Here is a 144179-nt window from a genome sequence, read left to right as displayed (position 1 = left end):
CTGAAATAAAACTTAAATTTGGCACCACCAAAGCTCACGAGACGTTTTTAGTGGTCAAGGATTGCCCTTACGGGCTACTCGGTGGTGTTCCTTTTTGTCGAGCAGCCCGGCTTCTCATTGATTTCTCCAAAAAAGAGCTGCAACTAAACGGTGAAATTTTCCGGCTAAATATAGACTCAAGTGCCCCCGAACATAATGATGTACTTACAGTGCGGTGCCACGAGCAAATTCGCATTGAACCTCTCACAGAAGTCGCTATTGAAGTAAAGGTCGCAAGGGACAGAAGTCCCCTCGTCGAACCGAACAGCACGGTCAGAAACGGACTTCAGGTTGCACGCACAATAACGAGCATCGTGCATGGGAGAGGCCTCATTCGCATAGCTGATCCTACCATGTCGCCAGTAAACCTGCTCAGCGGAAGAAAGCTTGGATGGGCTTCATCTATTCATGACGCACAGCTGGCAATCACGGCCCCCGAGAACGATCGAGTGCCTCAAGAGTAAGACATAGAGACTGGGGATCACCTACAGCCATCTGAACGGGATGAGCTGCTGTCGCTCATTGAGAAGTACCACCATCTATTTACGAGCAGCGACAACCCCATCCGGCAGACTCATGTCGCTGAACATGTGATCGACACAGGCCCTTCTCGACCAATTCATCAGCACCCATATCGTCATTCCCCTTTTGAAAGGCAACAGATTGAGCAACAAATAGAAGGAATGCTGCGCGATGGGATAGTTAGAGAGTCTCACAGTACTTGGTCATCACCTGTCGTCCTCGTGATGAAACCAAACGGGACTTGGCGTTTCTGCGTCGGTTTCCGCAGAGTCAATGAGATCACTAAAAAAGATGTGCACCCACTGCCACGAATTGACATCCTCGACGTGCTACAGGAGTCAAAATACTTCACCACACTTGATCTAACATCAGGCTACTGGCAAGTGGGCATCAAGGAGGAAGATAAGCAAAAGACCGCATTTGCCCGTGGACCCGGCCTGTACGATTTCTATGTTGTCCTTTTCGGCCTGTGCAACGTCCCTGCCACATTCCAGATAATGATTAACAAAGTCCTCAGTGGTCTTTTCTGGAGAGTTTGTTTGGCCTACTTGGACGACATCGTTATTTTCTCGAAGACTATGGCAACTCATTTGCAAGATTTTGAAAGGGTGTTTTCGGCTTTGGACGCAGCAAACTTACGACTGAAGTCCGAGAAATGCAGCTTCGCTGGCCAGGAGATCAAATATCTTGGACACATTCTCACCGGTGAAAGCATCCGGCCGGACCCAGGCAAAGTGGCAGCGATTGAGAAATTCTCCAAGCCACGAAACAAGAAAGTGTACAGAGCTTTCTCGGAATTTGTAACTACTATTGGCGATTCATCAAATATTTTTCTCGTATTTCTCGACCTCTTACCAACTTGACCAAAAAGGATGTTCCTTTCGTCTCGGATGCGGCATGCGAAGTGGCCATGCAATCCCTCAAAGAGAAGCTGATCACAGCCCCAATTCTGCGTCAATTTGAGCCGGGAAAGCCGATAGAGGTGCACACTGATGCCGGTGATTACGGCATTGGCGCCGTGCTTGTACAGAAAATTGGAACTCAAGAGAGATTCGTCGCCTATGCCAGCTGCCACCTTAACAAGGCTGAGATGAACTACAGTACAACTGAGAAAGAATGTCTCGCCGTTGTGTACGCCAGCGGACAGAAATGCCACCATTTTCTATGTTTTGTCTTTGTGACCTAGTGCATTTTGTAAATTGAAGTTACGTTAGCTAAATAAACCCCCAATGAGCGCTCCCCGAAATCATCCTATTGACTTCTCATCGATTGCCTCCGCGGAGTTTCACCCACACTTATTCGTCTCCCTGGTCTTCCGATGCGCCCAACTTTGAACAACCGCGACGTTTCGCTACAGTAGCATAGACTGCGTAGAGAACGGATACTTACTTCTGTCCATGTGATCACGACGGCGTGAAAATGGGGGCCCTTAAGCTTCGCCTTTAAGAGTTGAACGCGATAGCGAATTCCGGCCCCTAGTGCACACTTCAACCGCTAAGTGCATAATTATTAGTATGTTTTGTTACACTCACACACACGCACACAAACACGCGCGTGCGCAAGCGCGACGTATCTACAGAAATGGTACGGGTTTTCAATCTATACACAGGTTTTTATGTAAAATATGAGTCGCATGGCCTCCAAGATACACGCAGCGTGCTAATGATCTTGGAGGCCATAAAGAGTCTCACAATGCTTCACAGACACAGGAGATTATCTAGCGTTTGCTGTGTGCATGATCAACACCTCTGGAAAGGCATGATGTATTTTCCACTAGATAGACATAGTTGTCCATTTTCAGAGCTGTGAAATAGTTCTTGTGTGTTTTTAGTAGTGATGACTTTTTTCGACGTAGTTTGATGGCCTCCCGAATGCGCATACAAATCACCGAATGGGCTCGTTATCGTCATGACACCTGTCGAACAAAATACGTTAAGGAGACTCCTTCCGCTACATGGCATTTATGTAGTGCTTTTTTCCCACAATTGCGGCAAGTGTCATCGTGACTTTGTGGAAGAACACCTTCTTACAACGCGAATGGCTCGGGTTCGATCAGCAATGCTGTTCGAATATTTTATTCTATATTTTATGTGCTTCTTTCTTGATTTTTCGCTCGCGAACGATTTCTGGCTCACAACCAATGGTGCTGACGCCAACGGCGGAATCTCGGCGACACGAGTTATCTAAAGCTGTCGCGTTAAAAGTGCACAGCAGCAAGTATTTTGAAATCACCAGCTGTTATTCATTGTATAGCCAGCCGTACACCTAAGTGAGGCCTAGCGGTCGAACCCGATTGTGGCGGTGTCTCGGTTGTTCCCTGAAGCTCCTGAATGTGCGCTGTTCAAGTGTTCATTCCCGACAGCTCAGGCTTTCTGTACGATTTAGTGCATTTTAGGAATTCACACACAGTAGTGGTAATGAAAATACAGTGCATGCGACTGAGCACCATCTGATAATTAGGTTTCACTATCGTTGCAAAAGCATGAAATATAGAGCGGGTTTACGAAAAAAATGCTTGTGTGTTGAAGTGCCTCTATCTGGTGACCTCATTTTTCTACCTACGCCGCGAATGTTCATTGCTTATTATTCATAAAAGAAAGGTCCCTCCTGAGCTAAATTTGAGGACAAAATATGGTGTCACCATATACCCGGCGACTCAAGTGCGATTGTACAGCGTGAGTGGCAAGACGTGGTCCTTGTGAGTGTTGTAATATTACGTTATCGTTGTGTGCATGTCTGTGTAGAGTGAATATTATTCTGTGCTTAGAGGGTAATTTATGAAAGTTATGCTTGCGAATAGTACGGCTGGCGACAAAATTTCCTTTTTCTTTAGAGATGTTAAAATTTGCTTAGATATTGTCATAAAAATGTTCTCCAATGAATCTGAAGAAAAAGTCACCTAAATGCATTTAAAAACCCCGTTTTTTCAGAGAAAATGAATGTTTTACTCTCTCCGGAATGTTTTTATAAAAACCCCATTGGTTTTGGGCTAGACGAGAAGGCGCTTACTTCCATGCGGGCATTTTATGGTTTAAAATATGTATATACAACGTGACCGCAGCGTTGTTTTGCAGCGCGAACGGCGAGTGGTGGTCAGTTTTTGAGTTCCAATACCTTGAAATGGTTCCGTGCGTGTTTGTGTATATGCAAGTGATGTATGCGACGATGTCCAGTTCATTGAGCACTCCCTGGTACAAAGTACGACAGAAAAAATTGTTAAATAATTTCATCTTTTTTATGGATAAACAATTTACTCCTATAATTTCCTAAACAAGTTTTCCGATGAGTGCAAACAAATACTTCACTCAGTCAATCTAATAACTCTGAACGCAAAGGCAGCAAAATTTTGACTCCACTTACATGAAGTTTTGACACATACATCGAAAAGTCTGCTAAAACACACGTTATTTACTCTCATCTTGCCTGCTTTTAGATCACAGTGTACGCAAAGCTATGTGTAAGCATTCGTAGCCTCGGCGGATGCTCTGTACGCTATCCTCTAGGAGAATACCCTTGAATGACGGAAATAGCGAGCAACTGCAACGAACGCTATATCTTTGTGAGCGTTGTTCTAAAATTTCTATTATCATGTTCTATTACTGCGGTAGAACCCGTATTCACAAAAATATCTCACAGGAAAAGCGTTCGTAATAAAACACATAGGCGAATTCCGATTAAGAAAGTATTGCTAAATGAAGCCCATCAATGGCAAAAAATTAAGAAACAGAGGCAGAGTAAGTGTGGCCTGAAGGTCCCAAAATATGTTATGAAATCTCCACACTTTGATAATGTGAAACGCTTGTTAATGAAGAAAGTACCAATTGTGAGTAATTTATTCCCTGAGTAAACCTTTCTGGGCAGAAACGTGATTGTGCTATTAAGCATGGTGGTAATATAGCAGTAGTAGAATTTTTAAAAACGAAGGAGGTATGTTTTAAAAGCCATGTTGTGCGCCTAGATTTGTGCGCACAGCACAATCACCATAGAGTTTACGCAATATCTTACGTGTACTTGTTCACCAATCAATGCAGCTGCTTTCTGTACCTTATGCAGGGAATAGTCGAACATGTCTAATGCTATTTGATCGCAGGCAGGGGAAGAGAGGCGTTCACCTAAAGATACATCAATCGTTTACATATGTACTTGAATCCTGTGTTTATGAAAAAAAGTACTTGAACTAAGCTACTCGAAGATTCCATGTTAGATGTTCCTGCCGCCCAACGTGATGCTCGACATCTGAGTCATTTACAACAAATATTCAAATTGAATTTAGATCATGGTAGTGTCGACAAAACCTTAACTACATATGTCCGAGCTCTGACCGGTATAAAAAAACCCAATAATAGTCGCTGACCGCCAACTTTTCAGCAAATATTGAAGAACGGCAAAAACTTGCTGAACAACGGGTCTATGCCATATCACGGAATACTGAATACTAATTATTCTCTGTTGGTGTCGCTGCAGCTTGTGTCGAAACATGAACTCCGCACGGGCAACCGCCGATGCTACAGCAGTCACAGCGGCTTATGGTAAAATCGTCGGCGACATTGCACCCTGTTCTTAATAATTACTTCGAATCGCATTGTTATAAACCTCCATACTATTACGAGTGCCACCTTAGGGAGGGAGGCGAGAGGAGGTTCTCGTCAATGATCTTGCTGGTCAAGGAGCGTGCACATATATAAATCGAACATATGGCCACCGCGGGCAATACACAACGTATGACCTCGAGTTCAGGAGGGCTCGGCAGGCGCGCGTAGTGAGTGGGCGAGTGTTGCTTCGGCTCCTCCAATTTTTGACAACAGCCCCAGACTGTTGATTGAAATGTGGGGTTTAACGTCCCAAAACCACCATATGATTATGAGAGACGCCGCAATGGAGGGCTCCGAAAATTTCGACCACCTGGGGTTCTTCAACGTGCATCCAAATCTGAGCACACGGGCCTACAGCATTTTTGCCTCCATAGAAAATGCAACCGCTGCAGTCGGGATTCGATCCCGCAACCCGCGGGTCAGCAGCCGAGTACCTTAGCCACTAGACCGCCACGGTCAACCGGCCGCAGACAGTTCAGCCTACTGAGGCAACTATTGACTACTATAAATTTAGGGCTCTGAAGACACCAAATATTTCGAGCTGGGCCATTTCTTCACCATTTTAGAGTGATTTTCTGCCTAAACGACGTGGAACCACCCTTTGGGCCTACTGGCAGCGTCTAGGCCTTAGATCACGACGCGACTTTCTCTTAAAATGGCTGTTTCTACTCTCTCCTCGAGAGACTACAGGCCCGAAGGCATCGCCTGGGCATTCATCTCGGTACCTGAAAGCCAAAATACAGCCGAAACTAATTTATTGGAATGAAGCCCTCAGCGAGGCGATCGCCCGTCACCACCCCTATGCTAGCTCGGCACCCAGCGCAGCCGCCGAAAAACAGCGAGCTGACGCCAAGTGATTTGCGGACCCATAAACAACGAGAAGACGGTCACGGCAAATTTGAAGTCCCGCCTTCTGACGAAGCTTGCATGGCCCTGACGAATTTTCTATTGTGCTGAAACCTCGATAAACGAATAGTTACGCGAAACCTTTTCGGAGAACCGCTATGGCGCTGCTCTCATGGCCTACCTCGGGCACGAAGTCGCCGAAACTGTCGCAATCCCGCCGTTCCTTGAGTGAAACCTGATTGTAGTCCACACTCCAAATCCGGGAGCACCGGAACAGCTGCTCGGAGAGATCAACATCGGCACTGACAATGGAACGATCCCACTGTAAGGCTATCTCCGTCGAAACGAGGTAGAGCAAATGTGCTACGGAGGTATCACCGGTTATAGCACAAATACAGTGGTAACGATCCAACAACAAGTCAAATGAAGAGAAGGAAACATCGTAAAAATAAAAAAAATTGCAGCTCAAACAAAGCCCGCACCACTTTCATCAGAAAAGAGAAGGCCCGCTTCGTTCATTACAAAAACATGCTACTACCAGTACGAAAATACTGCCGGACGATCCTTGTCTTCAATACATGCGGAATTGTGGGATACAAAGTGGACACTTGTTCCGGCATCAAACCAAACACGCGTGGCGTTTCCTCTCAGGAAGCGCCATTGGTGGTGGGTGTACGGGTTTCTCAGGTGTGTCACCTGCGGTGCTTGATGTGCGACGGAGATCACGTCACAATTTCACGAGAGTGTGCAGCGAAATTCCACACGCAAATAGGCAGAATCACCAACGGCAAATAAAAGAAAAGCGCAAACATAAAAGGCCACGATTGACATCATGGCCTACCCAAAAAATTACCCCACAATAGAGCCAAAATTCTAAATTGGTCACCGTCATCCAACAAAATAGAGAAACACCTGACAATACCGCAGAAACCACTAAAATCACAGAAGAGACTGCTGAACGTAAAGCCTCAACACAGCCAACCGGCAGCGTGGCCAGGGCATGGGCTACCGTCTCTAAGCACGGAGAACAGGCGAGCGGTACTGGTGGGCGGCCTCCTCCTTTTTGCCTTCCATATACCTCCTTCCCTCCCCTGAACACAGTTGCAAACATTGAAATTCAAATTGAGATATTACTCAAAAAAATTTCCACTCTAGAATGCAGACAGTCCGTTTCCCCTGCTCCTACAGACGTGAAAATCGAGATTAAACAACTGGAGTCCAACTCGGAGTCGAGCCTGGGCGCTTAGTTCGAGACCCACTTGACAACTTCTTTGGAGTCAATGCAATCTCGCTTTACACTTTAAAAAATCCAATCTCTGTCATTATGAGACCATTATTCGTGGAAATTACAGAATTCATACCCAAAATTATTGTCCATCACGCCACCAAAGAAACGAAAAACCCCGCAGGAGCGGCCCATGAAGGATATGTAGGGCCGGCTTCCCGAAAAAACGCGCAGCGCCAAGAAAGGCGTGAACGAACACGATAGCTGTTCACTATCTAGAATGAAAGATCCATTCCTTCAAAGTGCACGCTCTTCGGCTATCGCGTGGCCACAGTCAATACAATTCAGTGTTTTTAACCATGGCGTGGAATACAAGTACAACTCAAAACAAATGAAATATTCCCCCTCAAATTATCCAATGCAACTGCCGAGGTCTGCAATGCAGAGCCAAACGAGCAAACCTTCGGATTTTCTTGTCCGCCTTCAAAACCATAACCGTGGTGGTCGCTCATCAGGAGCCAGGAAACGCCATTATAGCCTACAAATTATACCGTAATTCAGCAGGACCCCCTTTTCTGCACATGCGTACACAAAAAACTACCCGGCTAATGAGGTCGACCTAACGTTATAAACCGGCTACACTTAAGTGATCGTCATTTTTATTCCTCCTTAAAAACAAGACACACCTCTACAAGTAATGAACATCTACGCATCCCCTAAACTAAGAAATGAAAACTTTGCAGCGCTCTTCAAAAGAGCCCTCATAACTACACGCAGGGACCCCGTAGTATTCTTGGGTAACTTCACTGCTCACAGCACTCTCTGGTGATTCAAACGGTAGGAGCAATGCGGGCGCATGCTAGCGGGACCTACGTTCACACTATACGTCCCGCTCTCCATACTGACCATGTATTCTACACATGAATGGGAAACTCAGTAACGCGGACACGTACCCGAACTTCATTTTCACTAAAAACATCAAATATGGAGAATAAATTAACACCGCAAAAATTCCTAATATTGAACACCGCAACCTTAACATCACAATCAGAACCAAACCACAAAAGAAAACTAATGTAAAAGACCATCAACCACATTATACAAAGTTCCGGAAAGAATACAAACTTGAACCCCATTGAAGAATAAAGATATCCGACCTGCGCTGAAAAACTTGTTGATCATCTCAACTAAAACTGAAATCCAGTTATCCGAGGCAACTTCAGAGGTGGGCATCCACCTACTCCGTCTCTGCATGGCACGTTACGGCCAAGTGCGCCGGTGGCAACGACAAGAGCTCCACAAGAAAACTAAGAACACAACGCATCTAAATCACCCTACAAGCAGCAGAATGTTCCGCACAACTTGTAGACTACATTTGGGAGGACAGGTACAATACGGAAGCAGAAGAAATCTCCAGTAAAAGCACCTGGCACTTCTTCCGACCATTATTACGCACTACACAAACCAAAACGAAAACTGAAAAACACCTTATAAAGCATGCATGCTTTTGAAGGAGATGCCTCTACATTGGCAGATGAAGTGCGGGATCAATATTTCTGCACACTTCAGGACCCACAAGGCTTTGCATACTCATATGCAGGGTCTGTCAATACAGAACTACATCGATCCTTCTAACTTTACGTGTTGAAAGTAGCCTTAGGAAAAATAAGTTGTGGGACAGCACCCGGAAAACACAAAGTAATGGTGAAGCTGCTAGCCAACCTTCCTGATGCAGCCTACAAAACACTCTTAGAATATTTACTTTGACTTAGCGCGGAGAAACAACACTACCATTGAATGGAAAATGAAGGACACTACGCTGCATAGCGTCAGAAATAACGGGATGGGAATTTCTGGTATTACAGCCGGTAACTTCGTCGATGATGCTTGGCTGCGGCTGAAGGAATGCCGCGTCGGCGCTGAAAATATTAAAAAGCAAGAACTTGAGTGACGCAATAGGAACGCAGAGAAGTGTCACCACGTCTTAGCAATAGGCCATGGCCCCTTGCACAGCAATCCAGCAATCACAGCCTGTGTCATGGGTTGTATTGGCGAGCACAGATTGACAATGAAACTGATTTTTTTGGGCGCATCCATTCTTCAACTGCAGCACTCTATAGCTTATCAGTGGAACAAATGTGCGATCGTTTTTGGTACAGCCTGGCCTTCATTCTTCTCCGTACGGCCTCAATAATTTTGAGGTGTGCCCCACTAGGGGCACACCTGTGGCACCGCACCCCTCGCCTGTTTAGGAGCTCTTCAACAATTTTTGCAGTGTGAACAGGTGATAGGTCTTGCTCGAACAGAAAGTCCCCGTCTGGTAACGGCCCGTAAAACGTGTAGGGTATCATGAAGTCATCGAGGATGCCGCAATGGATTGCCGATGTCAGCGGTGCCAAATCTGTGTTTGGACGTGGAGCGTCCCTGATGCGGCATTCTTTACCTTAAGCTAGTATGATGCAATTCAAAATCAGACCCCTCCCCCCCCCCCCCCTCCGTCATCAAGTACTTTGACGAGTAGTTCAACTTTCCGCAGGCGCTCACTGTTGGGCACTCGAGATGTTTTCGATCGCGAAAAAACATGTCAGTGTTCCACAATACCCACCCGCACAGCCACTTTCGCGTAATACGGTAAGAGGCGGGTTAGTCTAGAATTCCCAATCGAAGAAAAAAGGCAGATCCGACGTACCTGGGATTCAACGTTATGCGAAGCATGCGGAGGAAAGGTTACCATGTTGCAATTTTTTTATTGAGTGATACGTCATGAAATGACGCTTAATATATGTACAAAGGTTGCACGCACAGACATATGTTGAAGGGTTTCAGATGTTTATATAACCAGTTGTTTGCGATTGCGCTACGATGCCAAATGGAACATGCGTATTAGCAACACCAGAAGCTGATATGAAGCGCTCACGCTCGCGAGGTTGCTGGCCCTGGACACTGCTACATAAATCAACTTCAGCGCGTGGCAACCGACCACGCAATTGACGTTAACCCGACGTGAAGGCGCTATCGAACAATACCTATGTGATGTTTATAAAATTGGCTAGGCAGCACTGCAACCACAATTGACGTTTCAAGATGATTAGCGTCTATTTGAAAAGTAGTTCCAAGACCTGGCCTAGTTGTGTGGTAGAATGCTTGGCTGCCATGCAGAATGCTTAGGTTCGATACCTGCTAGGACCCTGAAATTCATTATTTGCATTCATCAGGGGGTCAACGCTGCCTATTCCAGGATTTTCTTAACACTGACATTTACTCTATGCCTTTATTGGATCGACGCAACCGATATCAGGTATTGCTTAACGCTCACGTGCTAAAATTGCTCATGTGTGTTCTCATCGTTCCTTGGTAGATACTAAGTGAAGTGTCAATCACCTGTGGCACATACCCGCATACCAGTGACACCTACCGCCCGTGGGTATGTGCCACTGTCTGGTGGAAAGTGTATGACGACGCACGCGACGAGATTGCGACATTAGGGAGCTTTAGAATACCGTTTGCAAGCGCTGCGGGCGTTGCGGACGCAGCGGACGCCATATGAGTTTCAGAATAGCGTTTGCCCTGCTGCGATCCGCAACGCACGATCACAGCGACACCGTAGCCTCGAAGCCAGCGCTTGCGGGCCACAGGCGAGCCGCCATGACCGCATGCGATTTCGGATTTTTTGCGTGCGGTCCGCGAACGTGAACGCCGACTCGCCTTACGACGCATGCGCAGTGGCAGTGACCGCACAGCAAGGGCTCGCGGTGCGCTATTCTAATACTCCCTATTATTGATGTCTTAACGAGCGCGTCATATTCGTCAAACCATCTTACATTCCCATGCTATTTATGGTTCACGACAAGATAAGGGGGTGACCACGAGAGCACAGAAACGTAAGCGGCTGGATTGATTGATTGATATGTGGGGTTTAACGTCCCGAAACCACTATACAATTATGAGAGACGCCGTAGTGGAGGGCTCCGGAAATTTAGACCACCTGGGGTTCTTTAACGTGCACCCAAATCTGAGCACACGGGCCTACAACATTTCCGCCTCCATCGGAAATGCAGCCGCCGCAGCCGGGATTTGAACCCGCGCCCTGCGGGTCCGCAGCCGAGTACCTTAGCCACTAGACCACCACGGCGGGGCCTCGCCTGGATATATAGATAGATAGATAGATAGATATATAGATAGATAGATAGATAGATAGATAGATAGATACGCTCAAAGTTGCTGAAGTTCGCTAAGAAATGCCTCGCATTTAAAAAAGAAGCATACAGGAAAACCAAAGCTAGATAATATGCTTTTTGTGAAGCTCGTCTTGTCGAGCACAAAATTTGCGTAGTTATTCTTGCGCTGTTCAGTTGTTATGGCATCTTCGGCTGGTGGCACCAGTGGCATTTTTTGTGCACTCGTTTCCTCTCCTACGTTCGTCTGGGCACCACGCGTGCGGTGCCATATGTTCGGCTGGGCCAATCACGACACGAGTGCACGCAACGGCGGCACCGTGGAGGTCAACGGTGGAGCGTGGTACAATCTCATCAGCCCGCGCGCGCTGGCAGATGAGGAGGTGACTTTCCATCATTGCAGGCGTAATTTAAAGCTGGCGCTGCCGCAGAACACGGCTGGACGTCACGGGAAACATGCGTGAGCTTACATCTTCTTACTACACTCGCACAAGACTAGTTTCTGCGAGGATTCCATTGGACACCGAAGGCGATGGAAAATTACCGTAACCCTCGTCATGTTGGTACAGAATCGATGCAGCACAACTACCTGGAGTATAGATGGGCACCCACTGGACACGCAGCGTCTTGCAAGTGTTTCTCATTATTTGAATTTCTTCTGTTTGCTCTCCTATTACCTGTACAAACAGGACGCTGGAAATCGTCGTCTGCTAAATGATGTCTCTCGCATACAGCGCAGCTGTAGCGGATTGGTATTTTGTGGTTTGCACGTACGGCTGGCCCCTAGCCAGGTGTGAAACTCGGGTGGTGTTTGACGTAACTTCCTTTGCACCATCACGGTACCAGTGCACCTCAGCCGAAGATGCCACTGCACATGCCGAGTCGGCCTCCCTCGATTGGCTAGGCCGCGCCGCCTGCTTCCGGTTTGTTTTCCGCAACGTCATTCTTACTTGGAAGTTTGGCAGCTCTGGCTAGTAATGTGGCATGACGGTAGTTATAGCACAACAACAGAACGACGATTAAGAGACCTTCATGTCCTTCATGTCTCTTTTTCGTCAATCTGTTCTCGTGCTATAACTATTGCATGTCATTCTTATGCCAAGCGGCTTTCTTAACTCTCGACACTAATGAAAAAGACGTCTGACGCCCGAGAAAGGTCGGTACGCATTCCTGCATCTTTCTTCAAACACCTCAACGTGTTCATGTGCATGTGCAGCAAAGTAAGGTTTATTTAGAAGTCCTGTCACTCTATATGTTGTCCACCTATTTTCTTTTTGCGCTGAGAATGTGCTGGCGTTCGGTGCACTGACGTGGTCATGTGGGTCATGACGTCACGACTCACCTTTTTTTGCTTAACTGAAGGCACTCCGTTGAATCTACCATGTACAGCGATTGGACACCGCGAGAACAGCTCCCTTGGTCTTCAGGACACGGGGCCGTAATTATTTTCGAAGCTGATATCACCACAGGTTCAAACGAGGGCAATCGTGAAAGCAGATGGGGGCAATGTAGATTCGCAGGAAAATCCAAAATCTCTCCCGATAAATCAAAAGTATGCCATAATCGGCGCTACTGTACCAATTTGCAGTGTGCTCGGCAACGCGCTCATGTGGCCGAGCCTGATTACAAATTTTATTAAAAAATATGTCGTCATGCGTATTCGAGCAATTTTTTAATAGGACTTACCTCATAATATGAGTGAAGTCTTCCCGAGATGCAAAATATGTTCTTGCAGCCATCACAATACGTGTAAATACGGAGATGAGATTCATTACGGTAGAAGTCACTATGAAAGCTACAGCCTTGCTTATTAGTTCGAACCGATTTAACGGGTGACAGTACCGCATTGTGACGTCCGAACACTCCACCTCGTGCTCTTCGTACGAACCGTTGGAACTCCATTCCAATACAACTGGCCCCATGTTCCCCATGTCCATGACTTTCACGATGACTGCTTTTCCAGTAATCAAAAATACTCCTGTCATGACGTCCGCTGTTATTTTATTTTTTTCTCAGATTTTCTCTGGCTGCCGGAAATTCTCGGTGCTCACTTGTTTTTTTTTAGTACCGCAGCATACGCAATAGCACAGTACAGCCACTAACCAGATGAAGTCGTATAAAAACACCAGCACACTGGCACCATTCCCAGATTAGTTCACTCACTGCACGGTATTCATTCTCTGAACGGCCAGCTGGTGAGTCCAATTTTTTCAGGCTGGTACATTGCATAAGAATGCACGCATTTCTGTGTTTACTTAAGAAAGAACAGATTAATGTGGTCACGCCTCCACGTTTCCAAGAAACATGAGTGGTTCTGACCACAATGGGCGGTGTTCTGGTCTCTTAGCGCTACCACCAGAACTTGTCTTATCCTCTCATCTTAGCATACATTAGTTGCAGTTGGTTCTCAAGGTGCAGGGTGCCACTTGAAGTAATCATGCTTAAATAAAGCGCTAATTTGAAATACGACATTGAAAGGTGGAGCTTACACTGATGGCGTAATACCCAGTTGTTCCAGCTTACTGAAAACAGGCTGCATTGGTCAATTTTCGAAGGCTAACTTCACTAGGTCACTATCTACAAAGCGCAAAGAGCTTTGATTCACGGATAGTATGCAACTATTCGAAAAGAAGGATTTATTCAGATAGCCGATTAAGTTATATTATTTTGCCTCTTAATTCGGTCTACGCTCTGGTCGTTCAACGGTGTTCACTCTTATCGTGATTATTTAGTTAAAAAGGGTCAATTATAAATGTATGAATGCTGAAGCAGTGTTTGTGGATCCAGATATAAAGCGTATGTTAAATTATGGACCATGCGATTTTCTCGAAGCAGCAGTCTGTACGTGCGCTTAAATCTATCATCATCATCATCATCATCAACATCATCATAATCACCATCATGCTGACTACGTCCACTGCAGGACAAAGGCCTCGCCCATGATCCGCCAGTGAACTCGGTCCTGCGTTTGCTGCTGCCAGTTTATACCCGCAATCTTCCTAATCTCATCAGCCCACCTACTTTCCGTCTCCCCATAATTCACTTGCCTTCTCTGAGATCGCAGTATGTTTTCTTGAATGACCAGCCTTTATCCTGCCTATGCGCTACATGCGTGGCCTCTGTCCATTTGTTCTTGATTTCAAGTACGATATGCTTAACCCTGGTTTTTTCTCTGATCCACTCTGCTCTTCTCTTGTCCGTTAAGGTTACATTTATTATGTTCTTTTCCATCACTCGCTGCATCGTCCGCAAATTATTCTAATACAAGCTTCAATCTATGCAATTAGCAAAAGGTTTTGATCATCAATCATTATCATCTGATCAATCAAAAGGCGCACCTTTCTGATAGCGCTATAGTGATACTCGATGCTCGCTACGCTATGTCGCAGAAAGCACCCCCAGCCACAGTGTATAGCGTTCAAAAAGAACATAAAATAAATATTTTGAGACACAGCTCTTAACACTTGGTATTTTTGTTGATTTCAACAAAGTCTTGAACTGCTTCAATAAAGATGTCCTTTTTGCAAAATTAGAGCACTATGGTGCACGTGGACACGCCCTTAACCTATTAAAGTAATACCTGGGCTTACGGTCTCAATATGTAGTGATTAACTATTACGCCTCGCAGATTCTAAATATTTCGAATGGCGAATATTTCCTTATGGTAGCATTTTTGGGCCACTGATAATTAATGCATATATAAATGATGTTACTAACATCAGCACTCATGCGAAATACATACATACATTCCGTAATGACATACGACACTTAGAACAAATTGCGAACGACGTGCTCTCATCACTTGCTATATGGTCATCAGTTAAATTTTTGAAAATAAACAGAAAACGAAAGGAGTACATTTCCTACTTAAATAAAAATAAGTGTTTGTACCGCCCTACTTATACCTTGGCGATACTGCGATGGAGTACCTGTGCACCTTTAAATTTTTAGGAATTACATTCAGCAATACAATTTCATGGAATGCACATGTTGATCATCTTTCCTGCACACTCTCTATATTCATCGGAATCACTTGTGGTGAGTTAGACTGTGCTAAAGTTCTTGAACACATCTTTTGATGACTGCCTAAATACTATGTCTCTTTCTGCCATTTGCAAGAACAGTATTCTGTAATATGTGCCACCGTATTATAAAATGTTTTCATGTCTCCATAGATTGCATCAATCCATGTTATTGTTTTAGATTGAAATTACTACTATCAACTATGACACATAGGTATTTTTGCAATTTTTCACGATTACTTACAAGAACTTTCTGTAGAGTGGTCGTTTCTGCTTACTGCCCTACTGCTGACATATAAGGATGGCCAGGCTCGTCCAGCGGCTTAAAATTCGCTGATTTTTTCTCGCCATCCCTTGTTTGGAAGTACAAACTGAAATAAAAATTTTGATTAGAGCTTTACATAATTTTTGAAAAATATTCTCTTAATATTGTGTTTCTATATATAAACATTGACCCACCGTGGTGTGGCTTAGGCACTTGGCTGCTGAACCGCAGGTCAAGTGGATCAAATCCCAGCAGCAGCGGCTGCATTTTTGGTGGAGCCGAAAATGCTGTAGGCTTGTGTGCTGAGATTTGAGTGCTCGTTGAAAACCACCTGGTGGTGTGAATTTCCGGAGCCCTCACCTACGGCGCCTCTCATAACCATAAGGGGGTTAAGGGACGTTAAACCCCACCTAATAGTAATATAAGTAAACGTAGTGTAATTAATTACCGCTCAACGTCTTCTGTCACCTGCAGTGCATCTGCGCAATGGGCATAAGTTGTGCTTTAAACCTTTGAATCGGGCAAGTGACGGACACCTGGCCACGGAGAAAGAGAAAATTCCGACATGCCTACGACCATGTTACTACTACAAGTCTCGAGGAAACGCCTTCCACAAGTGTGGTCAATATTGAAATTACACAATATTTAAACTTTAGGTTGTTGCTTCTGCCGAATAATAAGTGATATCTCACCTAACAAAAATATCCTTTTCTTTCAAGCTTTACAAGTTTATACGCTTGCACATGTATAGGGAAAAGCCAGAGTGATCAGTAACACTACATTTGAAAAAAAACATCAACACCAAGTCATTGCGTTACTAATGTAATACACCGCATTATTCTTAATTTTGGAATAAATCTTTGTCAACCTCGCAGAGGCACGACTTACGTATAGCGAGAGAAAAAAATAAAAAATATCGGAAATGTAGAGAATTTAACTATGCTAAGTTCAGTTATCAACCCTACACAAGTTTACCGAAGATGACTACACACCAGAATACCACAGCACAATTGCGAATCAAAGAATGGCGTATCTGTTGATTTTCTTGCTTTTCATATTCATAGATGCAGCTTCTAAGGGGGATCATGCGATGATGTTACTATGAGCAGAATTAAGTGCGAAATCATGCTCAGTTCTGGAAATAATAAAGCTATGATCATTTTAATGTCACTTGCGTGAATATTTACTTTCACTAATAACGCAGTGCTACAAAATTGTTGGCACGCTTCACCTCCAAACTTTTGTATATGTCCTGGCTTGAAAGCACTTAACTTCGCTTCATTCCATTCCGTTTGTGTTAACCATCCTCTGTGCACCTCTTTCATTACAGTTTCAGTGGCACAGGTACATCTATGAAAAGGCACCCATACCATCGATAAGTCGTAGCGCGCTTATATTGACCAATGTACTTACTGCGCGTCCGCAATTTCTGGCTGTGCTACAGCAATGTACAATTTTGATGGACATCACTGGACAAACATAGCCGCCAGTGTTTATATAACATCACGTGAACGTCAGTCATACCTGAATATGTCGTCACATTCATTCCTGAGGTTCTCCTGGCACGCGACATCACTGTGCCACACTCCGTCGTAACTATGGCCTCTAACCGAACATGTCTGCCCATTATCAATTTTGGTGTCATGCAGCAAGTACTACCAAACAGAATTTCAGTCGCCACGCTTCGTCCCTAATAGACGCCCACGTCACCGCTTTTGCGGCAGACGCATGTTCCGATCGTCCATGTCGCCCGCAGGATGCCACATCCCTCGATTCGGCCTTGCGCCCCATGATCAACTCGAAAATCAGACCTGAGCAATCCGATGCCCTATTCCGCCTTCTGGCTTCCTACCGCGACATATTTGACACCGACGGCAGTCCACTCGGTGAGGCTTCTGTCGTGAAGCACCGCATTAATACTGCTGATTCTCCTCCCATTCACGGCCGACCATACCAGGTGTGTGCCACAGAGCGTAAAGTAATTCAAGAAGAAGTTAACAAGATGCTAGCCAAAGGAATTATTGAACCCTCCTCGAGCTCTTGGGCATCTCCCGTTGTGCTCGTTAAAAAGAAAGATGACACGTGGCGATTCTGCGTTGATTACCGCCATCTTAATCGAACCACAAAAAAGACGTTTATCCTTTGTCCCGAATTGATGTCGCCCTCGATTGTCTTCATGGCGCGCGATACTTTTCTTCAATTGACCTACGTTCTGGCTATTGACAGATTGCGGTGGACGAGAAAGACTAAGAAAAGACTGCGTTTGTAACTCCCGACGGCCTATACTAATCCAAGGTGATGCCGTTTGGGCTATGCAACGCCCCAGCCACGTTTGAGCGAATGATGGACTCGCTATTGCAAGCGTTGAAGTGGTCAACATGCCTGTGCTACCTGGATGATGTCCTTGTATATTCACCTACATTTGAGACGCACCTCCAGCGTTTGTCAGCGGTTCTCAACATCTTCCGCACTGCTGGCCTTCAAATATACTCGTCGAAATGTCACTTCGGCTGCCAGCAGATTACGGTGTTGGGCCACCTTGTCGACGCATAAGGTGTGCAGCCTGACCCAGAGAAAATTAGTGCCATCACGAGCTTTCCTGTACCCCAGTCTGTCAAGAATGTCTGGAGATTTGTGGAACGTTGTTCCTATTTTAGAAGTTCGTGAAAGATTTTGCAACAATCGCTCGACCACTCACCGACCTTCTGAAGAAAGACGTGACTTTTACGTGGGGTTCCGCTCAAGCTGCCGCTTTTTCTCAACTCATCACCCTCCTCATGACTCTACCTATATTGGCGCACTTTGACCCGTCCGATCCGACAGAAGTCAGAAACGATGTGAGTGGTCACGGGATTGGAGCTGTCCTAGCACAACGCCAGCGGGGACACAACCAAGTCATCGCATACGCTAGCCGCCTTCTCACAGCTGCCGAGCGCCACTATTCAATAACAGAGCGTGAATGTCTTGCTCTTGTTTGGACCATCCCGAAGTTCCGCCCATATTTATATGGCACGAGCTTCTCTGTAATAACGGACCACTATGCGCTATGTTGGCTTTCGTCACTGAAGGATCGTACTGGCCGGCTCGGGCGCTGGGCTCTGCGACTGCAAGAGTATACCAACACGGTAACGTACAAGTCCGGACGCCTACATTATGACGCAGACTGCCTGTCCCGCTACACGGTTGCTGAGTCGAGCTTTATGCCTGACACTGACACCAAGCCTTGCGTCTTTTTCCTTTCGGAAATGACATGCATCGGTGACGAACAGCGCCATGATGCGTCCTTGCGTGCTATCATTGAGCGCCTCGAATCACGATCTTCCGATCGGTCCTATCGTTCAATCGTGCTCCACGATGGTGTATTTTACCGCCAAAGTTTTGAGCCGGATGGACCGGCCCTGCTGCTTGTCGTTCCGAAACACCTTCACTCGGAAGTTCTACATGAATTTCATGACCTTCTGACTGCTGGTCACCTTGGTGTGTCACGCACTTACGATCGAATACGCCGACGCTTCTTTTGGCCAGGCCTTGCACGCTCAGTCTAAAGATACGTTGCGGCTTGGGAGAAATGCCAGCGCCGCAGAAAACTATGGACGCTTCCCTCCGGATGCCTTCAAACACTTGACATTCCTTCAGAACAGTTCTTCTGTGTTGGCTTGGACCTACTTGGCTGTTTTCCTTGTCTTCCTCGGTTAACAAGTGGATAGCCATGGCCACCGACTACGCCACGCGTTATGCCATCGCACGAGCTCTTCCAACAAGTTGCGCCACAGATGTCGCCGATTTCCTCCTCAAGGACGTGATTTTGCAACACGGAGCCCCACGGCAGCTGCTTATGAACCATGGCCGCACCTTTTTGTGGAAGGTCATAGCCGACATCTTGCAGTCCTGTCAAACGAGACACAAGCTGACTACGTCATACCACCCGCAAACCAATGAACTCACGGAGCGTCTAAATTGAACTCTTACAGACATGCTCGATAAGTATGTTTCTACCAACCATACTGACTGGGATCTCGGGTTGCCATACGTCACATTTGCCCACAATTCTTCTCGCCATGACTATGCCGCCTACTCCCCATTTTTTCCTTTATTTGGCCGAGAACCTACATTACCTTTAGATACAGTCATTCCGTCTACCGCGACACCGACCAGCTGTCACAAAACTAGCGCTCAAAAAGGGCGCGCCGCCCTATTCCCGCGACGAAGCGCCGGAGAGATGCCTCGAGGTCAACAATAAAAAAAAGAAAACAAGCATCCAAAGACTCCCCGGGCGAGCGTCTCTCTCCCCTCGGAAGCGTAGGTTCGCCGACCAACTTCTCATATCGGCGGCCGAGCAAGCCCTAGAAAAATCACGATGGAAAGGGGCGTGGTGATTCAGGGTTGCCTCAGCTGTCGCGGACGGCCCTCGTACCGTCTCGCATTTTCCCTAGCCTTCGCTGCGTATCGCACCGACGAAATGATGAGAACTTTTTGGAATCTCGCGCGGAAGGTATTTAATCGAGCAGCAGAGATGGGGGATCAGGAGAAGAAGGAAGTTAGCGCCAGTGTGCGTGGGGTTATTCCGCCGCGTCTGTCGGTGAAGGTTTTGTCCTTAGTGACCAAGCAGGAGAAGAAGAAAGTATGCGCCAGAGTGCGTAGGGTGTTCCGCCTTGTGGGCAAAGCCTTTTGTCTTCCGTGACAAAGGAGAAGAAGAAGGGGATTTCCACCTGAGGGGCGAAGACTCGAGCTACAGGCAAGAGTGTGTGTCTACCGCTATCGAGCGAAGACGCGTGGCCACAGCTGTGTGTGTGAAGCTGACGTGTTACCGGGGAAGAAGTTTGGAGTCTGGAGAGCGGCCAATTGAAGACGCGAGGTTTCCTGGAAGAGAAACTTCGGGGACCTCGGAACGACAACAACGCTGGACTGAGTGAGTGATTCTCGGAAGAGTATCATTCAGACTTTTGTTCCAAGAACTTTGGACTGAATAAGTTTCCTAACTCTTTTGTCTTTAAGTGTCTTGGTTGTTCGATGCATGCGACTGCGTTGTAGTGCGTATTGTTGTCTGTGTCCAATGTTTCGAGTGTGGTTGATTGTACTGTGTAGTACATTGTTTGATTGGTGACATATTGTGTTCAACGCAAGAAAAAAAATCCGGAAAAAAAGCACTCCGGCGTGCGGAATGGAACGCGGGACCTCTGCATCGTGGAATCGATGTGTACCCCACTGAGCCACCTCAGAGGAAGGTGTCCGCCGTTCAAACAGCAAGCTATTTATATCTACCACTTACCATGGCTGTGTTTTCGGCATTACCAGAAAGTTGGCGCAATTAGCTTACGCCCCGACATCGCGCTGCGACGCCTGCTCTAATCTACTAGGCGTATTTTGCCCCATAGAGTTTCTCAATATACACTAGAAGTATCACTGGCGCTAGTGTCTACGGGAGCTGCAACGCACGGCGCTTCAGTGAGCATGGGAATGATGGGTAGTACACACATTTCGCTAATCTTCGTACTTCTGGCCTGCTTCTGGCTTTGTGTGTGTTCGTGTGGCTTGGAGCTGTATTCTGACGAAACAAAAAATCAGCAAATGTTCGCATTTGCTGAATCAGCAAATCAGCATTGGTTGTGCTTCACCACCTTATTTTTTAAAGTTTACCTTTTCAAACCAGGTGACGAAGTTCGAAAGGTTTCGTTCTGTTCTTTAAAACGAAACCGTAACTAGCAATAAACGAAGCCGCAAGTACGATTCGCCGCCCGCAAGTACGAAGACTAGGCAAGTGTGTGTACTACCCATTATTCCCATGGTCGCTGAACAATCGCAGCGCCAGAGTGCCCTCTAGTTAATTTTAGGAAACTCTATGCCCAACTTAGATAAGAAGAGCGATGCTCCCTCACGCGCCCCTATGCAGCGGTGGCGAGGAGGGGAGGATCGTACGCCTTGGCTCGCCTCTGGCTTTACGTGGAACGATTGTGCTGTAGTTACCGGGCGCACCAAGGTCACTGCAATCATTGCAGTGTTCGTTCACGAAAAGCGTGCGCTTTTTAAACTCCACGAAGTAAAAAAATGTGACGCTTATTCGCCTGCATTTGCACCTTGAGTACGTTTCATGCGTAATTTGTGCACGAAAAACGCGGGGCACGCTTCAATCTGCTTCCCATACTGCGCGTGACCTTTCAAATTGTTGGTATTGGGTTCATTACTTCGCCTTTGCTGGAAAGCTGTGACATTTTCAGGAAAGCTGTGCGATGCCGAGCTGCAGTGTATAATCGGCGCGAATCGCGTGCACCACCGGATGTACGTGGTGGGACTTTTCACGTATTTTCGCTTCACTCTTGACCAACAATGCATGGTGTTTGCATGCGGAGCGCTCAGTTGTACGCTCCGTTGATTGTCACTCACTGTGTCAACAGAGAATATACGCGAACTTCTGTTTTGAGTTTTGTAGGCGTCGTGTCGCGTTTCGGGAAGTTGTGTCGTTCATAAGGAAGGAAAAAATCTTTTCTAGTTATCGGACCAAATGTGTATGTATTGTACGGTGTGCGCTCGCTGCGTATTAGCTGTGTGTGCACTGGAATTACGCTCTTCAAGTGCACGATCACGTATACAATACAGTGATGCCTTCTTATTGACATGAAGTACGTCAAGCACTAGGCTGATGTTGCACGGAATAGCTACGAAGCAAGCTCTCAACATCATGCATTGCAACACTGACCTTATATACGAGCAAAGAGCTGCCAATCGGCCCGTAAATTGCGAAATCTGGCAAAAAAAAGGGTGTACGGCGAGGAGAACGCGTAATTCACTGCCGGGTGAGTTCAAACATGACGATGCAGGGGCTGAATGATTTTTATTACGACACGTACCGGTGGTCTGTGCTGTTGCACAATAACACTCCACGAAGTACTTCAGTACGCCGCGCCTTCCACGCACGAACAGTCTCGGAAAAGTGTGCTCGCAACATTTACCTGCATGAAAACCATGCAATACGCGTTAAGATTACGCCGGGGCTATAAGTCCGTGCAGAAACGAAACAGCGCTAAGAGCACACCGCGGAGCGTCTGCTGTTTTGCGTGGCCCATACCGGTTTGTTTACTTCATAAATTTGACGTCACTTCCGCCACACTTCTTCCGATGCATTGGGATAGGATAGGGCCTCTCCTCACTTTTTTCTTTTTCTATGGCGGGAATTTCCTTATGGATTAGGGCATTCTATTCCTCTGGCGTACCCAGCACAGCAGAATCACAGACATACAGACGGACCAACAGACAGATAGACCGATAAATGAATAGACTGACGCTTCACTTTAATCATAATAGTTCACTCTGTGGATAAGCTTTGATTATTTAAAGGCGAAAGCATTTATTATTCGGGCTATGTCAGGCGTCGATGACGTCCGCATGCAGCCAGGTGTTATCTCTCCGCTCTCACTTCCTCTCCACTAGCAACAGCTGCAGGCGCGCGCGCTTTTCCTCGACCCTGAGACTGGAGCAGATGGTGAGGGCGGAGTAGCGGAGAGTGGATGGATGAATGGATTGATATGGCTGTACCCTTTAGATCAGGCGGTGGCTAACGCCACCAAGCCGTAACACTTAGTGAACCAAAAACTAGATTTTTTTCCTTTAAATAGTGAGATTGAGGACTCGTACTTTGAAGTGAAGGGTTTAATTGTCACTCGTGCCTTGACTTTAGCCACCAATCAGATAACCTCTTTCTTGCTAGTTCTACCCACCTAAAGTCTGTTTTGCCCTCTCTTTCTCTAAACCTCAGTGCTTTGAAAAGCTCTGCGCCATCATCCCGAACTTTAAGGTGAAGCCCTTTACAGAACATTATCATGTGTTCGCCAGTTTCCTCTTCCTCTCCACACGCACTGCATACCGTGTCTACCCCTTCGTATTTGACCCGATATGTCTTGGTTCGTAATACTCCCGTCCTGGCCTCAAACAGTAGAGAACTACCCCGAGTATTATCATAAATTCTTTCCTTGGCAATTTCCTGCTTAAAGGTTTGAAAGACTTCTAGTTCGGACTTCTTAATCGTGCCAATTCTCCCCATATTGGTCTCAGCTTTCTTCACCTTCTATTTAACCAAATGTTTTTTTGTTTGGCCCCCTGCTGTATTCTAAGTATTTACCAGTCACTTTTCTGGTTAACTTCCTCCATTTTGTATCGACATTCTTCATGTACAGGTAGCTGAATACCTTCCTAGCCCAACGCTCCTCCCCCATTTCTTTCAATCGCTTTTCAAGTTTTATATTGCTGCTGGCGTTCCTGCCCTCAAATGATGTCCATTCTATATCACCTTGTACTCCCTGATTTGGTGTATTCCCGTGAGCTCCTAAGGCAAACCTACCTATTCGACGTAGCTTAATTTCTAGTCTTGCTTGAACTTCTGATCTCATGCACAAGACCGCATTGCCGAACGACAGATCTGAAACCATGACTAGTTTCAATTCCTCCCACAACATTACACCTATTGTGATTCCACAGTGCTCTGTTTTTCATCACCGCTGCATTCCTGTTACCATTAGTCGTCACGTATATTTATTTCGGGTTCCCTTAGGTACTCGGCCACATTGCTTATCCATACGCCCAGGTATTTATATTTATCTGTTATTTCTAGCGTGACCTCCTGTATTCTAAGCTCACTACCTTCATTATCATTAAAAATATTTAGTGCTGATTTTTTCTTACTGAATCTGAAATCTATCCTACCTCCCTCATTACCGCAGATGTCCATGAATCTCTGCAAATCTTCCTTGTTGTCGGCCCTTAGCACTATATCATCTGCGTACCTCAATGCTGGTAGCGTCTGTTCGATGAGTTTTCCTTGTTTGACGAAAGAGAGGTTGAAGCCTAGTCTACTTCCCTCTTATTTGGTCACTAATCTTTGTCGGTACATTATGCATAACAAGGGTGACAGAGGATATCCCTGCCTATGCCCCAGTTTTACCTCGGCAGGCTTCGATACCTGTTTTTCCCATTTTATAACTGCCTTGTTACCTTTATAGATATCCTTTGAAAGATTAGTGACTCCATCTTCCACAACTAGTGTGTCCAGTATTCCCCAGAAGTCCTCTTGAACTACAGTAACGTACTCTCCCTTGATATCCAAAAATCGTAGCCACACGGACCTTTGTTCCTTTTCTGCTATTTCGATGCACTGCATCAGTGAGAACAGAATGTCTTCCAACCTCTTGTGTTTCTGAAACCCATCCTGCAGTTCCCCCAGCACCCCCTCATCTTCTATCCATACCTGCAGTCCTTCCTTTATAATCTGCATCGCCAGCCTGTACACCACTGATGTCACGTTTATAGGATGGAAGTTGTTTATGTCAGCTTTGTCCCCCTTTCCTTTATAGATCATGCTCATCCTGGTAAGTTTCCATCCAATGGGGACTTAACCATCGATTATTATTTTGCTCACTGCCTTTCTCAAAGCCTGCTTAGATTTCGGACCTAATGTCTTTATCAGCATAATCGGAATGCCATCTGGGCCTGATGATGTACTACTAGGAACCCTCTTAACAGGCCTTTCCCGCTCTCGTTGGCAAAATGGAGCCATTATGCCACTTGATTCATTCTTGTCTATTGTGGTGCATAAAGCATTTCTTTGTTGAAATTTTTCTGTCACCGCCGTGCCGCGGTGGTCTAGTGGCTAAGGTACGTGGCTGCTGACCCGCAGGTCGCGGGTTCGAATCTCGGCTGTGGCGGGATCATTTCTGAAAGAGGTGGAAATGGTGTAGGCCCGTGTGCTCAGATTTGGATGTACGTTGAAGAACCCCAGGTGGTCAAAATTTCCGGAGCCCTTCACTACGGCGTCTCTCATAATCATAAGGTGGTTTTGGAACGTTAAACCCCTCATATCATAATCAATTTTTCTGTCACCCTCGTTCTTATATATTCAATACCTTCGTCCCCTTCTAGCCTAGCACCTTGAGCTGTAATTATAAACCTCTGTTGAATACTCCTCTCATTTCTTAGGGAGTTTAGATGGTTCTGAAAATTCGCAGCTGCCTTTCTATAATTTATGTACTTCTGCCAGCCACTGAGCTCCCTTTTTTTTAATCTTTTCATTGAACAGAAAGGATGCGTCCCTTCTGCAGCTTAGAAAGATTTCTCATTTTCTTTCAACATTTTTTGTCGCTTCACCCCACTGCTTAACATTTCTGTGTTCCGTAGAGGCTTCCTGACGTTTTTCTATGGCTCTCTTACCTTCGTCAGCCCACCAACTCTTGGGTTTGTGTGTTCTCTTCCGGGGTGACTTGTCACGTGCCCTAGCAAGCTCTAGCTAACAGTCTAATTATATTCGTGTACGTACACACTGTTTTATTATCCTCAGTGATTATTTTCTCAATTTGTTTAGTAGCTTTATCTATTTGCCTTTCTGCATAAAAATTTTCCTGTTGTTGCTCATCTAGTCTCCTTCCCACATTCGCTGCTCTTCCAAAACTTAGCTTGATACTTTTGTGATCGTTACCCAGACTTAAGGAGCCACCTTCATCTATGTGCATTCCTCTGAGCATATTATACATCCTATGTGACATCAGTGCGTAATCTATCGTCGACTGCAGCCATCCTACCTTCCATAGTATTTGCCCTTCACACTTCTCGGTACTGTTGCAAGTGATGAAATCATGCCTGTCACACAAATTCATGATCATTTTGCCTGGTGGGTCGGTATACCTATCTATATCTTCTATGTTCGCATTCATATCTCCTAGTATAATTATCTCGCACTCTCCTCCTAACTCCTGAATGTCCTTTGATATACACTCTACCTTGCGTTGTTTTCCTCTCTGGTCTTTGCTACCGTCCACAAGTACACCAAACCAAGGATTGTCATTCGCCCTGCCACATTCCCTTTTAGCCATTAATGTTCCTTGCAATCCTGCTTGACCCTTTGCCAGTCTGTGCTTTTATGAATAAATGCCCCAATACCACCCCCTTTCTGCTGCCTTCTGTTCTATTACAATATTCCCATGAGTAAGTAGTCCAGATTGTTATGAGGATGTTCCATGTTACTAAGATGTGTTTCTACAAAGCCGTATACTATCGGTCTCTCCTCCCTTAGCTGTTCTTCTTTCTCTTTCCCCTTGAGCCTGTTCCTGCCACCCTGCATGTTAATATATCCTATGTCTGAATTGGCTCGGCGCTGTTGGCTACATTTTTTTCTGCCTGGGACTCTACCTATCTTAGATACTGGTGACACTTTGGGATCGTATTTGTCCATACCACCTGTCAAAAAGTCTCCCTAGTTGTTTTCCTCGTTACTAGTTATCCTGCACCCCGAAGGGCCCACGTGCTCCCCCAAAAAGCTACTGTGCGTCCTGCAAGTCGCCAACCCACCTCATGACCTCGCCGCCCATCGAAGTGAATTCTGTCTCGTTGAAAGCCACCCTACCGATGCACCTATGTGTTAGTATCGACCATCTCAAAGCCTTTCTCTCGACTCATCCGCCATATCTCTCGGTTCGCTTTGATAACCGCTCTTTGATAACCGCTCTTTACTTCCGCTAGAAGCACGATAGTCTATGGAAATCGCAAATATTGAACAAAAAAGTGTGCCACCACTTTGCAGATTTGCAGACTTGAGCACTTTCACACCATTTAGTGCGTCAGCAAGAAATTTCGGCGATTCCAAAGACTGCACGAATCTCAGCATGTGGTATCCTGTTTTTCATCTTGTATAGGAAAAACACTCTGGCCTGGCAGGTTGTAATAGAAACGGAGTTCATACAGGTGCTTGCAGAATTCGACGAGTTAGACACAAGCCCAAATTAATAAATTGTTCCTGTGTTAACAGGTGTATTTTTTAATTTCATGTTATTTTTGTCAAGCTATAACAGTGTTTTCATACCTAGGGGTTTGCAACGTACAATAACGTTTACAACAATTGATCGGATTTAAAAGTTCGCCTCATTTGCACTCATTTGCATCATGCACTCATTTCAAGTCAGAAATATGGGTAGTATTGTGAGGATGCTTAAATTTTTATGTCCAAATGTGTGCGATGTGCACAACCAGTGGTATACTGGATATTTTCTAGTTCTTATAGCATCTAGTTTTTACGCTACGGTGAGTTCACGACCTTGTTATGCAATGCCAATGGTAATACGCGAGCACACAGTTCAAACTTCATATTACATTCTAAACACTATCAATCCGATGCACACCTTTAGACGTCGGCAATATTCTATCTTTCTTGGCGGAAAAGTAGTGTGAAAATTTGTGTTAGCAAAAAATGATGTGCGTGTAAGCTCTCTAGCATGTCAGAGTCGACGTGTGGAAGCACTTTAGCAGATTTTGTTCTCTGAAAAACACTTGGCTAGATGAAAGACTCTGGCGAAGTTATGACGACAACCTAAGTCAGCAAAACAAGTCACTTTTTTCTGAAGCGCTGAAGGTAAAGAAAATAAAGCAACGGCATTTTTTGTAGACAGGTGAATGTGTCATGAAAGCCAGAAGAAGAACAACCAGTGCAGTCCCACAAGATCAGATCACCAGATTATTTACACCTCATTGAGTAAAGCGAAGCTACAGCAACAAACTGAAAAAAAAACTGACAAGATCACGTTCGAGCTTTAAGAACCACGAGCATTTAGTAGCCAGTAACCTGGCTCATTCAGTTTGTCATTGCTACATTTAAACATAAAGAGCCTACAAAAACATTTTGATGAGTTTGTAACCTTTGTGCTACGCTGCACCACACATTTCATTTCATTGCTTTATCAGGAACCTGGTTGTCTGAAAACACGTGTTAGTCAAACCTGCTCCACATTTATCACCTAGAACTCTGTTGTAGACAGAGCTTATCAAGTATCACAGGTGTTGAAACTGCGCATGGGAGTGTAGCTGTTTACATAAAAAAGATGTAATGTGCAAAATTAGAACATACATAGCTTTTAAATCCACACGCTGCTACGTTTTTGTTATCGAAGTCATCGAAGTGTTATCGTACTTCTTACCTAATAAATCAGCCAAAACCGTTTTACCACATAAAAATAAACGCACATTTGTAGATGGGTTCTATAGATTCCCGCAAAAAAAATAAAAACGAGTTTTAGTTGAATTAGATGAGTGGCTTAATACCAAGAATAACAAGAACACTCGAATTATTTTATGAGGCTATATAAAGATTGACAATAATCGAAGTGAACTAAGTACACAGGTTTGCTACCCAGTCACGGGTTGCAACATCTAAATAAACGGACAACACGAATTGATTTATATGTGGGGTGTAACGTCTCAAAACTACCATTTGATTATGAGAGACACCGTAGTGGAGGGCTCCGAAAATTTCGACCACCTGGGGTTCTTTAACGTGCACCCAAATCTGAGCACACAGGCCTACAACATTTCCGCCTCCATGGCCAACACGAGTTACAAGGTCGAGACAGAGCATAACAGATTACATGATCACAGACATATTGAACATGAAGTTCTCTGGCGGAACATTGGCATCTGATATTACTGATCATTTGCCTGTCATCGCCATCATTCCATGTAGCAACCAGTCGTGCATTCCTCTAAATCGAATAACACACAATTACGACATCATTTTCAATGCACTAATGACAGAAAAATGGAACTCTGTGTATTCAGCAGATATTACTGACGATAAATTTGAGCAGTGCATGAAGATATTCAACAGATGTGAATGCTGGGCGGATGTGTTTGCATAGCTTGGAACAGGAACATAAAGCGTAAACCGTACCGAACAAGTGACCTTTTAAAATATAAACCTTGAGAAAACCATGTATAGAAAATAAAATTGAAAGCCATATATTGGGAGCTTAGAAAGTATGTACAAGACACAAGAAAACAATTTGAAACTTTATTCATAATTTTAAGTGAATTCAGTTTCATAATAAAATTACACAAGTGCACTGCGACTAAAAAACTACGTCGAAAGTGATAAACACTGCCCTAAACACGAGCAACACAAACGAGATATGTGGAATCCTCGTGAAGAACACAATTGTGAGTGATCCTTCTATTATTGCCAAAAGCTTCAACAATTACTTCACGAAACGAGCAGCAACCTAATTGTTAATAACTCGCATGCATCACAACTCAACACGAACACACGTAGCAACCCTTCCAGTTCTCTCTTTCTCGGGCCCACCGATTTACATGAAGTAAAAAAAACTATTCTCGCCTTATAAACACTTCTTCAATGAGCGTACACTTCGTGCTTTTATAATTGTTGAATGTTCGATTATTATTTGCAAACTGCTGTCACATACAATCAATAAAATTTTTAACTCAGGATCATTTTCGACGCAATTAAAGATTTCCAATGTTGTGCCAGTATTTAAAAAAAGATAAGATGAATATATCAAATAACAGACTAATATCTGTACTGTAATCGTTTTCTGAGGTTTTCGGAAAGGTAACAATAAACCGACGAGACTGGTTTTTACAACCCAAAAAAGTAGGCGAAAGAACAAAACGGGTGTTTTGACTTTCTTTTCTTCATCTCTTGCAGCAAAAGAGCAGCTATCATCGTTATTGAGCCTCGTCACGAGCTGACGCTTGGCCTCATGACAGCGTGCTCAATTTTTTTCCTTGAGTTCCATTAAAGCCTTTCATCTTGTAAGACGTGTTCTTTGCTAAATTTGAGCTGCACCGCAGTAGTAGAGCTCAGAGGTCCAACACAAAGTGCTGAAACCCAGGATGAAACCAAGGACATTGAGACCTTAGACGCTATCTTAGACGACGCCACTGCCTGCGGTACATACTAGATGTTCTGTTGTCTGAGGCAGAAAACTACTTGCGAGGAAATCAAGCCATCACGGGAGCAGCAGTAAGTGTATTCCTTGATCAAATAAGCTCATTCTATGGTCAGATGAAGAAAGTGAATGACGCAATTTTTGAAGAGACGCCAGACAACCTGTTGGACAGCAAGACGTTAGACGCTGCACAAGGTTGTTACTCTCACAGCGAATCTACCAGTAAAGCTGAATGAATGTCTGGCGCCTCCATCCCCACGCCTTACAAACGTCCAACCGTTATTATCTGGCAAAAGCAAGCGTCCCAAACTAGCACTCGTAAAATTTTATGGCAAGTGCCTACTATGGCCAAGATTTTGGACGCAGTTTACATCAGCAGTCCACAACAACAGCGAGTTAAGCACAGCTGACAAGTTCAACTACTTGAGAAGTTTTGTTACTGAAGCAGCCACGTCGGCCATCGGGATTACAAGCTACCGAAGAAAGCTATATAGATGCTATTGAAATTTTAAAGAAGCGTTTCGGAGATGAAGACACCATTGTGCAGGACCATTTTTAGGTTTGCTGGATCTAAAGCTGGTATCGTCGTCTGCAGACGTTCGTCAGCTGAGGCAACTGTACGACAAGTTACGGGTTCATATTCGAAGCCTGAAGGCGCTTGGCACGAATTGAAAAACTTATTGCTCCATGCTTTGGGAAATCCTACTAAAAGTTCTGCCGACGGATATGGTGCTGTGTACGGACGAGATGCACTAGGCATCATCATCGGCTGCATGCTCTTCGAATACCAAAACAATTCAAACCGTGTAATGGTTCCAAAAGATAACGATCTTGGAATGCTCCTGGAATTCTTCGACCTTCAACTCACTTATCGTGAAGCTGTTGCTAAACAAGACGTAACAAAAACTCTCCACGCCCCAGGTAATGAAGAACTAAATTCCAGTCATTCTCGTGACGTGTCCACTGCAGCTGCTCTACAAACCTGAACGAAAATTCCAAAACACTGCCTGTTCTGCTGGTCTGAAAAGCATTCTGCCGAAGTCTGTTATGCGAAGGATATCGACTTCTCAAACAAAAAAGAGATCCTCATCAAAGCAGGACGATGCTTTTTGTCCAAAAGCATGGCCGCATTGGAAAAGATTGCAGAAACCAATTAAAATTTGGCAAGTGCGCGAGAAGGCACGCAACATGAGTTTGCGCATCCGAGAGACAACAAAAACGCAAGATGATTTCGACATCGCTCAATCTAGTGTTCAAGCGGTCAAAGTCAATCGTAATGCTGAAGAGTCTGACAACCACCATGATGGGCGCCAAATCATCTGGTCACAAAGTCTTTTTTGATGGCGGAAGTCAGCGTAGCTTCATTATGATCAAAGCCTACGAAAGACTTGGCTGCGAACTAATCACACAGTAAAAGTGGACCGTCGGTGTGTTGGGGGGCGATAACTCACATAAAACCACAAAGAAAGTACGTCTATCGATTCCCCTGCAAACCAGAAGTTTCCTATTTCAATGGAGGCGTTGATGGTGGACACGATGTGTACTGAATGCATTCCGGTACTAGAAGAAAACGTTTTAGGAGAAATGAACAAGATGCACTTAGATACGTGTGCTCTCTCTTTACAAGGAGTAGAAAACAAACAGATTGCTGTTCTTATTGGATCAGACTATTATTGGGATCTAGAAACTGGTACCTTGAAGCCTCTGTACAAAAACTTGAAAGCTGTCAAGACGGAACTGAGATGGACTGTACAAGGACCATTGTCTATTGGAGCCGATGTTATACAGTGTGCCAGTATTGCAGTCCTACGATCCACGGTGACCGAGCAAGGTATCTCGAAACTTTTGACTCATTTCTGGTATCTTAAAAACATCGGTATCGAGAACAAATGTAAATGAACGACGGTCCCTAATCAGTGCTGGCAAAGTTTGAGAACAAGGTTGATAAGAAATACAATCGATATGAAGCGGCGCTACCATGGAAGGAAAGGGTTGATCTGGGTGAAAACTACGCAGTTGCTCTCAAACGTGTACAAAGTTTATGAATAAGCTAAACAAGAACAGTGAGCTCTTAAAACAATACGAAGAAACTGTTAGAATGTACCTCCCAGAAGGATCTGCTGAAAAAGTGCCTACAAGAGAAGGCCAACCACTTGGACCACGCTATTATATGGCACACCGAGCAGTCATACGTGAGAACCGATTTATTACGAAAGTATAGATCGTGTTAGACGCTTTGTCTCACGAATCTGGGATGAAGTCCTTAAACGACAATCTAGAAGCCGGTCCAGATCTAAATCCCGACGTAGTGACGCTACTGTTTCGTTTCCGACGCTTCAAGGTAGCGATGAATGCTAACGTTGAGAAGGCGCACCTACGAATTGGCCTGCGAAAACTCTACAGAGATGCGCTTCGCTTCCTTTGGTTTAATACTTCACCTCAAGTAGGCAGCCCACTGCCTGAAATAGATAGCAGAATGACTAGAGTGCCCTTTAGAGCTACTTCAAGTCCTTTCCTATTGACTGCTACCTTGAAGCACCACTTCAGGTCCAAAAAAAATTGCTATACTACGACGGCCGGCTATTACAAGACTCCAAATACATGGATGAACTTCTCATTGGCACTGACACCATTGAACAAAGCATTCAAAAGCATAAAGAGATAATTGAAATCTTCAAAGGTGATTTGATGAGCATTCGCAAATGGGCCAACAAAAACCCCGTTGTATCTGCCGTCTTCGACCAGAAATCACTTCTCCCGAAAAATTACTTTGCTCACATTAGGTACCTCTGAAAGTCCTGAGACATTATTGGAACAAACAGGCCGATACCTTTTCGTTTAGGCGGCAGGATATCCTACAGGTTATAGAGGAGCATCGAATTACCTAACGCTTTGTGCTGTGGGCTATTGCAAGGATCTATGACCCTTTGGGGTTTCTGTCACCCATTCTAGTAAGGGCGGAGATTTTCCTACAAGATATCTGGAGGGAAAACCTCGGCTGAAATGACACCATTCCAATGAAGCTATTAGGTATCTAGAAAAAGTGAGGCAAAGAGGTAGCCATGCTACATGAGCTCAATATTTCATGGTTCCTCGCAGCGGGCAGCGAAGACGCTTCTCAAAAGGCAGAACTGCACATCGTATCGGACGCAAGTGAGTCAGCATACAGTGCTGCAGCGTACCTTCGTACCGTCGACTCAATTTGTACCGTCCACACTCATACTAATAATTGCAAACGCCAGAGTTGCGTCGTTAAAAACGGTCACCTTGGCGAGGCTGGAATTGATGTCAGCTTTGCTTGCAGCCCGCTTATATGCCTACGTCATCAATAACTGTGACCTGGACATTGGTGAAGTAACATTTTGGTCCAATTATCAGATTAACCTATATTGGCTTGACAAGGAACCCGTTGCCTGGTAGGCATTTCCACGAGACACGACACAGGAGATCAGAAACTTGACAGAATATTCTCGATAGCAATTTTGTCTCGGGAAAGTAAACTTTGCAGATTTGGTCACTCGAAGTTTGACTCTATACAAACTTTCACAATTTTGGTGGTATGGGCCTGGATGGCTTGCCTCGTCTCATACATTCTGTCTGGAATTCAGAGAAAAACTTGACCTCGAAAACTCTAGGCAGTTGCGACAGGTACAGAAAACAATATCCATGCTTTAACATGAGAACATCGGTGCCAGAGCTGTTTGATGAAGAACAATTCAGCAGCCTCCGAAAGCTTGTAAGAGCAACGGCATGGGTTTTCCTTAATGCTAAAAAGTTCAAGAAAGAAAGTGATAGGTTCGATCAGCTGTCTGCTGAAGAAATTTAACAGGCGGAGTGCTACTTGATTCGTGTACAACAGCTCACTGTGGTAACCAAGGCAACTGCGTCACAAACTAAAATACAATTTCTTCCCAAAGACCAGTTGAACAATTAAGATTCTTCCTTGACCACAACTGGCTGCTTTGGTTACAAGGATAAGCTCTGATGACGGATGACTGATACTGTTCTCGCAATCCAATCCTCCTACTGAAAGACTCTCACTTGGTATGCCCCAGGATCGTTGTAATTAAACCCCTGCGTTTCTTGTAAGTGGAGTGAATTTCGCGGGTCCACTATACATCAAAGGGCATCACCATGACCACTCTTACATCGCTATTTTTTGTTGTGCTGTAACACGAGCTGTTCACTTGGAACATGTTGAATATTTGACGACGGCAAACTTCTTTTGCGCACTTCGGAGATTCGTATCACATCGAGCTCTCTGTCACACGATGTTTGATTGATTGATATGTGGCGTTTAACGTCCCAAAACCACTATATGATTATGAGAGACGCCGTAGTGGAGGGCTCCGGAAATTTAGACCACCTGGGGTTTTTTAACGTGCACCCAAATCTGAGCACACGGGCCTACAACATTTCCGCCTCCATCGGAAATGCAGCCGCCGGGATTCAAACCCGCACCCTGCGGGTCAGCGGCCGAGTACCTTAGCCACTAGACCACCGCGGCGGGGCTGTCACACGATGTACAGCGATAATAGAGAGTTATAATGTACCGGGCTTACCGTGATGCCGGGTGTACCATGATACCGGAATCGAAGTGCGCATGCGCAGATACGTTCGTTACGCGTACCACTTACCGCACACGCGGTATTTTTCAGATTTAAGGTAGCGTAGGTGCACGTAGTGTACGTAAACATGGCGGCACTCTCGGATGCCCGCTTCGAAGTGATTTTGGCATAGTTGTTGAAAGATTTAGCTTGTTCGCAGCAAACGACTGTATAAAATGGCTTCGCTTACTTTCAAGTAGCTTCGATGACCGAATATTACGGATAAGTTGGCGTAGTTTTTGAGATAGCTTCCCATTTTGAACGCGCCTAGGCCTAACTACAAGATCAAGTTAAACAAATCGGCAACGTAGATGCTTTCACGTTTTGTACGTGGTTCTTATTTATTTACTTTTATTATCACAAAAATAAACTTCTAACAATGCTTCGCGCGGTGGCATAGGCGAACATTCTCATTTTTTTCATTTTCACTGTTTAACTCATTATCCATCTAATAGGTTGCGCCACCATCCCACTTGGGGGCACGTAAACCACGTAAGCACTATTTCGCTAAACTATAAGACGCTGCCCACAATGAACGTTTGCTGCACGGTAGCGCCCATCCCTTAACCTACGCTTTCACGCTAGCGCTAAACTATAACTGTCCAATGCCCGAGCATTCGTCAAAATGTCCGAAGATCTATAGAAGCTTTGTCGAACAATTAGGCACCCCGATGTACTCGCATTTTTCTCTTCCTCGAATATTCAGTGAAAATTCATTTGCCCGTGTGTTCCTTGGTGGGGTGGGTTTTACGAGACACTCGTACGTTCTGTGAAGACCTGCTTGAAGAAGATGATTGGTCGAAGTCTGGTCAATTAGAAAGAGTTGGTTACTTTACTAACGAAAGTGGAAGCAGTAATAAATTCTCGGCCTTCAGCATATGTGTACAATGACGTAGATAGGCCATACCCCCAATCTCCAGCAGATATTCTTGCTGGTAGAAGACTGACAACGCTAGCACCTTACGACCTCAATATGAACACTTTGACGACGAACAATCAACTGAAGAAGCTTTGGAGCAAGAGAGAAGAGAATTTGCAAACTTTCTGGCCTCGTTGGTTAAAGGAGCCTCAATGAACTCGGGAACTCCACATTCAACGAAGCAAAGAAATTACATATTGAAGAAAGGCAATGTAGTTCTACCCGTAGAAAAACAGCGTCTAAGGCAAATGTGGTGCTTAGTTCCCATAGAAGAACTGCTCGGTGGACGGGACGGCATCATGAGGACTTGCTCTCTATGCTTGCCTGACGGCACTGTGGTAAAGCGTCCTGCACAGCTACTGTAGCCATTTCAAGTCGCCCAGCGTCATCTGTCAGTGCGGGAGACTGTTGTGACTTCCTTTTTTTTTCATTTCTCGCAGCAGAAAAGCAGCCATCATCATTATTGAGCCTCCTCACTAGCTGGCGCTTGGCCTTGTGGTAGCGCCGGCTCACCCCTTTCTTATCCTTTCTTCTTGAGTTCCATTGAAGTCTTTTATCTAGCAAGACGTGTTCTTTACTCAATGTGAGCTGCGCCGGAGTAGTAAGGCTTCGAGGTCCAGCAACAGGTACATAAAAGGAAAGTCGACTGAGACAGTGTTATTAACACCGTGGAAACAACGAAAATAAATTAAGAAATAAAATTATTACCTATGAGTATTTTTATTGACCTAACAAAAGCTTTCAATCTCGTAAATCAAGACATATTGCTGCAGAAACTTGACAAGTATGACATTCGTGGAGCACCATTAAGCCTGATCAGCTGGTATCTCACAAACCGGCCACAGTGCAGTTTTGAACCAAAAGACATTATCCCAAAAGACAACTAACAGAGGAATTCTCCAGGGTTCCGATTTAGGCCCCTTTTTTTCCTAGCATACATAAATTATATGCCCGACTATGACTCAGAAGACTGCATTTTATACGCGGATGATAGCAATATGTTTCCCATAGCTGAAACGGAGACTGAGCTTTACATAAAAGGTAACGATGTCCTGATAAAGCTACCTAACTGGCTCCATACTAATCACCCTCCGGCAAACACAACAAAAAGTAACTATATAGTATTAACTGCAAAAAAGTCGACTAATGAACACTACATTGTTGAATTTCAATAGCCTTCCCTTGCAACAAGTTACTCACATGAAGTTTCTCTGTCTATCTCGACAGTAAGTTACACTGACAAACACATACATGAAACAGCACTATCTATGAGAAGATACCAATATTGTATAAACTGCGTTACATTTTGTCCTTTGCACACCCTTCGCACACTCTATATCAGTTTCATACATTCACACATTACATATGCCGTTACAATATACGGACTCACATACCCCACCACTTAATTGCCACTTATCGCGGCACAGAACACAGCGATTCGAGGTATTTTCTTTCTAAAACGAACCGATTCAATTACATTCGCAAACTCGTTACCTAACATTCTTCCGGTGGAAAGATGCATCGATGACCTTGTTCGTGTATTGCTGTATAAAATCATGCATAAAATTTACTGTGCCCATCCGTAAAAATTAGTTATCTAAACACCCTATACCCGATACGATCAGTCACCTCCAGTACTTTAACCATTCAGAAGTCTCGCATCAATTATAGATCATTTACATTCACACATACCGCACCACATGTTTAGAACAAACTACCAGCAGACCTAACAAAACGCCAGTCGTTTACCTGTTGTGAAGTTCCCTTACATTGGTACATATTATTTTCACTTGTTTGAATTCTACCCCCATTTTATGCCCGTCATACTAGTTTCTCGCACACTCTAGCGTTTGTATTACTGAATACGACATAAGGGTCTCATTCACAACTCCTCTGCGAGTTGCGGGGCCCTGCCTTTATAACAAAACTGATATACATATCTCCTTGTGAATTATAAATGAATTGAATTGAATGTGCCATTAGTAGAAGTTCTATGCACGAACTTTGTTAGGTCTGGGCCTTCACGTCACGACCATAGCGTTTCGTGAGAAACCTATAATCATTCCAGGCAAGCCGTTTAACAACATGGCTTATTTCATAAAATCTACGTATACATTCATTATATATAGCTACTCAGCCATATTATTTGTGCACTTTCTGTCTCAATGAGCGCTACACCCTTATGATGGCAGTCTTGTAGTAACCTTCGTATACTATGCCCTACGACGAACAACTTGAACTGAATCTGCAAGACAATGACATGATAATAAGCGGTTAGAACGCAAATGACACAGAGCTTGATAATATCTGCTATATTATTCAACCTCGTTATTGTGCTGCTGCATGACTGCGTCCCCCAAATTTGGCACATTTGGTCTAATTCACGCTATTTATTCTATCTCCTCTATCATTTCACAGAGTTTCCACGTGCCCGTCTTCTGCCAAGATCACTCCTTTTGCCGTGGAAGGCCAGTAATACTAGTCACCTTTGTCACAAACCCTTTGGTCTCATAACCCACTCGCGCTGGGAAACTGAGAAGAAAGTATGACTTCGACCGTATCGACTTTCATTGAAGACAACGTGGTTAAAACGCGTGTGATCGGTGCCACCATTCCAGACGTCGACTTTGCAACCTTCTTCAGCGAAGTCTGGCAGAAACACGCAGATCAGAAGGCGCTGGTAAGCGAGTTACTTTCATAATTTAGGGCGTTTTCGTCATCATTACACACAATGGCCAAAAAACAATCTAAATTCTTTATGAATGCAGTAGATTTGCATATAACCACCTTGTCAATATTAACGCTTAATTATGCTCCGCATATATGATAAAATATACCAACTATATGAAGGAGTCGCAACTGCACGCGTTGCTTGTACAAATATTGAGCGCAGTGTTAGGTAGACAGCGATAGCGCGTGGCCAACCTCCCTGGAAAGTTTTACAGTGACGCTGAAGTAGCACATTTTCTAGTGATTAGGGTAAGATTTTGTGGTTCCTGTGAGTGCGCACCACCTCCTCTTGCTTGATCTTTCCCTTTAGGTTTGCCCTGTTGGGATATCAGCTTCGAATGCAATAAGTGTCGCTACGGCTTGACAAACACTTTTTGAAATTTTCTTCGCTAAACCTAAGTAAGTGGAAAAAGGGAGCTTATCATAAAGGATGATGAGGGTGAAAACAAGCAATATGAAATAATGCATGCTCATAGGAATGCCAAACTTTCTCCCTATAACTTGAAAATATGCCACGATTGGCCTTCCTACACAAACTTGCACTAAACTTGGCCATGTGCTCGCAAGGTGTAGCCCACGCATGCTGAGCGTAATAGCAGAGCAAAGAAAAAAATCCGCCCATCTCCACGAAGGGAATCATATACGAGTAGGTGAATCTTTGGACATCGTATTAGCCAGTACTGAGCGTCACCTCTTGTAATGTACATTGAGTGACGTTTATAAAGTGTATAACTATATGTAAATTTATTTCGCCGTCCTGTGGTTTTAGGCAATTCAAAGAGGATATAGGAAATCGCTGGAGGGGAGAATATGCCTAGCCTGTGAATTCAAGAACCGGCCATTTTGCCGGTTGAATGATACCGTTTTTATAGTTAATTAGTCGGGGCATATAATAGTCCTCGTGCGCATTTGTCTCACAGGTTTCTTCGAGAAGCCTCAACATCTAGGGACATTTTAGTATAGAATAACTCGTGAACGTTTCGCTCGATAGCTCCCTTTCGGCGGGAACATTAATCTCTTGCCATATATTATGGCTACGTCTACGTTGAAATTTATTGTAAATTTGTGTGTGTGTGTGTGTGTGTGTGTCACATACGTTTCGACTAAGGGAAACCAGCACAGAATTTTATGCAGACATGGAGCGCCACTTTGTCAAGCGTGGCCGGAAACATTCGGACGTAAAAACAAATACTAGCGTGAACCGTGTCTTCATGCGCAATGACCGGACGACGAAATAAACACTTCGAAATCGGCGTCATTCCCAAGTAACGCAGAATGTTATCCCATCGTTTAATGAAAACGGACAGATGTCAGTCAGCAACGCTGCCTAAAAGCGCTTTACGTCCTGTTTTTTGATCACATGATTACGTTGCTTGTAACATTCAGGACGATATGGGAACGTCCGGGATCACAATTTGAACATTAAGGCAATGCTTTCGCAACACACCAGCAACGTAATGTCAACATACCAGCAACGTGATGTCAGCATAACAGCAACATGATGTCAACATTGCTGTATGACGTGTTGACTTTCACGTGGCGTGCACGAAAATTTATACTAACGTGTGTGCATTATTAATAAAATGCTTGTTTACTTTTTACGAGAACCGCCCCGATGCTTTAGGCTAGAAAAAAAGCTCTGGTATGGTGTGAAAAAGTGCATTATTATTGTCTTTGCACAAAAACTGTTCCCTAACAGCTCTTTATCAAGGCATCGGTACATGCATAAACAAGTGGTGTTGGAACAGCCCAGCTATAAAAATGTCAAAACAGACTTTTGCATGTCGGTAAGACTAAAGAACATGCCAAAGGGCCTGAATGCCGTATGAAAAAAAAAGAAGACAATTATTCGCGAAGATTACTTACTTCTTATTCATTTTTTGTTGTCAGAGAGAAAGATATGAATGGGAGTGTTACAAAACACATTTTAAGCATTCAGTAATAAATGTAAACAAGGCACGTTGCAAGTTTCTTTCATTCTATGTCGACTGTTGGGTCATAAAAAACAAATACAGGTGTAAAATGAAAACACAACTTATTCATACAATCTTAGAAAAAGTTTGACGAAAAAAGCTTTTATCTATAGTATATACAATATCACAGGGAAAACGAAAAGGCAAGGAAGACACTGGCGAAACTGTTAAGTGCTAAATACATAGGATGACAAAAATGCGATAGACAGCCATTGCCTTGTCGGTAATTTTCCAACAGTGATGCCTGCATTGTCTGAAATAATGGTTGCCACTGCTGTTGACTGTCTATGCCATGATTTCATGAACAGAGACATTATAGCAGCGTTGAAAAACTGGCACAGCCCACTCAGATAAAGCTTGAAAATTTTGATGGAGTTTAAAAGGCTCAAAACAAACTTATTTTTAGCTAAACAGAAAAACCTGCCGGTATCTGTGTAGGAAAACATGTTGCACATCAAAAAAAGCTCATCAGTTTGAAAGCAACTGAACTTAATAATTACTGCCTGACATGCATACGGTAAAAAGCGGCTCTATAATTGTGGCCGATTGATTAGATAAAAAATACGCCTTTGAAAGTTAAAGTAGCCTATACCTGGTCAGAAAAAGCGAAACGCGATCAATAGAGCATCTGCTTAGTGTAATTCACGCAAAACAGTGACCTGCCAGCCACAACCAAGCGAGAAATATATATAACGAAACGAATACACAAGGCATGCAACTATTTTCTGTTCAGTTGATTACCAAGTTGTTGTCATTTTGTCCATTGGGCCATAAATGAATGAACAGCCTTGTCAACACCATTCTTGTTCATACAGTCCAGATTTTATTAGTTTGTATCTAGAGGAAAGCTCAAGTTATCTTTAGATTGCTATGCGCTGCTCTGCACAACTGTCTAGTGTTTTTCATTTAAGCATTTCTAGTATAGTGTTTGCCAATAATTTTTGCTTTTCAACTTCTTTGGATATGAAAAGTATGCAGCTTCCAACTTGATACACTGTAGCGAGTGGTTCTGCGCATCTTTGGAAAAGTGGCAAAGTACACTCGCTTGTTTGCGGAAGTCATTAGGAAGGAAGTTGATTTTTCGAAGGTATTCAGAACGAGTATTTTGACCGAGTACCGATTTCTGACAAAAATATAACGTCATAAATGTCAACTATGGATAAATATATAATCATACTTCTGGCCACAGGAACAGCAGCAGGCACAGGAAATGCAATATTTTAGAGTATAATGACAAATGGACACCAACATGCATCACCATCAGAGAAGCAACTAACTGCCATACCGCCAAAACAGTTCACATGCCTAGTAGAGTTCACATATGCAAACTTAGCAGCATATAGAAGTTGCCAGTTTTTACTCGCGAATTTGCCATTGTGGTTGAACTAGAGTGAACAAGCTCGCCAGGTCAGGGTACGCCGAAGATGGGTACACTGTCGACGATGTCGGCAAACAGCAATTGAAGGGTGATGGCTGTGACGACCGTGGAACAAGCCATGATGTGAGGCAATCAGTTGGATATCAGGGCCTGCATAATGAAGAGCAAGTGATTAGACCCATCTTAGTGCTTCTCAAGCAAATAAAATAATTATTTGGGAACACTTCTTTAGAAAATGCAGAGAATCGGCTGACAAAATCTGTCTGCAACATCTTATGAAAGATGTGCCAGGAATGACAGAAAGCTATGTAACAATCCAGCAATGAAAAAACACAGCAGTGAGGAAACATAAATAGTGTAGACATGAAATTTGTGGAGCTTTATTTTGAGCTGAATCATTGGCTCCTTACTCATTTATGATGGCAAAGTATCAACACTTTGAGCATATTCACGGTCTTATTTCAGTTCTTCAGCTCAAACATATTCAGTCTGCCTAGTTATTTTTAGGGTGGCAATGTTCACTGAGTTAATATAAATGTTGCACAAAAAATTGTAAGTAGTTTTAAATTGCCATATATTATGGTGCTTACCAAACAGATGGCATTCACAGCGTAGTATTCCTTTCTGTCACTCCTGATAAGCTGCATTGGTGGCAAAGTAAGATGAAATTCTGCTGCTCATTTTCTTCTTCTGGCACGTGCATATGTTCCTGAAACAAAATAAAAAAATTCATCCAAAACATCAAAATCAAATTATCAGCACGTTTTTTGGTGCACCATGGTATGAAGAAGAGTTATAACTAAGCAGCAGACTTAAGAACGTTCCAAAAGGCAGGCCAGTTCATGAATAAATTATAGACTCGTACTTAACACAGCGAAATATAGCAAAAACCATGTACACGTTTCGCAAAATATGCAGGGGGCATCTTCAGTATACCCTGGCACCAAATCAGCGGAGGTTACACAGTTTGCTGCTTGTCTCGTATGTCGCTTAGCATGCGGCCGCGGTCGTTGTCGCACGACAACTTGTCTTACTAATGAATCACGACTCGAGAAAAATTCTCTTGCCCCACTTTTGTTCCCGAGCTAGCGTTGTCTCATTACTGAAGTCGAAGGCATGTCCCATTGTCGAGCAGTGTTCGACGAGTTTTGTCTTATATTGCGTGGCATGGGTGGCTTTTGCAATGTATGCTTTTTCCTGCTTCAGCCCTGTTGGTCTCTTCCTGCCTATTTCACTCATCCTTGTGGTGACGGATACATAACTGATCAGTGCTTGCAGTCATATAGATGGAAAACGTGGTTGGTGAATTGTAACGAATTCATTATCCAAGCAGGTATAACAATGACACCCAGAAGCACATGCAAAAGGGAACAAGAAGTAGGCTGTGAGAAAACACAAAACCCAATGTTTATGTCTTTTCCGTAAGGTTTTCTCGGCTATCTTCGATAGCACTACGCCCACTGGGAATGAAGCAATTTTGAAGCCCCATTGTACCTTGGTAAACGTGCTCTGTAAGCTCAAAGACAGCACCCCTGCGAATGATCACAACAGGGTTATTTACAGGTTTCTGTGCGGTGCTTGCAACACCACTTTTATCAGAAAACTGGCAGAAAGTGGTCAATGAATTTTGAATGAACATAAAGGGGACATCACAAAAGCCGCCCATTCTCAGACAAGCTCGTCAAACCCTGCTTGAAAATGGGGCATGCCTTCGACTTCCATAATTGGACGACGCTGGCTCGAGAACAAAATAAAGGGAAGAGAAAGCTTTTCGAGTCGTAATTAGACTGTCGTGCCCCGTCATCGTGCAACAACAATCACGGCCTTCATACGGATGAGTAAACACATATGAGACAATCAGTGAACTTGGTCACCTCCACACATTTGGTGCCACTGCACACTGAGGATGCCACACTCATAGGAGGAGAAATGTTTGTGTAGTTTTTGTTTAAATTTTGTGCAAAGTCGGAGTATATATTATAATCACTAAGGAGCAGAGCTTTATTTCCAGGTTACTTTGATATATGTTCAAATATGTCCAGAGAAAAATATATTCAAACAAAAACAAATATTTATAGACTTGCTTTCTATCTTTGCGTACATAATTCCCTCCTGAGGCAAAATAAACATTGCTACTCAGCATTCATGCCATGTGTTGACTACTGATAATCTACCATCCCATAAAATGCTATTGTCAGTCTGCTATTTTTTGGAAATTGTTATCTATGGGTCTCTTCTATTTGGCTACACCACCTGTGTTAATTCAAGAAGTGCAACAGTTGACCACAAAATGTTTGGTTAGTAGTTAGCTCAACGAGTGCTGCTCACTCTATCAGATTGCTCCTTCTAAATTTAAAGCATCAAAACAAACTTGATCAAATTTCACGCATTTGCCCTAAGTAAAATTTCCGAATTTTTTCAAGAATAGCACCAGCTTGGATTTTTCGCTTCACACTTTATCGCATAAGATTAAAAAATTATATACTTCCTCATCATGGAGACACTGTATCAGTGGCTTCGCAGAGGCATTCCCTTGAATATCGTGTTAAGCTGCAAATTCACAACTAAACATGGCTAGCTCAGGTACGCCTAACCTTCATTATAATGGTATAACTTGTGTTAGCAACATTTTGCCTCGTGCAACGCAACAGCATACCTGCATTTCACGACATTTCGCTTACAATATACCATCTCACTCAAATTACTCTAATATGCATCACTTGATAATGCCTATGTCAGAGCTTAAAGCATACTGAACAAAAAGAGGAAAAAAAGAACGAAAGCATCAAAATTGCACTTCAGAACAGCTTCCGCTCCAATAAAGTATTTACTTCCAGCGTTTCTGAAGATGTACCGGTATTTTTGAAACATTGCTAGCAGGCCACAGCTGCACACCACTCTTTGTGAGGCTGCACCTTGATGAACATTATGTCTGACGTCCCTGCTGTATATGTAAGCTTCCTGTTCTGTACTTCCCTTTTTCCACCTTTGGTTTACATCGTACACTCTTCTTTCAACAGAAGTGCTAAGATGGCCCCCTTTTCGAGGCTTTACTCTCCAGTCGGTAGCATTACTCACTGCCTCTGCATGTCATATTCGCTCTAGAAACCCTACAGGGGGAATTTAGTGAGTTGAGAGACACGAGGGATAGCTGTCGAGGTTTGTACACTCGTTTTAGGAAATAGTAATTGTCACCTCTTGTACTTAATCATGTGGCCACTAGATGTGGCAGTTTGTAAATCAACACCAGAGCAGATGACACGTGCTCTGGCATTCCTTTTAACAGAGTTTTTTAACCCCTCTGAACATATACCGCGGGTGTTTTGTATGGTTCGCTTGATACTTATGTCACTACATACAGAAGCTACAACGAAAACTATATTTTACTACTCCCTGGCTATCATTGCACAAAGCACCTTTTTTATGCCTTGGAGTGAGCAAAAAAAATGATGATTTCATAGTCATATTTGGTGGAAAGAATTGGGCAGCCAAAACATCACTAGCCTCATGCATCGCTAAACAGATGTATCGGTTGCAACTTTCTTTTTCTTCCTCACATAGCTACTTGAAACCTTCAAGAATATAAATGGGTATCGGGGTGACATCGGTCATCATGTGGTGCAAGCGTGCTGAGCAGACAGAGGAAAAGATCGGGTCAAGCAGCGCAACATTCGTACTTAGAGGGCGGTCTCACACTTACATACACGAGTGCAGTGCTCAGATTTAGTGAAATATATGAAAGTCGATTCTTTCAGCTATAAGATGAGTTCCCCTCGCACCGCAAATAAATCATAAGACAGATGCAAATTGTACCCGTGGAACTTTGAACAACAAATCTAGTGATATCATATTCACTTAGATTTCTAATCCAAAAAGTAGGTATTTAATTTGATGTGCCTTAGGTAGTATTCAATTCACTGTGAAAAGTTAATATTATTCGTGCGCTCTTACAAAATGAACAGCACAATACACATGGTGGGAAAAATTTAGAAGACTTATCAAGCGCGAAAACCACCTGATGCTGTCTACACAAATACTTAATAAAATCATTGGTGGACATCACAGATAACCAAAATTTTTTGAAATAATGACGTCATCACGTGACATTGACGCTTGGTCTAAATTGGGCAGATCCCCGAGAAACTGACAAACCACATAAGGTGCAGAAAGCTATTGGCGTGAGAATACAGTCGACCAAGGAGGAGAAAGTGATGGCTGCTTAGGCGTTCAAATCCTCTAAGACAAACGCATGTGGGATCTTGGGAGTCTTATTGGGACAGACATTTCGCACCACACCTGCGCACCTACTGGGATTTGTCTTATCGGGAGGGAAATTTGGCACCACACCGGCGCACTTACTGGGCTTTCACGAATTCGACGGTAGACCTGCAAGAATCTGATCAGTTTGTGCACATGGTACTGCAGATATTTTCATCCCAGTTTTAAAACAGCAGCACAGTGGTGTGGTATACGAAGTGATCACACGGAACGATTGCTTCCTTAGTGCTACCTAAGGGAGTACTCATAGCACTAGCATGTGATATGTGCATGTGAACTCATGTGCAGTCTTTTTTTTTCAAGGTTCAAATTTTTTTGCTTCAAACTTGAAATTGCCTCCCCCCTCCCACCAGGTTTGTGGTTTTACGAACTTGAGTGTCTGGACAACACGCTAGCTGACTGGGACACTTGGCTTAGCGAGTGGAAGCTGCAAAACCAGTACGGGAATTGTATTTGTCATTTGAGAGGTGCAGGGGAATAGGCGGCTCACACTTTGGGGCTGCACCCAGTGAGCACTCGACGAAGTTCATTCGAGAAATACGCTCGAGTGCGTCTACGTTGTCTGCGAACGTCTCATTTGATAGGTGTCTACGGTGGCCGATGCTGAGAGTAAATGCATTATGTCCCGCTTTTGTCAGTGAAGGCCGGGTGCCTAGAAAGTAAGATATACCATGACCTACATGAGCGAACAAATTATTTTCCAAAGCTTAGCTTTGCTAGAGGTAAATGGTTACCGTCTTGTCTATTTCGTGCAGTTCAAGCTTTATTTCTGTTATCTCCCTGCTAGACCAGTCACTGCAGCAAATATTACGCTAGCAAACAAATTTTTTTATCAAAAAGCTGACATACTGAAAATATTGTTTCCAAACTTCAGAAGGCGTCATGAAAGTTGAAGTTTGTTTTCCTGCGCGTGGCTGGGAATGCTATAGAGATCACACAACCATCCACACTTTTTGCGGCAGTCAGGAAAATATGGCTCATTACCTCACAGTTTACATTATAGTTACTGTGCACATGCAAGTTCGTTTTCCACCAACTTGACCGCAAACTATCCACAAACTTGTCAATGGGCCCCTTTACAGTCAGAAAGCGCCTCCATAGAGGTCACCGAAATCAAAACTGGGGGTCCGTAGCCTCTGTAGTTATCCGCCACGCACTGGTAAAAAAACCTCGCGGGCTCAGTATTTTTAACAATTATTTGCAGACGATTCAAGCTACCTCTCTGTTAGCAACTGCCGCCACATAGTGCGACGTTTATCGAGGTCGCTTGACCTTGTGACCTCCCCTCCTATCCCAAGAAAAAAAAAACGTGAAGCACGTCATGTCACCACCCCTTCGCATGTGCCGGCTAGTCTCTCAAAATGCTCCAATGTTATACTACCCTTCAACCACTGCTACGTGGAACCCACACTGCCAAACATTCCTCACTACTCCGCGAAGGAGAGACCACCAGGTAATGTCGTACACGTCTACAAGAAGGCAAAGTCAAGTTGTCTGTGTACTTAAGAAACGCTTCTGCAGTCCCCTGGCTAGAAAGGCGAGCAGCCAAGCAGGTCCTGGCATCCTCGTCACAGTTGCCGAACCACTTGGTCAGGAATGTGGCCAGGTAATGTCCTACAAGTCTACAAGAAGGCAAGGTCAAGTTGTTTGTGTACTTCAGAAACGCTTCTGCAGTCCCCTGTCTAGAAAGGCGAGCAGCCAAGCAGGTCCTGGAATTCTCGGCACAGTTGCCAAACCACTTGGTCAGGAATGTGGCATGCTTTGTTCCCTTCTTTCTTTCTGTCGCTCTGTTTCTTTCTGTGTTTTTTTTCAGTAAAGTCTTGGGATTACATTGTGCATTGGGGATATAGCGACTAAATTTACCCCATTGGATAGACACTGAAGTCTGGAATCAGCAGCAATAACCCATACGTGTTTCGGTGACAGAGTCGTGTTTAGTGGCATCACTTTTGACAAACGTTAGAACTGACACGAGACAACTTCATGGTTCCTTTTACAGATGACGCCACAACCAAAAAATGTTTGCAATACTTATTATTTGCAGAAAATCTTTTGAGTTAGGTGCTTCTATGCAAAATTAGTGTGCAATGGTAATTACAAGACATGACATAGTGCTGCTAATGTGCGATGTTGGTGAATTAGCAATAAAAGAAAAAAGTAAATTTGCACAAACCTATCGAGCAGAAAAGTGAGCTAAATTCACTCGGTCTTACATTATTCTAATTACCTTTTGACAATTTTCTCTGCATTGAAAAGCTTGCTGCTTTAATATTGAAAATTTTAGATTTTCATCTTGTATAGTTTTTCCGCCTCTTCGGTAATTCCTGATCAAGTGGATCCATAAATTTGTGATTTCAAGCAGTTATTATTCATGAGCCATTCGGCAGAACGCAAAACAACTTCGCTTAAACAATAGGTACGTTGTAGCCTGGAAACCCAATCAATATTGTTGCTCTATTCAAAAAAAGAAAAAAAAAGGTTATTCACTCATAAACATACATTATTCTGCCCATTTTTATTGAAATACTTTTTGATTGCTTTACTGGATACATCTCTTCAAAGAAATAATGCATAATACTTTATGAAGAGGCTCAGTAAATTTAATTTGGTTACGTTGAACAGTTTTGCCATACTTCTAGTGACAAGAGGCTAGTAGAGCAAAAGCACTGGTCTTTGCCTGCAATCTTTTGAGTGCTGTGCGAAACCGCTTCAGACTAGGCGACAATACTAGCTGTCATTAGAAACTGGAGAATGTAAGCTTTCGAATGCAATACAATTCCCATCTATAGGCTGTGCGTAGAACAATAGTTACTAAAATTCAGAACTGGTTCAAGTCATGCTGTTGGGCTATTTGCCACATGCTTACTTACTTTTATAAAGATGCATATCCCCGAGTAAGAAAACTGAGGACAGAACAGAACAGAAATGGTTTCACTCGCAACTAACTTTATTCTCGGAAAATCTGCGAAATATGTAAACTTATAAAACCATGCGCACACACATTGTCTCACATGCTAGTAAAAAACACGCAATAAGATTGACAACAAAAGAATTACAAAAAAGGCGCAAAGTGAAAATAAAGATTCTAAAAATAAAATTCCTCTCCACGCAAAGCGACAGATGTAATACTAATATTCGTATCTCTCTTGGTGTATGCCGGTACCAAAATAAGTACACGAAGTTGAAACGTTTCCATGTGTGCTAGTAGATGTTTCAGCGATTATGTTCTCCATGTTTTGTCTACGTTCGCTGTTAAACATGGGCTTGATGTCTATATACAACGTTGATACAAGGTGATTATTCGATTGTTGCTGCCACGTTAATACCATCACGTTAGGGCAACGTGATAAATTGAATGTTGTTGCCTCCTCATTAAAAACAACCCTTTAGGACAACGTGATTATTTGAATCTTGCGGCAACATTAAAAACACTGTGTTATGGCAACGTAATGCTATAAACGTCCGTGCAATGTTAAATTTTACCGTCTAACGTTCCCTCACATTCGTTACACTCAAACTTTATTGACTCAACGTTCTGCGTTACCTGGGTCCTTGTGTTCACAGATGCCATAACCACAAATAGCACTTATCAAAAGGAACATATAATCTAGACCATGTATATTTCGAACCCTCCGATGTTTATTTCTACCAATGCACATAAGCTCGTGCTCTAAAAAAGATCACGAGTATTTTAAATAAAACTTGCCTTGAAAACGTTCAAGAAAGTACATGAAAACCTAAGTAGGTTGCGTAAGAACCACACTTTATATCACACATGCCGTATATAGTCATTTGTAACACGACCACGATTTTAACATGAGGGGTGACATTTTATCACGTCTAGAAAGAAAAGAAAACTGAAATTTGTTATTCGGTTTGAGAAGGTCAGCTTTTGTAGCAAAAATCTAAAAAAAAGCTCAATTCACATTTTAGTAAACATGGTAATATAGCTGAGAGGTTACAAGACGATGAGTTCTAGAAAAACAGTGATGATCTACGTATATCCCATTACTGTGTACACAATGCATGTCAATTACAGAACTACCACGAAGCCAATTACCACCAGATTGTTCAAAGGCATTTTTTAAGTATAAGGCTTAGACAACGGCCGACCGCAACCTTGCAAATAGTCTGCAGACGATGACAAGTCGGCTTCGTTAAAACACAACCACTGTGACATGTTTGCATTTCCGATAATACAACAAATATCGACCTTACACTGGCCTTTCATGTGACGCTTGTCCTAGACAATAATTTCACGATTCGCCGTCAGCTTCAAAAAGTTAATAAGGGAACAGCGATACGAGCATTTTTTCGTTCAGGTTAGCTGTTGAACACTCTGTGAAAGAACGCGGGTAGCAAAACAGCTGCTGTATTATATATAGTGCTAGAGCTGCGACAATTCAAAATACGCGAATTATATGTTCTCGCTCAAAACAACTGTCACTGGGCCAAATTATTTCTCACTGCTACCTGAGAAACTATTATTTTACTTAAAATTGTGAACATAGAGCAAACTGCACACTACGTCCAGCTTTGCAAGCGCTATTTGAACACACTTGCGTATATGTTTACGCCGTACAATGTTTGGGAATGCGTCGAAAGGTCACACTGTTTCTTCCACGTCATATACGAACTTCATAACGGACAGCGCCCGTCCACTTGACAACATCGTCTCCCGAAGGTATCTGACCGCGAGCACCACATAGCTTAAAGCTTAGCGGAGCATATTCACTGGCATCACTGCTCACCTGCTGCGTCACAGTTTTCAGCGAAGAGTCCAAATATTTTCGGGTTTTTCGCGTTCCAAAGTACTTACAACCCGACTCACATCGGACTAAGCGGAGGTAGGGGAGTGTCGCATGATTTTGACCTTGCGTTTCAGCACACGCAATGTGTACGAGGGCACGCTTAAACATGCTCGTACTACAACTCGTGGCGCCTCTGTCCTGCTAGCTGGTTCTGAGCCAGCTCGCCAGGGCGACGCTTCGTGTAAGTTTAGGTGCGCCACATGGGCAGCCCTGGCTAGCCATTGCAGTGGTTGCATACCATGGCCACAGCGGAAAACAAGCTTAGATTCTGAGAAGTTTCGCCCCTAAAAGTAGGCGAGCTTCCCATTATGACGTACCAATTGTTTATATGCTATTCATAGCTGTTACTACAAGGTCGGGCTTGCACAGTTCTGGAGGCTACGGGTAGCGTATTCTATAGAATATCAGCCGTCGACACGTTTCAACGAGCTGCAACTAACGCCAGCGCAGCCAAGCCTAGGGCTTGGTATGTTTGTTACAGTTACTCATAGATAGAGCGCTGGTTGATTTCACTCGAAACTTTTGTTTCACTTCTGTCAGGCCGGCAGGTCAACTACACTTAACTGGGCACGTCTGCTTTTGACATATTTTACTCATGTTTGTCTTCTCACGTCCCCTTGAAATTCATTGCTGATTGCTTACGGCAATAAACGATTCTGTGCGACAGCTCACGCTCCTTTTGAGTTTTAAACCACAGCTGCCATTCTAAAAAAATCATATATTGTGAAATCATAGCAAACACATATTAAGCACATTTTGGACTTACTCTAATTCTGAAGCATTTCTTAACGAACTTCAGCAACCTTGAGTGCATCTGTCTATATATCTAGCCGCCTATGACTCTGTGCTCTCCATAGTGTGCGTAAACGAGGTTTATACGTAAATTTGCATTGCCTAACATGACCGTATGAGGAACGTTGTTGACTGGTAATATAATGCAACTTATGAGAAATTTGTCATGAATGGTGTGGTTGGTACATCACGGCGGTAGTGCGCTGCTGCGACTGTTTCCTTAAGACGATACTTTCAAAAAGTAACATGATGAGACATTTCTGCATGAGCCACACAACTGACCGGTGTCAATATGAAAATCATGACGAGCAAGCCATGCACAACATGATATATATGCTACGTCATGGCGCGTTCGTGGCCATATCGTGAGCTTTATATACACCAAATTTGATCTTGCTGGAGGTGACTGCCTCACGAACGCAAATGACAATTGGTAGGATGGGAATCAAGACATGCAATCTCTAACCTGACTTGCACGCCACGCTCACTGTACGCTCACGACCACTTTGGTATCTTTAATACACTAAATTTTTTAATGATCAATTGATGTGTCTGTACGACCAACATAAATGACGGATCGTAAAACAAATGACAAGTAACCTAAAAATTATGACATGACATGTACAATATTCCTTTCTTCCAATGTTGCAATGTTCATGGCGCGCTCGCACCTGTTTCGCTATCGCTTTATATACACAAAAATTAACATTACGTGACTTCACTGTATGACCAACATAAATAACTGGTGATAATAATGAAAATAACGACATGAATAACATGTATAACGTGATTTGCCTACCATGCTGATGATGTGCTCAAGGTCTCTTCGAAAGTTTGAGATACACCCAAAATAATAATGCGTGATGCGACTGCGTCACAAACATAAATGACAGATTTTTACATGTAAATAAAGACATCCATGTTATGTACAACATGACTTGCTCCTTGCTGTTTGCTTCGCCATACATCGAATCTGGCTTTCATTCTGCAAACGTTCACATACATTCTGAACGTGTGTTGACTCCGATTTCTCATTACAATATTTTTTTTAACCGCCAGGTGCGATATAGAAAAAGAAAGCTGCGGAAACTGCCGCACGCAATGGCTGATTGCCGAAAGCGTGAGGTAACCAGTATCAGAAACGTACGTAACCAAGAGCAATACGCGGCGGAAATAGACCTGTCAAGCGGATGCATTTGTCATGCCGGTCAGGCAAAACCGCAAGTCTCTTACTGACCTGAGTTCCACATATCATTGGCTGCAGCAAACATGCCACGCCCAACGCGTGGCTCTAGTGTCAGTCGAAGCAGGTCGAGGCCCCTCGTTGGGGTGTTCGAGTCAAGCGCGAAAAAAGTGTAATTTTTTTACTAAGCACAGCGTTTTGTGTGTGTGTGTTCCTTCCAGATGTATTAGCTTCCTGGGCTTCATCTGTATTGGGGACAATCTATAGGCAAAGTTTTCATATGCCTAATATTCGAAATTTCGTATTAACAGATATACTATACGTGTTTTCATAAAATGATGCGAGATTATTGGATGTGAGCAGTACGTGTCATATGAGAATTTTAGTTAACACCAAGTATGAAATTAACTTTTGTTGAAATGCAATCGCAAATGTTGGGAAGCGATAAAGCATCTTAATGCCTAATCACGTGGGTACTATGCATGTCCGCAAAAATATGCTTGCCCTCATTTATGCTTTCCGTCTGTTTGTTTTTGGGCTGCACATTTGGTATTATAAAAAACCAATTATCATCAAAATATTTGAGAATGATAACACTTGGGATTTTACTTCATCAAAGATGGCTACATTATGAGGTACGCCGTAGTCAAGGGCCCTAGGTATATCCACTATTTGGTGTTGATTCACGTGGACTGACAACACAATGTGCAGACGCCTCTACCATTTCACCTCTACCGAAATACGACTCAAATGGCTAAAGTCCAACTCGTGTCTTTCGAGTCAGCCGCCAAGCACCCTAATCACTTATCTACCATGGCGGCCGATCACAGAAGTCGTTCAACGACTTTGGAGACGTTCTCAAGATATGTTAGTCACGGCAAAGATGTTCAGATCCATGCATAAAGGACATATATGCGTGAACACTATTTTTTTTCGAAATCGCTGAGCTCTCAAGGGAAAAAAAAGAGGCTTTGTCTCTGCTGCAACTAACCTTTCGTTTTTATTACATGATTTGATTGATTTGGGGGGTTTAACGTCCAAAAACCACCATATGATTATGAGAAACGCCGCTTTGGAGGGCTCCAGAAATTTCGACCGCCTGGGGTACTTTAACGTGCACCCAAATCTCAGCACAGGGGCCTACAACATCTCCGCCTCCATCGGAAATGCAGCCGCCACAGCCGGGATTCGATCCCACAACCTGCGGGTCAGCAGCCGAGTACTTTAACCACTAGACGACCGCGGCGGGGCTGGTTTCTATTACACACGTGCACAATTCTAAATCTACAGCATACACACTGCTCTATCTATTTGCAGGTAGACGTCAGGATGGGGATGCAGTACACTTTCGGCGAACTGTTGGATGCCAGCCGCCGTGTAGCTACTGGCCTTCAAAAGTTTCGGCTACGACAGGGAGACGTTGTCGCAATCCATTGCGTTAACAGCTGCGAGCTAATAGTCGCCTTATGCGGCACATTCTTTGCTGGTGGCGTTGCCAGTTTCATCAAGCCAAGTCTCAATGAAGGTATGTTACACTGCTTCGGCAGGCCAATTGCTTAGAAGAGGTTGCGTGCTCATGCATACGCACATTTCGGTCTCCTTTGCTTCATTTATTTCATTGACACTTAGGGAAGTAGTTCCGCAATCTCGCTTAATGATAGAGCGAAGAAAATCGAAAATCGAAATATAGATCAAGATATAGAACAGCTGAGATTCTATCCTGAAAAAGAAAATCGCTTTATAAAATGGAGTTTCCTTCTGTTGATCACGCATTCTAATAAGGAACAAAATGCAACACAATTGACGGTTACTTTGCAATATTTCGCTTTAGTGTAAAGTCACACTATTTTACTGCAGAAACGGGCCGTACATGATAGAAATGCCTCCCGGTCCTTCCTCCTACTTTTTCCTCCTCCTCTTCCTGTGTCTCACATGAGGGCGAAAACATGAATGCTTCACCCTTTATCTAAATAATGCTTTGCCCCTAAAACTAATTACCCTCATTCTTATTGGCCTTGAATTTCGGTGCCTATTAGGTGAAAATTTCACTGTTAAGAATTTTTGGCTATTGCCAAATTTTTCCGTACAAACTCCTATAGTGGTAACATTCTTACGCTACCATAAGCAGAATGCTGAGTGGGTGCTGTGAAATGCTTGCGATGGCGAGCCGAGAAGGATGGAGGCTCGACGAGCGTCTCTTCACTGCGCCCCTCGTAAAGATCAAGGGAACACGCACGGTTGGGGGAGCAGGGGTAAGCAGGTATGTTAGTTTTACCATCACAAAACCACCATACTAATATGAGAGACACCGTAGTGGAGGGCTCCAGAAGTTTCGGCCACCAGAGATTCTTTACCATGCACCTAGACGAGCAGATGGGCCTACCGCATCGGCCTACTGCAGCCGGGGTAAGCATACTTTTTTCCGGTCTGTTCCGCCGTAGCTATATACGCACGCATACACCACCCGATAAGCACTTACGTGACTCACGCAATCTCTGATTTATGTAATCTACGGCGGGTACAAGAAAATTGCATGTCGAGATGTTTGATCAATTCATGTGAGTATGTGCTGCTGCTTCTCCAGCACAAAAGACGTGGAAAAGTCGCATGCTTTGAAGGCACGTTACTCAGTGAAACAAGCCCAACAAAGCGTTCGCTACTGTCTCTTGGCGGTCTCCGCCTCTTCACCACACCATCATTCCTCGTGTGGGTGAAACGTGGTTGTAGAGTTGCGTATGTTCGCGTTTGTGCGCACGTGACTTCGTGCACGCAAATTAATTTGGTTGGGTACGGTTTGCTGCAGCTTACAGGGCCTGTAGAAATGCGAACCCCACTTCTGGTAGTTGTTTATTACCTTAATATAGCTGATTGATATGTGGGGTCTAACGTCCCAAAACCACCATATAATTATGAGAGATGCCGTAGTGGAGGGCTCCGGAAATTTCAACCCCCCGGGGTTCTTTAACGTGCACCTAAATGTGAGCACACGGACCTACAACAGCTCCACCTACATCAAAATTGCAGCCGCCGCAGCCGGGATTCAATCCCATGACCTGCGGGTCAGCAGTCGAGTACTACATTACTATAGTTGTGAATGCTTAGCTTTCTCGGGTGAAACTGGAACATTTATTTATTGTTCATTTATTTATGTTTTGATTTTCCTGTTAATTAGCACCCACAGCGCCGACTCCTATACGTACATAGCATTTGTTTCTGCAGAAGATGTTTCCTTCCCCTATTTGTGGACCGCAGTGCCTTCGGGGCAATACAAAGAGTCATAAACATGGTTTCGTTCCTTTATTATTCCGCCTTTTGCCACGTCAATTTGATAAGAAATTTTATATGAGTCTTTTTTTCTTTTTTTTGCATAGAAAGAGTAGGCGTAACACCAACTGATCGATCTATAGTGTTTGAAACTGTATCATAACACCTTTACACCATTGTCTTTTTTATTCACCTTTGTCTCTGTTCTTTATTTTTTAGGAGAAATTCGCAGCGAGTTAATGCAATGCCAACCAAAATTTGTTGTCACTGACATCGAAACCATGAAGAAAGTGAAAGCTGCTTGTGAATTCCTTTCATCAGTGGAGGTAACAAAGTCTGCTCCCTGTTTTTCAAGAGCAAACGTTAACAGGATAGGCTCCATTTATTCATGGAAACAGAAGGAAAAGTTGCTTTCATGAGCACTTAGTTGTTCGGCAATGACACCGAAGCTAATATTATTTGGATAAGTGCAATAGCCTATCTGATTGCCGTATGAATGAGTGTCTTTTTTTTCTCATACAAGTAAAGTTCTAGTGCGCGTGTAATGCGGGGTCACAAGTATTTACTAAGCCACTCACTGATTGCATAAACACTCAGCTCTTTCCCTCGTCAACCTAAAAGGAGGAATGTACTTTTGCACAATATAAAAGGTAGCTGCAGACTCAGCTTGAATACGCAGAAAAAGTAGGAATAATCATCGATTTCATCTTGTTTTACAACTCCATGACGGCAACATTCACAAAGTTGGTGGTTTACGTGAACGCAGGAAAACTGAGGCTATGTCTTGATGGGGATAAATACACATGTAAATAAACTTTATGCGGCTAAGTTACCTATTTACAACAGTTAGAGTAATTTCCATGGGCTGTTTTATTCTAGGAAGCCTACGATATCACTAATACAGAGCTGTTTCATAAATAGCCGTCCTCACAATGTCTGGTATGCTTCTGGCAATGAAATATTGGTTTCGGCTATAAATAGTCTACACGCCCACTTGAGATCTACAGATTGTTTATGGAGTACTCCGATTACGAGTACGTGTAATAAATTACTGCTCTTTGTTTTCTTTTTCTCGTGTATGATCTTTTCGGCCGACCTAAAACTAGACCAAATGAGTGAAACCAGATAAACACAATTTCGGAGCTGACAGATCCATGAAACTTTTCATCGCAGTTTAACAAATAGGGAATATAGTTGGCGTTAAGCTTTACATTGAGAAGTCACCATGCTCTGGTACTCTTATTTCCACCATGCTCCGGTACTCTTATCGACACAATTGATACTGAAACTGGTGTAGTGGGAAAGAATTCATATTATGCGCAAAATGCAGTGTATATTTAGCTATACCACGCATAGTTGATTGCTCCAATTTGACTAATGTACAAGGCTATGCGGAAAATTCTCCGCTTGGAGTGGGGTTGGGAGGTACCGCGGGGAGGGAGGGTTACAGCCGTTCTTTTTACTCACGATCAGAACCTAATGCAAAAACGACACGCTTGGTAGGAAGCTGAAGGGGAGGGTGGGGGACAGTGCGCCGTTTTTCCAGAGCGCATTTTGGGGTACTTTAAGTCTGTTGAGTCGCTACGACACGCCAAAGGCATCGCAAAATTTCACTTAAGTGCTTTTAAAGAATAACTCTGAAACCAAAGCTAAAAAGAACATTCCAACGCAAAAAAACGAAGCCAAAGCAAACATAAAGCGGCCAAAGGGCGTACTTTTCAAAAGAAGATACTTAGCTGTACAAGCAGGCGCAGCTGCAATCTCAAGCCATATAATTTATTTTGTATTGTGCTGCGTTTTTTTTTCTTCAGATGTTCTTTGTTACAAGTGGCACCTACGAAGGCGCCCTGAGTCTATCAGAATTAAAGCAGACTTCTCTGGTGGAGCAGGAAACCACCTTGAACCTTAGCGGAAGCTCGGTGTTGGCAATCATCTTCTCCAGTGGTTCCACGGGTTTGCCAAAAGGTGTTCTTTGGACTCACCGGAACTTCATAAGCCAAGTGGTAGCTCAAAGGTAAGAAAAAAAAGCATTTATGTTTCCTCTCTGACTCACTGCACGCAGCTACTGATGCGTCATATATTCGAATATTCTGAAGCGACCCTTCCTTCGAGATGCTCTCAACATCATCCAAACGGTACACAGCACCTCCCCACGAAAACTTATACACTATGCTTATGATGAATTTGCGTCAAGTATCGATCATTAACAGTTCTCACTACTGTCAAAAGCCAGCGTACTCATCCACATTATCATGATTAAAATATTTAGGCCATGAGTGGAGCTTGCATGGGAGGAACAGTATTGGAAATATTAGAGAACGCGCTTCTGTGCTGAAAATCCAAGGTCACGTTTTCGTACAAAATTAGCCATAGATCCGTCGGGTCAATTGTCATTTCGGATTATCGAAGGCCGACTACACAGCAGGGTTATGTGACCAGGACTTCGCTTCTACAAAAAAAAGCCTTGATAAAAGTAATTTTGAAGAAGTTTCTCATAATGAGAACGAAATGAAATGTGCAGATAAAGTACGCAAGTTCATTCCACTAAAAGAAACGAGACTGAACAAAAAAAAAAACGGTCGAGATACTTGGCCATGATTTCAAGGATGAACGAAGCCTTATCAAGAGAACCTACGTAAATCAAAGGAAGAGACAGAAACGGAAACTAATATACGCATGCTTGAAACATAGCAAAAAAAATAGCATTTAATTATGAAATTGCAAAAAAGTAATTACAGGAAAGCTCAGTCCTCATTAAAGAGCTCGCAATGCACAAGCTTTTCAGAGACTGAGATTTTAAGTGGATATATGGAAGAGTGACTCGAAGTCGACGTAAAAGAATATTATAGCTTTGCTGAAATAAAAAAAAATAGGCTGGTGTAAACAGTGTTGTTGCAGGGCTTCCTAAAGGTGTAGCCCCACCGCAGTGGTCTAGTGGCTAAGGCACTCGGCTGCTGACCCGCAGGGCGCGGGTTCGAATCCCGGCTGCGGCGGCTGCATTTCCGATGGAGGCGGAAATGTTGTAGGCCCGTGTGCTCAGATTTGCGTGCACGTTAAAGAACCCCAGGTGGTCGAAATTTCCGGAGCCCTCCACTACGACGTCTCTCATAATCATAGAGTGGTTTTGGGACGTTAAACCCCACATATCAATCAATCAATCCTAAAGGTGTACAATAAAAATGTACTACCATATTGTCTGAAAGCTCAAGTGGACTCTTGCTCAGAAAGCACTGTAAAAAAAAAAGTAGAAAGGATGACTATTTTCTACAATCTGTGTATGTCTATACGTGCGAAACATAGGACAACTAATGGTTAACTTCGTTTGCCTGATGTGGCGCTCACGTGCCGCAAACAGCAGAATAATATAAAAGAAACCACTTTGCGTTTAATATTCATTTGATGTGCTACATGCCGATAAACAAGCGCATATAAAAAAAGGGTATTTCAGCGGGGCACACAGCTGTGCTCTGTTGGTCCACCCGCCTTACAATCTGGAGCCGCCCGTGATACGCGATCAGCTGCATTTTTTAGCACCATTAGTGAGGGAATTGCGCCTTCGTTTAGCAATACCATGGAGCCATTTCCACTTCGTTTTCTGCAGAAGCTAGAGTCCTTGTATGGGTAACCTGCCCTCGAGTTTCAGCGCACATGCAGCACCGCTTTGTCGAACGCGGCCGGGAACACTCGGGTGTATGAACAAATATTAACGTGAGCCATGCCGCCGTGCGCGATGATCAGATGAAGAAAAAGTAACTTCGCTACCGGCATTATTGTTGTATTCACGAATGTTACAACAACAAAAAGTTTTTAACAACAGTAAATCTAATCTAGGGCATACATAGTTGATTCCCTCCGGCGTCAATTTCCACCAATTCACATGGCTTGGTGCTCTGAAAGAGACCACAAGTCTTTTATTTTAAACTTGCCCGAAAACGTTGTAGAAAACACATGAAAACTTCGGTTACGTAAGCGTCACGCCGTATATTACACATACCGTATTTATTCGACCCCAATTATAACGCGAGGGGTGACATTTCATTCCGTCTAAGAAGAAAAAAAATGAATTTCGGTACTCGGTACATGAGGGTCGACTTTATTAGCACAAATATGAAAGAAAAAAAAAATGTCGCGTCACATCCGAGTAAATACGGTAGTATATCTGATTGTCACACGCACAGCACCAAGCTGAATAGAAGACGATGACTGTTGGGAAAACCACGATGATCTACGCATGTTGCATTACTGACCACACACTGCATGTCAACCACGGAACCACCACAAAGTCAATTACCACCAGGTTGTTCAAAAGGCTTCTTTTTTTTAGGTATCATCCTTAGACGACGTGATGATAGTTATAGCGCGAGAACAGAACGACGACGCAGAGACAAGAAGGACACGAAGGACACTTGTCTCTGTGTCGTCGTTCTGTTCTCGCGCTATAACTATCGCCATGTCATACCTACTAGCCCAAGCTGCCACACTTCTTAGACGACGGCCGAGGGCAAGCTTGTGAACTATCTCCATACGAGGGTGAGTAGAATTCTTTAAAGCACGATCACTGCGACACGTTTGCATTTCCACTAACACCACAAATCTCCCCTTTACACTGACCTTTCATATGAATGTTGCCTTAGAGATTCATTCCACAGTTCATTGTGAGCTTCAAAATTTTATTTTTTTTAGACGGCGATACGAGCATTTTGTAGGTTCACACTAGCCATTGAACACACCATTAAGGAAAGCGCGTAGGGAAACAACTCCTGTAATATTTAGTGCAAGAGCTGCGACTACCATCTACGTAAATGTGATGTTTTCGCTCAAAAAGCTGTCACTGGGCCGAATGCCACCTCAGGGCTGCCCGAGAAACTACTGATTTTGCTTCAAAGCAAGAGCATAACGAGCAACCTGCACACTACGTCAAGCTTGGCAAGAGTTATCAAAACACACTTACCTGCTAGTCTACGCTCTACAATGCTTGCACTACGTTAAAAGTACAGCCAACAAGAATAATATAAATTATATAATATAATATAAATATAGTTTAAAGGTAGCACTTTCCTCCATGTCATAGACGTACTTCACATCGGACCGCTTCCGTCCTTTCGACAACACAGTCTCGCGAAAGCATATCCGACTGCGCGCGGAACATCGCTGAAACCGTATAGGAGAATGATCGCGGCTGGCCTGCTGCGTCGCAGTTTTCAGCGACGTGTCCAATTCTTCGCTGGTCTTGCGTGTTCCACAGTACTTGCAACACGACGCACATCGGGCAAAGCCAGGGGCTGTGCCGCACGGTGTTCATCATGCGTTTCAGCGTGCGTGACGTGTATGAGGGCGCGTTAAAACTAGAAAGTTACTGTATATGCTACCTAAAGGTAGCATATTCAGTAACTGTAGTTAAAAACGTGCCCGTACTACACCTCACGGTGGCTCTGTGCGACTATCTGTTTTTCAGCCAGCTTGCCAGGGCGGCGCATCGAGTAAATTTTAGGTGCGCGCGAAGAAAGGGTAAGTGGACCCTGGCCAGGGGCCAGAGGGCTGGCTTCCCATTGACGAATTTCACTAGACAAACGTCACAAAAATGTGGTGGCACTGTCGTCGAGCGTTTGGTTTCACACGGTAGGCAAAAGTTGGTGCGTCCGCCGCAGTTGCTGCTGTGTTTTCGCTGGTGCGTGCGCTGTTTGTGGTCGTGCAAAAGAGAGAAACCTGTTAACTGACGAGCTATAACGGTATTATTTGCGAGAGAAGGCACGAGAACAATGGGCGAGAGTTTTCGAGGCAAAGCTCCTTAAAGCAGCACCCGTTCGTGTTCGTAGTTGTAGTCGTAGTCGTAGTGTGTAACCAGTGTTGCATTTGTAACTGCAAGGTAGTGCCTGTGGGAGATTTCTCCTGTGCTTTGTTGAGCAATAAAAAGTTCGCGGCGTGTGCGTTAACTAAAAGCCGAATGCTCCTGTCTCTCATTCCCCCTTAACAGCCATTGGCATGTACATTGAGCACTATCGGACAAGAAAGGGTTGCTACGTTATACTCGCTGGGTGTAACCTCCTTAGAAAGGTTTAATGAGAGTTGAGCTACAGTGCCATCCATGAGTACAATGAACTAGTATATACCATGAACTCGAGGTCATTAAAGGTGGGAAGTAGATACGAAGCACAAGCCATAAGAAAGTAAAAGCCGGATTCTCCTATCTCTTATTTGCATTTAGTAGCCATTTGCATGTACATTGAACACTATCTGACAGGAAAAGGTTGCTACGTTATACTCGCTGGGCTTAACCTCCTTGGTTTCAGAACGGTTTAACGAGCGTTGGGCCGCAGTGCCATGAATACAGTGAACTAGTATATACCATGAACTCGGTGTAATTAAAGGTGGGAGGTAGACCCGAAGCGCAAGCCATAAGAAAGTGTGCGTGTGCCACCTCTCGTTTAGTCCTTGGAATGTCCACTGGATGGCGGTGCTTCTATATGGGGAAAAAATGCGAGATGGTGGTACTTGGAATGTTGAATAGATGTACGAACGGACACACAGACAGATGCATGGATGGACGCATGAACGGACACAGGGGCGGACGCATGGACGAACGCAGGGACGGACGCATGAACAGACGCACACACGGACGGGCGGATGGACGCATGGACAGTCACACAGACGGATGCATGGACGGATGGAAGCAAGAACGAATGGACGAACGAATGCTTCGCCCCACTCTCCATCATTCACTCCGTGGATATGCTGCCATTTTTAAAGGGGAGAAGCTATTTAGGGCTTCGCTTGTGGGACTCTCGTTGTAGTGCGTAACCACCGGTGGCACACCCCTGAGAGAGCGGTTCTCAGAATGTCTGCTGGATGGCGCCACTTGTATCTGATGAATGCATGATGACAAAATGTGAGATGGCTGTACTTCGAGTGTTCGCTAGATAGACGAAAGTACGGACGAACATACAGATGAACGGATGGACAGACGAACGGACAGACAGACAGAAACAGTTGTGGACGCGCGGACAGACGGACGGACAGACAGAGGGATGGCCAAACGAACAGACGCACGGACGGATAGACAGACAGACGAACGAACGGACCGATGGAAGAGCGGACGTATGGAAGGACACGTGGACAGACGCATCGACGGTCCCACGGATGGACGGACACACGAATGGACGCATGGACGGCTGGACGGACGGAAGCAAGAAAGAATGAACGGGTGGAAGCACGGACGAACCGACGAACGCTTCGCCCCCCCCCCAATCATTATTCACTCCGTAGATAAGCTGTGGTTTTTTTTTTTCAGTCTCCTGTATACGATAAAACGCGAGAACTTGCCTTCGACGCCAATTAATAGCTATGTTTTGGATTGGCTTACCCAGCAGAAGTGATTTGCTTTGTCAAGCGCTTGTCATTGTAGCGTGCAGACTACATCTTTTATAAGCCTTAGGTGTGGGCATAGCGACCATGTTTATCGCAGAGCCCGTGAAATTTGTGGAAAGCAATGCCATATGCGAACAATTACATGGAATTTTTGGTGGTTACCATTGGTAATATAACTGCAGAAGCCTCAGACGTCTCGAAACGATCACGTTATACTTGCGTGAGCTAAAGCTGTTAGTCGGTCATCAAGCATGTGCGTCATTCTGCGTGGACACGGTTAATTAAAGCAGCAGAGAACGAAAGGATGACCTGGACTACACTTGTGTACATGCGGCTGCAATGAAACACCTCACTCACCGTGTGTCGGGCAGGCCTGTTCTGGCTGCGGTGTGATTCACGAGTTTTTCACGTCTGTGAGAATTCACAGAAAAACAGTAATCGCCAAACTTGCCAAGTCTGTTTACGCTCTGCACGCATTTCGCGTGCTCGACTTCAGCATACGAATTCAGCCATGGCGCTGACTATTACGTAATCGCATGTGCCCAGCATGTAGTTGAAGCATTATCGCAAGCGCATTGAGGATGAGTGCCGCCGAGATCGTGCTGATCATTCACACGAATAAATTCTTCGGCACATTTGTTGTACGCAAGTAATTACCGAAACGATTCGGGGCCATGTATTTTTACCTAGCACATTGGCATATTGTATCCTAGAGCATTTTGCTGAACTGGGTCTGTCCTTCCTGCATTCGCTAACGAATTAAAATGTACACATGTGATGCAGACTGCCACAACAGCGACATTTTGCAAATGAGACACATTATGAATCCGACCTTTAAATACATCATGCTCTGAGGAGCTACACATCAACAAGGCACATGTGTTGACTTTGGAGCTCTCTCGCAGCCACTGCAACTACCTCTGTTACGGCTGCCACTGGTAGCATGCGGGAGGCATCTCAACACGCAGTGCTCGGAAGCAGCTGTTGCCTCTGCTGAGGCAGTTGACACGTGATCACTTATTGGTAGCGCGTTGAGATGCCTCCTACATCTCAACACGCTACCAATAGCGCACTTTTTGCTAGGACAGCTGGGCGGAGCCTACGGGCCGTAACGTCACTACAACAAAACATAGAATATGTCTATATTGAACCTTTGGGTAGCAGAGTAGTGCAATTGTTTTCAAATGTCATGCACTGTGGAGAATCTGGTGAACAAGCCGCATCACCGAAAGTCATCGCCGCCCACCTAGAATCTATCAAGTTACCGCAATGCGCGTACCTCTTTAGCTACAAACTGGGCTTTTATTTGCTCTAGATTTATTACCTCATCCGTTGACTATAACAGAGGCTGCCGTGAAGCACCCTCTGTTGAATTCAAGGGGTAACAATATTCAGCTGGTTACACTGCGCGCGCTTCAGTGGCCAATGTTTGTATGCTCGGAGGCTTCCAGGGGCACCAATAGATGGCGCCGCGGTCAGCGCACACAGCTGTGCGGTGTTAGGGAGTTGATATTCGTCTGCCTCCCCAACGTTTTTGTTCGCGTAGTATGGAGTAATACTCGAAGCGCTTCGAAGGAAATTCATAATTTGAGATTAATAGGGCAGATGTACGAGGTGGACGAATACGCTAACACAAAAATCCACCCTTAAATCTGCGCCGGGTACCGTAGAAGTCAAAAGGCCAAGTTACTCTTCAGAGTATTCTACTCTCGCAAAACATCAGATAGAGAGAACTTTATTTTCACTCTGTATGAAACGAGAGAGTGAAACAGCTTTGTGCTCTTCCTCACATGGAGAGAGTGAAATGCCCATATACTCTTTAGGCATTATAAAGTAAAACGTGGTTATACTCCTGCTCTTGATTACCTTTAGATGCATCGGCACACCATGAGTGATTAGTACTACCTGATAACCACACATGCATACGTCAATTAACTGACGGCCCTCAGTCTCCAGCGCCTGCGAAGCAAGTGACCGTGGCGGCGGTCAGATCTGCAACGCAGCAGAGGGTGCTAAGAATCTCTGGATCCGGACAGGCTGCCATTGGAACCTGAACTTGGCAACGCTTAACGCTAGAACCTTATCTAGTGAGGCAAGTTTCACTGTACTATTCGTGAAGCTAGAGGGTAATAAATGAGATGTTATAGGGCTCATTGAGGTCAGGAGGACAGGTGAGGCCTTAACAGTGCTAGAGAACGGGCACGTCCTTTGCTATCTTGGCTTAGCTCACATAAGAGAACTCGGCATGAGGTTGCTTAGCCACGAAATTATAGTTGGTAACATAGATCGAGGAACACTGTGGGAAATAATGAAAGTGCGGTAGGTATTGTAATTAAACTCATTAATAAATATGAGATGAAGGTGGTACACGCTTATGTGCCTTGGTCCTATCATGATGACGCGCCAGTTGAAAGTTTCTATGAAGACATGGTATCGGCAATTAGTAAGGTAAATACACAGTATACTATACTGATGGGAGACTACAATGCAAAAGTAGGCAAGAAACTGGCTGCAGATCAGGTAGTGGGAAATTATGGCATCGGTACTGGAAATACCAGAGAATAGCTACTTGTAGAATTCGCAGAACGCAATCATTTGCGGATTTTGAATACATTCTACCGAAAGCGAGGGAACCGTAAGTGGACATCGGGGAGCCCTAATGGCGAAAATAAGAACGAAATTAACTTTATACGGAGTGCACACCCCGGAATCGTGCAACATGTGGGAGTGCTTGGAAATGTACGATGCAGTGAGCATAGAATGGTACGGTCCCGAATCCACCAAGACTTGAAGAAGAAACAACAGAAACTGTTAAGCAAGAAGCCAGTCGATGAGTTAGCACTGAGAGGAAAAGTACAGGAATTCAGAGTATCACTGCAAAACAGGTACTCGGCTCTTAACGAGGAAACGAGCCTTAGCGGTGACGAAATGAATGATAATCTGATGAGTATCATTACGGAGTGTGCAGTGGAAGTTTGGGGTACTGTAGTTAGACTAGACACTGGCAAGGTGTCCCAGGAAACAAAAAATCTCATTGAGAAGCGTCGAAAAACGAAAGCCTAAAGTACGACAAAAGAGAGCTGGTAGAGCTTCTGAAGTTGATTATTAAGCATAAGGTACCCGATGTAAGAAGGTATAACATAGATAGATTTGAACAGGCTCCAAAAAACAGAGGACGAGTCAAAACAACGAAGAGAGAACTTGAGATAGGCGAAAACCAGGTGTATGCAGTAAGGGACAAGGAAGGAAAAGTAACTACCAGTGTGAATAGGATAGTAAAATTAGCGAAGGAGTTTTACAGAGAGCTATGCAGTAGCCAGCACAAGCATGGCCTTAATATAAGAATCAGCAATAATCCAGAAGAATATCTTACTGACGCGTAATTAACTTCATTTTTACTTTTGCTTTGTTACGAGTGTACTTGCTTCACAATTTGTAATATTTGTTTGTATTTTTTTCTCTTTTCCCTAGTATTATATAACGTCCCATTCCTGCAATAGCCCAGAATAGGGCTGCAGTATGTAAAAATAAATAAAAAAAATATATAAATACCAACCCACCCCTCAGTAATGATAAAAGAAGTCGGAATAGCCTTGGAGAGCATCTAAAGAGGCACAGCTGTTGGTGACAATCAGGTGACATCAGATCTGCTGAAAGATGGAGGACAGATTGTGTTAGAAAAACTATCAACCCTGTTTACGGGGTGTCGCATGGCGGGAAGAGTACCAGAATCTTGGAAGAATGCTAACATCATCCTAATACATAAGAAAGGAGATGACAAGGACTTGAAGAATTACAGGCCGATCAGCTTGCTCTCCATAGTATACAAGCTATTTATAAAGGTAATTGCTAACAGGACTTAGACAACGTTAAAATTCAATTAACCAAACGAACAAGCAGGATTTCGAGCGGGCTACTCCACGATTGACCACACTCATAGTATCAATCAGGTAATAGAGAAATGCCCAGAATATAGCCAACCACTATGCATAGCCTTCACAGATTACGAGAAGGCGTTTGATTCAGTAGAAATATCAGTAGTCATGCAGACACAGCGGAATCAGGGCGTCGACGAAGCTTTTATAAACATCCTGGAAGCAATCTACAGGGGATCATCTGCTACAATAGTGCTTCATAAAGAAAGCATCAGAATACTATTCAAGAAGGTTGTAGAGCCGCGGGATACATCACCCCAATGCTATTTACCGCGTGCTTTCAGGAGGCTTTCAAGGGCCTAGAATGGAAACAGTTAGGCATAAGAGTTAATGGACAGTACCTCAGTAACCTGCGCTTCACCAATGACATTGCATTGCTCAGTAACTCAGGGGACGAATTGCAACTCCTGATTACGGAGTTAGCCAAGGAGAGCAGAAAGGTGGGTCCTAAAATTAATCTACAGAAAACGAAAGTAATGTACAACCTCGGAAGAGAGCAGCGCTTTGAGATAGGTAATCGTCTACTTGAATTTGTAAAAGGCTATGTCTCTTTAGGGCAGGTAATAATCGTGGAGCCAAACCACGAGATTAAAGTAACTGGAAGAATAAGAATGTGGTGGAGCACATTTAGCAAGCACTCTCAAATCATGACAGGTAGATGGCCACTATCCCTCAAGAGGAAGGTATGTAACAGCTTCATCTTGCCGGTACTTAGCTACGGAGCAGAAACCTGGAGTCTTACAAAGAAGGTTTCGCTTAAATTGAGAATGACGAAGCGAGTAATGAAAAAGATAATGATAGGTGCAACCTTGAGAGACAAGAAGAGAGCAGAGTGAATTAGAGAACCAATTGGGGTTAACGATATCATAGCTTAAATCAAGCTGTCAGTAAGGTTTACTAACTGGAGTCACAGACAGGGCAAGCGGGCTAGAGGGAGACAGAAGGTTAGGTCGGCATATGAGATTAAGAAGTTTGCGGGTATCATTTGGCAGCAGCAAGTACAGGACCGATTTGACAGGCGGAACATGAGTAGGCCTTTGTCCTGCAGTGAACGTAGTCAGGCTGATGATGACGATGATATGCAAAAATAAAAGAGACTGTGTTAGAGGAGATTCACAAAAGGCTGAGCGTTTTCAGCGTGTGCCAGTGATTTTCAGCGCACTCAAAGGCATTCGCAACTCTTACTAGTCACGTTTTTAGATTTGGATCTGTGTAGTGAAATAAGTGACTACTAGCTCGTTTAATCAGTCATGATCGAAACTCAACGGAAACGGCTATGGCCATCTCTTATCAATAGTCATGTTTTTCGCTACGACCATCGCACACGGGGGTCGCTGCCGAAGCCTAACGTACGGTACGGCTACAGCGAATATTTGTGATTTTATTTGTAGAACGGTAACAAGCATGACCGAAAATATGCCACAGGTGGTGAAAAGAAAATTAAGTTGTTTAGTGCACACTTGAGAAGTCCGATGTTTCGTACGCAGAAACGGCTAACCACTTATCAAGTCAGTGCAAATGACGTTTGTATGGTCTGGCGGTGCAGGCCATGGAAGCGAGTCTTCTCGGTCTCAAAAGGGCGCGCTTCCCAAAAAGCCGATTCTCGGGAAACGATGATGATGATGATGATGATTAAAGGCCCCCCCTTTGAATCAGGGTGACAGCATGCGCCATCTAGCCTACCTTAATAGTTCGAGTTTAAATTTTGTCCCTCAACTCGGATGTCTTTTTTTTAATTTTGCCCAGCCACTACTCTTGGCTGGGATGTTATTTTATCGACTTCTCTGCTTTTCCTCCACCAATACTCCAGCCGCTGCTTAGTAATACCTACTGCTGACCAGTTAAGGCTTCCGTCCACCGCGAAGCCCAGCGCCTCAGCGTGTGTGACTTTCCCCCCTTTTCTATCCGGCTGAATCTTTTGGCATTCCATGACTATGTGGTCGATTGTTTCTTTATTTATGCCACATCCAACACATGTCTCATTCTGTGACAAATATTCGCTCCTGTAAGTTAGAGTTCTCAAGCAGCCAGCCCGCGCCTCAAAGAGCAACGCACTACCTTTATTGTTGTCATAAAAGTTCTCTTTCCGGATCTCTTGTTTGCTTGCCTTGTAGATTCCCAGCGATCCCTTCTTTTCCATCCTCTCTTTCCACATGAGCGTCTCTGTTTCCCTCTCTTGCTTTTTAACTGGCCCCCTTTGTTTATTTGCCGCGGTAAAGTTATATTTAGTCGCCAGCTTTCGCGTCCTCTTCCGCCATGGGGTGTCCACACTTTTCAGGTACAGGTACCTGTGCACTCTGGCTGCCCAGTTCTTCTCATCTAAATGTCTAAGTCGCTCCTCAAACCATATTTTACTTTTTGCTTCCCTCGCCTCAAATGAAGCCCAACCCATATCGCCTTGTACAGCCTCGTTTGTACTCTTACTCTGAGCTCCCAGAGCTAGCCTGCCGACTGCCTTTTGGTTAACCTCCAGCCCCGACAGGATATCTTACTTTAAGCATAATACGGCATTAGCGAACGTGAGCGCCGGCACCATTACCCTTTTCCAGATGCCTCGTACTACCTCGTACTTATTGTATCCCCAAAGTGCTCTATGTTTCATTACTGCTGCATTTCGTCTCCCTTTCAGTTTGAGGTGTTCTTCATGAGCATTCAGGTAGCCTTTTCCTTCAATAAGCCAGACCCCCAAGTATTTGTACTTATTTACTAATGGTATGGCTTCCTGTTGTATCCTTATTCGTGCTACATGAGCTTCCTCGTTGAACACCATGACTCCAGATTTCTGTGGGTTAAAATGTAGGCCTAGGTACGTTGCCTCATCACCACAAATGTCAGCCAGTTTTTGAAGTTCTTCCGCATTATCCGCCAGCAGCACTATATCGTCTGCGTACATCAATCCCGGAATCCGTTGCTCCACTAGCATTCTATTGCTTCGGTGTGACAAATCAAAGCCCATTCCACTCTCCTCTAGTCGTCTTTCCATTCCTCTAATGTACAGTGTGAACAGCAATGGCGAAAGAGGGCACCCTTGTTTTAAACCTCTTCGAATGAACACGGGCTCTGTGCATGTACGCCCTTCTCATGTAATGTGTGCCCTGTTATCCTCATATATTGCCCTTAGCAGCCCTACAAATTCCGACCCAATCCCCTCCTCTTCCAGTATATGCCACAGCAATCCCCTGTCCACGTTGTCATAGGCACCCTTTATCTCCAGAAACAGTAGCCATGTTAGTCTGCCCTGTGCTGCTGAAATTTCGATGGTCTGGGATATGACGAAAAGATTGTCTTCCAAGCGTCGACTCGGCCTAAATCTATCTTGCAGTTCCCCTAAAATACCGTTACTTTCAACCCACTTCAACAACTCGGCTTTGATGGCTTGTATAGCTACTCTATAGAGCACTGACGTGACTGTAATCAGCCTGTAAGAGCTCTCCTTGTCCCTTTCTCCCTTGCCTTTGTAGATCAAACTCATTCTACTTTCGCGCCAGTGCGAAGGAATCCTCTTGCATTTTATAGCGCGCTCGATGGCTCCATGCAAGTGCGCCTGTCCCGCTGGTCCCGAATGGTTGATAATCTCTATCGGGATTCCATCCGGTCCTGTTGTCGTACTTTTGGGAACACTGTGTTCTGCCTTTTTCCAGTTCAAAAATTTGATACTAAATTTTTCATCTGCCACTCTTTTATTTGCCACCTGTGTCCAGTTAGCCGACCTCTCGCGTGCTTGGCCGAAAGTATTTCCTATGACTCCATGTAGGTATTCTAATGCTCTGTCCCCCAGGAGAACGTTACCGTCCCCTTCCTGTATCTGAGTCTGCATCTCTTTAGTAGTCGTTCCTAATGCTTTTAAATGGTTCCAGAATTTTCGGGGGGCGCTCTTATCTTTCTTACCTATGTCTGATACCCATTTCTCACTCGCAGCTTTATTCTTCGCTTGTACTAGTTTCTGCACCTCAAATTTCTTTTCTCGGTACCGGCTCCACTGTAACTGCACCTCATCATCCTGATATCCCATTTGCTTTGCTTTTCTGAGCAGTCTAGAGGCCGGTCGTCGCTCTTCAATAGCCAGTTTAATTTCTTTGTCCCACCAGCTTCGTGGTTTCAGTTTACCCCTCCAGTGGTTTTTTTTCCTCACTTTGTTTATTTCCTTTTGTATACAACTAACAACCACGTCACATTCCCACACCTTTGTTGGCTGTGCTTCTAATTCGGCGTAAGCGCGCCCCCTCTGGCAAGAATAACGCGGTCAGTCGTGGCTTCTAGAAACCAACTAAATGGTCCCCGAACTGCGGAATGCCGGCGGGTGACGTGAGAACAGTGCATAGCCACCCATCCGTCAGGTTTAGAGTCCGCGGGACGGCTGTCGCGCTGGACAGCGTAGTCATCCCGCGGTAATGGAGGGGGCCCGCAGCCGAACGGCGCCACCATTGTGTGCGTTCGCACAGTTCGCGGAACGTGGTCTACAGGCCGGTCCGTTCGTCTCTCTCTTTCCGACCGAGCAGTCAAGTGCGGGAAGAGGAGAGGGAGAGGAGGGGACGGCAACAAGTGTGTTTTCTGTCCAATAAACAGACTAAATTGCTTTGGTTGGCCGGGAGGAGAATCGGGAGGGGCAACCGAGGTAATAAAACCTGGCTTCCGAGTCCTCGCGGCGGTTCTGGTCGCAACAAGAAGTGCTCTGCATTATCGGCTCTGCCGAGGCAACATGCGACGGTTCCGGCGGTCAAGTCTTGTAAATATGTACATAAGTTTGTGTATATAAAATCGAGTTGTTGTCACGTTTGAGATGTGCTGGCTTCCATCTCTGAACAAGCAGCAGCAGCTACGAGAACACAAGACGGACACCGAGAAGCAACCAACCTTCCACTCCCTTCTGTAGCAACAGCCGCTATGCGGCTGGGAGAGCTCTGCTCAAGGGAACAGAGTGAGTGGGTAGGAGGTTTAGTTTTACTGGCGCAGTCCGACAGGATCGAGACGACGACGACAAGGAGCGCTCTGCGCAGCAAGAAGATCGTCGTGTTGCGGAGAACACGCAAGACCAGAAGCCAAGACATCGGCTGTTCCAACGAAGAGCCAAGCCACCGAGCTGAGGAGGCGGAAGTGTGGCAGCCATCGACCCCAGGAAGCCAGGGGTCCAGCTACGGTCATCCCAATTCATCAGTCCGGCGACAACCCCGGCGACATCGAGCAACCAGCGAGCAGAAACTTCAAAAGTGGTGAGTCCTCTTGTGTTCTTACATCTCTGGGGTGCCGCTGCCTTTATTTTTGAGTTTTAAGGCGTCCTATGGACACGAGGTTTGCCCACTTGAACCCGGACAGGCGAGCGCAGGCCATGAGTCGTGAGTCGGGGGACGAGAGCGACGTGGGAAACCCGGGAGAGGGTAGTGCGCGGGAGAGGCAGAAAGATGACCGTTTCGGAAACCTCACGCGGGAGCGTAGACTGCAGGAATTGCAGTTGGAGATTGAGAGGCTATCGCATATTATGGGCGGAAGCTCTCGGTGGAGTGGACCCGAGTTCGGCAGGCGGGATCCTTGTAGCGAACCGAGACGCTACTCAAAAGTCCTCACAGGGGTGTTACCGAAATTTCCAGCCGAGGCTGAAGCACCGGTGTGGTTTGAGTCCGTGGAAAGTACCCTAGAAGCGTACGAGGTACCGGGGGAGTTTTGGGGACGTTTAGTTTTCCCGTTGGTAGCGGAGAGAGTCCCGTTTTTGTCCACGCAGCTAAGCCCAACAGAGCACAAAAATTATCAGGTAATCAAGCAAACGGTGCTTGACGAGCTCAGACTTTCAGCTGGGGAATATCTAAAAAGATTTTTGGGGTCAGGTAAGCGTGCGAACGAGGGATGGAGACCTTTTTCGACACGTTTAGAGAGCTACCTCCACTTTTACCTTGAGGCAAGAGGGGTGTCGACATTCGAGGGCCTGGTCAAGCTTTTGGTGGCCGACCAATTAAAGAAAAATTTGTCGGAGGAGGCCTTGCGATATGTCACACTCCAAGAAGGTAGAGCGTGGATGAGCGCCCCAGAGATATCCGCGTTGCTGCGAACGTTTGAAGAAGCACAGGGGACAAACAGCGCCGCGAGGCAGGCGAAGCAAAGCGTTGCGGAGTCGAAAAGCGCGAGCAGGGCTAGATCCGACGAAGAGACAATGAAGGGCCGCGGGGCTGGGAAAAACCGTATCGTGGAGGGGAAACCAAAGCCCAGGGCCTGCTACAGTTGCGGCAGTACAGGGCACCAGAAATGGAATTCCCCGCAGCGTCAGAAACAGCCGACGAAAGTGCTTCCGAACAGTAAAGAAGACAGTTTGGCGGCGCGTGTTTTGATTGAAGGTCCCCCCGCCACACACAGTGATTTAATCCCAGTATCGCTCGACTGCAAAGACAAACATATAGGAGCAGTGTTAGACACAGGTGCGGAAATTACAGTAGTCCGTGAGAGCGTGGTCCTGCCAGAGTTGGTGCAACCGCATGGGATGGTCAACCTGACTTCGGCGTTCGGGGAGAAACTACAGGCCAAGCTCGCAGTTATTCCACTTACTATGACGCGCGAGCGTGGAGTGTTTTCCGACGTTAGGGAACCAGTCCCAGTGTTGTGCGCGTTAACGGACCGTCTAACGGCACGAACAGATTGCCTACTTTCCGAAGAAGCATGGAAACTACTACACGAGGAGAGCACCGTCGAAGGGGTAGTGAAGGGTACCTAAGAAGTGGGCGGCGCTCGGCCAGAGTTCGAAAGCGAGCCTCAGCACGCCGAGGCCGTATGGCGTCAGGACGAGGTGGACACTCGTGTAAAGTTGGTAGAGCGACACGCGACCGAGGAGGTGTTTATCAGCGAGGTAGCTGTAGCAAATCGCGATGAAGGGGATAAGCGGGATGACAGCGTGTTGCATAACGAAGCCCCGAGCGTCGGCATGAAGGAGAGGTCCGCGTCAGACGAATTTCGCGAGAAACAACGGGGAGACTCGACTTTACAGGAAGCGGGCAGAGGAGCGGCGACAGGAAAAGGCAATATGCTAGTAATAGACGGGTTACTTTATCATAAGGATAAGGTGTTGGGGCAATCGGTAACGCAGCTGGTACTGCCGGAATGCCGCAGAGAGGAAGTTTTGCAACTGGCGCACGAGTCAAGCTGGGCCGGGCATTTTGGTTGCCGTAAAACGTGCTCTAGGATCAAATACAGTTTTTATTGACCAAGCGTAGGAAAAGCGAAGTACATAACGCTGCTCGACCTGCGAAGAGGTTATTGGCAGGTACCACTCGAGCCTTCTTCGCGCCTGCTGACAGCGTTTGCGTGTCATCGAGGACAGTTTGCCTGGACGGTGATGCCCTTCGGGCTTAAAAACGCTGCTCAACCATTCCAGAGGGCAATGAACGAACTGCTAAGGCCACACAGCGGATACTGCTGTGCATACCTGGCTGATATAACCGTTTTTAGCGAAACGCTCGAAGAGCACGCGGAACACCTGGGGCTGGTGTTTGAGACCCTAAAGCGGGTTAACCTGAAGGTCAAGAGGGATAAGTGCCAGAGAGCTCGTCCATTGATCCGGTATTTGGGACATGTGGTGGGTTCGGGACGGCATGCACTTGACCCTGAGAAGCTTGCAGCGATCAAAGGTTTAAAGGTGCCGGAGACTAAAAGAGAACTACGCAGCGTACTGGGCCTGTGGGGCGACTACCGAAGCTATGTGAAAGATTACGCAGAGGTAGCGAGGCCCCTGACAGAGCTAACGGGGAAGCGAATCTCGATCCGAATTCCGTGGTCCGCAGAAGCTGAAAGGGCGTTTCAGCGGCTTAAGATCGCACTGTGTGAGGCAGCAGCATTATCGACCCCAGATCCCGAGAGGCCGTATTGGCTGTTTACAGACGCGTCCGCGGTCGCGGCTGGAGTCTGCCTGTCGCAACGTGCGGACGATGGTACCGAGATGCCGACCGCATTCGCGAGCCACAAGTTCTCTCCAACTCAAACGCACCGGTCGACTACTGAGCGAGAGGCCTTTGCAGTCATCTGGGGTCTGAAGAGGTTTGATTCCTGGCTCTTCGGCGCACAGGTTACCGTGGTGTCAGACCACAACCCAATAGCTTTTCTCACCCAGGGCACTCTTCCTGGGGATAAGCTTACCCGTTGGGCCTTGGCGCTCCAGCGGTATCATGTAGTGGTGCAGCACAGGGAAGGCGTCGAGAATGGCAACGCAGATGCGCTTTCGAGGGTGCCTAACGAGTGCTGGGGAATCGGCAGCGGTGCTCCGGGGGTCGAGACACTAGAGGACTAGGTGCGTTGAGGACACGCAAGAGTGACGTGCGCGAACCTGTGAACAATTGAACAGCACCACGCGTTGAAAGTCTATGTGCCTCAGTGAAGTGTATTGTTTCTCTTGTGGGTGTGTGTAGCATGCAGGAGTTATTAGTATTTGGTTGAATTTGAACAGCACCATGTGCGGAAGGGTGTCTGTGTGTTTCAGTGAAGTGTTTTTTTTTGTGTATATGTACGACTGTAGGCATGTAGAAGTTGTTGTTTTACTTGCCTGCTTTATGGATTGTACTTGTGTACACAGTGACCGCGTGTCGGTTTTTTTTCCTTTTTTTGCTATGTGGTGGCGTCCGTTTGGTGGGGCCCCAAGGGTTAAGCAGAGAAAGTGTTGCACGCGTTGCAGAAACGTCTCTGGCGTTCAAGGAACTGCGAAGTGTGGCCACAGGGTCGGGGACATGCGGCGCCATGCCTTTAGGTTGTTATTCGCGTAGCTTCATTTGAGCGCTTGCGCGAATCTTGGAAAAGGCGTGTAAGGTCGGGCGGTGCAGGCCATGGAAGCGAGTCTTCTCGGTCTCAAAAGGGCGCGCTTCCCAAAAAGCCGATTCTCGGGAAACGATAATCTCGGCGTAAGCGCGCCCCCTCTGGCAAGAATAACGCGGTCAGTCGTGGCTTTTAGAAACCAACTAAATGGTCCCCGAACTGCGGAATGCCGGCGGGTGACGTGAGAACAGTGCATAGCCACCCATTCGTCAGGTTTAGAGTCCGCGGGACGGCTGTCGCGCTGGACAGCGTAGTCATCCCACGGTAATGGAGGGGGCCCGCAGCCGAATAACGCCACCATTGTGTGCGTTCGCACACTCCGCGGAACGTGGTGTACAGGCCGGTCCATTCGTCTCTCTCTTTCCGACCGAGCAGTCAAGTGCGGGAAGAGGAGAGGGAGAGGAGGGGACGGCAACAAGTGTGTTTTCTGTCCAATAAACAGACTAAATTGCTTTGGTTGGCCGGGAGGAGAATCGGGAGGGGCAACCGAGGTAATAAAACCTGGCTTCCGAGTCTTCGCGGCGGTTCTGGTCGCAACAAGGAGTGCTCTGCACTATCGGCTCTGCCGAGGCAACATGCGACGGTTCCGGCGGTCAAGTCTTGTAAATATGTACATAAGTTTGTGTATATAAAATCGAGTTGTTGTCACGTTTGAGATGTGCTGGCTTCCATCTCTGAACAAGCAGCAGCAGCTACGAGAACACAAGATGGACACCGAGAAGCAACCAACCTTTCACTCCCTTCTGTAGCAACAGCCGCTACGCGGCTGGGAGAGCTCTGCTCAAGGGAACAGAGGGAGTGGGTAGGAGGTTTAGTTTTACTACGTTCATATAATCGATTGCGCTAGTCTTCCTTTTTATACTGTAAAGAACGCATATGATAGACGTTCTAAACTAACGAAGCACAAAACGAACACAGTAAAAACATTTGCTGCATCCCGGCTGGTTTTGAGCTGCATGGAGACACTCGCCCCGCCGTGGTAGTCTAGTGGCTAAGGTACTCGGCGGCTGACCCGCAGGTCGCGTGATCAAATTCCGGCTTCGGCGGCTGCATTTCCGATGTAGGCGGAAATGATATAGGCCCAGGTTGTCAGATTTATGTGCACGTAAAGAACCCCAGGTAGTCGAAATTTCCGAAGCCCTCTACTACGGCGTCTCTTATAACCATATGGTGGTTTTGGGACGTTAAACCCCACATATCAATCAATGTGGAGACACTCAAGTCTATTGTCTGAACAAGAAAATACAGACATATCACCAACAATATTTATGACATAAAAAACACTCATATACAGTTTGTCGGTGTGGTGTTGTGGTTAGCGTGTCAAATTAGCAACGTGCAGTGCACTAAGGTCGAAGGTTCGAGTGCCACTCGAGAATGTTTTGTTTTGACATTTCACTTTTTTTTCGTAGTGCTCGTATATGGTCATCCTCACAAGGAGCGTGCGCAGACATCGGTCAAAAACAATTAAAACGCGCTATTTTGGCTTGAATTCTGTTATTTTTTTTTGAAGTGTAGTACTACTTTTTCGGTGGTATTATGCTAGTCTGCTTCCAACAGCGTTATGTTATTCTGTTGAGGGGTAGTGCTTTGACACCAGTTGGGGAGGAATCACTGTACTCTGCCTCAACAAGAGGTTATTTACTCCGAAAAAGAGAGTGAAATATGGGAAAGGAAAGTACTCTCCCAAAGAGAGTGCCCATCGCTTTCTTAGTTTTTAAAATGTACACTGTAAGCAAAAGTTAGCCGAGATAGGAGTTTCTCCAGCACATGAGACCAAAAATTGCCCCTGCCTCAATTATTTACTGCCTGGTAAGGAGTGAACTCCGCACATGTCATCGTAAAACGCCCCCTGCTTAATCACAGAGTTTATGAACGACATGACCTTGTTAAACTCCCCAGGGAGTTTCAGGTCACGTGGTTACAAACTCCCAATAGGAGCTTTAAAAACCCTCTTTGGGCGTGACGTGTGTGTGTTTGCGTGTGTGGGTGTGTGTGTGTGTGTACGGGCATATGTTTGCACGTCGGTGTGAAACACATGTGCTTTGTGTGGCTAACCGTGTAAGCATCTGTCAACAGGCAACGAAATTATAAGTGCAGCGAAGAATAGCAACGACCGGTTGGTATTTACTGGGAACATTTCAATATATTTCGCACTGTTAAACCACGCTGCACATCGGTCTGATTTCTCAACGAAACGTCGGGAATGCCGCGCTTCAAAGGACCGAGTAACAAAAAACATCGATGAATAAATTAATGGTATAGCCAAAGTAGGCTGTTACGATCGTCAGCGGCTGCTCCTGCAGTTTCACCGTCAGAAACTTCGAAGCGGTCTGAAGTAGGCTTCGCTCGACTACGGCAGGCTGGCCGGCAACCGGTCTGAGAGTTGCGCCGGCGACGCGCTCGCCCCGTCTCCGCCGATAGTGGCTTCTCGGAGTGTCACCGGTATTTCACCGGCTGCAACATCTAAGCGGTAGGAAGGCCTCGCTATGGCGTCAGCATCAAGCCGGCATCGTATCGAGCTCGCACTGCGCACCGGCCGCCGTGGCGAGCTCTGCGAGCTATACATGCAATGCATGCGAACAACGGGAACAGCGACTGCGAACCGTCTCATTCGTTTAAGTCTATCGCTCCATAGCTTAAACTGCGTAGATAGTGGACACCTATTTTTGAGCATGGGAAAAACGAGACGTAAACTGCACATCAGCAAGCATTTTGTGATCGCCAGCTCTCATTCATCGAATCACCGTGCCGTACTCGTGAGTGAGGCCTAGTCGTCGAACGCGGTAGTGGCGGTCTACCTTGGTTCATCGCTAGAGCTGCTAAATGTGCCTTGTTAATGTGTTCATTCAAGGCCGCGCGCACTTTGTGTATAATTCCGTGCATTTTACGGGTCCACAAACAGTACTGCTAATGCAAATTCAGCCCGTACGACAGAGCGTCAACTGATAAAACTTTTTCGCTATAGTAAAAAAATAATAAATATTAGGCAGGCTTAGAATAAAAGGCATGTGTGTTGAAGTGCTTACATCAGACCACCGCAAGTTCATACTTACGCCGCGCGTATTTATTGCTTAATTATTAGCGAAAAAGGCTTTCACCAGTGCTACATGGGAGGTAAGAATGTGGTGCCTATATATACCCGGTGACTGTATGGTAGTAGTGTACTGCCTGTGGCAAGCTGTGGTGAGTGCGAGTGTTGCAATATTACGTGAACGTTGAGAGAGTGTTTGTTTATTGTATTCATTGTTGTGCGCATTAAATGTTATGTAATTAAAGTTACGCTTGCGCATGGTACCGCTGCTGACGTAATTTTTTTCTTTGTCGATGCAAAAAATTTACTCCCATACTGACCTGAAAAAGTTCTCCAATGGATGTAAATAAAAACCCCCCTGGCACTATGCAAAACCCCCTACTGATGGGGAGTAAATTTTTTACTCCCTCCGGACGGTGTTTATAAAACTCTAATGGGGGCGTGCGCTAGAGGACAAGGTCGTTTACTCCCATCTCGGCTTATTTCTGTTTACAGTGTACCTGTTGCAGGAGGTGAATGTCGTGAAAACGGATCTATTCGGCAGCACTCAAAGCCCAGTTAAGTTCCACTCCCGCGCACTAGTAGTTTCTACAGTTCAATGTGCACACCGATCAGTTTTCGCGGAAGTAAGAATTGCGTGCACATTTTACTCGGATTCTACAAGATCCGAACTAACTCATCTGGAAGAGCTATACCTTTTCTAAAGCATCAAAATTCATTATAGCAAATGCGAGCATGTCATTAAAAAAACGTTGCTTCGGAATAAATAATTTTGTTTAGAATAAGGAACCTAAGCAAGTGCAGTTGCCACTGTTCCTTTAACACAAAATAATATAGACTTTCAACTTCCTCCACTCATTCTTTAGTACTCATACAATACAGTATCAGATGCAACAGCCATGAAGCTTGAGTGCAATCTCATAACAATGGACTCGAGCCTCTTTGCAATTTCAGTGACTGTAACTTCAGTACTGACAATTGAGGGAGCAGTTGTGAAATGAATAATATGAAAACTGTGAAATGAAAAGAGTGACGAAGGCTGTAAAATGCGAACTCAACTGTTCCAGTTCTGCATTTTAGAATGTTTTCGTCTCTTTCGTCACGACATTCTTATGATAATGCAACCTCTTCAACCTTACATTGAACAGTGAATACATAACCGCAACGAAATGCGTGAAAATATTTTATTTATCCACTACTTAGGGCTGATCTTGGCATTTTATTTATTTATTTTGACTTCTTTGCACCTTTGCATAATAAACCACTTGAATATTGCGTCACAGCTTCATACGCGACTGAGTTAGGCACATTAGTTGGCGACACACACACACACACACACACGCGCGCGCGCGCACACGCACACGCATACACACACACACGCACACGCACACAGGCACACGCACGCATGCACACACGCACGCACACGCACGCAAAAGTTGCCCCGTTCCACAGCCGACAAGCATATGTTCACGTTCACACCCCCGCAGCCACTGGCTCCAAATGCTCTTGCATCCGCGAGTTTTGGCACCACCTTCTCGTTTCCTCTTATCTCTATGGTTTTTTCTATATCACTTCTTATATGTAGTTTTCTTCTAGTGCCTGCCTTTAGGTCCTTCGCACCTTCGTCGTTAGTTTTGGTTATTTCTGAACGGTACCGTGCTATGGTGTCGTGCATTCTCCCGCAAGGCCATGTGGAACTGATGTTTGCTTTCGTAAAACAGCCCAAGCCCCCCTTACATTGAAGAAAATCAGATGCTTGTTTTTATTTGTGTCTGGAACGGCAGATGTTTGTTTTTATTTGTGTCTGGAACGGCACACAGACTCAAACTTGCAGAGGCAAAAAGGGGCCGAAAAGCAGTTGGTGGGCGAGAAGAGTTTATATTTCAAACAAATATATGCTGGCAGCAGGCACACACGTTAAGAGCCTTTCACCGGAAGCCTTGAGGAGGGTCGTTTTGGAAAGAGCCGCGGTAGGAACAAAAATGGCATAAACGATCTGCTATGATATTCATGCCTTTTTACTTTTTATGTTTTTGTGAATGTTGTTTTTTTGCACCTCCATCTTGAGCACCCGACTTTTGGTTTATGTGTCTATTCACAATAAAACAGTTTCTTCGACATTTTCATGTTAGCCTCTCCACGGGCACTGGCGAATCCCGATAGCACTCCAACGCACTTGTCTTCTGGCAGTCTCCGTCACGCGGTTCTCTCATGCATTACTGTTTATTTGTTTACTATGTATCGTCGACAAATTGGCACCTGTGCTCGCTCAAACGAAGGCACATGAACTTGACTGCCCTGCAGCAGTCGTGGTTTTTGCGATGTGTAAACATAAAAACGTAAACATAAAAACTTGTCTCAACATGTAAACATAAAAAACATATCTCACCGCTGGGTCGTTCGGCAAACTGTGCATACTAACGTAATCCCCGGTCTTGAAATCACAACCTTTGACAGCACAAGGAGTGGGTGGCATCGCGAAACAGAGATGCGGTGATCGAAAAAACAATGAAAGCACACTCGCATCCTTTCGCATACAACAGAAGTGTCTCAGCGCTCGATCACTGTACATGTGACAACGAAGAATCGCAGCAAAATGGACAGCGCACAGCAAAACTACGAATGACGCCGGTCGGCGGCGCACCGCTATACAGGCAGTCGAGAAGGTGCGCCGGTCGCGCTTTCTTCCACTTTATTTTTGTCGTTACCTCAACGCGCACGCATTTACAAGACCTCCCAGTGCACCTGACTTGAAACGTCAAGTGCTGTGCCTGACGGTGGAGCTGCCTTGCAGGAACCGGGAGATGAAAACTTTAAATCTAATTAAAATGTTTTATACGTGTTGCCTGGTTCCGGTGTGGGAAGAACGTTAACACTGCATTCCAAGAAAACGAAAAACGTCTGTTCTGCCGCATCTCGAAATAGTGTCAATATTCGTTTAAGGCTCGTTCACACCGAAGGCGCGGCGGCCAAAGCGGCGAGGAGGCAACGCGGAAAGCGGGAAATGCCTCCTCTCCAGGCAGCCAAAGCAGACGAAAAACCAGGCGGCAAGAGCGATCACTCTCGGAGCTATTTTTTGCCGCCTGCCAAGGCTTGCCGCTTTGCCGAAGCCAATCAGAACGCCACCCAACAGAGGCGCGGTGGTGGCGTGGGTGTACGTTTTGGAAAAGCACCAACACGTCACATGAACACGTGCGCAAAAGCGCGAGATGCCCTGCTATTATGCCGCGCGGCGATCCATAGGAGGCGGGCGGTCTGAACAGGTTCACGCACGCACTGCCTCGCCACTTCGAAAAACCCACTTAGCCACTTTGACGCGCTGTTCTCGGTGTGAATGATCCTTTAGTGTGAACGATCCCTACCATCTGAGATCACACGATTCGCCTGGCCGTGCACGCAGCCGAGGAAACGTGGGTTCTATAGCCTTTGCAAACGTGTAGCCGCCACGTTGCCCTGCTTCTCCACTTCAGCCTACCGTGCCGCTCAGCTGGAGCCATTCACGGCTGGGGCAGATGTTTGCACTAACCGCCGCGGGGAGTGTTGACGGGCTGGGGCAAAACGGAGACCTTCGGCGACCCCCAAAAAATGTTTTTTCCACTTCGAGCGATCGGGATCGCCGCCTCTTTTTCCTCCCTTTTTGGCCTTTCCACTTTCCTGCTTCTCCACTGTGGCCGGTTATCCCCAATCCACACTGAAGCATACGCTTTCTACAGCGAGAGAAATTCTCCTGTCGCCCAAACGCAGCGTCGTTCGCACTGGACGAGCGCGCACCGCTGAATCCGCCCATTAGCCATAGCGCCATCTGCCGAGTGAACAATGAACCTTGGGGTGAGTGTAGGGTGATTGTGCTGTTCCCCGGATGTTGTCGACGGCTCGCAACCAAGGAGGTTAAAGTACCCTATTTGCTCGCAACTTGAGCAAAGCCCCGCAAACTGAGTCATAGCTTTGCTTTCAAAGAACATGTGCGCTTGTAGTGGTTGCCGGGCATCCTAATATCCGGTTGAACAGAGCGAGGTTGATGCGCATGTCAGCATTTATTGTCTTTCGGAACTTTTCACGAATAAAAAAATGAATTCATCTGTAAGGAACTTGTCTGTTGTTTATATGTCTTTTCTTATTCCTTATTTCTCGAATTTATGTCAAGAAACACGGGGGAAGTGTTTTTTTTTTGCTTTCGTAGCGCTTGCCTCCGTTGCTTCCCACCCCTTGCTTAGCAATACTAGAGGATGAATCGCGCTCATTTATCTCACTTGGTTGGCGTGTCAACTACAGAAAAGATAAAGACAGCAAGTTGTGGCGAGTAGAAAATTGAAGCCGCAATGAGATACGCCGAACAAGTCGAAGATGGCTTAATCGGACATGTTTTCTGTGGCTCTGTGGTGTGCTAACCCCGGGACCTCTGGTTCCGTGAACGTTTTCCACTGTTTTCGAAAGGCAACGGGTAAGCAAAAGAATTCGGACCCATTATTTGAGCAGGCTTTGATTTGGCATGAGTACATAAGTGTAAACCCAATTCTGTGCAAGCTTGACTGGAATGACAGAAGTGCAGTGACGCTTGACTAATTTGTGAAGACAGCTGCCGAACTGTTGTCGGCGAAATGCGTTTATTAAAAGGTTATATGCAAATTGACTTGACTGCATAGTTTTAGTAGCTTTCACTTTTGACGTGTAGTTCAAATGACGTAAAGTAATTATAGGATGCTTACTGCTCATCAATTTCTTGTAGCAGCACTTTCAAAATATGCGAGTCTTTCGTTCTAATAGACTGACTCGATCATATGTTGGGTTTAACATACAAAAAGCACCATATGATTATGAGAGACACAGTAGTGGAGGGCTCCGGAAATTTCGACCACCTGAGGTTCTTTAACGTGCACCCCAGTTTGAGCACACGGGCCTATAACATTACCGCTTGCACCAGAAATGCAGCCGCCGGAGCCGGCATACGATCCCGCGACTTGCGGGTCAGCAGCCGAGTATCTTAGCCACTAGACCACCGCGGCGCGGCATAGTCTAGCTCATATTTATGTGATAGACCAAATGCTTCTAAAAATTAATACAGAGAATGTCGCTGGAGCCAATATTTTGACAAGTAAACTTTTATTCATCAAGGCAATGCTATTGTCCTGACCAAGAACAGTCAACTTGCTAAAACACTGTTTCCAGCGACGTTATTTTTTGAAAAACCTCTGTTCTCTTCAAGCCTCTCCATGCCTCTGAACATTAGTATCGTTTGGCCCACAAGTTCTGTCATAAAACTGTGCGCACTGTCATGGCAAACGAATTAAATACGACGTGTCACCCGAAATTGTTGATAATTTTCACATTGCTTCGGATTCTCCGGGTTAACTGTTTGCTCATCATGTCCATATGTCAGTTGTATTTTAAAGCTGCGTTTATAAATTGACACTTTCACGCTAAGTGTTTGAATCTGTTTCTTCTATACAAATCATCCAATAAAAAGGTCAATACATTTGTGTCGATCGAATTTTGTCTTACTGAGAAATGAGTTAGCTTAACTTTCACTTCATCAGAAACACGAAAAAAAATTTAAATAAGAAGAATAATAAAATTTGACGACCGCATTGACAAAGCAGCCAGTGGAACTGAACGAAGGCACGAGCACATTCCACTTGCATGTGATGTGGGTAAGGAGGGCTTCTGCAGCAACCCTCTTCCTCTCGATTTTTCGTATTTTCCCTCTATTCGGGGACCTCACCAGCGACGTCATGAAAGAAATTTTCTCTTCTTGATTAATTTATAGTAGGATGCCCACGACCGCCAATGGTAAAACCGGCGATGCCGCTGCCGAGAACGAATACATGGGTGTTATAGTGAGCTTGCGCCCCATGACCTCCGTGCGCCCGTGAAGAGTTAGATCTTTTTGTTTAGCGCGCTTCAACGCTTGATCCAACTCGGAAGAGAACGGCAACTAGATACCAAGGAAATGACGATTTAAGGAGCAAAGCAAGATACGCATAGGAACTCCTACTCACCAGTCAATTCCTGCTAGTTTCCTAACTTATTCCACAAGACTTCCTTTAGTAGGCTGTCAACGTGCTTGCGGTGGCGTCTCTCCTAAGGGACGAGGAGGTTGCGAATCAGTTCAATGAGCATTTTTTTAAGCGCACGTTACTTGTCTGTCACATGACCAGCGAATCGTACTTGGCCACCATTTTTTCAAATTCCTCAGCTAGCCCTCTTGTTGGTTCGCGGCGAGCCGATCCGGCCGTGAACGCCGCAAAAATTAGTCCGACAGTGATTGGCGTAGAGAGGGCCTTTTCGGTGAATCTCGCTGCCACTCGGAGCACTTTCGGCGGCCGGAATGCTTAGTTTGAATCAGCCTTTAAAGCCTTACGGGCACTCTGCCTTTAGCGCTATTTAGCGCGTAGTTAGTGGGGAAGCCTCTGGGACACAGAATGATCTCAGAGGTACTCGTGCTGCTAACTCTAAAGAATACCTATCTCCTTTGTTTGCTGCATGTATACGCCTCTGACGTACTTGTCTAGGACATCACGCGCACGTCAAAGGGTCGATCGTTCGAACCTATAGTCGCGCGCCTCGGAAAGTGTTTTCGCAGGACCGTTTTTGTGCAGTTTAAGTACATACACACGTACGCGTACGCGCAGCACCACACCGATGGCGACAGCAAATATCACTTCGTGCATCCTTATAAATGATATCGCCATAAAATTTGTTGGTGAAGACAGAGACATGCGAGCTTATGTATGCCTTAAGCCGTTATAAAGAGTGACAAGATTTTCCATGGGCAATGACGATCTTATATGAGCTCAGCACCACTCACCATGAGCTCGAACTTTAATATTGAGTTAATCTTGCCCAGTGTGCAGAAACTCTTCATCGGTAACGGCTAAATATGTGGCTAGATATAGCACTCACTGACGGCATTCTGGAGAAAAATCTGCTCCGATTCACGATCACGGTCGCTTTGTAAGCAAATTAGGACACCGTAGACATGTTCCTTATAAATCATTTATACGAGAGATATGAGAAATGTGCTTTGCGTTTGAAGTAATAAGGAGTCGTGTACTTTTTTGGGAAATTAAATTGTTTTCTGTTCAGGTCATTTCAAACAGGGTTATGTGGATTTCATTGCTCGTATAGTTTTTTCGCGCAACAGGGCCGGCGCTTGAGTAGGTAAATGGTCCTAATTTTTCACCCCTCACTTCTGTGTGAACTATAACGAACAGACTATCAAGCTTAGAAAAGAAGGGGGTATGTCAATAGATGTAATGGTATAAATCTCAACAAATAAAGTGGAAGAAAAGAGAGCTTGCCGCCACACCGGCAACGTGTCTGTTGCCTGCTAGGTAATGTTGATTCCCTAATGTTATTTTGCATACGCTGAAATTCAAGCACATTGACATTCTTCCACTTTTCACCCATGGTAACAACTTCAGCTGCAATAGAGTGCGAATGCCATTACAACACCATGCGTTTCGCTACATAAGCCGCTTCAGCGGCACAACGATTATTCCCGATTTCCTCCACCTATATGCAATGTTATTCACTTAATCATAGTGCAATGGAGTTCAATAGCGACGCCAGGTAGTAGGCAGGCAGCCGGTACGACCAGAAGTGCTCGAGCAGTCCAGCGTCTGCAGCTCGTGAACACGCTCGCGCTTCGCACTCAGGGATGGTCCCACTAGTCAGTGTCTTGCGAATTCCCCACTACAGTACCCCGGTGACGAAGACGAGCCACTCTGGCGACTCAAGGTGACGAGAGAACAGGAGGGTCGTAGCAGGCCTTGAAGCGACTGACGTGGACCATCGACCAAGGCGGCGCTTGTTCGTGGATGGCTTGAGTGGTTCAATCACATAGTTGACAGAAGAAGGGTGCTGTATGACGCGGTAAGGGCCAGTATACTTCGGTGCCAACTTGGGAGTCAGTCCAGGAGAGTGGAAAGGCAGTCGAAGCTACACGAGAGAATCGACGGGGAAAGTGTCCTGAACAAGGTCACGACCATGGCGATCTTTTCGGAGGGCTTTATTATTGGGTGTGAAAGACCATGCAAGCTGACGACACTCTTCGGCATGTTCGGCCATTTCAGAAACTATGCTGAACTCGGAGGCATCAGAATTGTATGGAAGAATTGTGTCGAGTGTGCTGCATAGGTCATGGCCATATAAAAGAAAAAATAAAGAAAAGCCTGTTGTTGATAGAATCGCCGTATTGTAAGCATACGTCACGAAAGTAAGAAGAACGTCCCGATTGGATTGGTCGGAATCAATATACATAGCGAGCATGTCTCCCAGGGTTCTATTGAAACGTCCCGTTAGGCCATTCATTTGAGGGCGGTAGGCTGTTGATGTGCGGTGTACCGTACGGCGTGAATGTAAGAGCTGCTGCAGAACTTCGGACAAAAATACGCGGCCCCTGTAACTAGGAGCTCCCGTGGTGCACCATGACGAAGAAGACACCGATGCAAGATGACGGTTGCAATGTCATGAGCACCAGCCGAAGGTAACGCTGCCGTTTCGGCGTACTTTGTCAGATGGTCGGCAGCCACAATCACCCATCGATTATCACCTACAGAGCACGATGCGGGCCGTATAGGTCAATCTCAACATGGTCAAATGGGCGTGCAGGACATGGTAAAGGCTGCAGTTGACCGGGTGAATGAGAAAATGTCTTGCGCTGCTGACACAACATGAGCGAATGTGTTTGCCTACAAACGTGTACATGCCCCGCCAGTAGTAACGCTGGTGGATCCACTCATACGTCTTTAGTACACCGGCGTGTGCGTGTTGTGGCTCAGCATGAAAATATTCGTAGATATCAGACCGCATATGGCTGGGTATTACTAGCAGCCATTTACGACCCACCACTTGATAGTTCCGACGGTATAACAGACCATCCCGTATGGCAAAATGCGTTGCTTGGCGGCGAAGAGCACGCGGGTAACCGGAAGTTGACGCGTCAGAAAGCATATTCAAGAGCGAGATAATTCAAGGGTCCTTCCGCTGTTCCGATGGCATGTCTGTGACGCTGACGCAGAAAGGGGAAGATCAAGGGCTGATATTTCCGTATCATCAGATTTCACGGGTGATCCTGAAAGCGCATCTGCGTCAGAGTGCCACTAGTCAGTGCCTTGCGAATTCCCCGCTACAATAGTACAATCGACATGCTTCTCTGAGGAAAGCGCAAGCAGGTCTGCCCTTTCAAACGACAGGTACCTGGACTCAGTGTCATGTCCGGGAAACTCAGAGCTAGTTTCGGTTTCAAACAACATGCAAGCCCGTAGCAGTTGCCAGACATACTAAGATCCGGTTGAATGAAGTGGGGTTTATGTGAATGTTCGCATTTATTGGCTTTCAGAAGTTTTCCAAATAAAAAAATTATACCCCTATAAAGAACTTCTTTTTGTTTATATGTCTTTTCTTCTTATTTTGTGAATTTTAAATCAGGTGAAGTGCGAGTAGTGATTAACTTGCGTTCGTAGCGCTTGCCTCCAGTCTTTCTCGCCTCTCGCTCAGCGATATAAAAAGTTATATCTCCCTCTGTTATGTCGCTTGGTGGGTGTGTCAACTACGGAAGAGATGAAGACAAGATAAAAAGAGCAAGTTCTGGCGGGCAGATAACGGGAGTCGCAGTGAGCTTCGCTGAACAAGTAAACCATGCATTCGTAGAAGATGGCTTAATCAGGCAACACATGTTTTCCGTGACTCTGCGGGGTGCTAACACAAACATTCCTAGTTCTGTTAAAGTTTTACACTGCTCCCTTATGCAACGGGTGAGCTCAAGAATGTGGACACATTGTTTTAGCAGGTTTTATTGTTGCATGAGTACATAGGAGTAAACCCAGCTCCCTGCAAGCCTGACTGGACTGACAGAAATGCCGTGTTACCTTGATAATCGGTGAAGACGGTAGCCAAGCTCTTGTCGGAAAAATGCGTTTATTGCGCTTTCACACTACGTGTATGTATGTTATTTATACAAAACATGGAATAAACCATGCCATTCATTTGTGTCGATCGAGTTTCGTCTTACTGAGAAATCAGTCGGTTTAACTTTCACCGCTTCAGAAAACCTGAACAAAACTTAAAATAAAAGAAGATTAACAGAATTTTATTGCGGCATTGTCCAAGCCGCCAGTGGACCTGAAAGAAGGCCCGAGCGCATTCAGCTTGCATGCGAAGTGGGAAAGAAGGGCTTGCGTGGCACCCTCCTCCTCTCAATTTTTTTGTCATTTTCCTCTATGTGAGGACCTCACCAGTGACGTCATGAAAGAAATTTTTCGTTCCTGATTCACTTCTAGTAGGACGCCCAAGAACCACCAGTGGTAAAAGTGGCGCGGCCGAATGCGAATACATGGGAGGTCTAGGGAGTTTCATTCCTTTGTCACAGTGGTGCATCGTGGTTACTAAGGGTATAAAAAGCACTGCACAAACTACCGCTTTACAATACTGTCGAAACCAGCGTTCAGATGTTGTCCCTCGGTGCACAGTATAGAAATGCAATGTTAGCCGAGGAAAATACCGAATTTCGATATTTCAGAGTGTCCTGGAGTTAGAAACCTAGAATGCAGACCGTAGCTTGAGGAGCCGCGTCATTTAGATTTTTTTTCTTGCAGTTATATGAAAGACCCACCAGTGTTTGAAAAAGGCGAAACATTCCTCCTAATACCACCTATAATGCATGTTAGTGGATTCTGGCTGACTTTCTGCTACCTAGGGCTTGGCTGCGAAGTGGTTTTAGTTCCCACATGGGACTTCGAGGTCATCTTGCCAGCCATAGAAAAATACAAGGTAATTATATTTTGTAGCATTATCCCCATTTCTCGTTAATAGACTAAATCAATGGAATCGTAGGCCTGTACACAAGTGAGCTCTAACAACCTGTAAATAAATGAAAGATTGCTTCATCCTTGGATTGGAGCGAAGGAGTCATATTGCACGGAGATAAAGATGGAACTGAAACAGTTTTAGCTCAGCAATCAGTCAAGTGCTAATCGGAGGTACCATCAGGGAATAATGCACATGCTTGTCAAACAGTTTACAGAAAAATGTTGCAATTTATCAGGCTGGATTGTCCGTATAGGTTGAGGCTGACTATTTCAAATGCTTTGCTGTTTACGTATCATACCAGCCATGCCGTACTGCGCATTCCGTGGACTGATACCTCATAATTGACGCAACTGGTACAATGCCTTGAATGCATGAGTAAGATGTGGACAAATGTTTTTTCGCAATACACGGCTATCAGTGAATGTACGTTGCCCTAAATGTGTCGGTTTGTGATAAGTCGTCATATCTCTAAATTTGAATGAAGTGGATGCAGCCATCATTTAGAAAAACAATTAGGTCAGCCATCTTTTCTGTGCAGTGTCATGTACAGTGTTTTATAGGAAATTTAGTTTCATATATTTCTCCATTAAATATTCGGTAGCCACTACGCAAGGTTATGTCGCAACAGGAAAAGAAATGACTTAGCGACATAATGAGTGTAGACTGCGGCGAACTGAGCAAAAAGAAATAAATTCTGGAAAAAGAAATTCCAGGCCACATTCTTGCTCAACTAGTCCCCTCCGGTAAAACATTGATTCATGCAAAATACGCAACATAATAACTGTTTGATGAGCCACCCTTTACTGTAAAAGTAGGGATCTAAAGGTACACAGAACACTGCCGAAATTGATGTGGTCCCGGCAGGGCATCACAGGCTGAATGATTTACAGGTTACCGTTAGGTTTTGTTACGCCACATTGAATAGTTTACCAGAATCACTCGACTCACAATAAGCCTAAAGTATGGACACTATGAACATCATACCGCACTATTTTCATATTTTAATTTCTGCATCACACTCATATTAATGCCGGAAGTAACATTAGAGAACACGGTTACTTCCTTAAAATAAAGCTTTTTTTTCTGCGTTCGAAGTCAAACACAAAAAAAGCCGCCATTAGCACGAGCGGCCTAAGCACAAGCGAAAAAAATTTATCACCGCAGATACTGACCACTAGTAATTGTGATAATTTTGATTTTTTGTGTGGAAAGTGTAGGGGCCACAAGACGATCTGTCACCAGCGCAGTGAATGCAGGCCAGCTGTCGTTACTCACTGACTGGCACGAAGGACGCTTTTGAGGAAAGAGTTTAGTAGAAAATACGTCTAGTGGCTCAACATGCATGCTTACATGCATGATATTTTAAGGGTGTTGTGCGCCACCCTATGAAGCATGTGCATGTGGTGAAGGGTTTAGAGCATCGTACTTCGTCTGGAGCGGCCCCCAGTACAAATGCCACTGCCTAAACGTTTCCACGTATAGTCATCTTTATACAAGTACTCTTATGACTGGCAATGCATGGCCTCTGCCTGCAAGGGACGATCATCGGCGAGCCTTCCAAACGTAATTATGTAATGAAATTGTGTGTAGTTGACCCGCAAGAAGCCTCGCAAAGGTTCTTCCTTCCTCGAAGCCTGGGTTAAAACCAGTGCCCCGATTCTCTATCGCATCAACTGGTTAGCAGCGGCGGGATCCTGTATAATTCCGTGGTGTTCTTTCCTGGTACCGATGCTTGTGAGTGCTCGCTTACATAGAGATTCTACCAAGTACTTTGGATAGATGGTGATGTTTATCCAAAGGGGTAGATTGGTCGCTGCTTCGTGAAGGCTGGTGTCTGTTAGAGGTGCCTTCACAGCAGTTAGAACAACGAAAGGTATTAAGGGGTGGCTATGGATTTGAACAGGTTAAGAAAACTGGATTTAGAACTCCTGTGCGAAGAGCTACGGATGGACGTGACCATGATACATAGGAAGCCACATTTGATACAGGCGATCAAGGATTCTGGAGTGGATGATGAGAGGCTTTCTGATTGTTGGGAACTCATACAAACCAGGCTTAAGGAAGCCAAAGAACGTGAACGCCTTGCGTCAGAGAGAGGAGCCCCGAGGCATAAACACGAAGCTGCAGCTCATGAAAGGAAAATGGAAAGATTGAGCTTAGAGTTTCGGATTGTCCTGGCGAAACTTGCTATTGGTCAGGGTACAGTAAATGAAGAGATTCAAGATAGACCAGGCACAATAAACAGTGAATGCAGGACTGAGGTAACTGACGAGTGCAGCGTCTATTGCCAGTCGGAGATAACAGGTGTCACAAGCATGGACGAAAACAGGATGACTGACTCGTGGATAAAGTTTTTTTTCTCGGATTAGTGTAGATGCGGTATCTTTGTCTCAGCAGGATGAGTGTACAGCCGCTTTCGCCAAGTCATAAAAGTATACAGCCGGAGGTGCTATCGTTAGTAAATCGCGACGGGGATGATCAGGGTAGCCTAACTAGAGCTATCATTGCATCTTGCCCAACCGACGGTCGGTTGGGTAGCATACAATGATACAGTTGCTGGAAGCGACAAAGGTGACAGCAGATTGCCAGTGCATGGTTTTCAAATTACCAGTGCAGAGCTTCTTTAGTGTCAAGAAAGCTTATGGATGTTCTATAGTTTCTGTTGTTACAGAGCGTACTTCCTCAAGGACACTTGGTCTTTAAGTTTTGAGTGAAAAGGGAGCAGTGTATGCAGGTCTAGATGGTGCGGACGCTCCCTCCTTCCTGCGTCTGCGAACAAGCTCTTTGGTTAAAACCCGGCATTGCTGCAGCGTGAAGGGCAGTTACTTGAAGCATCCGCGTGGTTTAACATAGACTTGGAGAGATGCGTCGCAAATAACTTGTTTGTAGGTGTTCTACTTAGGGTCGGTAAACTGTGGACTACGACCTTTCTGATAGACTTCATGCCGTCGTTCAGCGGGGAACAGCAAGGCTGCGGTGACTGGGCCGCGCAAGATGTGGAGGTGCTTGTTGGAACCCAGTGGGTGTTGATGTGTAGTGGGGGTTGGTGCATCGCCGAAATGCCTTGTTGTGTTACCTGCTCTGTGCTGTGTGTGTGTTGCGGTCGAGAACCATAGGTACGCGTAGGGGCAATCGCAACGGACGACGTACAAGGGCCACTTTAGGGAGTAGTGGTACTGCAGTCCGTCCTCGGCCTTTTTGGGTGGCGGTTGGGCTGTTATGACTGGCAATGCATGGACTCTCCCTGCAAGGGACGATCATCAGCGAGCTCTCGAAACGCGGTTCGTGACTTGCAGGAACGCCAGAGGTACTCGTGTGTGCAACATGGAGCGCGCAGTCGGCGTCAGACAAGGCGCGTGCACATGGACCAGGAGTTATGAAAGGAGCGTCGCTTGTGTGCTGCTCACTCTCTTTCTGACCTTCGTTGGCCCTCTCATATGCCATGTAAAGACGCGCCTGTAGGCATTGTTGAACATTCCTGTAATTGTGCAAATAAATTGTCCGTATTTGGTCCTCAAGAAGCCTTGCAAAGGACTTTACTTCCCCGACGTCTGAATGAACATTTGTGCCCCCTTCTCCGTCACATCAGTACAAACTTTATAGAGGAATTAAGCACGAGAAGCTGACTAAAGCGTGGTGTCTGCTATGTCTATAATTGCGCCGCTACTTGTGTATGAGCGTGCTTAAGGGCTATAGCAATCGCAGCTAAATCGATGTGGTTCGTCACGCGCATTCAGAAGGGCGGTCAATGACGAATGTGTGAGAGACGTTCTACACCTTACTGTGGAATGGAGTTCTAAGTACTGATTCACCACAGTGAAAGAGAACTGACATAATGAGAAACGACGCTCAAGTGTTTAGAAAGGCCGACTACTTTTTTCTTAGTAAGTGGATAAGTTGAACGTATATTTGTGAATAAGAGTTACCACTGGACGGATAGCAGCTCAATTTATTTTCTGAAATCTATTTTCATCCCAGCCTACAACACTTGGGTTGCTTCCTACGTTCTTCCTGAAGTTGGATCAGCATCCACTACTGGGTCAGGTGGACACGAGCAGTGTCAAAAAAGTAATGCTTGGCGGCAGTACATTGAATTCATCTGTGCTACAAAGCGTCGCCAGGAAGCTCGGCTTGGGCGGAGTCATACAATGTACGTTTCTTGATGTTTTTCAAGTGTGGTAAAAAGAAACTAAACAAGACATTTGATATCATGCATGACAAGTACAGCAGATGAATGGTGAAATTCGAGAAATCCGTATTACAATCAGGGAGTCGATTTTACATTGACAAAAACCTCCCAAATAATTATCCCCGTATGAGATGAACATTTAAGCAATGTAGCAATTACGGAAAGCGCCTTCACGGGCTACGTTAAGCCTTCATACTAAGATTTTCAAAGGATAATTGTCAGGCAACTCATCATGAATTCTCCTTTTAAAAACAAGGCAATGCAGTTGGAAGCAAATATTCCGAGCAGCGTTCCTCACAAGCGTCTCTAGAAGCGTGTTTACTTTGTTTCCGCAGCTTTAAGGTGACATAAAGCGCTTAATAAATAGCCATACTGGATCCTCTTCACCTTCAAACCTTTTTAGGTCAATTTATAAGGAACCAGATCAGTTTTTCTTGATTAAAGTTTGTTACCAAGAAAGGGATTGCAAAAAATACTTAATTCTACCATATAATTGTGGTGTAAAATGTAGTGGAACTGATGACTAAGTGACGGACTGACTGGGCCAACTAGTTGCCTGACGTTTCATTACTTTGTACATTACGCTGTTTACTGCGTCCTTTATAAGTCTGTTTTCCTGTTGACGTTAGCATGTATTTCTTAGATTATGCGCATCAAGGCGCATTTGGCCCTGAATTCTAGTTCGCGACCACCTTTACAGTGATATGATGTGTGCAATGTGAGTAGTAAAATAGTCAACAAAATGAAAAGCAGTGAAATAAAATAGGTAACAAAATAAAGGAATGTAGTGTAGCTATTGAATTGCGCATTTCTCATTTATTGTGTGCGTTAAGTTCCCTGCTCATCTTTCAGACTGTGTGGCACCATATATGAAAGGTTGTTGGGTCGTTGTTTCTTCCGTACTTTTTAAGTACGCGTGCTTGATTTTCACAAAAATTTCTTACATGACACGTTGCAGTGATGTACAGCTCATTTCAGTAACTAAAGCCCAAACGGTGGAAGAGTTTGGTAGGTGTTAGCCATGGGTCATTCATTCGAACAATGGATGCCTGTAAACTAGGCATAATGCAATTTCACAGCGTAATGTACTTCTCCTACAGTTCTACCACGATAGCGTTGAAGAGATCGCTTCACATGAACTCCAGTGTAGTTAGAGGCGTCGTTGACTGTGGTAAATAAAGTCGTGATCTTCACGAGGTGAAGAAATTGAGACAGGTGCAAATAAACCTAATAATAAAAAAGGCTTGGTTCGAGTGGCAATCGAAGCCCATGTGGCAGAAGCAAAGAATATTGACACGAAGATCCCGAACATGAAAAATGCGCAATGATGGAGTGTTTGCAGGCTCACGACAGGGCGAATATGTATGTGCTATATATATATATATATATATATATATATATATATATATATATATATATATATATATATATATATATATATATATATATATATATATATATATATATATATATATATATATATATATATATATATATATATATATATATACATTTTCATCATTATCAGCAAGATAATCAAGGAATTGTACAACTACAAAGAGGCGAGTGTCACCTTATGGATAGGCAGTAAACACTTACCAAGGCATTTGACAGGAATTCTATAATAGCTTGAAATAATCAACATTACACGCACAGACTTTAGTTTTCTTTGCGCACGTTTGCGTTGTATGCAGAAATGCAAAGTGAAGCGTGAAGTTAGGCCAGCAATTGAAACAACTATGAGAATAATACCTGATTATGTTATCGCGTTATACCTGTCAAGGCTGCACCATTTTTTTATGAAAAGGCGTCTTTGTAAGCTCGTAGCACTTTTGAGCCCGGCTTGTCATCGTAGAACTCTTGTGGCTTGAAACGCATGCGAGAATGCGCTCAATACAGGTCGAAACTAATACAGAAATAAATGCTCAAAACTAGGTCAAACAAAACAAATAGGTTCCTAAATAACTATATAACAGTAACTGAGAATTTAAACGAGTTGTCAACATAAAATCTCTAAAAACGCTTCGGAAACATTCCGCTGAAAACAAAGCACCGCGAGATAGGTGCCACCGCCTCATGAAGGTGAGCGATTGCTTCTTCTACTGGCACTTCGTCACTATGATATGAAGGAAAAAAAACAGCTTGAAGAAACTCGCGGTGGACGACACGTATCTCAGCTAACGTGGGAGGCAGGAACTCGCTAACAAGATTCTACTGCTGCACGCGAAACCTCAAACGGCGGTGCTATCGGCGGTTCTGTAAATAGAGAAGTGCGACCTCTATAAACGAGAACCACTGGGCGTCCGTGCTAAGCCCTTGACCTTCCACAGTAGTTGACTACATCTACGTGTGTCAGACGTCCGTAATGGATGCTCGACGTCATTTTATCTTGGAGAGTTCTCTTTCGTACCGAACGGATGAATGGCATCTCGGAGGCTTACTAAGGTGTCCCATAGAGGCATGTTTGGCGGGATTTAAGCTTTGCTCTTGCCCGCCCGACAAGCGGGCGAGCGTGAGAAGATAAGGTTCAGGGAGACCGCTTCGGGAAGTAGGAGGGTGCGTACGCGTTTTGGTTTTTCCAGATAGTTTCAAACATTTGGTCTTCGTTCTTAGTCGCCGGCTGGGGGTTTAGATCGTCTTGTCGGGGCCCGGGCTTTTGTGGGCGCGCGCCCTTTTCCGTGGTGTCGAGGTCCAGAGGTAGAGCCTCGTGATTGCGTACCTACGTTTCTTTAAACCTTTTCCATGTCCTTTTTGTTTCGTCTGTTCTGAGGTACGCTATCGCGGGAATGCTGCAAGAAGGGTAGGTTAGTGCTTCAAATTTCGTTCATTGTTCATTTCTTTTAGAAATGTGCCCTTTGTGGCAAATAATTGATATACTTTTTAACCTGTATTAGCTAGTTGGTGTCCTTTATAATGATGTTACGTACGACTAGTTACTTCGAATGATTGAGCTAATTGTACTAAAATCCCCGTAATAAACCACACAGTTGGAGAGTATCGCCTAATGTCTCTCTTATGGCACACGTGAGCTCACCATCTCTTCGTGATGATGGTCAGAGATGGAGGAAGCGGTACATAGCACAACGAGACAAACGAGGCCGCGCACCATGCATGGAGCTCACAGTTCCCGAATCTGCAGTAGTGTTAGTCGCATATGATTAGTTAGAGAAGCGAGGCTTTGCGAGCCGTTGACTGAAATAGGTAACTGACAAAACCCGAATGATGTGTTGGTCCAACGTGGAGTCTTATAGCACCCTGAACATTAAAACAGACTCACAGTGTGTGTTTGTGGGTGTGCGTTTGCGGTTGTGCACGTGCGTGTGCGTGTGTGTGTTGTCTTTTTGCATGACTACCAAAATGTTAACGTGCACCTGCGATGGTATTATGTTTCATGGTCACCTGAAAATATGTAAGGGACGTTCAAGGGGGAATTTATTATGTTTTAGTCGTTTGATAAATGACTTTAAAGAACTCTGCCAAGTGTTTCATGAACTTCAAGGAGCTCCAAATCATTCAAATTTATCACATTTTGTGCCGTTTTCATTGATCCGCATGTGCACTTTTTGTTCCTTTATTTTTTTACCATGTCCTTTTCGGCAGTGTTTGGAATGACAGAGTTGGCAGGCAGCGCAACAGCGTCTTCGCCTCGAGGAGATGACTTCAAAAGCGTCGGAAAGCCCATGCCATTCATGGAAATTAAAGTAAGCAGTGTATTGAAGTAAATAAATTCTTAGTATTTGCAAGGAACAAAAAAAGCAAAATGACATTCCAAAACTTCGCAGTCAAAACACAAAAACGATGCCCAGAGGAGGCTAGCGCAAACAATGCAGCTGACCGTATTTCGGGCAGATTTCTCACGCATTGTGGCAAAAATCACGCTAAGCTGTCATCAAGTTGCTGGTTACGCGGGACTTGTAGACAAATACTACTACGTGGATCGGCGTGTTTATGCAATTTGAGTTGTAGTGTGCATATATTCTATAGGCTGAACAGTTACCTTGACTACCCTGACTCCTAAACAAACGGCCCTTCACTGAGTGATGTAGCATTGGCGCTGAATTTAAAGCACTGATATTCCTTCACTTCAGACACGGGAGCATTCGTTGTCGTTTTGCTGCTGGTACGAGTGATGCTAGACCAAATCGTGTTGAGTTATAGGAGTACATTTGAAAGCTTCGTCGTTTTAGTGCTATACATTCACCTACTGTGAAAAATAGCACGTTTTCTTTTCTTAATACCACGCAAAGCTACAAGTCTCAGTTTCTTCAGTTGCTGTTCTGGGTTGATAGAGACTGAATATCCTATTGTGCATACCGGCAGTTTTTTTATGTGCACTAAATGAACAATAACAGACACAAGGAAAACCACAATCACAAAATTGTGCCTCTTCAAGATGGTTTTGCTTCTTCCGTAAAAACTTCCTTCATAAACATAGACGTGAAAAAGAAGAGGGCGCCTGCGAATGTAACATTACATGCTACGATGGCAACACCATAGCTCACTCTTCCCCTAGTCTGTACTGCTTGTCATCGTGGTTTTTCCAGCCAACGAACTAAAATACGAAATTAAAGACCAGTGTGTAAGTAGTTTTTTTCAAGTACATAGATATAATGGTCACTGAGTGTAATCCACGTGGCTGCCCAAATAACGCTAATTTGAATAAATGCTGGATAACTCTGGACTCTTGTTCCTACTTTATTATCAGGTGGTGGATATAACAACCAGAGAGCCCCTGGGCCCTGGAGAGAAAGGGGAAATCTGCATAAAAGGCCCTTGCACATTTCTGGGCTACCTGAACAAACCGAAAGAAACTGCTGACGCCTACGAAGATGGCTTCCTCCGCACTGGTGCGCCGTATTTTTGCATGCGTACTATCTAACATCTTCAGGGAGACTATCTGTCTTTTAAAATTAAACAACTCACCGCTTCGCCGCAAAGGCGCAGCAATGAACGCAATAGCAACAAATTGGAAAGTCACGCTCAAAATGAGAAGCAGATCATGAAGCGTGTACCACGTTTCTCGTGCACAAATCAAGCATGAAATGTACTCACAGGTACAGATGAATGCGAATAAGTGTTTTAGTTGTTACTTTGCTATGTCCGAAAAGCGCGCCCTATTCAAAAACGGACACTGTGCAACGATTGCAGTGACCTTTGTACGTCCGGTGACTACAACAGAATCGTTCTGGTGAAATATCAAGGCTAGACAAGACGTTCGATTCTCCCCACCGCGAGATATGGGCACGCGAGCGACCGTCCACACCCCTCCTCTCCGAAGGGCAAAGTACGTGTGAGAGATGTGAACACGTGGCACCGCGTCGTGACGATGCTGCGACGCGCACTCATTGCGCCATCTTCTTGGTAATGCTGCAAATACAATCGTTCCTTCCCCCGTAAGCCCGTCAACAATGGCACGTGGTATATATATTTAGCTTGCCGTTTGAATGTTGAAGGATGTGCCTGTCCGTGGCTTAGTAGTTAACACCTCGCACTCACGTTTCAAAGCTCCCAAGCTAAATTCCGCGTGCCGGAGCCTATTTCTTGATTATTTTTATTTCTTGAGTTTTCGTATATATAGATACGTATACATTTACGATGAGTTCCATTGACGCCGACGCCGGCGGCGAAATTCAGCCGAGATATCTATAGAAATACTATCGTAATAAAATTATCTGAAGCTGACACATTCTTTCCGTACCTTAAATTTCAATAGTGATTGAAAGTACGCTAAATATATGCTAGCTTTACGATTAGGTTTTCAATACTACATGTGCTAGGGATTTGTGTGTCAGAACAAGGTTTTCATTATGAGGCCTGTCGTAGTTGCTCAGATCATGAGATTTCTAGCACCTAGGCTTCTTTACCGTAAGACATGCTCCAAGATCAAAACTCAAGCATCACCATTTTAGAGAAACGTGATCACTGCGTCACGAATAGAACCCGCGTCTTCCGGCGAGCAGCTAAGCGCCGTAACTACTGTATACTGAACCAGCCATACACTTTGGCACCTTACTCCTAATTTAGTTGTCTGTGCTAAGTACTTGCATCATTAGCTTTATTTATATACTTGACACCATAGATGCACGTAAGCCTATTGTTTCTGACATGAAAAAATATTTTATGCTTATTTTGTGAGTGTTTCAATTGAAAAAAATTATAATGAATTAAATGAAGCAGCCATACACTTTGGCACCTTACTCCTAATTTAGTTGTCTGTGCTAAGTACTTGCATCATTAGCTTTATTTATATACTTGACACCATAGATGCACGTAAGCCTATTGTTTCTGACATGAAAAAAATATTTTATGCTTATTTTGTGAGTGTTTCAATTGAAATTAATTATAATGAATTAAATGAGGCATCTAATACTGCTTGTCTGAAATAATGTCGTAGGTAACCTAATTTGTATTCGTATTTCCGTTTTTTCTAAGGTTTTATCGTCATGCCCGAAAAACGGTAAATCTCGATTGAGGGACAATCATCTGCCATGCGGGTAGCAAACGAAAGGTTTTATTCTTTCCGCTCAACTGATATCGAGAGAAAAGCCATTTTTGAAATCGGGCTGGTCTTACTGATACGTCGCAACACGACAAAAGCAGATACATCACGTGAAGGCTTTTCAAACGCAGGTGATACAGGCTACTACTCAACCGACGGCCGGCTCTTCGTGTGCAGCCGCTTCAAGGAGCTGATCAAGTGTATGGACCAGCAGGTACCACCGACTGAGATCGAAGAGCTGCTGGCCAGGGATCCTAAAGTGAAGCAGGTGGTTGTAGCAGGAGTTCCTCACCCACAGTACGGAGAAGCTGCCAGGGCATTTGTCGTTCCGCGGCAACGCCTGGTGGGCCCCGTTGAAGAACAGCTGGAAGCTGACAGGCTCAAAACGCTTGTCGCTGGTATGTTAGCGATAGCTGGCCTAGACGGCCCGGGACTGTTCAGCTGCAGCTTTACATGTACACGTAGAGCCTCACTTTTGGGTGTTTGGTCGGGTGCAATGCTTGCTTCTTCTAGCACCCATCAATTTTTAAGACTACTAACGCTGTTGATCCTTCAGGTAGCACGACTATTATCATTATCATGAACCGCTAAGCGTTCGCTTCGTGCACGTAAATATACGCTTCGGTCCCACAACTCGTGCGCTGATTTATTCGGTATGGAATACAATAACTAGTTGTATCTTGAGTGAGTTTGTTACGTGACGAAACAGTTGCAACCAGCCACGTGAATAAAATCACATCGCATTATGTAACAGCTGGTCATGCACCTCACGAAAATCACGTTACATCACGTGATTGTTCTCGCTACATATTCTAATGCACTTTGTTCATAAAAATACTTGGAAGAACTTCATTCTTGATTTAGTGTTCATTAGTGACAGTCTTGCACAAAGTTTCAGATTCGAGACCATAGAAGCTACATTATATTATAATGCAGTTCTTGTGCACATTAGCTGCCTCAGTCCACGTAAACAATTCAGTTATAACACATAATATTATTTTACCAAGGCTGATTATGCGTCTATGACGGAACCTTGCAAATTATTTCTATCATTTTGAGTTGCTCAAACAGAGCTTCATGTTCAGGTGCTTGTTGATTGCTTGGACTTGCTAGTGAAGTCATGCTCTACTTGCTGAAGTAGAAAATAAAATGTGTGCCTGACGGAATAATTTATTGATGGAGTAGTTACGTTCAATTTATGGGAGAGACGAATATTGGAATTTTCTAATACTTTCCAACCCTGTTTGCTATTCGAATCGATTCGCATGTTAATTTCACTATTCGAGCAGTTTGAACTTCCCGAAGGAAATATTTCTTGCGCAGAAACGCGAAAAAGTAACCACTGGAAGCAAAGCCACAACTATGCATGTTCAAGGTCCAATTTATCTTAGATTCCGCTTGTGAGGTGCGAGATCCGAGAAAAGTATGGGGCGTTCCCGATTTTCAAAAATTCAAAACATGGCTGTTAGGTTTGTGTACTCTGATGTTACCGCAAATGTTATAATTTCAAAAGCAAAAAAACCATGGTTAATAACATTGACACAAACGAAGGGATTATATCGGGCTGATACATCTTCACTACGCATTTCATAATTGAACAGATGTGGACTCTCAGCGATACTTTTGCAAACCAAATTACGTTTCACTTTCACTGAACCATATAAATACCATAAAAATAAGTTGCAGGGCTGATGCACATGTAATGCAGCTTTTCTAACAATTGCCCAAGCCGATGTGGTATAGTGGCTAAGGTACTGGGCTGCTGACCCACAGGTTGCAAAATTGAATCCCGGCTGCGGCGGCTGCATTTTCAATGGAAGCGAAAGTGACTTAGGCCCGTGTGCTGCGATTTGGGCGCACGGTAAGACACCCCAGGTGGTCGAAGTTTCCGGAGCCCTCCACCACGTTCTCTCTCAAATTAACGTGATGGTGTCGGGACATGAAACGTCACATATCAATCAATCAATCTCGAAACGACAGGCCAGTGGAATATGTTACCGTAAGAAGCAGCAAAAATAACCTGGCGTGATGGATTTTCAAGTTCACCGGAAGTTTTGCAGTAGTGTTTTTGTGCGGTTTTTTCATCACGAAATTTTATTATGAACCAACTTTATATTGCGTATTTGGATTTGTCACTGCGTAAGTACGTAGTGAATTGCTTTTTTAATGTATAGTCGAAGTGTGAACATCTGTGTCCACTTTAAATATTGCATTCCTTTCACTTCCCCGTTACGCCCTTGGGTGCTATGGGTGCTATCGTAAATGAATGAATATAAATACAGTAAGAGTAGAATTAACAGTGGCCCCATAAAATTCTTTTATGCTTTGTCGCACTAGATTATCGTACTGCGACAAAGCTACCTTTAGAGCTCTGCTACAGTCGCAAATGTAATCAATTAAGAAAACGTGGGCTCCAACATCAAGATATTCGACTTAGAAAAGATGAGGGCCCGATGGAAGAGGACCCTGCAACACTTTTTGAGCATGGTCAAAAAACGCTTCCAATTGGTAGTAGAGGCTCCCAACAACACGCGGGTCAAATATTATTGCACCGCACGCTGCCTGTTTTTCACAATAAATGACCAAAGTCAGTTAAAAATCGTTTTCCCATTTCTCGACCAATTACGGAATAAGCACAAAAATCACTCGTAGTAAGCTCACATATCAGCCATTGGCTGTTTTGAACATGGCGCGCTTGGTTGTTACAGATGTCGCCAGTAGAGGCCATCACTCGTCCACGCGTGCGTGCGCGACCGTACTGAAAAAGTCGCGTATTCGAAGAAAAAAAAAGAGGGCTTAAGGTCACAAGGCGTGAGTGACATTTTTTTGTTTTCCCCTCCCATCCCTCCCTGCTTATGATCGAGCGCTTTCATCGGGACGAAAGAAGAGAAAATGCGATGAATGCGTGTGACAAATCTTTATAACTCCGCCCGTACTGAACGGATTATGGTAATTGTTGCGTCGTTGATGTTCTTATGTAATACTTTTATCTAGTCAATTAAATCTATGGTTTCTCATAAAGGTGTTTCCGGGCCCCTTTAAGGCTTTCTCGGACCGGAAATTTGAGTAGGAAGTCAAAAAATTGGATACTGATTATTCTAAGCATTACAAATTTCATAGATTTTTTAGTATAACACAGATAGTTATGCTGTATTGTCTGCCTATATTTAACTGTAGCATGAACATAAAAAATCAACTCCCAATCACTCCGTACAAATGTTTACCCTCAAGAGTTCAAACGTGTGGTCCCAGTGTTTAGCTACGGGTTCAACCCGACACTCCACCGAAACTTTTCACAATAATTGGTTATATGCTTGTATTTCTCAATGAGGTTAGACACACATTTGACACAGAGTGCTTATTTTATGTGCTGCACATTGTGTCTCGCATAATCATGGTCACGGAGGAGTGTAATGAGCTGTTAAATGCGTTTCACATTGCGGTAATTACAGCAGTTGCTTTAGAACAACAGTAGGTCACAGACGTTGCAACCGTAGCCAAATCCCCGTTTCAGAAACTCCTGTCGAAAGTATGCGTTCGTTCCGGTTAACGAGGTCTCGTAATGATCACGTTGACACTGTTGTGGTCACAATGCCGCTTGTTCGGCCGGGCGTTGTTGCAAGCGTTTGACATCACGAGCTAACATGGCGGCCTGGTTGGTAGGATCCGCCTGCCACCGGCGCTTAGATTCCCGTTCGCAATTTAGCATGGCTTGGAAGGCTGCCGGATCGACACAATGCAGTTGAGGCCGGCACTAGGCCTCCCGTGCCTATTTTTGCGCCATGACTGTACGATCAGCCCGGCGAATGCGAGATGTTTCACATTTCCGCGGTCGGCGCTGCTCTAGAGATTTTTTTAGGTCACCAATGTGAAAGGTCTCGTGGAAACTGGTGCGCGCGTGTTAAACTCTACGTCTACGACGGCGTGAACATCGTGACTCACAAAGCAGCCAATGAAGCGCGTGCTTGCTTACGATGCTGAGAACGACGTAACTTGTAGCACAGCCAATAGAAACTGCTTCTGACACCGATGTCGAATAGTTTTCCGTTTCTCCTAGTCATTTTCAGCTTTCCCTGTAATAAAGTTTTGATACAGCAGCAGAAACCTTTTGTTACTATGTGGCTGCTGCAGTTCTCTGTGTCTACAAAGATTAATTCAGTCAGAATCGTAAAACCCAGCCGGAGTAAAGTTAGGCATACTCAGAAAGCATGGTATAGCAGTCGACTCCCCTTATCTGGTTGAATTGTAGTATTGCGGTAATTGCACATAAAAAAGACGCGAAAGAACATGCGAGGCATTAAATGCGAATGCGGACGACCATGCACTAAGATAACAAGGTTTTTCAGCATGAAAAATAAGCATTTGCATATACAAGAATGAACCAAATACCCGCACCAGTAAAGTGAATAACCACGTTCACTACACTTACGCAGATCCTCTTATGAACCTGTAGCACAAGACTGCAGAAAAACATGTGTCCACGACTAACTTAACGCACGTTTTTTATAATAAAATATAGTAGGTTGAAAGGTGAACGTGACATGTTTTTCTTCTGCCCTTTCCAAGCTTCTAATAAACAGCGCAGTTAATAAAGATGAAAACATTGTGACACTTTTAAGAACTGCTCCAAAGATTTGATTTATAAACTCTCCTGAATATTTTATTCTTGCTCTCAAATACATTGCTGCTTTTTCGCCACTTAAATGGACGAAAGTCGCCATTTGAGGCCTGTGTTTTTGGCTATGTTTGTCCTGTTAGGTGCCTTATAATACACGTTTCAAACCTGGCCGTCTATTCACAATACGGTTATCTATTTTGTCAGGATTTACGAACTTTGAACTTCTGCTTCCATTAAACATCTGTAACGTGCACCATTCTACTCAATTTACGTACACTTGATCGTATGTACTTAGGTCATTCGAGACCTAAGTACATACGATAAGCCGAGTATCAAATGAAAATGCTCGAGAAATGGGTGGTAATTCTAGGTAGGGAGCGAAACAAAGAGAAAATTCGAAAGTTCAGCGGCGTTTTTGTGTGGCTTGCAAAAAAAAAGAGGACGTTGATTGATGAGGCCACGCGAAGCTTCCCGTGATCCTCGCAAGGCAGGGCAACAGTTGGGCCGGCACCCGACATGGTTGCTGGAGGACGCGGCAGCTGCCCTTGCGTTGGGCAAAGAAACTTCCCATTTACTTCATTTGAGAGTTGAGGCTAAGCGGAGCAGCCCACTCTGACTCCTGACCTCTGCCAGACATCGGGTCTACACCCGACCGTTCTGCCGGCCGAGAAACTTCCGCCGTCCTCAAACTCAATGAAACGCCACTGCGACTACTGCGTGGCTCTTCACACGCCCTTTCCTACTTCGATTCTTTTTTTTTGTGGTTCAAGCGTCAAATTCTATCATTGGCGTCATCCTCACACAGCTCCAGTCACGGCCCTTCTACGTGAATACTCCATCTAATCGGGTCATGTCCTCGATGCGACTCCATGTATGACATTCGCGCACTTGTTCATCACAGTTTCTCAGTATGTGTGGTCTTTCATCACTGCATATAAAATGTGCGTTTGCCGTCTAAAAACTGCAATTATGTTATTTCACTAGTAAAAACCTCGTTATTTGATTCGCGTAATGAATTGTTTCACAAAGCTGCGTAGTTTAGCTAGTCGGTTAGTCTTCTTCGAAACGTGAGCAACAGCACAGTTCCCCTTATGCCTCTAGCTGTTCGTGCATATTGCCGTGAACTGTTGCCCTTGAATGAAATGTAGAAAAATGCCATTTTCTAGAAATAATGTCACAGTGGCCCTGTCATTCAATATGAAGTACCACGTCGCTAAACTAATTCAAAATAGTTTGTCAGAATTGGTTGTAAAAACTTCAACTATTTCTTTGTGTAGGCTACCTAGTAGTTGGTTTGAATCCATTCATCAATACATTAACCAAACCAAGCGAGAATCTTAATTTTGTACATTGTAAACTGTTGTCGAAAGTCTTCGATCCAGCTTTTGGCTGTGTTTTTTCTGTGCTATACGCACAAAAATTTTTCTTGCGTTGTGCCAAAAATATCCTGGAAGGGCAGGGCGCATAACATAGCGCCGCCCACAGCTCTTACATATCCATACATTGCCGGCTTCTCGACGACGAAACAGCAAGCAAGGCAAGCCATAGTGTTGGTGATATATACACGCATGACCCGAGCTTGCGTTTTCTTGGATTTCGGATTGCTGGCGTTCCTCGGCTTTCCAGTTCACCTGTACGGGAACAAATCACGTGACATCTGCTGGAGGTGTGTGCACTACCATACGAACTTGGAACTTCGCTCCCGTAAGCTTCCCCCTCTTCGTTACACCAACATGGCCCCTGAGGCGCCTCTCCAGGTGGGACCTTCGGCTGTCCATGTCACTTGAGGCACCATGTATCCTCAATGAGATCCCCCTATCTTCACTGGCTCTGCTAAATTCGACGTCTAAGATTGGTTGGCGAGGTACGACAAAATCGGCGCATGTAACAAATGGGAGGATCAGAGTTAGCTTGGCTATGTCGCGTTCTACCTCGCGGACATCGCGCAACTGTTGTTTAATAACCACGCAGCTAACTTAGCTATGTGGTCTGCATTCGAAACTGCTATTACGGAAGTCTTTAGATGACCTGTGGGACGCAAGCTTTAAGCCGAGCAGCGTTTACGTTAACGTCCGCAGCGACCAGGCGAGAACTACACGGGCTACATCGAAGTAGTGTTGCATCTATGCAACCGCTTCAGCTCTGCTATGTCTTAGGAAGAAAATATTAGGCACATTTTGAAAGGTATCGACGACAGCGCCTTTAAAATGTTGCTCACGAGAAATCCCCCCACAATCGCTTTACTCATCTGCCTCTCTCAGAGCTTCGACGAGCTGCGTAGGCAGCGCCCAAATGCTCGTCAAGCCCTCACGACGTTAGACAGGCTCACGAGCTTGCACCTACCTGCCCATCCTGCCGATCAGCAGCCACTGCTTTCGACAATCAACAAGTTTGTCCGCGAAGAGGTAGCACGCCAGCTGTCACTGCTGCCACTGACACATAAACCAGCGCATGCTTTGACTCCGGACCTCCAACACGCCATTCGGACTCGAGTCGCTGAGGCCCTCCACCGATGCACCAGGAACCACCTGTTACTGCGCCTCTCACGTACGCCGCCGTCGTTGCTCGGCCTGCACAACAGCGTATGCCTTATGTTGAACCTGCCATGCCACCTCATGTCAATACTACAACACCAATTGCTGCGCCGTATCCCATCGCACGATCTTAAGCTCTGTTTTACCGTCGCTCAGACGCTTGGAGGGCGCAGGACAATAGGCGTATCTGTTTCGCCTGTGGTATCGCTAGACACGTCGCCCGCCACTGTCGCCAAGCTCCTCCTTCATTTGACATCAGGGGCAGGCCGATTGCGTCGTCGTCAAGGACGCCATCAATGTGCACCCCTGACGATCAACGACCTTACGGGAACCATCGCTCACCCTCTCCCGACGATGCGCCCCGTCACCTATCCGTCGCCGACCTACCACGGAAAAGGGAAACTGATCGCTGCAGCTACGGAGCAACAGCTGCATACAAGTCGAACTGCTAAAGCCTCAGTCTTTTTCGCCGCAAAACTTTATCAACGTCAACGTGGAGGACACCACCGCACAAGCGCTTATTGACACAGGAGCGGCCGTTTTCGTATTCTGCGAGACCTTATGCCCCAAATTGAAAAAGTTGGCAATGTCTCTCTCGAACCTGATACTCTGCACGGCCAACTCTCAGTGCATGGAACCTTCAGCTGTGTGCACTGTACGTGCCATTAAGCAATGTGAACTTTGCGTCAATAACGTTTTTGTGCTGACGTCATGCTCCCACGAAGTCATTCTTGGATGGGACTTTCTTTCACGTGATCGCGCCATCTAGATTGTTCACATGGAGAAGTTTCTTACACCGTTGCCAACTTCTCGTTTGTGGATTCTCTTCCCGAAGCTTGCGAACTTGTCAATGCTGCAGACACGGACAAAGCACCGAACACATCTACCCTTGTAGCCCTGACCTGTGTAGCCGCCCCGGCCAGAACTGTTCTGTTTACTCCATCTGACGCATTTTTCCGCCACCATACCCTACACCTGCCCTTTGCCATACTCACCGTAAAATTCGATGCTACCAGCATTCTGCGAATCGGCTATCGTCGTCAGTCACCTTACTTCGCGGACAATGTTTGGGCAGCATACAAGACGTTAACCTCCTGCGCCCTCTGGAGTTTGCTGAAAGCCAACCGCTCCTCCAGCTCAATGGCATGACGCCATCTGTGGCCACGCTGCCCACGCTAGACTCATTCTACCCTTCTGTAGCCGCTGAGCTATCGACTACGCAACCACACGTACTATTGTCTCTTCTTCGGGAGTTCCGCTCTTCCTTCGATTGCGCCCAACCATCCTTGGATCACACAGCGGACATCACGCACCCCGTTGCCACCGGTTATATTGCTCCCTTATGCCAACGACCATATTGAGTTTCAGCAGAACAGGGGCGTATTATCGACGAACAAGTCGATGATATGCTCAAGCGCGGTGTCATGCAGCCTTCGCAGAGCCCTTGGTCGTCCCCTGTTGTGCTTCGCGCAAAGAGGATGAGTCTATCCGATTCTGGGTCAACTACCACCGGCTCAATAGGATATCCCGGAAGGACGTGTACCCGTTGCCACGCATCAAGGATGCTCTCCATGGCTTGCAAGGAGCAGAATATTTCTCTTCTTCAGATTTACGCTCAGGTGATTGGCAAGTTACAATGGCCGACCTTGACCAATCGAAGACTGCATTTGTCACACCTGATGGGCTGTACGAGTTAAGCGTCACGCCGTTTGGAATCTGCAATACCTCAGCTACCTTCGAGCAGACGATGGACACCATACTTTGCGGCTACAAGTGAAACACGTGCCTTTGCTACCTTGACGCCATGATCGTTTTTTTCTCGTGACTTGTCGACTTACCCTGTTCGCTTCGTGCTATTCTCACGTGCCTCATCTCTGCTGACCTTCAACTTAACATCAAGAAGTGTCATTTTGCCACACGCCAGCTCACTATACGGGGTCGCGTCGTCTGAAAGGAGGGTATTCTACCAGATCCGGTGAAACTCCGTGCCGTGGCCGACTATCCGAAGTCTTATTCCATGAAAGATTCAAAGTTTTATCGAGCTGTGCTCTTACTTCCGGCGATTCGTGCACGACTTCTCTTCCTTCATCGCGCCTCTTACCAACCTGCTGACAACTTCCAAATGCATTTGTACTAGGTCAAAATGGTGCGACGAATCCTTTACCACGCTTTGGTGGTTGTTATGATTACCTTCAGTACTACGTCATTTTGACCCTGATGCGCCTACAGAGGTCCATACCGACGCCAGCAGTGTCGGTCGGTAGATTATTGGCTCAACGAATACCACGATACCAACAATACGTGGTCGCTTACGTGAGTCGAATGCTCAAGAAAGCCTATCATAATTATTTCGTTGGTGAGAAAAAGTGCCTCGCAATTATATGGGCTTTGACCAAGTTCCGCCAATACCTTTCTGCCCGTATTTTCTAAGTCGTCACGGACCACCACGCTCTATGTTGGCTATCGTCGCTCAAAGATCCATCAGGACGCTTTGGTCATTGAGCACTTCGCCTACAGGAATACGACGTTCATGTTGTATACCGATCCGGCGGCCGCAAGCATTCGGACGCCGATGCGCTATCCCGCTCACCGCAACCGGCTGACCCAACTTCCTCTTCACCTTCTTGAGTTCGCCGATATTGCATCGGAGCAACGCAAACAAGCTTGTATTTCCCAACTTCTTGCCTCCTGACTGATCCATTGGCTCAGCCGGTCTCAAGAACTATCCGCCGTCAAGCGACACATTTCGCTCTGCGAGACGACCTCCTCTATCAGCGGAATTTTTGTATGAAGGTTGGAGGTGGCTGTTAGTGATACCCAACCACACATGCTCGGAAATCTGTACTGCTTTCCACAATGACCCGCAAAGCGCTCATACCGGTGCTTTCAAAACGTACAACCGTCTGCGTCAGTGGAAATACTGGCACGGCATGTACCCATTTGGCCACAAGTACGTATGTGCTGTACTGCATGCCAGCGACGTAACGCTCCCACTCAACGCCCGACTGGTACACTTCAGCCTCTGCCTTGTCCATGGCGTCTATTTGACCACGTCGGTGTCTACCTATACGGACCACCTCAGTAGTGGTCTTCTGGAAGTAGGTGGATAATTGTCGGCGTGGACCATCTCACGCGTTACGCAGAGATGGCAGCACTACCTGCATCAAACGCAACAGAAGTTGAAATTTTCATCTTGCGCTACTTTCTTTTTCGCCACGGTGTTCCCCGCGAACTTTTGAGTGACAGGGTGCGTGTTGTCCTGTCTGACGTCAAGTCAAGCCTTGCTCGCTCAGTGCAAAATGGTTCATCGGATGACAAGAGCATATCACCCGCAGACGGATGGCGTCACAGAACGATTTAATCCCCCTCTAGGTGATATGTTGACAATGTACACAGCTTCAGACCAGACCGATTGAGACACTGTCCTTCCATTCGCCATGTTTGCGTATAATACCGTTACGCACGCTACCACAGGGCTTTCCGCTTTCTAGTGTCCAGCGTGCAAGCGAACGATCTGACAGGCTAGACACTATCCTCCCCTACACGCCTGACTCATCTCAGTACATCGTAATTTATGATGTTGGCAGGTACGCCGAAGATTGCCAACAATTGGCCCGTTCACTGACAACTGAGAACCAAGGCCACTGGAATATATGACATGACACCAACCGACCTCTCCCTACTTTCACGACTGGTGCCATCACTTGGCTCCGCATTCCGCCGAATACTCCTGGCCTTTTGTCAAAATTACCTGCGCAATACCATGGGTTTACCGCATTATCGCCCGTACGTCACCAATCAATTAAGAGACTGAGCCTTTGACACCGTCTGATGACCTACGTCGTCGTGGCATAGAAATTGTACATGTTAGTCTCCTAAAGCCGTATTATGACCCCACTGTTGTGACCACCCCTTAAGCCGCCAGGATGGCTACGCTCTTCAACGGGGGCCATTGTAGCGAACAATGTGAGACGACGACGAAGCAGCAAGCAAGGCAAACCACTGCGTTGGGAATATATTCGCGCGAACTGAGTATGCGCTTGCTTGGATTTCAGATTTATGATGTTCCTCGGCCTTCCAGTTCGTCTGTACGTGAATAAATCACGTGACAATATATATATATATATATATATATATATATCGGAGAAAGAAGTGTATACCTAAGGGCTCATTTTTCCGTGTTTTAACACAATTTTAATAACATCTAACAGACAGTAATGCCAATAAATGTACAGGGGAAGTTATTAGAACCAATGGAATGTAAATAAGAAGAAAAAAAGCGGATAAAAAAGTAACCAGCCGTGAGCAGGAATCGAACCTACGACCTTCAAATAACGCGTTGGATGCTCTAACCACTGAGCTACCACAGCGGGCTTCCTTCTATCCACTTTTTTGGGTTTATATGTGAATTTTGAAGTAGGAGTGACAGTCAGCGCCATTTATAAGCCAAGCGACGAGTGTGAAAACACTCTTTTATGCGCATGTTTGGCGTCACGTAGCACGTGAACTTAATATGAGTGGGCAGCTGATTAATAGTTCCTCGTATACAACCTAATGACACCAAGTCTGCCAGTACGAGACCCTCCCTCGTTTAATGAAATAAGGGAAAGAACTGTATACCTAAGAGCTTGTTTTTCCGTATATATATATATATATATATATATATATATATATATATATATATATATATATATATATATATATATATATATATATATATATATATATATATATATATATATATATTAGTATTAAAGTAGACGCGCTTTCACATAACAACCTGTTTATTCAGCTGACGTTTCGACGCAAACCCCGTCTTTTTGCAGACATAATACTATTTACACATTTTCGTACCTTCTTACAGCTTCTCAAGATAGAAGGGAAGGAGACAGAAGAAAAATATTAACGATAACAAAAGAAAGAAGAAAAAAGAAAAAGAAAAAAATCAGAAAAGGGGAGGAAGAACCGTTCACAAGAAGAAAGAGGGGTATGGTGGGATTGGGAAGGAACAGGAACTCAACAAAGGCGAACCTAAACGAGCTATGCCGTCTTTGTCCACAGTACCTCTCGAGCACTCACGCTTCCCCCAAGTGGACATTTTTACCACCGTTTTTCTATTTCACCCTCCGGTGCAATCCTGCTGGCAACTTCCCCTCTTTTCAAGTTTACGACAAATCGGTGGGAGAGCTTAAGCGCTTTAAGTGCATGTTGGTGGCGTTAGAAGATATGAAAGAGCCGGTGATTGTGGCTCCGCTAATAATATTCATTATATGCATTGGCTCCTGCCAGTGAAGAAAAAGAAGAAAAAAGGCAAGGAAAAAGAAAAAAAAACAGAAAAGAAAGAAGAAAAAAGGTGGAACTTGTACGACATGCGGGACCACTTATATGAGCGTTCCGGCTGTGCTTGAAGTGGCAAACCATTCCTGTATTGTTAGATGTATACGCTAAAAGATTTGTTAGGGGGTAATATTATTGTTGTAATGGGAGGCTAGTGGCAGAGTACTGATTAAAGAGGGGCATTTGCGTCTTTTAGTGTTCACAACACTGACAGAGTGCATGGGTGTTCATTTATTCTGTTTTTATCGTGTTGAATTTGTAGATAAAGTAAGATTCCCGTTGTTCCTGCTCTCGGATTGTTCGAAATTCGCTTTTCAATAGTGTAACTCTGATGTCGTCCAAGCTGTGATGTTTTAATGTACTGTGTTTTGAAAGTGCAACCCCTGACAGGGAACGTACATGTGCCCGATGATTGTTGAATCTAATTCAAAACGGTGTGTCTGTCTGGCCCACGTGTTGCATGTTACACGTACACCCCACATTCCAGAAGGTATATGACGTTATCTGAGTCACTGTCTAGTGCAGCTCTAATCCTGTGCTTAAAATCCGAGTGGGAGCTTTCCGCCACTGTCGTTGTCTGTATGTAATTGCATACTTTGCATCTGCTTTTTCCACAAGGGCGACACCTTGTTTGAGGTTTCACGCCTATTTTTGAACTTATCAAATGATCCCTTATACTTTTTGGCCGTCTGTACACCACACCGGGATGAGAAGTGAAAGTTTTGGATAGTCACCCGCTCTGTTTCAATATGTTAAAGTGTTTTCTTAGGACCTTGTTTATGTTAGGTGGATGGCTCGTGAAAGTTAGCACCAAGTTTTTGTTATGGTACTGGTTGGTATCTTTTTGGTGGTATAAAGAATCTGGTGGTCCAGATTTTTGCTTTTTTGATGGCGTCATCAGTGATAGCTGACTGGTATTCTTGGTGAAGGAGTACTTCGTGCATATGTGTGCTGTTTTTGTGGAAGTCCTTGGTGCAGGAGCAGATTTGTCGGAATCTGTGTGCTTGGGAATAGGGAATGCTGGTCTTGCAGTGTCACGGGTGGCAGCTTTTGAAATGCAGGTATTGTTGCCTGTCCGTAGGTTTTGTGTATACGCTACTTACCAACGCACCATCGTCCATTTGAATAAGTACATCAAGAAAACTCAATTCAGTGTTGAAGTAGGAGTGTGTAAAATAAATGCTGGGGTGTACTTAGTTAAATGCCTGTATAAATTTGAGCAGCTCATTTTTCGAATGTGTCCAAACCATGAATATATCGTCTAGGTATCATTTTTAGATAAAAGTTCGATATCACAAGATGAAAGAAATTTGCACTCTATATGGTGCATGAATATGTTAGCGTAGTTTGAGGCCATTCTTGTGCCCATCGCCATGCCGTTAATTCGAAGGTAATACCCATTGCTAAATTTAAAGCTGTTTAATTTGAGTACAAGTCTTGTTAAGATTTCAATTACTTTTTTGCTTATATATGCGATAGGGTTGTGTGTGCGATACAATTCAACAAGTGCCTTTACGCCACCGTCGTGTGGGATATTTGTGTAAAGTGAATTAACATCCAATGTTACAAGGAATGCACCTTCTGGAATTTTCACGTCCGATATTTCCCGAAGAAAATGGTTGTGTCACGCAAGAAGGACTCATGTCTGGGTGGTATGTTTTTTATTAAAGAGTCAATATAACAGGAAATGGGTTCCGTTAACGTTCCCGTGCCTGATATAATCGGCATACCAGGGTTTCGCTCCTTATGGATCTTCGGCAGCATGTAAAAACGACGAGGCGCCGAATGTACCGTAGTAAGTGCCTTTGGAAGCTTTGAATCAATGGCGCATTCACGTGTGAGATCCTCTAGGGTTTTACAATGATCCTTTTGTGCTCAGTGATAGGGTCTGAGTCGAGGTGTTTGTAGAATTGTTTGTCATTTAGTTGTCGCCTGCCTTCCTTGATGTAGTCCGATTTATTCAGAACAACAATCGCGCCTCCACTGTCTGCTGGTTTAATTACGAGATCTTTGCGGTTGCTCAACGCGAGTAATGCCTCTCTCTCTTTCTTAGATATATTATTCATACCTGGTTCGTGCACCTTGTACGCATGCATGACATCTTTCTGAACCGCGTCTATATATAGATCCAAATGTCGATCTCTGTTTGCGTCTGGAGTCCATTGCCGGCCGATTACCCCACGAAATAGCGAGTTGTCTTTTTGGGGCTTATCGAAGGAATATTCCTCCAATCGTCAATTTCGTGCAAAAACGTCTAGGTCTTTAAGAAGCGTGAATTCATCGTACTTTCCCTTGCCAAGGCAGAATGTGTGTAGACGTCATAGTACACTCAGTTCTTCGTTGTTGAGTTCTTTTTCTGAAAGGTTAATGACGTTCTTTCTTTGGATCGTGGTGGCAAATACTTCGGAACGTGAGGTAGCCCGGTCTTTTTCATGTAGGCAGCAGTGGGTATAGCGTATGGTAAGACATTGTCGCGCACAAATTTCTTTCTCCTAAGTTTTTCTATTTCCTCTGTTCTTTTGTGCTCAAACATGGCGAGCTCTTTAGCCTCCCACTCCGAAAGAGGAAAGTTATTTCTTATATTCCGCTCCTCCTTTCTTAGTGCGTTCAGAGTGTTTCTACAGTGTTCAATAGTGACCTTAGTTAGCTCGTGTGTGGCGTGACTGAGAATTTTCTTCCATTCTTTCCTTTTCTCTTTGTCAAAATTATGCATCGATGGTGTTAGAGACAAGCGCAACCCCTTTGGAGCCGTACCCGCCAGTACATATTCTTCGAGACTACGCACGTGAAGTTCGTGTCGTATTCTTTTATCAACCACTTTTCTAAGTTTAAAAAAATTTGGACCTGTTCTGTGGCCTAATTGATCTGAAGAGAACGGTGCTTGCGCATTCGCACAACCAGTATGTCACTTTGCACAGACGCGGCGAGTAAAACCGCAAAGTACCCGGAGGTCGTACCTGGTTTGGGTTGGAGCTCCATCCCACTGTGCCTCCCGTGACGAGCTGGCCTGTAAGCGACTGCTGTTGACTGGTGCTGGCTGCTGTTGGCCCATGACTATTGTTGGCTGTTGATTTTCGCTGTGGGGGGATGGTTGATTCTGGCCACTGGTTGCTGTTGTTTGTGGTACAGCTGGCCGTCGTTGTGGACCTGGATTAACCTTCATCGCCTTTTCGGGGTGTGCCTCGCAGGCGGCGTCGACAGCTTTGGTACGCGTAATGGCGGTCACGTACTTCGTGATGGGGGTCCTGACAGAATCTGCTGGCCTGTAGAAGGGGTAGCGGCTGTTTGCGAGGCCGCTTGGTGCTCTTCTTTCCCTTCGCTGCCTCGACAGGTCTCTCTCTCTCTCAACACACACACACACACACACACACACACACACAAACACACACACACACACACACACACACACACACACACACACACACATATATATATATATATATATATATATATATATATATATATATATTTATATATGGGATATGGCACAATGGGAGCGTTGTCAACAAGGATAAATATAATTATTTCCCAACAGTTTCGGGAGGGGTCCTTCCTTCATCAGGGGGTGAGTTATACTCACATGAACTTCCAAACTTCATTGCTGCCGCGTCCCTCTCGCCTTGAAAGATGTTTGCGAGAGTGAGATGGAACTAAAAAAAGGAAAAAACAAAAAAACAAAAAGGAGGGGGGAAAAAAACGAAAAGAAAAAAAAAGAAAAGAAAGAAAGTAAAAAGAGGAAGAACCACTGTCAACACTGAAAACGAAACCAACTGTCCGTGTACGTCAACATACGGTTCTTATCACGTGCTGTTCGGTTGTTGACGTGTGTCGGGCCACCCAAGATTGTCGCTTCGGTGCCGGGAGGGTCGTGACGGCGTGCGAAAAGAAAGGTTTTCCCCGTAGTGGGTCGGTCGGCGTGCGGCGTGCGTAAAGGAAGGATTTCCCGTTATTGGGCCGGTCGGCTTTTTACCTTTAATCTTCGTCTGTTTCATTTCAATGGTCATCAAGTGGTAGGCGAACATAAATACTTTGTATGTGCATGTGGAAAAAAAAGGAAGAAAAAAGGAAAAAAAAGAAAAACAAAAAACAAGAAAGCACAGTGTACACGTACGAGTCAGCCAGAAAAAAGCATGGTCTTCCTTTTTCTTCCTTTTTTTCTTCCTTTTTTCTTTTTTCCACATGCACATACAAAGTGTTTACATTCGCCTACCACTTGATGACCATTGAAGGGAAACGGACGAAGAATAAAGGTAAAGAGCCGACCGACCCATTAACGGGAAACCCTTCCTTTACGCACGCCGCACGCTGGCCGACCCATTACGGGGAAACCCTTTCTTTACGCACGCCGTCACGGACCCTCCCGGCACTTCGGCGACAATCTTGGGTGGCCCGACACACGTCAAGAACTGAACTGCACGTGATAAGAACCGTATGTGGACGTACACGGACAGTTGGTTTCGTTCTCAGTGTTGACAGTGGTTCTTCCTGTTTCTTACTTTCTTTCTTTTCTTTCTTTTTCTTTTTCGTCTTTTCTCCCCCCTTTTAGTTTTTTTGTTTTTTTCCTTTTTTAGTTCCCTGTCACTTTCGCAAACATCTTTCAAGGCGAGAGGGACGCGGCAGCAATGAAGTTTGGAAGTTCATGTCAGTATAACACACCCCCTGATGAATGGAGGACCCCTCCCGAAACTGTTGGGAAATAAATATATTTATCCTTGTTGACAACGCTCCCGTTGAGCCATATCCCATACCTTCACGAAGACTAACTGGGCCATTGAATTATTACTCCAACCATATATATATATATATATATATATATATATATATATATATATATATATATATATATATATATATATATATATATATGTGTGTGTGTGTGTGTGGGTATACGATTGGTTTGAACGGACAAACTTATTAAAACCTTTATTAGTTCCTTTCGTTGCGGCTCCGGTCCGGTCTTCATCACGTATTTCCTGACAAAGACCCGACCCCGGCCAAAGCGTATACGTACTGATAACAGTTGTTTTACGTTCGTGGGCTGAAGTAAGAATTTTTTAATATCTGAACCAACAGAAGAAACTGTTGGACAAACCCACCGACGAACCAACACTTTTTAAGACCAAACTGACAATTGAAATCAATAAAATAAATTGATTAATTGATTGATTGCTTTATTGAGTGATTGATTGATATGTTTGGTTTAACGTCCCAAATCCCAAAGCCACCATATGATAATGAGAGACGCCGTAGTGGAGGGCTCCGAAAAATTTGATCACCGGGAGTTCTTTCACGTGCATTCAAATCTCAGCACACGGGCCTACATTTTTTGTCTCCATTGAAAATGCAGCTGCCACAGCTGGCATTCCATCGCGCGACCTGTGGGTTAACAGCTGAGTACCTTAGGCACTAGACCATCGCGGTGGGGTGAATCAACGATATCATTGCGTAAATTACATATTTATATTTATCAGAAAGCAAGCATAAAAATGCTTTATGCTTGCCTTCATTCCGACTGTCTACTTCGCTTGATTATGATTCCGATTTATAAAAGAGGTGGTCTTCCTCAATCTCTGAGTGACATACATATGTATGACGAACAGCCAAAAGAATTTACTCGTTTACTTACTCCTTTATTATTTTTCTTTCAGCCGAGCTCTCGTACCACAAGCAGCTTCATGGGGGCTTAGAGTTCCTGGATGGTATCCCTCATACCGAGAGTGGAAAAGACCGGCGACATGATTTGAGGAAGTCTTATATGCAGAGATGTGGGCAAGAAGACAAAGAACGAGCATGAGTGCCAAGTCCGGCTGTCAATCGCACGACGTTGTAGAATACGCGACATTAAGTCAGCTTTCCTAACAAATAGCTGGTCAGGCTTTAATACTACGTTGATTAATACAGAATTAGCGTCCTAAAACATTGATATCAGAACAAAAAGCTTTGCAAAAATAAAGGTGGTATTTTTAGTGATCTTTAGGGTTTAATACGTTAATTTTAGGTGTTTGTGGATCTCAATAAAATTTTCTGGGCTATTTTTTTCTCCCTTCTTTCATTTGAACAAAGTCCAGCTTGAACTGTGCATATTTTTTACAAATGAATGTCAATACCTATCTCAACACGCCCACTTTTTTCCCCGCATTGTGAATGTCACTAGCCCGGGCGCCTCAACGTAAACTACGGAAGCACCGTTACAAATGTTGGTAACACAAAAAAGTAACAATTGCATAAAAGGCTATAACGCCAGAAAGTTTACAAACTGAATTGCTCTAGTGGTTTTGGGTAGCGCATACGCGAAGTGAGAAAGAAAGATAATTCGAGAAGTGACGTGATTGGAATGGAGAGATGGGCTAGTTTTTGAATGGTTGCACATTACCTCGACCTTGCAGGTGAGGTCATATTAATTAGGGAGCAAAAGTTGCTGCATCACAATATTGATGTTTAGTGAAATATTTGTGCCACAGCCAGAACACAGAAGAAATAGGAGCAAGAAAAGGCAGAATGTGGATCCCCTAATAGTGAAGATATTGACCTGCTGCGAAAACAAAATTGAGGAGAAGGTAGCTGCAAGTTTCAAATCTCTGAACTATCTCCGGTATTTTTTGTCATTTGCATCACGTGAATAGTTGAATAGTTTGCAAGGAAGTTTCGTTGCATGAGTTCGTGGTTTTCTCAGGTAGGTTCAGTTCACAGCAGTGCTGGCGGCAACGCATTACAAGTATTACATTGAAGCACTTCATTTTGGTACCTTAGTAACGTACACATTACAATTTTCAAAATATAATGGATAATGTACTTACGATAAGCTATTTGGTAACGTAACTGTCCCGTTAGTCGGCACTTTTTTCATCTTGTTGGATTATAAAAGCGCTTTCATGACGCTTGCGCTACCCGGCGACGATTATGACCACGGTGCGCTATTTACCGCGTGCTTACAGGAAGTTTTCAGAAGCCTAGAATGGGAACAGTTAGGGATAAGAGTTAATGGAGAATACCTTAGTAACTTGCGCTTCGCCGATGAAATTGCATTGCTGAGTAACTCAGGGGACGAATTGCAACTCTTGATTACGGAGTTACACAAGGAGAGCAGAAAGGTGGGTCTTAAAATTATACTGCAGAAAACAAAAGTAATGTACAACAACCTCGGAAAGGAACGGTACTTCGAGATAGGTAACAGTGCACTTGAAGTTGTAAAAGACTATGCCTACTTAGGGCAGGTAATAACCACAGAGCCTAACCACGAGATTGAAGTAACTAGAAGAATAAAAATGGGGTGGAGCACATTCGGCAAGCACTCTCAAATTATGACAGGTAGATTGCCACTATCCCTCAAGAGGAAGGTATATAATAGCTGTATCTTGCCGGTACTTAGCTACGGAGCAGAAACCTGGAGACTTACAAAGAGGGTTCAGCTTAAATTGAGGACGACGCAGCGAGCAATGGAAAGAAAAATGGTAGGTGTAACCTTAAGAGACAAGAAGAGAGCAGAGTGGATTAGGGGACAAACAGGGGTTAAGGATATCATAGTTGAAATAAAGAAGAGAAAATGGACATGGGCCAGGCATGTAGCGCGTAGACAGGATAACCGCTGGTCATTAAGGGTAACTTACTGGATTCCTAGAGAAGGGAAGCGGGTTAGGGGGAGACAGAAGGTTAGGTGGGCAGATGAGATTAAGAAGTTTGCGGGTATAAATTGGCAGCAGCAAGCACAGGACCGGGTTAACTGGCGGAACACGGGAGAGGCCTTTGTCCTGCAGTGGACGTAGTCAGGCTGATGATGATGATGATGATGCTCAATAGCGCTGTTGGGTAGCCACTCGTGATCTATTGAGGTTACATTCTTCTTTAGCAATGTGCACACCTCCTGACCGGCACCTTTCCTAACTGTTCCCGCTCTGGAGACTTCGCAAAGGATCTGTATCCCGGTAGCATCGGTGGGGCTTCACTGTGCATTTCTTGTAGTAATATAACGTTGTGTCTCTTGCTGCTTTGATGTATGTACTGTCGTAACGATCTTTTTCAACTTTCATAGCCAACCTGTACAGCAATTTTAAGGACTTCTAGTGAAAATTCCGCACTTTAGTGCACAGAGTGCGTCACCTCGCCGGCTCCAACGTAAACCTACTGTGTGGAGACTTCAATGGTCAACATACGGCATGGGGGTATTCATACACGACGGTGAAAGGCCACAGCCTCTACGTCGAAACAAAGGACGCAAGTTATCAATTGCAAAACGACTTCCAACGCACCTTCGAGAAACGGAACGTCGTCGCAGCGAGACACAAATCCGAACATTGCTTTCATAAACACCGCCTTGACACTGTGTGGCGTCACGTGTCGGAACACAGGGGAGACGTTGGGAAGTGACCACTGCACACTCGAAATTGTAATACCCACTGCAGAGGGCACGCAAATGGCACATTAGCAGCAAATCGTCGACTAATACGAATATAGAAAAAGATTAAAAGACAACGTAGCAGAAACCATTGAAGACATAGAAGCACGTACCAACATGTTGAACGCCACAGCCAAAAAGCCACTCAAATGATGAAAGCGGAGGCAGAGGCTACGATGCTGGACAGAAGATTAGCCCCCCTTATAGAAGCAGCCCGCAACTCAATGAGGCGACGCTGGAGACGTTCACGCCAGAGCAGAAAGCTACATAAATATATAGCATAACTCAACAGAGACTTCAAGCATCACAGCACAGTCCTCTGCAGAAAGCAGTCGTACGCGGTGTCCCAAGAAGCCGATGGGTGACTGCAAAAAGGCAAGACATGGCGCCTGCGATGTCACTTGGTCAACGATTAGACAACCAAGGAAGCTCAGCGTTACTTGCTGAATAAGACTACTCACAAAGCAGTCAATCAAACGGGAGAGGCTGAGGTGCAACGACACGTGGACGTCAAGTATCTTCCTTTATTGCCAACAGACCTACTCCCTAGCTACGAATCTGCCAACGAGAGACTGGTTGCCGACATCAAAGAATGGGAAGTGTGAGTAGTTCTACAGACAATTAACTATTAATGGGCGTACTGGTCATATTACATTACCAACAAGACATTCAGGAACTTGAACGAGACCGCAATCGATGCTCTATGCAAGTATTAGAACCAATGTTGGTGGACGCGTAGGCTGTCGCAACAATAGGCTCAAAGGGTTCTAATCTTCTACTGGGCAAACCACCCTGCATGGACAGCCTGAGACCCATCTCTCTGACTTCGGGCGTAGGAAAAGGGCTGAAACACGTCCTACTCAATAGATGACAGCGTTATTTGGAGGACTCCAACGTATATCTACATACAATTAGGGGTTTCGGGCCAGTTTGTCCTCCCAGGACGCCACGCTCTTACTGAAGAACAAAATCGTGGACAGACAGTTTCCGACGTTAGAGAGCAGAGGGGTGTTCGGACTCGACCTTCAGGGAGTATTCGACAACGCACACCACTCAGCCGTCTTTCGGCAGTTGTCCCACTTAGACATGCGGAAGAGGGTGTTCACTTACATCATATATTTTCTAAAAAGCCACACCACACAGATTGAGGCAGGAGAACTACTACTACGCTCAAGCAGCTGGGTAGCATGGGTACCCCGCAGGTCTCGGTTATCTCCCCTCTGTTGTTCAACCTCGTCAAGATAGGCGTAGTAGGAAGATGATAACGTGTTACGAACATCAAGTACACGATCTAAGTGGATGAAATCACGCTGTGGTCAACGGGAGGAAGTGACAGGCATGTCGAGGCATCCCCTCCAAAAAGCCGTCGTCGCCATAGAAAATCACCTAGGACCCACCAGACTCAAATGTTCAGCAACCAATTCAGAACTGCTAGGGAACTCACGCAACATGCGCAACGCCCGACAACACCACACATCAACGCGGTAAGCCAAGATGGAACGCTGATACCGCACTTGTCAATGCTCAGAGTTTTAAGTCTGCGCCTCCAGAATGTGAAGCACAGCAACGTGACGGTACAGAAGCTCCACGCAAAGCTGTCCCTGGCCACTCGCTAACTCAATAAAGTAGCCACTCGGTAGAAGGGCATGAGAGGAAACAGTATACTACGACTATACGCAGTCTTTTGCAGTCAGCCACGTCTCTTACGTAGCGTCTTTCCACAATCGGAAAGCGGCGGAGAAGATGGAGATTCATGCGATGGTTAGAAAGATGCACAAAATGGCCCTGGGCCTATACCCCCCACCAACACGGAACGCATGCTCACGTTGGAAGTTCACAACACGCTGGAAAAAATCGCACAAGCCCTGCAAACAGCGCAGTGTCACCGTCTGTCCCAGAATAGGATGGGAAGAACAATACTACAACAAATCGGAATCTAGGAGCCTGGAACCACCCCAGAGGTAGCAAAGCACCTACCTCGGGACGTTTTCATAAGACAGGGGGTACCATTGTTACCGAAGCACTTGCAGCCACAAGTACAATAAGAAAGAATAATGGCGAGAGCCATGGCCCTCACAAAGAGGACATGCCAGCAATCCAGGCGGGTACTACATGGGGGCGGCGAACTATCCCCACCGGCCAAACACGTACGCAGCAAGCAGTCATTGCAGCAGACACCGGAGTACTAACAACGTCGGGAAGCATACGATGCAAGTCGCCCCCGCAAGCCGACTAATTTTAAATTTTACTGGCACTGGCGATCCCGGATTGCCACATAATCCTCAGCGACTCGAAGCCTGCAATAATTACCTTTGCTAGAAACAATGTGCATGAAACAACCGCAAGAGTAAGTTACGCATTACCAAGACTGAAAACGAACGTTACCATGAAGTGGTTCCCGCGTGTACTGGGAAGCTGGACACGTGCCTGAGCCGAAACGAGGAGGCAGATATGGAGGCACACGCGCTCACTAGCCGCGGGGCTTTGCCAACAAAATCTTGGGAGCCACAACAACCCGATGCCGAAGACGAACAGTTTTCCATCACAACCTACGGCAACGTTCTGCAGTGGTAAAGAACAAACAGACAACTCTACCCACCACCTCACCGACACCTACTACACAGTGAAGCAGCCACACTACGGCAGTTGCAAGTACAAGCCTTATGATCTCTCGTCTGGGCAAAGAACGTATACCCGGAGGTACACTCCACAGATATATGGCAACACTGCAAGAAGGTTGAACCTAAACAGAAACACCTCCTCTGGGACTGCGTGCCACCACCGGGTAACCAAAAAACAATGCCAACTAACATCAGCAACAAAATCATGAGCGAAACTCCCGACAATCAAAGAGACGTAGTCCAGCACGTGCTTCACATCCTGGAACACCTGCGGCCGAATGTGGAGCCCCCATGGGTTTGACGCGAGTAGGTTGCTGCTACGGGATGTCCAAGTACGCTACAGTTTTGCATTTATTTCCTAACTCTTCCCCCTGTATACCTCATCAACAATGTTGTTTCACTCACTCACTCATCCTGTTGGAAGAATTTCTCTATAGCTAACCCCAAAGAAATTGTTTTTCGTGGCGTCAGACAGCTGTATGCCTGCAGGCTTTCACAAAGAAAGCGATGGTGGAATCACTTTTTTTGTGGAAATTGCGGACAAAAATTCCTGAAACGGCGCGATTCTATATAGGAAGCTTTGGACCATTGCCACATAAAGCTTAAACAAAGGCACAGAATACATTGTGATAAATGCAGAAATATGTTTTTTATGGAATTGAAGTGTAGCAGGGGAATTAAAAGCCCCTGTCCTTTTTCCGTACCCAAAAGACCGGCAGCCCAAAGGGAAAGCGCATGGGCTGGTTTACTCCATCCCACATGCTGAGTGTCACGCTTCGCCTGTGCGGAAAATAAAGAACTTCAAAAGACTGCGGCAAAATAAAACCGTCGTTCGCATTTTGGAATGACCATGTGCTCTCGCTGAAAACAGCGTGGTGAGCTACCACCATACCGAATCGTACAAGTTCAGCACTGTACTGTTGAAGCCTAATTATTAAGCGTTTTGGTTTTGTAGAATGTTGGCTTATCCAGGAGACAGCTTGTAACTTAACTTGTCTACAGGTGCATTACCGTAGGTGAGCCTGCCACAACGCAATTCTGCACGTCATGGACATTAGGCGTGATCACATGACAGGAAGAAAAGCTTACAAAAAAAAACGCAAGTGAGGCGCGGAACATCGAGTTTTTTCTCTAGAACAAAAAAAAACCTATTTTTCTCGGTAATTTGCTTGGCTTGGTTTTTCACTACCCTTCGCAAGAAAGAGAAGAAAAAAAGTGGGACAGATATAATCTAAAAAAAAAGATGGAAAGAAACGATAAACTCTCTTGATATACCTTTCGCAAGTTCACATAGCCACAAGAACAAACACTGGCATCGCTGCGGTCGCGACGATTTGATGTCCAGGCAAGGACTCGCTTGCTTCGTCACCACTTGTCTGTTTTTGCTGCGCCCGCCACGTACCCGCTCTTTAGCGAAACGTTGGTGATAACTCCTCACTTTCGTTACGCAAATCTCTCAATGTACAAGGTGAAACACTTCATAACTTGTGAAACTTGTTGAAGCTATAAAATATTTTCATATATATTAGTGTAATAGCTTAGGATAGCCAGATTCATGTGTGAACGAAATATTTATTGTGAAAATAGCCTTGCAGGACAACAAGACATTTGTTTCTTTGCATACACCAAGAAATGAGTGCTAAGAAAGTATGCGGAGTGGTGATAACGTGATTGCAACTAGGCAAAGTATACGGCCTCAGAACGTGTTCCGAAGTATTGCAAACAAAATTACACGTTTTTGATCCACTAAATAGACTGCGCTTTGCCGAGCAAGTTACGCTTGCATCTGCGAAAATTATAAACAATTTGACAAAGTTCTGATTTCTCAAACAGGTGACTTAACACGAATCTAACTGTCACAAGCACTCATCTAACGTATTAAGAAAATTAGCACAATAATACTGACACACGCAAACATTTCGGAAATGTTAAGATATGTATATACTTTTTATCGTATGACACGTTTGTTCTCAACAGTCGCCAGGCAGTGTATAGTCGTATATCCTGATTTCAGTGAAATGCCGTGGTGATCTATCGGTGCGTCACAGACGATAATGTTCACTTAGCGTGGGAGCACCGCATAGCAATGATTCGAACACAAACACCAGAAAGTCGCAATGAACTCTTTCGATCGCGTGCTCATCGACGTCATCCAAGTAATAATTAAACAACCTTCGCCTTGATGATTTGACGACTGGTCTCACATGTCGTATCCGCGTAATCAACTACAAGAAAAGTTAGTTTATGCTGTGGCTATCTCAACTGGTGGTTACGAGCACGACCGCACCGTTGCTACGATTCTGAACGAAGACAAAATATGAGAGCAAGAAGAATTTCCGCACACAGCCTGAACCGCGCATAACCTCAATAATTTTGGTAAAGTGAAGTTCCAATATTATTTCGAAAGAAACATGAAACTAAACAACGTGTTGAGTGAGCAAGCATACATGAAAAAAAAACATAAACAACGGCGGTGGTATTCTAGGCGAGTACATTGAAGATGTTTTGCGACGTTCGATACTGCACGCAAGCGAGAGGCTTGGCATGGCAGTGAAAGCACTGTCCGTAGATACGTGAGTTCCTCCAATACAAATAACGCCAGAGTGAGGGAAAACCTTATAATTCCTAAAGGGATCACCCGAGATGTAATAGTGTTAATATGGCGTCTTGCGTATCAAAGTTGCACGATTGTGCGCCAATGTGTGTCTTTTATTCAAGCAGAAGCGTGTTCTTGCATTTCACAGCGTTAAAAATATGGCGGCTGTGTGCAAGAATGAAGTCGATCATAGGGGTTAGCAGTGCGATGCAGACCTTCTCATCCCTTACACATTGACTACGACCGAGCGCGTGATTGTGCAGAAGCGAAAGTAAAATGTTTATTGTTTTACCAAGATACTACCAATTCTGTTCTCGTCACATTCTTCTGCAGCTTGAAACGAGCAAAAAGCGAATGAAAACAGCGGTACAGCGCACGAAGCAAGTGCATTAATCTGTAGGCACGCTGCAGTGGGTATAGAAGTGTTCGTGCCTTGACGTCAAACATGCCTTCCACCAGGTGGCGCCAGCCCAAGTTCTCGGGGCTAATACGATGGCGTTTTACTGGTTCCTTCTTTGCAACTGTAGGTTATGCATGACAGTCGTGCTTGCTTGGGATTCCTGAGTTTGCGGGGTACTGCGGAGTGCCTGGTGACCATGCTGGTGCTTTTTCTGCCTCGTTCTTTTTTCGAGCAGCCACGGACTGGAACGGCCTCCCCCGGGACATCACCAACATCGCCTCATCATCTGCCTTTCAAGAACGTAATATTGATCATCTTCAATGCTAAAACAACTCTTACTGCTTACTGTTAACCTAAATAAAACCCCACCCCTTATGTAATGCCCCTCCTAGAAAGGGGGGTCTTTAAGGTAATAAACTGAACTGAACTGAACTCACTATTGCTCAAAGGCTCGCTCAGGGGCCTCGCTCTGGGTTTCGCGCCGACCAGTTGTGCCCCCGTGATCTCCGATGACAGCGCAGCTCTCGTGGACTGGCTTGCCCTGTGCCATCTCCTGCCGCCGACATGAGCTCTAGCTGAGTGGTGCCCCCCATTCTTAGACTCCTGCGACCATGTCCATCTTTCCTATCTCCTCCTAACTTCTGCAGTTCTCTGTCGTTTGCTGTCCCTGCGCCTCGCTCTCTTCATCCTCTCTCTGTCTATTTACCTTTAATCCCATCCTTTTAATTACACCTTACCCCATCTCTTGTGAGCTACTGTTGAGGTGTCGCACTCAGATGCAGACAGTTACGGGCTTCACTTTTCTCTCTTTTTCTCTTTAGGAATCACATAAAAATCACATAAGAAAGGCTCGCTCACAAATGCAGGAACCAAAGCGTACAGCCATGCACTTCTGCTGTAGCGTCTCCGGGGTTTGCGGTCGCTTTCACGAAAGAGTCGTCCTCGCCGAGGTGGTTTCGTGGTTAGGTTACTCGGCTGCGGACTCGCAGGTCGCGGAACCGAATGCTGGCGGCGCCAACTGCATTTTAAATGGAGGCGAAAATGCTGTAGGCCCATGTGCTCAGAGTTGGGTGTACGTTAAAGAACCCCAGGTAGTCAAAATTTCAATGCCCTCCACTACGGCGTATCTCATAACCATGTGGTGGTTTTGAAATGTTAAACCACATATATGAAACATTCAATGAGTCAATCGATCAATCACGAAGGAGCCGCGTGCGAGGTCACCTTTCTTCTTGCTGATTCAGTGCTCATCGTACCTCCGCTGTCTACCAGAAAATACATGACATCCTTTTGGAGACACCAATTTTCTATAGAAAATTGATGTCTCCAGAAGGGTGTCATGTCACCAGCTAGCCCTAAAGAAAACAAAAAACACGTTTTTGGAAGCACCTTCTTGTCTTCACAACTTTGCATGGGCATTGCCGGCGTTTTGGAATGCATACGGTTTCTCTTTAGAGTTCAAAAAGGAAAGACACGAACTCCCGGACACATCCTCGGCTGCGGGCAATGCGTTCGGAGTGTGAGGTGTCAGTGAAACATGTTCTTTTTGGGGGGAGGGGGTAGCCGAGTACATAAGCGGTTCTTCGAACAAGTGATTACTCTTTGAAGTCACGCATGCGGCATCGTTTGAACTTTAGAACTGCAGATGCAGATTTGGGAATCCAGATTTGGGAATGTATTAGCTGCAGACAGTGTCAATGCCAAGCTTGATGTTTATCGATGTCCTTGTTGGGAGGTGCCCCGACGTGGCAATTTAATCTTTGTTTGTCTAAAATGCCACGCCGAGTCACCGCCTTATCTGTATCCTCATCAGCGGTTGGCGGTTGTGGTGCTCGGCTACTGAGTGCCCGAGTAGGGTGGCCCGTATGGCCAGGACACCAGACTAACCCAAGGTCAAAGAGTTCGCTTCTCAACAGATTCATTGCCCTTGTTATTACGCCCTTGGGGCATATGCGATGAGCTTCCCGAGGGTCTGAGACCCTGTATGCAGAGACACCTTGATGGGCTACCCATTCGACTGGTGAGAGTGATGGTAGTTGCCTTGGCTGACGCGAAGGATGGTGTACGTATGGACGAAGAGTTGACAGGTTTACCCCGGTTGACTACAGTGAGAGTGAAAGTGGGAGATCGCCCTTGCTGTTTAGGGTAGTGACTGATATCCGTATAATGAATGTCAGGTTGATCCTTACTCCTCTGTACTCGAGCCTCTGTACTCGAGCTTTTCGGCATCCTCTATGCTGCTACGGATGCATATCGCGTGCGATGGGCTGCGTCATGATGCACTGTTTGGGATCTTGTGAGAGTAGGTCGGTGGCTTCTGAACAATATTACCTGGTGATGAAAGAACGAACTCCGGTCTTCTTCAGAGCATAGCGCATCATAATCAATTTCTCAGAACGCGTGAACTCCGACAAGAACTGCTGTCACAGGTCCCGTTAATTAGAGAGGTGATCGCCGGGCTAATTCCAAGGGCCGAACTTTCGGCCCCCCGAACCGCACCACGAAAGCGTGGACAATTTAGAAGTGGTCCTATTTGGCGCGCCAGCGGACACCGGCTGTGGCCCAAAGAACAAGTCAGAGCCGAGAGTTTATAAACAAAACAAAATATATTCTCAATTAAGGCAGATCAAAACGATACACAAATATGCCCACACGATACTAGTTGAATACGATATGGCACCAGTCAAACAACGTACTACACAGTACAATCAGCCACACTCAAAACAACGGACACAAACAACAATACGCACAATGCAGTCACATGCATCGAACAACCAAGACACCTAAAGACTAAAGAGTGCGAAAACTTATTCAGCCCAAAGTCCTTGGAACAAAAGTCTGAATGATACTCTTCCGAGAATCACTCACTCAAAGTCCAGCGCTGTTGTCGTTCCGCTGCCCCCGAAGTTTCTCTTCCAGCAAAGCTCGCGTCTTCAATTGGCCGCTCTCCAAGCACCAAACTTCTTCGCCGGTAACACGTCGGCTTCCCACGCACAGTTTTTGCCACGCGCCTTCGCTCGCTGGCGGTAGACACACACTCCTACCTGTAGCGCGAGTCTTCACCCCTCAGATGGAAATCCTTTTTTTCTCCTACTTTGCCACTGAGGACAAAAGGCTTCGCCCACACGGCGGAAACACCCTACGCACACTTGCGCAAAATTTTCATCTCCTGCCTACGCACACGGGCGCGAACTTTGTTCTTCTCCTCCTTTGTCACTGAGGACGAAAGGCTTTGCCGACGCACGGCGGAAACACCCTTCGCACACTGGCGTGAAATTTCTTCTTCTCCTGCTTTGTCACTGAGGACAAAACCTTCGCCGACGACACGGCGGAACACCCTACGCACTCTGGCGCATGCTTTCTTCTTCTCCTTATCTCCCATCTCTGGTGCTCGGTTAAATACCTTCCGCGCTAGATTCCAGAACATTCTCCTCGTTTCGTCGGCGCGATACGCAGCGAAGGCTGGGGAGAGCGCGCGACGTTTCGAGGGCCGTCCGCGACAGATGACGCAACCCAGCATCACCACGCCCCTTTCCATCGAGAACCTTCCAGGGCTTGCTCTGCCGCCGATGCGAGGAGGTTCTTCGGCGAACCTACGCTTCCGAGGGGAGAGAGACACGCGCCCGGGGAGTCTTTGGATGCTTGTTTTCTTCTTTATCGTTGACCTCGAGGCGTCTCTCAGGCGCTTCGTCGCGAGAATTTGGCGGCATGTCCTGTTTTGAGCGCTCGTTTTGTGAAAACTGCGAGCGCATGTAACACGAGTTTACATACGCTGTACTGTGCACCATCTGTGCCGGTCGGTTGTCTGTTTCGGGCATTTTGATGCGAGTCACTGGAACCTCACTGCTGGCATCAATTATTTGGCGTTCACTCACGTCTGTGCTATGGCACTCAAACGCAAGAGAACCCACCAGCCTTCTGTGGAGGCTTAATCACAAACGCGAGACGTTTCGCGCACGGAGTAAGATAGTGGGCAAGCGCGACTTTACCGGCACCTGAAGGGAAGTGGAGAAAATTTATACCCACGAGTCTTTCCGCCAAGGGAGAAACTAGCACTAGTGTTAGGAGAGGAAGATTACCAGAGGACATGTATCGTCGCTAAAGTTCTTGTTTCGCGCATTCAGTGTCACTGCGTGAACTTTGCTGAGCGTGTTGCTTCCTGTAGCAATGCCAAGCCGCCCCTTTGAAATACGCTGCCTACACGCATTGGTGGGTAGTTCGTGTTTGTGTAAGTCAGCACCCTTCTATCAGACTCGATGGCCACGCCGAAACGCCTTGATGTAACATTGAATGGTTGCTTCTCGAAAGGTGACGCTTACCACAGTGCACACTCGACAACTGGCGAAAAGGCTACGGCAGCCGAAGAAGTGGTTCCCAGTTCTAGTTCTGCACTGCCTGAATACGACTCGTGTGCAGAAAGAACTCCTGAAAACTGATCGGAGCATGATGAATGCACATAAATTGCGATTTCTGACAACGACATTACTTTTTACCTCTTTAGCGGGAACACGCTATAGGAGTTGCAGGACGACGAGATTAGACGACATTTGTTAATGACGCCATAGAAACCAGGCGCTAACCACACCTTTTTTTCACTTACTAAGCCATAACTGAAGTTCCAACCTCTCTGGCTAGAAATGTTTGCCTCACGGCTGTATTCCAAATATCAGGTAGGAGCTCTCTGCTCTCTGCCTGCGTGGTAGGCGCAGCACAGTCACAGCGAAAGCTAGAAGAGCGGCCTTTCAGAGTTTTTTCAAAACACTCAATCGGTAACTACTGCAAGCACACCTGCTCGGTACCCACTAGGGCATGCCCCACCGAGGTGGTCTAGTGGCTAAAGTACTCGGCTGCTGACCCGCAGGTCGCGGGATCGAATCCTGGCTGCGGCGGCTGCACTTCCTAGGGAGGCGGAAACGTTGTAGGCCCGTGTGCTCAGATTTGGGTGCACGTTAAAAAATTCCACGTGGTCGAAATCTCTAGAGTCTTCCACTACAGCATCTCTCATAATCACATGATGGTTTTGGGATGTTAAACCCCACATGTCATCAAGTGTTCCGTACTACATATTTCTAAGTGGTTACAAAGGCACCATCTCTACCATGCTGCGTTCTTGCACTGAATAAAGGTGTCGTGTGTGCTTCTGACTTGTTAGCATAAGCCCTGGCATTAAAATAATAAACGTTCTTGGCAGTACACTTTGAGAACAGGTGTATGGTATTTTTAGGACGTTAAACCTCACAAAACCACAATCATATGGTAATTTTAGTACCTTAAATCTCACATATAAATCCTAAATTTACTAGGGCTATAATAATAAACTTTTGGGTAGTAGGCCGACATTCGCTATGCTATTTTTTTCTTTCTTCTGAGAAGCGTGGTACCCGCAAAACACTTGCATGGAATTTTGTGCCGATTGCACATGCAGTTGCTCACGACGATGAGAAATTATGGCTGAAGTGGGTATGCGCCACAGTTATTTGGGGAACAAGAACAAGCTTTTGCGATGGTTTGGAGCCTGCAAGGCGCACTCCTTTCGCCTTTCGCATTACGCGACAACTGGTTGTTCTTTCGCTGTTGTAAAACGCTTCATAAGTAGTAATAACGCGATTGATTTACCGACATCAAGTCTACCTAACGCAAGTTTTACAAGTCACAAACACCAGTGTAGCTCAGTGAGTGTAGTTCGGTGTCACGCAATTGAGCTGTACAGAGATGTTTGAGATGCAATTTTACCTGTTGCAATATACAGTGTCATATATAGTAGAGGTAAAGGGCAGGAAGTTCTAAAAAGGCTTAAAATAGTGCAAGTTGCTCCTGCAATAAAGACTTTCTTTTTTAGGCTTCGCAGCGGCACTTCGCACGTCAAGGTATGTTTAGAAGAGCGTGGTGTCTTTCTACCTTGGGGGTTAGACTTCCTCATTTGTAAGAAGCCATAAACTATTGACCACGTTTTTTTGCATTGTAGGGAATCTGTTTATTTTTGGGATATATTGCAGAGGACAATAAATAAGGAATTCCTGCTAGACCCGTAGGTATCAGATTTCTTCGGATTGAAAATGAGGATGATTTGCCATTTGACTTCATAATGTGAACAGGCCTCCATTGTTTATGGCGGGCCCGTATGGCAGGAGTCCACTGTGATTTAAATGCACGACCCACAAGAATGTACTGTCGAAAGTGCATGGCGAAATTGGTGGAACTTACGAAAACATAGGAGTCTGTTTCCGAGTGGTTGTCGAGTGTGGAACCCCTGACAGTTCTGAAGCAATTTTAAAGCTACTTTCTATTTAGTAGGACTACCTGCACTTGTTTCGCGACCTTTATAGAATTTTTCATGTATATAGTGTCTGAAAACAGGCAATAAAGCAAAAAAACATGTGTTGCTCAATGATTGAATACTGGGCTGGCACCCAGCAGACCCGGTTTCGAGCTCCACTGTGCCATTGGTGCTAGGTCATGCCTACTTAAGTCAAGATTGACAAGTTACAAGAACCGGCGTAACTCACTGGTAGAATATTGGGCCGGAACCCAGCGAACCAGGGTTTAAGCCCCACTGTGTCATTGGTGCAAGTTTTTTTCTATTTTCGTGCGATGTGGTTACGGACACCGTCGGCGGTGGAGGCGGCGGACCACAACTGCGCGTAACTCAAAAAGTGATCTCATAACAGCTTTCGGTGTAAGAAACGTTCAGGCAAGGAGACTCACCAAGAGTTTGGTGTCTTGGCCATCTTTCCGTTCACGCGTTGTAAGAACACGCTCGAAAATTTCAGAAGCCACCATGAGTGGGACTACCAGAAGACCACTGCTCTACGCATGTCAATCTTCGGGTCAATGGGAAAATGTAGTCAACATTATTCCGGTCTCTCATGTGTCCCTTTGCTGCGTGAAACTTAGCTTAGAAAATTGAAATTGCTCCAGCCACAGTTCAAAAAGAGCCCGACGTTTCGAGACCGACTCGGTCCTTTCCTCAGGGGGTGACTGTCTTGGTCATGGAAGTGTCCTTCCATGACCAAGGACACTTCCATGACCAAGACAGTCACCCCCTGAGGAAGGGACCGAGTCGGTCTCGAAACGTCGGGCTCTTTTTGAACTGTGGCTGGAGCAATTTCAATTTTCTAAACTTTTCTACCCAGCCAGACAGATTGCTGTCAAAATGTTTACGTTTAAACTTAGCTTGCATTGAGTTGATTTCTTTTCTTGTAAGAAACTGTCATAACTATATATATATATATATATATATATATATATATATATATATATATATATATATTTTGTAAGAAACTGTCATAACTATATATATATATATATATATATATATATATATATATATATATATATATATATATATATATATATTGTTGTAATATTACATCATGACATGTCGACGCACGGTTCTTCATTCAGTGCATTTCTTGTTGTGCGTTATGCGGCCAGTTTGCAGAAATCGCTTGCTGTGCCCTTCTAAAGTCTTGTCAATTGAAATGTACGAACAGATCAAGCGAATTGATATATATATATATATATGTATATATATATATATATATATATACATATATATATATATATATATATTTCTTATATTTTTTTCAGCATAATGTTTATTGTTCTAGCGCTATTCGCCACGCAGCAGAACCATAAAACTTCTGCTCACTACAGCTGCCCTCACCACTCCTTTTTTATTACGCTGCTTTAGGTTTATGACCATCAGGCCACGCAATCGAATCCCAGTTTCGGCGGCTGCCTTTTGAATGGAGGTGAAAACACTGTAGAACCAGCAGCTCACATTTGAATGCACATTAAAAACCTTCAGACAGCAGAAATTTTCTGATCCCTTCACTACGGCGCCTCTCATATACATATGGGGCTTTTGGGCGGTAAACCTCATATATCAATCAGTCAATCAGCTGCATGACACCATATCTTTATCGATCACCTTAAGTTACATGAATAGTATGTCAGTAGGCCTTTCTAAGGGTATAATTGACCTGGACGTTTGCCTGTGTTGCACTTTCGTCGTCAGACACTTCGGAGTGTCTTTAAGCAATTAGGGCATAGTAAAGATATGTATCAATATATTACACTCCCATACAAGCGAAGTTTACGGGATGACCCGAATATTTTCTCGAGAGCGCGTGTGCACGTGTTCTTGCGTCCATGTGTATGTGTGTTTGGGTGCTAACAGAACGTGCGAAGGCTGAATGCCAATATGTCATTCTCTGGCTTCAGTATATTTTAGCCCATTTACGAAAAGTCACACTGTATTATTCTTTAAAGTGACCTATTAGACTTTGGAACTGTACCTGGCTGTTACCATTAAATTGAATCTCTGCCTACTTAAAATTGTCGCAGTGATCAACTGCGGCGAGATCTGTTCCGGTGGGTACATGCATGACCACCGCTGCAGCAATAAAGGCGTCGCTGAGCCAGCTTAAAACGCTCACGGCCGAGATTCCCACCAAAATTCTCACAGAGTGTCAACATTTTGCCAACCACCGCGACACGTTTACCCGTGTGCAGACATTATCTACTGTAAAAGCGCCCAGGAATGATATTGTGATGGTAGCTCTGCTTCATTTCTAAATCAGGTCAGCACTTAGCGTAGACATTGAGGGGTTGCAGGCTGGGCGGAGGCCCTGAGGCGCAATTTGGTTAGATAGATATTTGGTTAGTTGCTGCGCATGTTTTTGCATGTTGTTGATGTTGCGCATATATTTTTTCAAAGAGCTCAGGGCGTGTTTCGGCGACACGATTGCTAGAAAGGAGCGGACTGAGCAAACACTGTGGCAACCAGCGCAGCTACCAGTTGAGACATGCACCACTTACATAGAAGAAGTGTTAAGGCTGTGCAAGGTGGTCTATGCTACCATGTCGGAAAAGGACAAAGTTGGTCATCTGCTCAAAGGAATTGCTGAAGACGTGTATAATATTTTAATTGGAAAAGAAAGCCTCAGTTCCGTGTCCGACGTCATTCAGCATTGCCGAACGTTTGAAACGCTCAGGATGCGTCGAAATGCACCCAAGTTTGGTCAGCTGGCTAACGCTACAACTGTTGCCAGTGTGGACACAAATCTTGGCCTCCACCTCTTTTCTACCGTTCGACAGATTGCTCGCGAGGAACTTTCCCACCAAGAAATGTCCTGTTTGTAAGCTGAAAATCCCGAGTTGTCTGCCACGTGAGGCTATGGAGTTGCCTCCTTTGACCCCATGGCAACCGACGATGAGCGCGGCAACTGTGGAGTACAGCCCAGCCCCACAGTCAAGGATGACAACCCAACTTCCCGCGTCGCGGTATGACCGACCCCCTCAGCGCATGCCTCCTCGACACCCGACGTCTTGTTACGACGTACCCCACCAGTACTTCTGTTAAACAAGAACAAATGGTGACGCTCTATTCATCGACGAGTGACCAACAATTCGACCTCGTATAATGTGCTATTCCTGCGGTGTATCAGGCCACATATAGCAGTTTTCCAATCGTCGGGTGACTCCTCGGTATCACCACCCATTCGACGTTTCACGACCCTTCGAACAGTCTCATGATGTCCGGTGGCCGCCCACACATTACCTGATGACAACCACTGGCCCAGCAACTTCCGCAACCAATGCGAGGCATCTGACAGGAGTGTAACGCCCCCCCTCCCCCCCCACAACCTCGTGCTCATCGTTATCCTTCACCGCTGCATCGCGAAGCGTCCTCTTCGCCGCTGGAAAACTATAGCCAGCGCGGCCGATGGGTGGGAGGTCGCTGGAAGCGTGCTACTGACAGAAATACCTCCTGTGTGTATGTTTAAAAACAAAGTACGTGTTTTGGTGGATTATGTGCCTGTGATGGCCTTGGTGAACACAGGTGCAACGATTTCCGTAATTAGTGCTTCCTTTAAAGTCGTGTTAGGGCGGAAAGTTGTTTTTACCTGGAATGAAACTTCGACGTTTTGTGGAGTGAGTAAAAAGCCGTTGCGCCCTATTGGTGTGTGTAGTGCTGAAGTGTTTTTGGGGAGGCCTTATCATAACGACAGAGTTTGCGATTATTCCTCGGTTGAGAAATGACGTAATTTTCCGCATGGACTTCTTGCGAGAATGTGGTGCCACTGTAGATTGCCGCACGGGTAAAGTCTGCGTGAGTGGCCAGATGCCGTCAGAACTTCTGGAAATTCCAGCGGACGACCAAACTACGCTGTCTGTCTGTGGCGATACGTTCATTTCTGCGTTGGCTGCCGTACGTGTTCCTGTTTGTCGTGGCGCGGATTCTGACAGCTTCGATGCGAGCGTAGAACCAATGCACATAAACTCCGTGAAGAAGAATGTGTTGGTTTCCCATTGTGTGGTGTCGATCGATGGCGCACGAACTGTCCTATGGACTGTAAACGGTTCCTCTGACCTCGTGACACTACCCAATGGTTTGAAATTAGCTTCGGCCAGCAAAGAACACGTGACCTTATCAGTGGTCGAGCTCACGGACGTGCCAGAAGAACGTGCTGGAAGTGGTGTTCACAATTTCGACGGGGCGCTTATGGGAACGATAATTATGTCGCTTAGCTCAAGCGAGCGCCGAGGATTATTGAATGTGCCGTTGAAGCACATTTCGGTATTTGACTTTGCGCAGAAGGACAAAGTAATCCCTATCCCCTTGTCTCGAACGCGCCATACCATCAACACTGGCACGGCAAGTCCGATTCGCCAAAACTCATATCGTGTTTCCCCATCAGAAAGAGTAATTATCAACGACCAAGTGCAGGAAATGACGTAAAAGCGAGTGGTACAAGAGTCAGCCAGTCCCTGGCCAGCACCGGTAATCCTTGTTAAGAAGAAAGATGGATCTTGGAGATTTTGCGTCAACTTTCGCCGACTAAATGCCGTGACTAAAAAGGACGTATACCCACTGCCCCGTATAGAGGACGCAATAGACTGCTTACATTCGGCCTCTTTTTTTTTCCTTCGTAGACTGACGATCTGGTTATTGGCAAATTCCGATGAATCCCGAGGACAAGGAAAAGACTGCCTCTGTACCCCCTGATGGTCTCTTTGAATTCAACGTGATGCCGTTTGGTTTATGCAACGCACAGGCAACGTTTTAAAGGTTTATAAAAACCATTCTTCGTCGCTTGAAGTAGTACATCTGCATGTGCCATCTCATGACGTCGTCATCTTTAGCCGCACGTTCAGTGAACACAACACTAGTCTGGATATTGTTTTGAACTGCATCGAAAACGCTGGCCTAGTTTTAAATTCTAAGAAATGCCACTTCGGAGAAAGTCAGACGCTTGTGCTCGGGCATCTCGTTGACAAGGATGGCATCCACCCTTACCCCCTAAAGACAGCAGCAGTTGAGGTGTTCAATGCGCTAGTTGCTTTTACAAGCATCGCAGTTTGCTGAGGCTTTGTTCGTACTTCCGCCGCTTTAAGTTTGCCGACGTTGCGTATCCCCTCACATGCCTCTTACGAATGGACAATTTTTTTAGTGAACTCCGGAGTGCGATTATTCATTCCGTCAATTGAAGTTTTTGATGACGTCACGACTCCTCCTTCAGCACTTAAGTCCTTGATACGGATGCTGGCGGCATAGGTATTGGAGCCGTCCTAGTACAACGTTACGGGGACCGTGAAAACGTCATCGCATACGCAAGTCGCTCCCTAAGCAGGCTGGAGTAAAATTACACTCTCACGGAACAAGAATGCCTGCCTGTAATATTTGAAATTCAGCGCTTTAGGTCTTACCTGGACGGACGCCCATTCGCAGTCGTAACCGACCACCACTCGTTGTGTTGGCTTGTCAACATTTGTGACCCTTGCGGCCGCCTTGCGTGCTGGGCACTCCGGCTACAAGAATGCATTTTTACCGTCGCTTGCAAGAGTGGTCGTCGACATGTTGACACGGACTGTCTTTTACGTATGCCACTTAGCACAACGTACTGTCAATCCGGTTACCTTGACAAGCTTGTAGCGTCTGTGTCGCCTACATTCTCGGACTACCCCAGTTTTAGAGCAGAACAGCGGAAAGACACTAAACTAGCACCACTATTCACCGCTGCATCCGCTTCCACTAGTGCACGCCATTTCTGTATGCGTGATGGACTGTTGTTCAAAAGGAACCTCTCCAGCAGTGGCGCGCGTTTCCTCCTAGTGGTCCCGGAGAGCCTGCGAACAGTTGTTATGAGTGTGATGCACGACGACCCTACATCTGGACATTTACGTTGGGCGCGGACGCTTCAGCGGACTAAAGAGCGCTTTTATTGGCCTGGTATGCAGAAGTCTGTTGAGAGTTATGTAGTAAACTGCATGCAATGTCAGCATCACAAACGTGCATCAACTGGTCCAGCTAGTCTTCTACAGCCGATGCGAACTCCAAGCGCACCTTTCGAAAAAGTGGGGATTGACTTTCTGGGCCCCTTTCCAAAATCGGCTATGTGCAACCGATGAATAATTGTTTGCGTCGACTACCACACACGCTACTGCGAGACGGCGGCCGTTCCCTCCGCAACTTCCAGTAAAGTATCGTCATTTTTGCTACAGTGCGTCATCTTCCGACAAGGCCCATGTCGCCTGATTATCAGCGATTGCAGACGACAATTCACAGCGGATGTCGTGGAGGAGCTACTTCGTTTGTGTGAATCCCGCCGGCGTCACTCGACACCATACTTCCCTCAAACTAATGGGCTGACGGAGCGTACCAACCGAACCATTATCAACATGTTGTCTATGTATGTCTTATGATACCACAAGAACTGGGATGACGTACTCCTGTTCAATACTTACGCGTTCAACAGAGCGAAACATGAGATTACAGGTTATCGCCCTTTCTTTTTGCTTTATGCTCGGTCGCACTGGCACACAGTCGACACAATCTTACCTCTCTGTGATAACGACAACGTTACTGTCACCGATACTCTCTGCCTCGCCCAAGAGGCGCGTCGCGTAGCTCGACTACGCACATTGGCATCGCAAGACAAAGCGAAAGCACGCTATGACATTCACCATCAACCAGTGACTTATCGCCGTGGTGATCTGGTGTGGTTTCGGATTCCGATGCGCAAGCTCGGGTTATGCCAAAAGTTTTTGGCCACTTACGATGGACGTTTTTTCATTGTCCACAGACTTACAGAGGTCAACCATTTAACGGCTCGTCTCACGGCGAGTGGTCGACGAGCTGCCAAAATTCAAGTGGTTCGTGTTGCGCACCTGAAACAGTACATGCCACGACCGCACGACTGACTCGTCTGGCAGCCTTCGTCTGCGCGGAGAAGGATGTTGCGCACATGCACGAAGACAACAAAGCCTATACAAAGAACGCACTTGTCGCCCGGAGTGAAAGGGGAAGAAGAGGAGCAAGGAGGATCTCTAACCAATCGGCCGCTTCTGAACTGCCGCTCACGACCTAATAAACGGCCCATTTCAACCTTTACCGGTCTGTTTGAAACTTAGCATAAGATATATATATTGTAACGTGGACTGAGAGTTTCAGGAAGAATACTACGTTCACGAGCTTTGCCGGTGTGCCCCATTCGTAGTAGCGGCTCACTCGGCCGAAGTGTTTTAGCCAAGCGTCCACGTCTTCGTCAGTGTTACCTGAGAACATTCGTGGCTCAGGTGCCCAGTAGTCTGGTTGTCGAGGTCGACGGCCTCCTTGTGCCGTGTCGGAGGCACTGGTGGATGCACGGCGTAAATCCCGCCGGTGTCACTCGACACCATACTTCCCTCAAACTAATGGGTTGATGGAGCGTTAGCCCATATATATATATATATATATATATATATATATATATATATATATATATATATATATATATATATATATATATATATATATATATATATATATATATATATATATATATTTATATATATATATATATATATATATATATATATTTATATATATATACTTGAGAGTCGTTTTTTTGTGTTTGACCCAATAAAATTATATGTAACAGACAATAATGCCAAAGTGTATAGGCGAAGTTTTTAGACTGATTGCAATGTAAATGTGAAGAAAGAAAAGTGGGTGAAAAAATAACCTGCCGTAAGCAAGAACCAAACTTGCGACCTTCGAATAACACGTTCAATGCTCTACCACTGAGCTACCGCGGCGGCTATTCCCCCAGCCACTTCATCAGGTTTTTATGTGAATCTTAAACGTGGGAGTGTCAGTCAGGGCTACTAGTAGCCATGGTGGCGAGTGTGGTACACTCTTCAGGAGCCTGTTTGGCGTCACGTAGCACGTGAACATGTACGAGCTGGTAGCTCACCAATAGTTTCTCGTATACAACCAAGGCACCAAGTCTGCCAGTACGAATCCCTCCTTAATGAATAGAGAAAGAAGTGTATAGTTAAGGACTCGTTTTTCCGTGTTTGACACAATAATATTTATACCTAACGGACAATAATGCAAGGAAAGTATCGGGGAAGTTATTAGACTGAATCGATGTGGGTTAAAAGATAACTTGCCGTGGGCAGGAACCATGTATGTCATGGTAGATAACCGCCCACAGCAAGCTTTCTTTTCACCCACATTTCTTCACAAATACATTACAATTCGGTCTAATAACTTCCCCTATACTTTCTCGCATAATTTCATGTGATATATATATATATATATATATATATATATATATATATATATATATATATATATATATGTATGTATGTGTGTGTGTGTGTGTGTGTGTGTGTGTGTGTGTGTGTGTGTGTGTGTGTGTGTGACCTAAGATGGCCGGGATGGTTAGGAGAGGTAGATGAGGAAGAAGTGCAGAAAGGAATGCCAGGCCACGTCGCCCAGTCATCATAAGCGTCACGATGGTTGGTAGAAGCCGATGAAGAAGTGAGATGGAATAAACATGTCGTATGAGCCAGATCATGTCTCTCATTCATCATAGCGTCACACGAGTCGACAGGAGCAAGACAGTTCTTGGACGCTATTGAAAGCCGGGCTCGTCTTTTTGGACTCTTTCGGACGGTAGTTTGGCTGAGTTTTGGGTGAATTTGACCTGTTGAAACTAGCTGACGTTGCATATTACTTCTTTAAGCAATCGAATTAGTGTTAATGTCTAATTCATGTCCTGGCTAAGGGCACAGCCCTTGGTCAGCCTCCTCGCCTACTGATGAATAGCCATTGAAATATTTTTTCCGCAGTGGTGTTGGCAGCATCCCTGTTGCACTGGTGCTTTTGACTGGTGGATTTATCAGGCTCAACAACCCAAAGGCGATCCAGGTGGAGTTGCAGGCCATAACGCTGCACATTCAGCTGATAAATGATGTTCGTCAGTTCGGGAGAGGTGGTTTGGTATGCAGAACGTCAGATCCTTCGTGCGTTTCTGACATACTAGAATGCAAGACATTTACTTCGGTCCCGGTGAGTGCATTTATCCCGCCTCATTTAGCGTGCACTAAGAAAACTGTAAGAGGAGTCGACTCTATATTAACGCCCGCTGAGACTCTGGAAAAGCTGTCTGATGCTGGGGTCATAGCTGTGTACCGATGCAACCGATTGGTTAACGGTGAGACAGTCCCCACTGAGTCGGTTATTGCTACCTTTTCCGGCACTTCCTGTCCATCTGAGTTGAAAATATGGCCGCTCATTTTCAGAGCCGAACGTCTGGCTTTTCGTCCTCTCCAATGTCAAAACTGTTGGCATTTTGGTCACAGTGCAGGGGGCTGTAAATCAAATTCACGTTGCCGCATCTGTGGCGATACCCCCCATCGAAGGAGTGCAACGCCGAAACCGAAAAGTGCTGCCTCTGTGCAGGAAATCACGCGGCCAATTATCTGAACTGCACCGCAAGGTCTAATGAAACGCAACTTCTAGAAATCTTGGACAGACGTTGTTGCTCGCGGCGAGAAGCAGTAACAGTTGTGAAGAATAAGGCCTTTGGAAATGCCGGATTCACGTCGAGGCCATAACAACTAAGTGAGACGAAGATTCTTAATCTTATTGGTGCTGCAGTAGAAAAGGCGATGTCGAAAGCGCTGGAACACATAGTTACGAGCGTAAGTGAGTGCATCTCTCAAGTGCTTTGCTCACAGATGACACAGCTGGCTTCTGCAATAGGAGTACCGATGGCCAAGTCGGCACCTTGTGCAGTGGAAGAGATACTGAATTTAGCCCCACAGCGGCAATCCCGAGAGAAGAAAACCCCAATTTTGTCCGTACCTTCTACGTCGACCCACGCGGGGGATCAGAATGAAATGGACGTACGCCAAAATTTCAGGCGTCAGAAGCACACTGGATCTCCTTTAAAATCTCCTTGCCTAAAAACAAAACCCAAAAATGGCAGCGAAAATGCCAGTGCACTTATTAAGGAGAGTATTGTAAAGCTGCCGTTGCTGAAGTGTTTCGCTCGTCAACATAGATACTTTGAAAGTACTACAGTGGAATTGTAGGTCTTTGATATCTGCTTCTACTGACTTACTTTGCTTAATTAATCAGTTATATCCTGATATAATCTTATTACAAGAAACCTGGCTTAACCCTGTTAAGAATTATCAAATAAATAATTTTGGAGCATTTCGGTTAGACCGTCCATCACTAGGAGGTGGTCTAATTATACTAGCCTCGAATAAATTTTGCCGCACAGCGAGCATAGCTTTTCAGCTTAGTCCACAGACTGTGAAATTTCGGCAATAGACATCTGTCTGCCTGGGCACCACCTTTTTCGCTTATAAACGCATATATTCCAACGGGTTTGCATAATACTCAACAATTACATACTGCCTTAGCTAATTGCAAGAATGATTTCCTTC

General features: G+C 45.1%; 1 protein-coding gene across 1 annotated transcript; it reads left to right on the top strand.

Moving 5' to 3' along the window:
- The first annotated feature begins 38381 nt into the window (after positions 1 to 38381).
- LOC142777336 (luciferin 4-monooxygenase-like) lies at positions 38382 to 119453 on the top strand. Its single transcript, XM_075881637.1, has 10 exons — positions 38382 to 38606; positions 54389 to 54596; positions 56555 to 56661; positions 58147 to 58349; positions 90046 to 90220; positions 94238 to 94409; positions 98049 to 98149; positions 99154 to 99295; positions 101079 to 101345; positions 119085 to 119453. Exons 1-10 carry the CDS (start codon positions 38472 to 38474, stop codon positions 119228 to 119230), a joined length of 1656 nt encoding a protein of 551 aa, XP_075737752.1. The 5' UTR covers positions 38382 to 38471; the 3' UTR covers positions 119231 to 119453.
- The last annotated feature ends 24726 nt before the right edge of the window (positions 119454 to 144179 follow it).

The sequence above is a fragment of the Rhipicephalus microplus genome, chromosome X (genome assembly GCF_043290135.1).
Source record: "Rhipicephalus microplus isolate Deutch F79 chromosome X, USDA_Rmic, whole genome shotgun sequence".
Classification (NCBI taxonomy): domain Eukaryota; kingdom Metazoa; phylum Arthropoda; class Arachnida; order Ixodida; family Ixodidae; genus Rhipicephalus; species Rhipicephalus microplus.
The sequence above is the reverse complement of the archived record's forward strand: the minus strand, read 5'-3'. Positions and strand labels throughout refer to the sequence as shown.

Bases quoted from the DNA above. Each gene is read 5' to 3' on its own strand.
- LOC142777336 (XM_075881637.1), top strand. From the start codon at position 38,472: ATGACTTCGACCGTATCGACTTTCATTGAAGACAACGTGGTTAAAACG. The intron at 56,662-58,146 runs GTAACAAAGTCT...TTTTTTCTTCAG, and splicing joins AATTCCTTTCATCAGTGGAG to ATGTTCTTTGTTACAAGTGG. The intron at 58,350-90,045 runs GTAAGAAAAAAA...TTTTTCTTGCAG, and splicing joins AGCCAAGTGGTAGCTCAAAG to TTATATGAAAGACCCACCAG.